The sequence below is a fragment of the Dermacentor variabilis genome, chromosome 3 (genome assembly GCF_050947875.1).
Source record: "Dermacentor variabilis isolate Ectoservices chromosome 3, ASM5094787v1, whole genome shotgun sequence".
Classification (NCBI taxonomy): Eukaryota; Metazoa; Arthropoda; class Arachnida; order Ixodida; family Ixodidae; genus Dermacentor; species Dermacentor variabilis.
In genome coordinates, this window is record NC_134570.1 from 185,383,036 (window position 1) to 185,527,214 (window position 144,179).

Genomic DNA, 144,179 nt, shown 5'->3' on the forward strand with positions numbered 1-144,179 from the left:
GCGTGGGTATATGATTTTAGGTGTGCTTTTAAAGTCATAAGATCGCGGTTCTCGCACTCAGAGCGCCATAATTTATTTTAATCCAGCTTTGCATAGCTTTGATGTCCGTGGCTGCGCAGGTATATAAATAGGAAGTGTCTGTTCTGAAATAAAGCAGCTGTGAGTACAGCGAGTGTTGTGTATGCTTCTGCGTCGCCCGTTTGTCCTGGTCCGTCAGCAGCTTCACCCACACGGTGTGATGAACAGACAGCAACTCGCCAAATTTTCCACTGTGCATGTTCTTTTACTGTTTTCTTTGTTGTAGCGTAATGAGCCACAGCAGCACTGACATTTTCGTTATTAGCTGCTTTTTCTTTTCCCACTTAATATGGTGTCCTCAGCTGTTTATAGAGCACGACATTAAATACGAACGTTTGACGCAACAATAAAGTATCACAGCAGAGATTGTGGGATTCAATTTTTCCGACAAAACTCAGGCGTCGTAGTGGAATCGACCACCTGTAAAGTATTTAATTATAGACAATAGATTTAAGGCATAGTTAGAATAGAATAGAACAGAATAACTTTATTTCCACCTACTTGATGGAGGAGACTGCAAGTAAAATCTGCTCCAGTTACTGAGATATATCGGGCAGCACCAGAGTTCATGCACCGATTTGGAATTTGGAACTGAAGAGGCGCCCAAACGTTGTGCTAGAATACTAGAAATGCTGTGCCTTCTCAATTTACTTGAAAAACATCCCTAAACATATGACAAAATGCATTGTAGCTTCAGTTATTCTAGTTGTGGGAATTTATTTACTGGCTGTTCGGAAAGATTATAGATCTATCACAAATCTATGATTCCGCAAGATTTCAGTGCATATTCTTTTTAATTTGTGAGACACAATAGTGCATACTCACAAAGGACTTCGTGTGCTTACTGGTTCGTAAAAAATGTCGTCGGTCAATTGTGGAAGAGAACATATTAGTGAAAGCAGCCGGTAAACAGCCAAAATGTTCTCAAGGAAACCAAGCCGCGAATTTGTAGCAAAGCATTCCGCTTATCATCCTTCGTTCACAGCCGACTCACCCAACTGATAATGTGGTTGGGGCGTTGCTCTGACCACTGAAGAAACCCGGAAAGCAAAAAAAAGAAGAAAGCACCGGAAAAGCACCACTTCAAGATCGCGCCCCTGGTCTAAAATTTGCAGCGCCACGATTAGAAAGCACACCGCTCGTCTGCTTCTAGTGATGCGGTAGATTTCACCCACAATTTTACACCAAGTAGTTCGTTAACATGCTTTACGGGAAAACATAATAACTTCAGCCTAAGGTTAGTAGCACATGCTATACGGTTTCGACAGCCGGCAGTGGTGTCTCTGTTGAATGAGACTATTTGCACATCAAGCGGCGTGACTAAAGTCATAGTTCAAACTGTGCCAATGCTCTCGTACGTTGCGGGAGTTTCATTGACCTGTCAGGCGCAACGTCGCTGTGCTTGCGGCTCCGGACTCATTCGTTAGTGCGAGGAAACCACCGAATGTTTGTTCTTCGGGCCCGCGATGTTTTCCCTAAGGCCACGGCCACGTACCGAGGCGTAATGCCACGCGGCCCTCCGATTAGGTCTTGGGGCGTGACGTAGGGAAGAAGCGCTGACTGGGGATTGTGGCCAGGCGCGCGGCGAGTCGAGCAGAGGAAAGGACGGGCCGCATAGGCCGCAGCCACATTTTCACTAGGTAGAAGTGCAAAACAAAATAGAAAGAGAGAGAGAGAGAGACAAGAAGAAGCTCGCGTATTTATCTTTAGGTGCGCGCAGGAAGCCTCAGGCGGTGAAAATTAATATGAAGTCCTTTATTGCGCCATCTGTAATGAACTGTTGCGCAATATCGCGGGCCAATAAAGATCTACAATTTCATAATAGGTTCTATGTAAGTGCAACTTTTGCGTACACTGCTTAGGTTACCCAGGCCTCGTTACGCCAATTTTCCGGCTAAGCATGCGAAGGGGTAATGGTGAGCACGAGTGCCCACGAATACTCTAAGCTTCTGAAGTTGTTAACGGGCTCTCATCCTCATAAATGACATTAACCGCAAACAATCATACTTGCTTGAACACGCTGCAGGACATTCAAAGATGCAGCAATAGCAAGCAAGCTTGCAGTAGCACACAAATTTATAATACTGCTGTAACTCCGTTGCCTCATGTAATAGACGTAAGAAGCCGGGGTGGTTATCTTTATAGCACCGCAGTGCTACTGAGAGCAATTCGATATGTTCTTTCGACGTGCTTAGAAGCAGCTCAGATGCTTCTGATTTCCTGGACCAATTGAGCTACCGCGGTGCTGTTTCCCCATCCACTTTCTTGGGTATTTATTTTTTGTTACTACAACTAACCTGGGGAGTGTTAGCAAGCGCCACCACTCAGTAACCTCGGCAGCGGATGTGGAACATCCATTCTGCCGCAGGCATCACGAGTACGTGATCTTTGTGGGTGAAGGCAACCGGTCAATAAACCCACAAATGCTACCTGTAGACATCATTGTTGGGGGATTCGAGCTCACTTGGTTAGAGCATCGCACGCGTGATGCGAAGACGCGGGATCGTTCCCCATCTGCGGCAAGTTGCTTTTTCATCCACTTTCATTGCCATTAATTGATCATTCGTTCAATTCAATTATAAAGTAGATGTAATTTTTCCTAGATTGTACTTGGCATCTTCCTTTGTTGGCTTCTCATGATCCTAATTCTGTAAATTATTTTGACGCTAGTTTCCATGAGTTAACCCTTTATAGCACTGCAGTTGGGACACCTTTCAGCAAGAAATACAGTTTGCGTATCAGCCGAGTGGTATATATCTAAAAACCAACTTTTCAGACGTCAAGCTCCCTTTGTTTTCCTGAACGCAAGTGCTGCGAAAGAGCACATGTATGTCACCTAATCCTCGATAACTTCAGACACTCCCATGCCATCCTTAAGAAGTCGTCAGCCTTGTTAACTTTCGTGTGCCTCTTTGTTTATCGCGCTTTTCGCGTGCGGCGTGTCGCAGGATTCGGCTCACGAAGGCTGAACATGGCCCTGCCGAATAGTACGGGTCTGCGTCTTAAGAGCATGCCTCAATATTTCAAGATGGCCTACGGGGGTTTCGTAATGCAGGCACATGCCCTCTTACCTGCATGTCTGTGCCTGCCTACGTATGTTCCTGAAATATTCAGCTCGCTTCAACGATTACGCGTGCTTTCTATGTGGTGTTTTCACGTTCACTGTTCCTTACACATAAGCCGTGTACCGTCCCCGCGCCCGCATGCGCATGTGTGGTGAGCTATTGCGGCATATTTTCGCCAATTTGTCTGGTCTGTTCGTCTTTCGCGCACAGCGGGCAGGGGCAAGCTTATTTTAATCTTTATGGCATTTGCACAATACGCATATTTGTATGTCTTTACTGTTTCCCTGTTATTCTGTCTGTCTTGTGATTTGCGTGCTTCTTTGCGCTGCTGCCACTGAAGACGCCACAATTATGCCGCAAGCACACATCGAGAGTACCATCATAAGTTTGCCAATAGAGAGGGTGTACGCAATAACAAATCCTAATTGAAACTAGGCCTTCTGCAGACGCGAGTTGCACGACACTTTCTTTATGAAGAAAATACTTTGTTACTCGAGCTTGACGCATTAGAAAAATTGACATTCAGCGCCCTGACTAGTCTGCGTACTTTATCTCCTGCACCTCGACTCGCACGCAGGAAGGGCGCCTAGGTGAACCGGCGGCTGGCGCACGTGCCGACTCTGGCTCCACTGGACGCGGCTTCCTGCGGCTGTCCGTGTGCACCCGCAGCCTGCTCCTCGTGGGTGCCACCGCCTCGCTACTCGGCACGCTAATTACCGTGGCCACCTGGAACCTCTTGCAAGGACAGGCCGAACTGGACGTCGCGTACAACATCTCGAGCCTGCTGCGGCTGCTGGCGCCTTCTGCCAGTGGCGCTGAAAATGGCAACTTCGTCCATCGCAATGCGTCATGGCTTGCAGCAACGAACAGCAGCGTTGCGGATCATTTCACTACGGCAAACGCTGTGGCGCCCGTTGAAGACAACTTGGCGCCCCTCTTTTAAAACTCACTGCGTTGCTTGTGACCTCTTTGTTCCGGAAATCTTTATTTGTTTTGAACCTGACGAAACGCATACGTTCGATTCGTATCGCATAATTTAGTTGCAGCAATAAAGAATGTAGCAGCATAGAAGCGTTGCCATTCATTGCCCCTACTCTAATTAGTTTGGGAAGGCGGCAATTTAGCAAGGCTGCTCCAGCGGTGGAGTCAACTTAGTAGTGGACTTCACCGCAGCCACCACTTTGCTATGCTTCCATTCTTTTGTTCCTGCTATGCCGCGCCTCTACCAAAACTTTTATGTGCTTTAGACAGCTCAAACAGGGTTTTAATAATTTAGCTAGAAACTTAGCGCTAAGATCATGGAGAGCCAAAAATCTGTTTCGTTTTCCTTCTTTTTTTCATCACTTCCCTTTTCGTCACCTTCGATGCGATTTGTCAATATTTAAAAGGCGATCCGCTCCAGCATGTGTACATGTAGTAAATCAATGAAGAGGGCTAGTTGGTGGATGTTTATGATGATATTGCGCTTAGTGTTACACTGACGATTTTAAGCGAAGGACAGGACGTGGACGTAATTAGCGCAACTTATAAGTACGTTGCGCTAAGTACGTCCACGTCCTGTCCTTCGCTTAAGATTGTCAGTGTAACACTAAGCGCGATATCATCATGAATGCGTACATGTGTTCACGATGGCGTCATGGAAGCTTCTAAAACGCGACCGAGTTCGCGTCATGTGCACGTGCGGCAATATCCTAACAAAAGTTTTGAAACAGTATCAGGCACACAACTTGTGCATGTGTTGCTGCTGCCTTGTGTTTGCGCCTTCCTTTAATCAGTGCTTCGTTTCTAGGTGACATCATTGCAAGCGCGGTACAATCTCTCCGCACCTGCCTTTCCTGCTCTAGTCGTCTACTCACCTCTGTCATAGATCTCATTACGCTCTCCGTCTATAGATGGAGAGAGACCAACTTTATAAAGTGGATCAAATAGCTGAAGGAAGACATCACATAAAAATAATGAAAATATCTGTCCTTTCTGCCCCATTTAGGGCACGATGACATTTTTCAGGCACGTCATTTTTGCAGCAAAAGTTTTTCTCGAAGTCATACTATGTTAAAAACATTTTATAATAATGATTTTATCTACAGCACGTGCTTTACAATACGTAAATGTACATAAAAGAGATTTAGGCGTATTTTTCCTATGTGCACAAAAAGAAAATTTATCGCTTGATTGCTATTATTTCAATCTGTGAGTCTTCACCGTGATGCCATTTGTCTGGACCTAGAAACGTGTTTTATGCGATTAAGCAGAAGCTGTGGAACGTTTTCTTTATAGTTGCGGCAATTGTTGCTTAAAGGAAAGAGTAATGCTCTATTAGGTAGCATGCAAGAAAGAATAACTGCCATAAATATTCCTAAGAATTCTTGGTAAATTACTACCTTCTGATTTCATTGCTTGCAGCAGACGAGTGATAAGAGAGATGTTAGAGAGCTCTTCCCCAGGCTTCTATCAGCTGCTATTCGGCGACTGTGGTCGCCGAATAGCAGCTGATAGAAGCCTGGGGAAGAGCTCAGAAAAACGTTATCTTGATAAAAAACATATAGGTAAGAATTAATGATAACGTACATGTATTTCCACATAAAAGAAATTTGTTGTGCAAGAAAGTCCCAATGCTCCACAGTAGAACGGGTCCTTTGCGTTTGTACTGGGTAATATTATACGCATACGCTTGTTAAATTTCGCCTGATCATATATGGTACAATACATCACCTTCCTTGAGCTTCGATTTTACTCGCAAATACTACCGATTCTTTTCATCTCGATAGGCGAAAACGAGTATTCCCGAGTATAAACGAAAGTAGACCGCTGGAAACGCAACACCTGCCTGCGACATGGCGCACCTGTATTCGCTAGCCATATCCACTTCCTGGTGTACACACACGTGAGCTGTTGGAGTATGCTCAGAATCCGCATACCCTGTACTGAGTCAACCGTCAGAGTACGAAGAGGATGGCAAGCAGAAAACTAGTCGTCGCCGCGGTTGTTGCCAGCTTCCTGAGATCTGCCCTTTTACAGCATGTCGATACCGATGGCCTTCTTCCTGTGCCATTATTGGGCGAGAGGTTCGGCTGGTACCAGGACACCGCAAAGGTGAGATCATTGTAATCTGAAGCTATAGTAATGAAGGCTTCGATGCGTGCAATTGGGAATTCGAACCAGCAGACACAGAGCATAGAGCCAGGTGAAATTGCTAGTTGCGTCTCTTTTATACAAGCTACTACTGATGTGGCAATAAAAAAAATATACAGATACCACGCACTGTGGGAATCGATGTAATCGAAGCTTTCCGTGCTGGATGCTCTGACTGACCATAATTAGCGGTGGTCTTTACGGCTAAAGCTTAATGTATTCAACGTTTAGGCTCACACGAGAGTGGTGAGTTGATGTTAAACGTTACCTCGTGTGCACCACTGCTGCTTGTCTGCGTAGTACACAGAACTCACAAAGAGAGCTGTTTGCTTGAGGCGTTGTTGTGGGCCATATTTTATAACCTCTGAGAGGGTTGAGCGTTGTCATTGCCTCATGTGGAACATCACATAGTGGCAGAAGTATTAAACTTGAATTGGAGTTTCGGGTTGTACGTGTCAAAACCACACTCGGATTATGAGGCACGCCGTAGTGGGGGACTCCGGATTAATTTTGACATCCGTGATGTTCTTTAACGTGTCCCAAAACTAAGTGCACGTGCGTTTTCTGTTTCGTCGACGTCGAAATGCGGCTGCCGCGATTGGGATCAAATCCACGACCTCCAGCAATGCCATAGCCCTAAAGCTAATGCGGCGGGCCTAGAAGTGTTGATTTGACTGTCCAACACTTCCGTAGTTTCACCTGGACCCTGCGGTACGCTTTAATTAACGCGGCTCTGCTTCTGCACGCGCTGCGTAAGTTGCGCATGTTGCATATTTGCATGGCGTTTATCTTTTAGAAATAGCAGCAACGTACTGTACCCTACGTTGAACTTAAGCCTGTCCTGTTTCCCTGCAATCCCTTCGTATAGTTGTGGCGTTTCCTTGCCTTCTCACGTCACCTCCCCCACTTTATTGTACGGGAACTGCCTCTTCCACTTCCTCTCTTTCTTCTCCTCTTTTTCTCTCTACAGTTCTATCTGCGTCCCCTCTGTCCTCACACGTTAGTAGAAAGCGAAGCGCTGTACTTTCTGTAATGCTTCTGAGGGGGGTCACGGATAATTACAGCTGTCAAGCGGCGAATTAGGCGACGGCCAGGTAGCTCTAGAGGGCATTGTGCACATTCAACGCGGTGGGGTGAAAACAAGTTTCTCCTGTCACCTTTCCTCTCTCACTCGCGCCGGTCATCTCTATACACAATCTGAGCGACCCTGCTCCGTGTGACGCCATGTGCGCGACAGCAGCAGCCACAGCAGCCCACAGCGGTAGTGGGAAAGTCGAAGGAAGATGCAAAGAAAGCTTCGCTCTAAAATGCACGAAATGCTCAACATCGCCATGAGTATCGCTGGCTAATAGTCCCAGGGCTTGATCATGAATGCATACGTAAATACTCCAGAATCTCCACGTGGGAAGGGCCGGCACCGTACCGCAATTATTAGTGGCACGCACGCGTATTCGGGAGACGGTGCGCTCGGCTTCAGCCAGCGGTAAGTCGTTTTTTCTTCCACTTTTTCCCCCTTTAGGTTATTATTGTAATACTAGAATAAAATAATAAATTTCTTCTAATCGTTGCATGGCTTCATATGATTGTCGCTAACAAAAGCCATGTCCCTTAGTTTCCCTTTTCGTTCAACAAATGCGTTAATGTCGATCTCGGCTGCAGGGTCGACATAGCTACGTGTCTGCAGGCACTCTTAGTCATTCAGCAAAAGGGAATAGCCGTCGAGAATGGCCAGGGTTAACAAAAGAAAAGAATGATGGCCTTATGGAAGATGGAAAAGTGATGGTGTATTATAATATTTTTTTCTTGGATCAAAGCAAATGAGTAACAGAGCAAGTCACCGGACATACGAAGTAAACGGACGAAGCGTTCGTTTTTAAGTCCAGCATCTTACGATTTCACGTATTGTTCTCATGCAATACGTTGCACCGGCCAAATTTCACACTTTATTTTGCTTACGTAGCCTCTAGTCCCTTCTTGCCTTAAATTTCGAGCAAGTGGCAACCACACGCCATAGATTTAAATAAGAGTTCTCAGCATGTGAGCGCCATATGAGCTGTCTTGCCAGAAACGAATTTAAAAGGTCAGACACCCTATGGCTCAACAACTATATTAAACGCGGCTGCCCGAATTTACTTTAGACTAACACGTAGGGTACTGCATGTCTGGTCAAGAATGGGGCTGAAGAAGAAGTACACTGCAGTATAAAGGTTATAGACACGGCTAAGGTGCCTCAAATATGCTGGCCAACGTTTTGATAGGAAGACCTATCTTCGTCAATGGCGGCCTCGTCAGACTCGGCCGGTTAGTTCTAACGAGTTAGTAGAGCGACTTACGTGCGGTCGCTGTCGGTGGCGGCTGGCTGTAAAGGAAGAGACTGTGAAGAAAATGATCTCTATTGCTTGACGTCTATAAGTATGGTTTTATAAAATGAAATGAAATGGTTTCAAAGACGAGGGGGAAGAGTGGGAGAATGGGAAGACGAGGTGAAAGAAACAAGAGGACCAAGAGGAAAAAAACAAGAAAAGAAAAAGAAAAGCGTGGGAGGGTGTTGTGAGAGCTACAGCATAGAGAGCCTTTGGCGGCATGCTTTTTAGCTGTAGAAGAGCCGGTCAGCCAGTCAGTGAGCCAGTAACAAAAAAGACATGAATTGAAACGTCGTCATTCAGGCAATCGCGACGCGCTGCTACGACCCCTAATAACTAACGGGAAATGATGCTATTGAGATTTACGGGGTGGCCTCATTCTGGTCTGTCGAGGAAAGCCACGGCGCGTGTGCATGTGTAGTCTATCGCTTCGGAAAACTCAAATGTCTTTGACCTCATATTTGCTTGACATTGTTGACTCGTTGAGAAAAAGTCGCAGACTTGCCAGAAACTCGAACCATGGATTTCTACAACAAATTTATAGACAGTTGTGCGAAGCAGGGATATTAATTTTTATACGCTGCATCTCCTGGTACGTGCGCAGAACGAACAGGCAAACACGGTCACCAATTGTAGGTAGTTGCGCGGATCAAATTGACACGTGCGTCCCTGTATCTCGATGACAACTCTCTTGAATCTTTCTGCTGGCGCCATCTCGGGCGGGCATTTCTTTTTGCCTCGCTGGTTACTCTGGCAGCGCCACGGCAGACTCCTGGTGCATTCCAAGTTTTCCTCAGCACTCCCCCCTCCCCCCCTTTTCAGTGAGCACGAACGAAATGAAACGCAGGGCGGATAGAGAACGAGGCGATTTCGTGGCTTCGTCCGCCTGCCACTGCGTGTGTGGTAGCTCTGCGTCACATGAGGGAGTACCCTCTATATCGTTTTGTATTTCACTGGCGTGTTATGGGGCGCTTCTATGCGGGTTGCAGGCGAATCGGCGGATGTAGGTGCCGCGGACTAGTCGGTTTCCATGTTTGCCGGTTTTACTCGGTCCAATGATACCGCGCCACGGCGGCCGCGCACTACGATGTTAAGCGTCTTCCGACTATGGCGGAGAAGACTGAATGATTCATCGTGAGGTGCTTGCAGTGGTCATCGTAGTGCATCGTATCGCAGAGATACGTGAATGCGAGACTCAAGCTCGTTGCTCGCAGGTGTTCTCCTTTCTGTTGGTTTTTACGGAGGTGTACATCGGAGCTCCTTTATGATGTCACGTAGGCGCAATGGCTAGTCACCGGAAGCAATGTGGGTTCGTTGTGGGTCACACGCAAAGAATTAACTGATCACACGTAGCCTCATGCCGTAAACAAGTTCCGCAGCGCTGCAGCCAGTGTCTTCTTGAATGTCATGCGTATGCCCAAGAGCACGATGGCCGATGCTTGCACCCAAGAGTGGAGCTCACTTGCCATGAGTGCTGCTTTCAATTGCCGGTGAAATCACTCAAACATTCCATTGGTCACCGGGAGGTAGGCTGTAGTCTTGATGAGAGAAATACCGATGTACTTTGTCAGACTGGAGAATCATGCGGACTCAAGATTGTTTCATCTGTTCCTTGTGAATAAAGACGGCAGGAGCAAGCAGCATAGCCAGTGGCTAACGAAAGCATGGGCAAGAGTTTTAGCTGCGATATATGGAATCACAGCAGCCTCCACTCTCCGCGGGGAGCGGTCAACAAAAGTCAGCACGTATGTTTGGCCTTGGCAAACATACGATATATGCACGTGGATATAAAAGATATCCACGTGCATGTGGCCGAATCGAGCATCTGGCCCTGGAAATGTATCCAATTCGGTCACAGTGTGGCGCTGAACCTACAAGCGCTGGCATCCAAGGCACTCACGAGTCCACTGTCGGGCGTCGCAGTTGATGCCAGGTCATACAAAATGTGCCGTGAAAAGCTTTTGGATAGCCTGCATTCCTGGGTGTGAAAGCTCGTATAGCGATGCCAATACTTCACGACGGAGGTAAGCGGGCCATAATGGTCGAGGCTTACTGGTAGACGTAGACGTGTAGCAACAAACATCTCCTGTTCCTGGTAAAGGGAACCACTGCAGGTAGAGTGACGTCGATGCTCCCAGTAGGTGGCGCAATTCGTCATCTTCGTGCGGAGCAGCCGCCACTTCCTTTAGGTTAATTTCTGAGAGGCAGGTGACGGCGCTGACTGGGCGGTGCGACAGAGCATCGGTGACAGCGTTGCCGGCTCCCCTGATGTGGCAAAAGTCCGTGGTGAATAGCGATATGTACACTTGCCGAAGCTCAGGGGCAATGTGGGTGCCACCCTGAGAACTGTGGGATCATACAGCGTACCTGAGGGGCTTTTGGTCCATGATGACAAAGTATTCAGTCCCTTCGAAGTAGCGACGAAAGTGTCGTATTACAGCGTTACGACCAACAGTTCGCGCCTGAAAGTTCTGTAGCGCTTCTTGGTAGGTGTCAATTTCCGGGAAAAGAAAGCATTTGGTGACCAGTCATTTGCTCAGCTGCTGAAGAACGGCATCCACAGCTTCCATGGCGGGCTGCGGAACTCCAGGTCACGATAAGGCGAGGAGTGTGGCATTGGCACGGTGTCGTTTGATGGCCTGAAACACCGCTTGAGCGTTCTCGGTCCAGGGGAGCTTGCTAGTAGTACTTTCGTGTGTCGACTGCAGGAGGTAGAAAGGCTGTGCAATGGCCGCACACTGACGTACGAAACAGTGGTAGTAGTTCACGAAACTCAGGAACTCGCGGAGCTAACGTTTGGTGTCCGGTCGTCGGAACTTCTCGTCATTTATAACTTTGTCTGGATAGGTTGAATACCCAAGTTCGAGATAACATGGCCAAGAAAGATCAGCTTGTGTGCTCTAAACTCTGACTTGTGCGTCTTCACCAATATTCCATGCTCATCAAGGGGCTGAAATATGAATCGCGGATGCGCCTCATGCTCATTCGGTGAACTGCTTCCGATGAGTAGGTCGTTAAGGTGTGCGCAACAGAAGTCGAGGCCGAGCAAAACGCCGATGTTAAAGCGCTGGAACGTCTGCCCTGGAGTTTCTTAGACCGAACGCCATACTGACGAACTCGAACAGGCGGAAGGATATTGTTATCGCCGTCTTCAGGATGTCTTCTAGACCGACGACAATTTGATGGCAAGCTCGAACAAGGTCAATTTTTTAAAAAATTGTCGCTTCATGTAGGCGCGCTGTGACATCATGAATGCGAGATACGGGGTAATGGTCAGGCACGGCTACTCGGTTGAGGACTCGATATTCCCCGCAGGGCATCCAGTCTTCTCGTACATACTTCGGCACCAAGTGCAGTGGACACAGCCAAATACAAGCGGACAGGCAGATATTGGCGAGCTCACCCGCCGTGGTTGCTCAGTGGCTATGGTGTTGGGCTGCTGAGCACGAGGTCGTGGGATCGAATCCCGGCCACGGCGGCCGCATTTCGATGGGGGCGCAATGCAAAACACCCGTGTGCTTAGATTTAGGTGCACGGTAAAGAACCCCAGGTGGTCAAAATTTCCGGAGTCCTCCACTACGGCGTGCCTCATAATCAGAAAGTGGTTTTGGCACGTAAAACCCCAAATATTATTATATTGGCGAGCTCGAGCGTGTGGTTGAACTCCCGTCGTGCTACTCACGCCTTCTGGGGGAAAAGGCAGCGTGGGCGTGCGGTAACGATGTGGTCGCAGACCTTGTGTTTCATGACACCTTTGATCTGTGGCAGTCGCCTCAGCTCGGAGAACTCACGGAGGCTTGCGGTGAAGCGGGTAGGGCCCGGCGGATTTTTAGATGTCTTCTCGCGCGCTTCTGCTTGTTAGAGGGGATCCTGTAAACGCCGACGGCGTACTTCGACAAGGAGCCCGAAGTGGCGTAAAAGGTCCCCTGCCAGGATAGCACACTTCACGTCAGCCACGACAAACAAAAATGGTAGGCGACCCTAATCATTGACTCAGGCGTCTCGTAGTGGCACTATGTGATGTGTGGGGCGCGACATAGTGCGGTGATCGGGACGGTCAGGAGCAGACGACAAGGAGTGCGCGCGCCGAGGCGGATTCCATGCTGGAAGAAGGAAAACAACGACGCTGAAGAGCGTCCGGCACGAGAACGCGCGGCGCATGAAAAACAACAAAAATAAGAAAAGCAACAAATTGGAAAAGACCACGGGGCGTCAGGCAGCCAATCCGAGAATGCCTAATCGGCCAGAAAGAAGAAAAAGCATGGAGCGCTGGCAGAAGGGAGTACACGCAAGGAAACGCAGAGGAGACGCCGGGGAGACGCCAGGAGAGTCCCAGGAAGCGACGGCACGAGGAGGTCAACCACCGGAGCGGGCGTTGAAGACGGGCCGTCGGGTTCCGGACCCGAGCCACCAGGACTTCACCCAACCGGGGCCTCCTGCCAACCTGTTCCTGTGCGTCGCCCGTCTACCTGAGCGTGCCGCCAGCTCCTCAAGGCCGGTGAGCTGCGCCCGTGGGCACCACGAGAACAGTCGGGCTACGAGCCCGAGTTCTACGCCTGCTGCCCGGCCGGAACGCCGCCCCCGTCTGTCGTGCCACCTGCTGCCCGAGGCCGGCGTTCGAGCTTCTGTGCCCGTGGGCAGGACAAGAGCATTCAGGCTATGGGCCCGAGCTCTACACCCAGCTGCCCGGCCAAAACGCCGCCGCCGTCTGGTCATGCCACCAAGCCGCCTGGTTTACCTCTCCGAGCCAGAGCTGGCCAGCCCCGGTCGCCCGGTCAACCAACGTACACCACGACCTTTGGTGAGACCGGCGCAACTCCTTTCGTCAGCTTGTAGCCGCGTTGCCGCGTCGAGACTGTTGTGTGTCCCTACCGCCGTGGCAAGCCCGGACTCGCGCACTACTTAGCTCCGCACTAGCCCCAAATATGTGTTTTGATGTGTATTTGAGTGTTTCTTTTATGTTTGCTATTTTCTTCTATTTAATTTTAAGCCTTCTTTAGCTCCATTAAACGTTTGTGCGTGTGTGTTCGAAACGAACAGCTTTGTCCTCAATTGGGTTCTCGGAGGCTCCGCCTAAGAGAACCATCAGAACCTCTTGAGTACACGAACCTTTGTCCCATATTAGGGTCATCACACACTAGCACATCGGCGTTGCGGTTCATTAGGTTAACTTTAAGCGAACGCAACGCACAAAGAGAACTCGGAGGCAACTGTTTTTCATTAATAAGCCGGTCAAACATCATGCTACCTTCTCTTGTGTGACATCATTAGTGACATCGTTACTACTGCTTTAGCTAAGGTGCTAGGCTGCTGAGCACCAGGTCGCGGGATCGAATCCCGGCTACGGGGGCCGCATTTCGATGAAGGCGAAATGCGAAAACACCCGTGTACTTAGATTTAGGTGCACGTTAAAGAACCACAGGTGGTCAAAATTTCTGCAGTCCTCCACTACGGCGTGCCACATAATCAGAAAATGGTTTTGGCACGGAAAACCCTCTAAGTTAATTTTAATTTTTACTACTGCTTTCTACTTCCGGGTTTCCAGGAATTTCTCCAAAGTCGTGCTCACGTGGTGTCTTTAAAGCCTACGATTGTGTCCTTTGGTGTGTCGCAATCAGTCATTTCTAATTATGTCTAACTCTAACCTTGTTTTCATCGGGTTGAATTCGACCTTGGTCTAGCCAGTGTACAAAGAACGTAAGGCGCTGGACATTAAACAAGCATTGGCTAGTTCAATGTCACACAAGCCTTGACAAGTAGCTGAAGCACAATTCTGAGTCTGTCATTGTGCTCATGCTCGTTCAAACCCCAGATAAGGATTTGATCCATGTGACGGAGAAACCTTGTGGATGCCTTGTAAAAGGAATGACATCTGTTTCTGGATTTGTTTAGGAGCAGACGCACGTCCCCACTGTAAGAAGTCGAACTATAAGCGCCCAAAAGGTTAGATTAACGTGGTGAGCTGTCTAGAATCCACACAAAGATAAATTTGTCAAACTGGAAAGTTAGCGTCCAGTTTTTAGACGATTTTGGCCCCATGATGAAGTCAGAGTAGGAATAGGATGCTGATTTCTCAGAACGTGGCGGTTCAGTATTGTAAAGTACACGCAGATTCTCACATCCCCGGAGGCTTTTCAACGGCTGCTATACGTGCACAGCGCTCAGTCGGCTCGCCAACAGGTGATATTGTTACGAGGATGTTGGGAGGATAAGACTGTATTTACAATGTATGTGCAAGCAGGCTCACTAGGTCTAAGAGGGTTGACTAGTAACAACACACAGCGGCCAGCGTCTCGCGATCTTCTTCATCTCTCTTTTTTAGCCTTCCGTAATAGAACCCTCGGGTGGTGAAGCGCGGTCTCGGCGCTTGGTAGGCGAGGAAGTGCGAGCGTAGTATGGCTTAAGCCGCGAAACGTGCACGACGTCAACATGCATCGTACTTGAGGATGGATGAAACTGCAACGGCACCATCTCGTAATTGACGTCGTTAACTTGTCGGAGGATTTCATAAGGCCCTGAGTAGCGACAGAGAAGCTTCTGGGAGTAGCCGACCCGACAGCATGGTGACCAAAGCAGTATGAAAGCACCTGGAGTGAACTGAACATTACACAAAATAAATTTCATTAACTAAAAAACTTAATGCCAGTTACTCCACTGTGCTGGAAACAATATGGACTACGTTTGCTTCGAGTAACGCAATTGCTCTTTTTTTAAAAACATGGTGCATTATAGTTGGGTCACTGTATAATTCACTCACTAACCGAAATGAGGCCAAGCCAGATGCACTCAAAGTTAGAATCAACAGCAGTCATGCGCAGCAGCGCCTATACTCGGACTCGCACTAAAACATAGAGAGAGAGGAGCGGCTGAAGTTTCTCCGGAAAGGCGAAGCAGTATTACTGATAACCAAGTATATGACAATTCCACGAAGGGAGATTACACCACCGCGAGGCAACAAATGCTTGGTGTTAAGAGAAGGCTCAGACTGTGAAACTGAACTGCCTCCTACCATGAAGTCTTGTCACCACGTCCGTGAACACTTCTTCGAGGTCACACTAAGTTCCTTCAAGTGGAACGCGTATATATATCTGGTTACGCCCACTGCAGGGCAAAGGCCTCTCCCGTACTTCTCCAACTACCCCTGTCATGTATTAATTGTGGCCATGTTGTCCCTGAAAACTTCCTAATCTTATCCGCCTACCTAACTTTCTGCCGCCCTCTGCTACGCTTCCCTTCCCTTGGAATCCATTCCGTACCTCTTAATGACCATCGGTTATCATCCCTCCTCATTACGTGTCCTGCCCATGCCCATTTCTTTTTCTCGACTTCAACTAAGATATCATTAACTCGTGTTTGTTCCCTAACTCAATCTGCTCTTTTCTTATCCCTTAACGTTACACCTATCATTCTTCTTTCCATTGCTCGTTGCGTCGTCCTCAATTTAAGTTGAACCCTTTTCGTAAGCCTCCAGGTTTCTGCCCCGTAGGTGAGTACAGGTAAGACGCAGCTGTTATAGATTTTTCTCTTGAGGGATAATGGCAACCTGCTGTTCATGATCTGAGAATCTCTGCCAAACGCACCCCAGCCCATTCTGATTCTTTTGATTATTTCAGTCTCATGATCTGGATCCGCCGTCACTATCTGGTCTAAGTAGATGTATTCCCTTACCACTTCCAGTGCCTCACTACCTATCGTAAATTGCTGTTCTCTTCCGAGACTGTTAAACATTGCTTTAGTTTTCTGCAGATTAATTTTTAGACCCACCCTTCAGCTTTGCCTCTCCAGGTCAGTGAGCATGCATTGCAGTTGGTCCCCTGAGTTACTAAGCAAGGCAATATCATCCGCGAATCGTAAATTACTAAGGTATTCTCCATTAGCTCTTATCCCCTATTCTTCCCAATCCAGGTCTCTGAATACCTCCTGTAAACACGCTGTGAATAGCATTAGAGAGATGGTATCTCCCTGCCTGACGCCTTTCTTTATTGGGATTCTGTTACTTTCTTTATTGAGGCCTACGGTGGCTGTGGAGCCGCTATAGATATCTTTCAGTATCTTTACATACGGCTCGTCTAACACCCTGATTCCGCAATGCCTCCATGATTGCTGAGGTTTCGACTGAATCAAACGCTTTCTCGTAATAAATGAAAGCTATATATAAAGGTTGGTTATATTCCGCACATTTTTCTATCACGTGATTGATAGTGTGAATATGGTCTATTGTTGAGTAGCCTTTACGGAATACTGCCTGGCTGCCTGGTTGATGGAAGTCTAAGGTGTTCCTGATTCTATTTGCAATTACCTTAGTAAATGCTTTGTAGGCAACGGACAGTAAGCTGATCGGTCTATAATTTTTCAAGTCTTTGGCGTCCCCTTTCTTATGGATTAGGATTATGTTAGCGTTTTTCCGGGATTCCGGTACGCTCGAAGTGATGAGGCATTGCGTATACAGGGTGACCAGTTTCTCTAGAACAATCTGTCCACCATCCTTCAACAAATCTGCTGTTACCTGATCCTCCCCAGCTGCCTTCCCCCTTTGCATAGGTCCCAAGGCTTTCTTCAATAATTCCGGCGTTACCTGTGCGATTTCGAATTTCTCAAGGCTATTCTCTCTTCCATTATCGTCGTCGGTGGCACTGGTACTGTACAAATCTCTATAGAACTCCTCAGCCACTTGAACTATCTCATCCATATTAGTAATGATATTGCCGGCTTGTCTCTTAACGCATACATCTGATTCTTGCCAATTCCTAGTTTCTTCTTCACTGCTTTTAGGCTTCCTCCGTTCTTGAGAGCATGTTCAATTCTATCCATACTATACTTCCTTATGTCAGCTATCTTACACTTGCTGATTAACTTCGGAAGTTGTGCCAGTTATATTTTAGCTGTAGGGTTAGAGGCTTTCATACATTGGCGTATCTTGATCAGATCTTTCGTCTCCTGCGATAGCTTACTGGTATCCTGTCTAAGGGAGTTACCACCGACTTCTATTGCACACTTCTTAATGATCCCCACAAGGTTGTCATTCATTGCTTCAACACTAAGGTCCTCTTCCTGAGTTAAAGCCGAATACCTGTTCTGTAGCTTGATCCGGAATTCCTTTATTTTCCCTCTTACCACTAACTCATTGATCGGCTTCTTATGTACCGGTTTCTTCTGTCCCCTCCTCAAGTCTAGGCTAATTCGAGTTCTTACCATCCTATGGTCACTGCCGCGCACCTTGCTGAACACGTCCACATCTTGTATGATGCCAGGGTTAGCGCAGTGTATGAAGTCTATTTCATTTCTAGTCTCGCCGTTCGGGCTCTTCCACGTCCACTTTCGGCTATCCCGCGTGCGAAAGAAGGTATTCATTATCCGCATATCATGCTGTTTTGCAAACTCTACTAATAACTCTCCCCAGCTATTCCTAGTGCCTATGCTATATTCCCCCCCTGCCTTGTCTCCAGCCTGCTTCTTCCCTATCTTGGCATTGAAGTCGCCCATAAGTATAGTGTATTTTGTTTTGACTTTACCCACCGCCGATTCCATATATATATATATATATATATATATATATATAACCCGCCGTGGTTGCTCAGTGGCTATGGTGTTGGGCTGCTGAGCACGAGGTCGCGGGATCGAATCCCGGCCACGGCGGCCGCATTTCGATGGGGGCGAAATGCGAAAACACCCGTGTGCTTAGATTTAGGTGCACGTTAAAGAACCCCAGGTGGTCAAAATTTCCGGAGTCCTCCACTACGGCGTGCCTCATAATCAGAAAGTGGTTTTGGCACGTAAAACCCCAAATATTATTATTATATATATATATATATATATATATATATATATATATATATATATATATATATATATATATGTATGTATATATACGTAAAGAAATTGAGTGGTGCTACAAGGTAAGAGAACAAGTATTTCATTTCAACAGTTTCGATCGGTGGACCGATCTTCATCAGGGTTTACAAAAAAAATGGCACTTCGGCCCTGGTAGTGAAGACACCAGGCCCGGTGCCCGGTCGTTCTCAGATACATCAACCCGAGAGGAACAGTTGTGACAGTGATTGATTTTGGCGCTTTGGCAGATTTACAGCTGCCTGTGGCAGCTATGCAGGGCAAGAGGAAGGCGGAATCACATGTATGTGGAGCAAGGAGGTCACTGAGGAAAAAAAGAAAACAGAAAGAAAGAAAAGGAAAGAAAAAGAAAAACGCGCGCAGGAGGAGGGAGACGTAAGTCGGAGAGTGAGGGGGGCGGGAAGTTGCGGCAGCTAGGTTCCCGTGCACCCGAGACAAGGGGGGAAAAACGGTCGCTCCGCAGCCCCAGTGCGTGTGCTGCCATTGTAGCGGGAGAGAGGGCAAGTTTAATCGGGTAACGGGGGGCACAATAAAGAAGGAGCCCAGAAGGAAGACAGAAGAGCGGCAACTTGTGGAAAGGTACACAGTGTCACAGTAAACATATACAAGGCAACTCTGTATTCCAGCTACGGTGCGAAAAAAATATATAGTTCCAAAAGGAATATATGCGTGGGATTCGCAAAGCAAGTGCGCCCTTGGGCTTAGATTTAGGGGGGCGAGTTAAATAGCCTCCTTGTGGTCCAGTTTTTGAATGTTTAACAGGCAACTGACATCAAGTCAGCTCGTGCGTATTTCAAGTAGGCGATAGGTCACTCAGAATGACCACTTCGGTGGCAGGGTCCAGAAAACTGAATTTATTGGTTTTCCGCTCGCCCCCTTGAGGCGCATGCGGAGGCATGAGCAAGCAGTTATTAGCCAGCATCTCAATTTTAGAGTACAGAACATGTATTCGCGTTTCCTATGCACTTTCACGGCATATCCCGGAGGCACGTCAGCCGCCCCGGACTCTCATTAATTCTTTTAGTGTACGTTCCTAATTTATGGATGAAAAAAAGATTCTCTCTGCTCGCGTGCACGGGTGTGTTGGAAACCAGATTGCAAGAGCACAACGCTCACGCGTTCAAAGGAGTGATCTGGTAGCCGAACGTGCCTGGAGAAGGGTAAATTCGGGAGACTTTTCACATGCGCGCGGTGATTGTTGAACCGCAGGCGGAAAGGGGTTTCTGTTTGTCCGATATATTCCTGCTTACACACCTCGCATCGAATTTTGTACATGACGTTACTGGAATCACAGTCAAGATTCTCATTAATTTTATATACGAAGGACGACTTCGATGCTTCAGGCGTGTCTGCTGTTGTCATGTGACGGCATACCTTGCAACGAGGTTTCTCACATGGTTGACAGCCCTTGGGCGTGTTTGACTTCTCTGTCCTCGCCCTGCCTAACAAATGCCTTAAATTTTTCTTTCTTCTATACACAACCCGAGGCGGCTGCTTGAAGATAGTAGCGAGTCGAATGCTCTGTTTCATGATATTGAAATGGCGGGTGAGAATGGCATTGACCCGCGGAGCACCGGTAGTGTATGTGAGGACCAAGTTCGGATCTGATTGTGTATTGGTATTGCTAACCCTTTCTCCCATTATATGTGCTCGATCTAAGCTGCGGGCGCGTTCAATGGCATCGTCTACTATTTTTGGTGGATATTTTTGGCGTATGAGAGCAGATTTCAGTTCCTCCGCGTGTCGCTCATATTGCGCAAATTCGGAACAGACTCTTCTGTATCAGTGGGCCTGGGAGTAGGGAATGCCTGCTTTGCAGTGATGGGGGTAGCTACTATAAAAATGCAGATATTGCTGACGGTCTGTCGGCTTTTTGTAAAGAGGACGTGGAAATGCGACCGCCACTCAGTGACAGAGTGACGTCGAGGAAGTGAATACTATCTTGGGAGAAGTTGTGCCTAAAGCAGATTGACGGGTGCAGAGAATTGAACTTGGAAATGAAGTCTAAGAGACTTTGTTCATTGTTGGCCCACACAAAGAAAATGTCATCCAGGAACCGCTTATAAAATATTGGTTTTACGACCGAGTTTGCGAGGAAGGGTATTTCTATAGATGTCATAAAGATATTTGCATAATTTGGCGCCATCTTCGTTCCCATGGCGGTTTCGCTGATTTGCAAATAATGCTTGTCCTCGAACTCAAACTGATTATATTTCAGTACTAGATTTAGAAGAGTCTCAACTGTATCTTTATCTAATTGTCTAGGTTGGCTGGAGCCCGCGTTAGCTGAAACTGCGGAAGCTATGCCCTCTGCGTGAGGTATGTTCGTGTACAAAGATGCGACATCCATAGTGACCAAGTAACCCCCGGCCGGTACCGTCAAGTTTGATACCTCCCAAAGGAAGTCATTCGTGTCTCTAATGTACGAGGGGAATGAAGATGGGATGTACTTAATGAGACAGTCAATAAAGCTGGATATTTTCTCAGTCACTGTTCCATTACTGGAAACGATAGGCCGACCGGGATTGTTTATTTTGTGAATTTTGGGTAGTAGGTAGAAACGGCCGCCTTCCTCTTGCCCTGCATAGCTGCCAAAGGCAGCTGTAAATCTGCCAAAGCGCCAAAATCCATCACTGTCACAACTGTTCCTCTCGGTTTGATGTATCTGAGAACGACCGGGCACCCGGTCTGGTGTCTTCAATACCAGGGCCGAACTGCCATCTTTTTTTTTTGTAAACCCTGATGAAACTCGGTCCACCGATCGAAACTGTTGAAATTAAATACTTGTTCTGTTTACCTTGTAGCATCACTCAAGTACTTTACGTTTGAAAGGTAGCCTGAAGAACCCCTGTTTGCCTACTATATATATATATATATATATATATATATATATATATATATATATATATATATATATATATATATATATATATATATATATGTATATATATATATATATATGCGGGGTTCGGAAAGCTGTTCGGGCCCCAGCGCCCATACCCGTGAAAATGTAAACTTCCCGCTATGCGCCAACTAGTTTGGGGACCGGATGCAACTTTGTTCACGGATGGCACTTCCTTGTGGAGCCCGGCTTGTTGATGATGAACGCTCTCGAGACTTTTGAAGAGCGAGGTCTCCGTCGAGTTGTAGCCTTGCGGATAGGTGCTTATCTTTTATTCTAACTACCAGGCGGTCGCGCACGAACTCTTCTCGTAGAGAGTCGTAGTCGCAATTCTTGGAAAGCGTGGGAAGCGAAGCTACGAAATCGTCGGCTGACTCACCGTCTTGTTGCACTCTTTTAAATCTGGCTCATTCAAAAGATTACGTTGCGTCACACGCCGGCGTTTTCTTGCTGTCGTCATCCTTCCCACTGTGGATGACGAGTAGTCGATGCCCGCTGGTAGCATTTGTTCATCCGAAACCATGTTGTAGCCGGGACGGAAGAGCGAGATGGCCAGACAATGAGTCACATAACTACACGTTTTATGGCCTCTCAGACATGTTTTATCTAAAGAAGAAGCACGCTCTGCCAGATCACCGACCCCGCACCGTCAAGGGGAACTATCCAGCTCCGTGTTCACCAGCAGACTGCATCTAGAAGGAAAACCTACAATATGATGACATGGTTAGGTTGCCTCTCTTTTGCCAGGTCATCCACGGCTTGAGGTTAAGATAATTAATTCTTTCTATGAGATCAACTGATGGTACACCTAAGCACATGTCCCCCAATTCAGCCATGTTTGCCACTTCTAATACTTTACGTGTCAATTTCATGGCATTCCTTGCTACTACGCAGCATTTCGAGTACTAGTGCTTGCACCCGCAGTTTCAGCACTGGAGGCTAAGATGGCCCGCATCGCGGTTTCGCACATTGTTGGCATGCTCGAGCAGCCAAGAATTCACACATCGTCCCGTCTGGCCAATGTAGATTTTACCTAAGGCTAAAGGCAGCACATAGACAACGTTAGTTTTGCAGTCAACAAAGCCCCTCTGTGCTCTATCTTGCAAACAGTTTTCTCAGCTTTTCAGTAGCTGGCTTTGCACACTATAAATGCATATTTGGGCACTTGAAACACGACCATAACGTTCGTTGTGTTCTCAATCTTAAGTCGATGCGATAAATCATGTATGTAATGAATCACTGCGTATTTTCTTTGTTTTTTTTTCACTGATTTTGTGCATTGCCGTCTTTGCGGTGAGGCGGCTACGTTTGCAAGTTTTAAGCAAACATTCAGCTACTCTTTGATCACCGACGGTGGGTACCCAGTATTTTTGAGGCGCTCAGATTGCTCGAGAAAACTGCTTTGGCACTTTTTTACCACAGAAGCATTACTGCACATTGACGATTCGTTTTTGACTAAGCATTTTGAGAAAGTTACCAGTTATCTCCAAAAATAGTCGTATAATATATTACAGACTTTCTCAGTGTGCGTCAAAGGCGTGCATTTTTGTTTACCACAACATGAGCCGATCTTCTACATTCAACAAATATTGAGGCTGATGATGAATTGAAATTTGTGAACCCGTTTTGTGTACCATTGCAAGCTTTTCTGGAGGTTCTGTCTTCCGAATTGCGAGTGACATTTTTGGACTGGAACGCTAACATTCTTCTTCAAGAAGAAAAAGAAACTCCCTTGGTTCATGAATAGCGCCCATTCAAGTGACTTGTACCTTGCCCGCGTCAACAAAAAGTTGAAATTAAACTTTTCAGTTTAATTGTCATAAAGTTGCGCCGGTACATTGATGACTATCATGTCTTCTTAGATAGAACCAGATTTTGTTACGATGTTTCTCAGCTACTTAACGTTTCGAAAAAGCGCCTTCATCCGCTTTTAAACACCCACGAAATGCCTGAAAATTAAAATCTCACATTCCTTGATATTCGAATGTGTGTTGCGATAGACCATGCAAGTGTCTTTTTATATCAGCCTGGGGCCAATAAGCTGTTGTTGTCATGTTTGTCTGGCCATTCCAAGTTCGTAAAGAGTGGTATTGAGAAACGATCTCTGTTTAACGCTCTTCTTTTTTCCTATATTCATACGTGTCAAAATAGTTTTGCCGCCCGAACTGAGCGCCTGAAAAATGCCGAGTACTCACAGTCAGTAATCACATCAGTAGCTGAAGATTTGCTAAAAACTTTCAAAGACGGCCGCGTGAGCGCACGGACTGTTGCGCCACAAATGGAGCAGGAAAAGAAAGAAAAATGCGCAGTGGTACCAAACATGCATTACGTCTCGCACGCGCTTACGAAGACTTGGAATACCGCCAACAATACCGCCGTGTTTTCAGTGTGAAAGAGACGATTAGTCCGTGCAAAGCCAGCTACCGAAAAGCTGAGAAAACCGGTTGCCAGATTAAGCAGAGAGGGGTTATTTTTTGATCGCCATACCAATGTCGTGCAGGCGCTGCGTTTAGCCTTTGGAATAAAGTACATCGGCCAGACGAGACGATGTGTGACTGACAGGTTGGGGGAGCGTGCCATAATATGCGAAACGGCGATGCGGTTCATATTAGCATGCACTGCAGAAACCACACCTGCAAACCCCAGCACCTGAAAGGTTACGTAGAATTAAGCTGTGTCACGAAATTAACACGAGAGAGAACAGAAGCGGATAACACCGCTAAATTGAGGGACGTGTTCGTAAGCGCCCCATTAGTTGAACTAACAAAAAAAAATATCTTACCGTCAAACGGATTGAAATCCGGGACAGTCGGTACGTAATTGAGGGAAAAAAAAACCAGCCACAAAGAACAAAAGACAAGATAGGTTCGCACTACGATGACTGGACTATCAGCTGAGCTTTATTAGAAAAGGCGTAGTCCCAGGAAGGCCAGCAGAGCATGCGCAACAGCCTCGCTAATCACAGAGCATGAAAATAGACGATATCGCATCTATCTTGACTGACCTAAAAATGCGAATTCGTTTTTCAAGTTAGCGCACCGAGGTTTTACTAATGCAATCGTCACCTAATAAATGCCGTGTCTAATAAAGCTCAGTTAATAGTCCAGTCAATGTGCTGTGCACCTCTCTTCTTGTCTTTTATCCTTTGTGACGGGTTTTTTCCTTCAACTTAACGTCAAGCTATGATCGACTCGGGGAAAAGGGCAACCTAACCATCTCATAAACTTGTAGGTTTACACTCACTGATAATCGTTTTGACATCAAAATATTACAAATGCGGTTGCGCAGGTTGTTACTAAAACACGATACATTTCAATGAGACGCGTATGAAAATAAATCTGCTGGAAGTTAGCGCCTCTCTTCATTCGTTTTTCACTCTGTCCTTGCCTTGTGTTGTGCGCTAGATGCAGCAATGGAACTCCAATAAGGCCAAACTTACGTTATTTCATGGTGTCATGCATGTAAAATCACACATGAAAACTTTTCACTTGTGACCGCTGAAACCCTTTGTCAAAACGCCGGAGTGGCAGTGAGGAAGTGTGGCAACAGCAGTGAGCGAATTAAATTTTGTGCTGCTTGTCACTTCAACGCGAAATGGCGAGAATACAGGGCACGCAAAGCTATCAGCACTCAGCGCACTCTGTCCCCATCGCAGACCATTTTCGACATAGGCCCTGCGCCCACGGCATACGCACCTTCCGCCGAAGTAGAACGCTCCCCTCCCTCCCCTCCCCCCGTTTCCCTTCGCACCACGGAAGACGGCGCGCTTCTTCCCCAGTGCGCAAGATTGAGCCGCCAGCGTCAGCTCACCTCCGCACGCTTTCACCCGCACCTACAGCATATGGCGCGCGGCGACGGAGCTATCGCCCTTGTAATCTAACCGGAACATCACAGCGACGTCGACAGCAATGAAAAGTACAAAAATGCGCCTGGAGTGCCCATAAAATTGCTACAGCAAAAAAAAAAAAGTATTCTTTAGGGGGAGCAGGTATCCACACACCAGCCGCGTTTCTGTAGCATCGCTTATTTACTTATCAACGCAAAGTGTCTCGAGCGGCCAGACACGTGGCAAGTTCGCGCGTATTCGCAGGAATGTTTGCTTTAGGAAAGGTACTTTAACCGACATGTATTGAGCAACAGAAAGCTGCATCGGCAGTTTCCCATGTTGCTTTTCCATTTCCCCATTGACACTTTTTTGAGAAGCCTAATAATTAATTAGGATGTTTATATGATTAGGCGGAATGCAAAACATATTCTGAGTATTACTAAGTGATGGAAAAAATCATTGCCATGGTGCAATCCAGCTACATCGCATTTGCACATTTTAAATCTTGGTGCAGTTAGCTTTGGCACCCTATGTGGAGAGACATATATATATAAAATCATATTTTCCCATAATAGTCATGAAGAAAACAGCAGCAGAACTGTGAATGACAAAACTAAGTTTTATTGGGCGAACCTGTGCCCACAACAGCAAACGACACTGAAACAACAAAGATAGCGGGGAACACAGTCGGCGATCGTGAAAAATCTGATCTGCTCGTTTTTAGGGCTGCCACCATTTGTTAATGGGGTCAAATGTCTGCAATCTTCAACAGCGTCTACTTGGAGCTCGAACAAGGTTGAGCATCGTGTTGGGTTTGCCAGGTAAGAGGCGCTGATGTAATAACAATAACAGATGTTTAATACGTAATTACGGGTGAGCACTGCTCTCCGAGACAAAAAAAAAGTACAGAAACGTTCGGCGTGCCTGCTCTTGCATACAGCGCAAAAGATGTGTCTCCACGTGGCGACTCGCTGGTTTTCTTGTATCATCTGCCATTCGGGTAACCTCATGCTCTATTCCCCCATGGCAAAGGGCCTTGTCAGGTCAGGTCGAGTGAGCCCACACAAAGGACTACGGAGAGAAACCGCTCCTTGGCGTAGTAGTGATGAGCGTATGTAACGTCGCGTCAGTCCACGCAGATGAACAGGGATATAAAGCACACTATGACGTAGAGGTGGGGAACGTAGGAGAGAGGAGAGTAGGATTCGCACGGGTGCATAACCCCCGTCGCAAACATCCGACAGACAAGTATTTTAATGCTCACAAGCATGACGATTAGGCTCGTCGTGTTTCAGCGCGTTTGGCGTACGCTTCATTCATTGCCGCGCAACGTCAACCGTAACAGACTGCCCTGCCGCTGATGCAGATACCGATGGGCAGTGGGCGACATCCGCTGGCCTGAGGGATGTCGCGGGTTGGTGCTTGTAGTCTTAGTCGGTTGCCACACCGCTCTCTGGAGCACGAAGTACTGTGGGCGTTTTACCACGTCGCTCAGCGTCACGGTCCGGGTCTTAGTGGCCTCAGAAATCTCTTTACCAGTTTCCAGTTCAGAGCACGCTTCTGCAGAACTACACCGAGACTCAGCCGCTCAGTCAGCAAGCGTGAGACAACTTTTTGCTGAGCTTTTGCTGAACTTTTCTCTCTGAAATGTTTCAGTTTTACAGAACATACAGCAGAACTAAATACAAACATCGATTTGTTATGCGCTTCACAAGACATGACTCAACGCAACTTCACAAACCAAAATAGGGCCCTTCCAATCCCTACGTAATGAAGAACGAACAAAAATGCTAAATTTGGGAAATGTCTGAGGCTTATTCTAGAGCCAGGGGCTTCGACTCAAACCATCGGCATTGCCATTGACAGTGCGCGTTTTAAAGAGTGTCTCAAAAATATTTCTGCAAAGCGGGACTTCCACGCAGGAGATGGCCATGTTTCGAAGACTTTGCCTGCAACCACTTAAGAGGACAATGATCCTTTTCAACGGAGAACATCTAGCGCGCAAGATAGCAAGAGAATTTTTCACCACCCCCTACTAGACACGCGCACACTTTCTCAGGAGCGTTGTACGGTGTTCTTGATTAGTGAGTTTTCGACTTGCGTAAATATCGGTTGTTCCTCCTCGTTCTCTGCTTTTAGCATAGCACGACGCCCATGACTCACTCGTTCGCATAGCATTGAACTACAATGCCCATCTTGTAGTTCGGCGATCTTAGCATGGGCTGACCCGTCAGCGCGTTCTTCATGGCACTGAAAGAGGATTGCTTCTTTTCGGCCGAGAGGACCCTCAGTGGCCCAGTTTTACGAAGAGCATCAACATGAGCTAGTTCAGAATAACCAGGTGTGTACCGCTGATAGCACCTGAAGATCTCGTAAAAAAGATCAGACATCCGTATTTGTGCAAGGCTGCGGAAAATCTGTTACTGCAGCCACCTTTAGCTAAGAAAGCTGGCGGCAGCCCTGTACAATTACATGACCGAGATAGATGACATCTTCTAACCAAGGCAAGGCGAACTATTTTCGTCGCAACACATTGTCAGCAAGGCTTGGGAAAAATTACTGTGCTATTTCCAAACCGAAGTTTTGGATCTTAGGGCGGAACGTTCGCAACGGAGATATGAAGGCGGGATATTTACTAGCCTGCTCTGTCAGAAGAACCTACCAGAAGCCTCAAACTAGCTACAGGGTAGAATTATTCAGCCGCTACTAACTTTCTCGGTGCCCTCTTCGATGCTTGGTTTAGGATAAGTCTAACCTTTGGTGCTTGCGTTAAGCCTGCGGTAATCTACGTAAGGACGCAGATCCTTGCCCGGCACCTTAGCTAAGATCAAAGGTGAGGTGTAGTCGCTGACGCAATGCTCGATCGCAACTGGAGTCAACATATTTTTTTCAGCACTGCATCCAGAACCTCACGTGGACACTCGATATCCCTTTAAACGTAAAGGCTCCGAAAAAAGTTAGCTCGAGGAAGGGTGTAAGAACCATTTTCCTCCTTGGATTATCTACTAATTAGTCACGAAACTATTGCAGGATTTCCTGAAACTCCGTCATGTGCTCATGCTCCCGCTGGGCTTTAGAGACTAGTTCCATAATTAGTTGATCCCTAATCACTCCATTACTGACTGACGTGAGCCCTGGAAGCTCTACCGGAATCTGTTGGGGAACGTTTACCATCATGCAAACTTCTTCCCGTTCCCTTTAAGGTTTGAACAGGTCACACTGAAAAGTCTCGTGTCTTCCGCTTTCTAGGCAAGCTAATAACGTTGTTCATGTCAGACAGTTTCTGAACGTCGTTTTCTGGAACGAAGAGCATCCCACTGCACATCGAGCTTGTTTTTCTGCAGCGGTCGCAGAATCATTACCTTAGTGCCGACTTCAAATCAACGGGTCCTGGCTGTCCTGTCGTAATACATCTTGGACCTATGCTGTGCTTCAGACATGACATCTTCTGACAACTTCTTCGCCTTCCTTATGCGCTCTGGTAGTTTAAGTTCGTATTCTACGACAACTGGGTCTTTCCCGCGCCCTTCCTTTGATTCGCGCAGCGTACGCAGCGGCGATCTCAGCTAGTGGTTGTATACAAGCTCTGCTAGAAAAGGACCGGCTGCTTTATGCGGCGCAGTCCTCAACGGGAACACGGTAGCAGGCAAGCACATCTCTCGGTCTGTCGTCCTTTCGAAGCATTAGACCCTTAACGCGCCCTTCATATAAAGTGTAGCTTCTCTATGGAGTTTTACGGCGGATGGTACTCTGAGCTTTGAATAAATCTTAGCCCAGATCCTTCTAAAAACCCCATCGTTAGGTCACTAGTAAAGACGGTGCCTTAGGCAGACTGTACGGGAAAACTAACATGCGGGAATAGCGAGAGGAACGCATTAACTATTTGAACCGAACTAAGTTGTTTAAGTGGGAACGCTTCTGGGAATTCAGTGGCGGGCCAAATCGCCGTCAGGATATGGAGGTATCTCGAGGCCTTTACTAGAAGTGGGCGTACTGTGTCGATTACGAGCCGGCGAAAAGGTGCAGTGATGATCGTCACTAGCTTCCTCGGCGCGCTTGCCTCTTCGCCCAAATTCGCCGCGCGCTCACATGGGTCGCAAATTCTTACAAACTGCTCTTCGTCGCGAAAACAACGTTGCCAATAACACTGCTGTAATAGTCGATGCTTAGTTTTCTTGACAGGTGACCAACCAGAGAGATTCCATGCGGCAAGGGCAAAATATCCTGTCGATAAGCCTGACGCACCGCCTACTGGTCAAAGGTGACACCCCTGCGATCTACATACTTCGGGCACAGTAGGCCGCCTCTCAGAAAAATTCACGTTTTCCGTGCAACACCTTCATTTAGGTGGCTTCGGATGTTTCGCAGGCTATAGTCCTTGTTTTGCTCGTACTTCCAAGCTAAACTGACTATGTCTAACAGCCGCCGCAGGCCTTCCGACGTAGGTGCCACAAGCAAATTTGGCGACTGCTCTTCCAGTAACTCGGCTGCTGCCACTAGCGGGACCTGTGCCGGCGCGGTTCTAAGCTCCTGTGGTTCCGACGTGACGGTATTTTCGATCTCCGCTTTCAGTGGTTTTGAACAGCCGCCCACCTCAGTGAGTGCGGTTTCCGCGATTGCTTTTGCAGATAGCAAAAGCTTTCGATCTCGTTAGTGCTATCACGCTAACCTCCCCGAAAATTAACCCAAGGTTCACGGCCAGAATCTGGTCCGACCTACTTGAGAATAGGTGAAGGCACTGCGGAGGAAGCGGACTCTATACTGCATGTCCATCTCAAATGAGCCGAAAGGAAGATATGTTTTCGACCGGAAGACATGCACTGTGAACTTCTGCAGCTTGCTTAATCAAGGCGCATTACCCGTGCACCTCTCGGGTTCCACATAAGAGCAGTGAACCATGTCCATAGTGGCCGCGGGGTCACGCAGTACGGGACATGGTTTCCCGTTTATCTCAAGGTCGCGCGTATATGGTTTGAGCAGCCTCATGTTGTCGCCATCGCAATCGACCGATAAAAACATTACCTTTCCTTGTCACGTTGCGCAGCACTGTGCCCTGGCTCGTTACAGTAGTAGCGAAGAAAGAAGTTCCTTGCCTACAATTTCTTATGCTGCTCTGCGTTAAGTTCAGAGGCTCCTCCCCACCAGGAAATATTAACATATTTAAGGTACCTTCAATCATAGGCTCGTCCTTTCTTCTTTCGGGCACTACGTTCCGCCTGACCAACATGAAATTGGGATGGCCTTTTCGACCGCCGCTGCCATGGCAACCTCGTCATGTACCAAATTCCTCGGCTAGTTCTTCTTGTGCTCGTTCTTTCTTTGATTCATTGCATACACACAATACACAATATTGTTTAAGCCAGTAGCCTTGGTGGCTAGTTTGGCGTTCAGTAACAAAATAGACATAAAAATAACAGCGCACCTATCGTATGCGACAGCTTAAACACTCGTAATTAAAATATTTTTACTGGGAAAATATCGGATAAACAACAACAGGGGAGGCAAATAGAAAATGCCAGCATTGAAGCAAGTTTTCTTTTAAACATTGTACAAAGATTTGCCTAGTATTGACAATGTAAGGGAGTGCGTTCCATGTTATAGCATTGTTGTACTCCACGAGTGTCTGTCCATATACATTGTGACATGGTGGTAAGGTAATACGGTTCTTAGCAACTGCCCACGTGTTTCGTGCTGGAAAATTGTGATGGGTAGTGGATTAATAAATATATTATTGCGTTACCTCCCTGGTGAATTTTTATATTATACGCCTCACTGTACAGCAGAACACGAAGTAATTGAACTGAGGTTTACTTGGATCAGTAGGTTTAGAAAGGTAACTATTCCTAGCGCCCGTTTTTGAATACCCACGACAGGTTCTACATAGGTATTGTACGTACTGCCCCAAGACTCTAAACAATAATATAGGTGACTCTGTATAAATGCAAACTATCCGTAAAGCATGAGGGTCAGAACAATGACGGGCTTTTAACAGTACATGACAACCATACGCCAATTTGGACCATACCTTACCAATTTGATAATTCCAATGCATATCTGATTCAAACTAAACTCCTAGATACTTGTAGCGGCATGCTCTGTTCAACGGGCAATCATTAAAGAATATAGACAGGGAGTCCCCCACAATGCCTTTCCTTCCTTCTGGAATGGAAGACTACAATGTTGGTTTGGCGATGTTAAGTGTGCGCTGATTCTGTGTGAATGATTTCCTGACACGACCAAGTTATTGATTACTTTTGCCCTATAGTTTTTCGATAGTGTCCCCAACAAAAAACCAAAGCCGTATCATCTGCGAATAATAAAACTTCAGAGGACGTTAACAGCGACGCAAGATCTCTAACGTATAGGGAGTAGAAGACGGGCACAATGACTGAGCCTTGCGCAGTGCCCATCAAAACATTATGTGAGGGTGACAATAAGTTATAATTACAACATGATACTTCCGCGCCGAGAGATAACTATTCAGTAGATCCGATATTCTTCCCCTAAAACCATAAGTCTACAGTTTCTGCAATAATGTTATATGATTAACCTTATCAAATGCATTTTTTCAAGTCTAGAAATACAACGACAATCTTATTGTCATTTATTGCTGTATAATCAATTGTGTGTGCGCAAGAGCTGCACATGATGTGGATCTGTGAGGAAGAAACCCATGCTGATTAGGACAAACAATATTGTTTCCTAGAAATTCTTGCATGCGTGTACAAATTATTGTCTCATAGAAAGTATTAAATATTCTCAGAACAGTTATTGGTCTACACTTGCTGAGGGCACAAAGATCTCCTTCCATGTAAATCGGTGCTACCTTTGCTATCTTGAGGGCCACTCACTTCTAGGGAGTGTTCAAGCATATGCAGCAGATGGATACCTGGTATTGTCAAGACGTCAAAAACAGGACGCAGGACGACGACGCGAGGAACAAAACCAGTTCTGTATTCAGAGACTACAAGAGCTAACGCGCCAACTTTGTTTTCTTTACAGAAAAGGAGCGTGGTTGCTGGTCGTGTTCCTTAATTTAATTTGGTTCTGTTTCTTTCTTATCCTTTAGTCCTGACATTAGCATCTTTTCTTAGTAAGCATCGTCCACATGTTTTGTCGTCAAGACAACAGGACCGGGACACGCTTGCGGTGCGGTAAATTCACTCTAGGAGCTAGGAGTCGGATTCCTGATTAATAAGAATATAGCTGGTAACATAAAAGAATTCTATGGCACAAACGAGAGGGTGGCAGGTCTTGTTGTGAAACTTAATAAGAGGTACAAAATGAAGGTTGCACAGGTCTACGCCCCTACATCCAGTCATGATGACCAAGAAGTCGAAAGCTTCTATGAAGACGTGGAATCGGCGATGAGTAGAGTGAAAACAAAATACACTATACTGATATACTGGTGGACGACTTCAATGCCAAGGTAGGCAAGAAGCAGGCTGGAGACAAGGCAGTGGGGGAATAGGCACTCGGAATAGCAGGGGAGAGTTATTAGTAAAGTGTGCGGAAAGAATAATATGCGGATAATGAATACCTTCTGCTACAAGCGGGATAGCCGAAAGTGGACGTGGAGGAGCCCGAATGGCGAGACTAGAAATGAAATAGACTTCATACTCTGTGCTAACCCTGGCAGCATACAAGATGTGGACGTGCTCAGCAAGGTGCGCTGCAGTGACCATAGGATGGTAAGAACTAGAATTAGCCTTGACCTGAGGAGGGAACGGAAGAAACTGGTACATAAGAAGCCGATCAATGAGTTAGCGGTAAGAGGGAAAATAGAGGTATTCCGGATCAAGCTACAAAACAGGTATTCGGCTTTAACTCAGGAAGATCACCTTAGTATTGAAGCAATGAACGACAATCTTGTGGGCATCATTAAGGAGCGTGCAATAGAAGTCGGGGGTAACTCCGTTAGACAGGATACCAGTAAGGTATCGCAGGAGACGAAAGATCTGTTCAAGAAACGCCAATGTATGAGAGCCTCTAACCCTACAGCTAAAATAGAACTGGCAGAACTTTCGAAGTTAATCAACAAGCGTAAGACAGCTGACATAAGAAAGTATAATATGGATAGAATCGAACATGCTCTCAGGAACGGAGGAAGCCTAAAAGCAGTGAAGAAGAAACCAGGAATTGGCAAGAATCAAATGCATGCGTTAAGAGACAAAGCCGGCAATATCATTACTAATATGGATGAGATAGTTCAAGTGGCTGAGGAGTTCTATAGAGATTTATACAGTACCAGTGGCACCCGCGACCATATTGGAAGAGAGAATAGCCTAGAGGAATTCGAAACCCCACCGGTAACGCCGGAAGAAGTAAAGAAAGCCTTGGGAGCTTTGCAAAGGGGGAAGGCAGCTGGGGAGGATCAGGTAACAGCAGATTTGTTGAAGGATGGTGGGCTGATTGTTCTAGAGAAACTGGTCGGCCTGTATACGCAATGCCTCATGACCTCGAGCGTACCGGAATCTTAGAAGAACGCCAACTTAATCCTATTCCATAAGAAAGGGGACGCCAAAGACTTGAAAAATTATAGACCGATCAGCTTACTGTCAGTTGTCTACAAACTATTTACTAACTTAATCGCAAATAGAATCAGGAACACCTTAGACTTCTGTCAAGCAAAAGACCAGGGAGGATTCCGTAAGGGCTACTCAACAATAGACCTTATTCACGCTATCAATCAAGTGACAGAGAAATGTGCGGAATATAACCAGCCCTTATATATAGCTTTCATTTATTACGAGAAAGCATTGATTCTGTCGAAACCTCTGCAGTCATGGAGGTATTACGGAATCAGGGTGTAGACGAGCCGTATGTAAAAATACTGAAAGATATTTATAGCGGCTTCACAGCCACCGTAGTCCTCCATAAAGAAAGCAACAAAATCCTAATAAAGAAAGGCGTCAGGCAGGGAGATTTGATCTCTCCAATGCTATTCACAGCATGTTTACTGGAGGTATTCAGAGACCTCGATTGGGAAGAATTGGGGTAAAAGTTAATGGAGAAAACCTTAGTAACTTGCGATTCGCTGATGATATTGCCTTATTTGTAACTCAGGGAAGCAACTGCAATGCATGCTCACTGATGTGGAGAGGCGAAGCAGAAGACAGGGTCTAAAAATTAATCTCCAGAAAACTAAAGTAATTTTTAACAGTCTCGGAAGAGAACAGCAATTTACAATAGGTAGCGAGGCACTGGAAGTGGTAAGGAAATACATCTACTTAGGGCAGTTAGTGACGGCGGATCTGGATCTTGGGACGGAAATAATCAGAAGAATAAGAATGGGCTGGGGTTCGTTTGGCAGGCATTCTCAGATCATGAACAGCAGGTTGCCATTATCCCTCAAGAGAAAAGTGTACAATAGCTGTGTCTTACCTGTACTCACCTGCGGGGCAGAAACCTGAAGGCTTACGAAAAGGGCTCTACTTAAATTCAGGACGACGCAACGAGCTATGGAAAGAAGAATGATGGGTGTAACGTTAAGAGATAAGAAAAGAGCAGATTTAGTAAGGGAAGAAACGCCAGTTCATGACATCTTAGTTGAAATCAAGAAAAAGAAAAGGGGGGGGGGCTGGGCAGGACATGTAATGAGGAGGGAAGATAACCGATGGTCGTTAAGGGTTACGGACTGGATCCCAAGGGAAGGGAAGCGTAGCAGGGGGCGGCAGAAAGTTAGGTGGGCGGATGAGATTAAGAAGTTTGCAGGGACGGCATGGCCACAATTAGTACATGACCGGGGTTGTTGGAGAAGTATGGGAGAGGCCTATGCCCTGCAGTGGGCGTAACCAGGCTGATGATGATGATGATGATGATCATGAAATTTCATAACGACCCACACCACCGCAAGGCACTCTTTTTACGTGGTGGAATATTTCTCTTCCATACAAGAAAGCGTTCTGTTTGCATAAGCTGTTACTCGTTCAGCGCCGTCTTGCCACTGCTCCGAGTACTGCTTTTAAGCCGACATTGCTGGCGTGGTTATGAACCGCTGTCAGGGCGTTTTTGTCAATGTGTCCGAGGATTGCGGACTTTTGGAGGCGTTGCCGCAGCCCGTTGAACGCTTGTTGCTGCTCTTCCCCCCATTAGAATGCTACCTCTTCCCTGGTGAGGCGTGTCAACGGTGACGCAATTCGTGAAAAGTTCCGAATGAAGCGTCAGTAATAGGCGCAGAGACCTAAAAATCGTCTAACTGTCTTTTTGTCAGATGGCACTGGAACATTTGCAACGGCAGCTACTTTGTCGGGATCAGGCCGTACACCTTCATTGTTGACACATGACCGAGCAAGAGAAGCACTTCAGAGCCAAAATGACATTCTTCCCTCTTTAGCGCGAGACCGGCAGACCGAATGGCGTGAAAAGCCGCATGCTGACGCCTCAGGTGCTCGTCCAAAGCTGCGGAAAATGCAATAACATCGTCCACGTATACTAGACACGTTTGCCACTTGAGTCCTGAGAGTACTGTGTCCGTTCGCCGCTGAAATGTTGCCGGCGCGGAGCACAAACCGAAGTAGCTTAATCTCATTGAGGCCGTCAGCCGTCGCGAATGCAGTTTTTTCTCGGTCTATCTCGTCAACTTCAATTTGCCAGTTCCCGATACTTCAATCCTTCGACGAGAAATAACGGGCATGTCGTAGTCTATCGAGGGAATCGTGTATACGAGATAGCGGGTCAACGTCTTTCTTTGTGACCTGATTGAACTTGCGGTAATAAAGTCAGAAACGTAAGCTGCCATCCTTTTTTTTAATAACATCAATGGCGCCGCCCAATGACTCTTTGACGGCTGAATAACGTCATCTTCCCGCATTCTCGTGACCTGATTTTCTATGGCTTCGCGTTCCCGTGGGGACACCCGATACGGGTTCTGCGGTTTCGGCCTGGCTGCATCATCAGTGATAATTCGATGTTTGGTTAACGGCGTTTGACCAACCCTCGACATCAACGAGAAGCAGCCCTGATACTGACGTGCAAGCTCCCGGAAGCTTTGTTTCTGCGCAGGGAGTAAGCTTCGGCGAACATCGATGGGTAGATCTCGAGTCACAAGAGGCAGGCTGGTGGAACCCCCTCGCTCTAAAGTAACACAGTCAGTGACCTGAGAGAACTCTTCGACGTACGCGACTGTCATACCTCTTGGAAGATGCTGGCGCTCATGGCTCAAATTTGTTACGACAATTTCTGTGTGTCCACTGTGAATGCTGACGACGCCTCTTTCAATGAATATGCCATGGCTGAATAGCCGCGCCAAAATTGGTTCGGCGACAGCATCGGAGTTGCTCGGTATGTTGCATGTCACCGACAGAAAGGCGCATGGGCGCGGTGGGATAGTCACGTCATCGTCGGCGACGCGTAAAGGTCTACGTCATTGCCCTGTACAGAGTATTTATTTATTTATTTACTTACCCATTTATTTATTTACCGTACTTTTTTAGAGCGCAGCTCTTTGGCGTCCGTTCCTGGGTTTCGCGTCGTCGTCGGCGTTGTCGTCGGCCTCGTAACCAGCTCCGCCCCCCTTTCATCCCCCCAGCGCTAGCAGCGAACGACTGATACCGCTGGATGCCGCTGACGCCGCTAGAGAGTCAAGATAACGTGACTGCATAGAACACCGTCGCCGCCATGCAGAAAGAGGAGGAAAGGGTCCCCCCCCTCTGTTCTTGTGTGGCGGATAGGGTGCTCTTCAGTTGCCGACGCGCCGGTTATTTCACGTAGGCCCCGGCACGTCGACGAATACGTGACCACCTTCCCACGGCTAGACCTGGTTCTTAGCGCTGCGGAAGCGAGGGTACCATATTGTTTGTGTCGGCATCGGCGGCGTTGTCCCTGAAACCAACTCCGCAGCTGGGGTTGATTCACTATCGGCGTCAGCGGCATCAGTCAGTCGCTGCTATCTCTTCCCTCCTCCCTTTATCGTGTTGTCCGCTTGCTGCGCGCGCTTCTGCCCCCATCGTTTGCCGCTGGGTGTACACGCCGCCCCCCTCCCCCCTCTTCCTGCGAGTCTCCGGTTGTCAAAGCGCCGGCTCGAACTTAATTCCTTTCTTCACTCCTCCTCCAATGCAACCCCTGTGCGGTGGCAATCAGAGAGCCAGATCGGTGGCGGCGGATCTGTATATGTGCACCGCCCGAGCCGAAATTGCCGCTGCCGTTCGCCCTGTGCGGTGGCAATCAGAGAGCCAGATCGGTGGCGGCGGATCTGTATATGTGCACCGCCCGAGCCGAAATTGCCGCTGCCGTTCGCCACTGCGAAATTATCTGCCAGTTCTTTCTGAGCCATGAGCGAGACGACCGATGGAAGTCCTCCGTCTGCTGCTGCTGCTGCTGCTGCTGCTAAACGAGCTGCCAGAGCAGAGGCCCAGCGCCGTCGCCGTCAGAATCCAGAGGTGCGTGCCGCCGAAGCAGAAGCTCACCGTCGCCGCCGTCGAGATGATCCAGGAGTACGGGAAATATAAAAAAAAATTCTGTGATAGCGCATACATGTGTTGCTCGATTTCTTTGCCTCAATCTGAGCGCAGCAAATAAGCTGTTTCACCTTTTCGATAAATTTCGCATTAGGAAGTAACGTAATCGTCGGTAATTTTTTTATTGCGATAAAGACTTGCCGTTAAGGCTTAATTTACCGTACTTTCAGTCCCCGAAGGCGTTAACAGAAAGGAGTGGAGTCGAAAACAAAAGTAATGCAGTAAAAATACAAACAAAAATTATTGATAAAAAATATTAACAAAAGGCATTCTGAACAGCTAACTTGAATTTAGTAGAGTCGGTGATGAATGCGATTTATGCAGGAAGGCGATTGCAGTCCGTGCTTGTCCAGCACAATGTACGGCCAATGGCACCCCGGCTTTAAGGCTGTGGTCAGTGCGGGCCGAAATTTAAGACAGAGGTGCAAGAAGGGTTTCTTTTAAAATGGAGTTGAAATGGGAAACTTTGTGAAAGAAGGAGAGACGGGAACATATGCGGCGTGATGAAAGATCAGGTAGGTTCGTTTCATTGAAGAGATACTTGCATAGCGAGAATAATTAAATAAGACGAAGCGTGCACCGCGGTTTTGAATACTTTCTGGAGTAGAAACTATTGAAGACTGAGTCAGATCACAAATGACTGAAGCGTACTCCAATTTGGAGCGAACTAATGTTTTGTAAAGAGTTAGCGTCAGGGAAGAAGGGGCAGAGCTAAATTTACGGCGCAAGTAACCAAGCATGCGGTTAGCGTTATTAGGAACAGTGAATATGCGAGTGCCAAGGAAGGTTATTTGATGTACCAAGATACTTGGTAAGGCCAAGATACTTGTAAGAGGTAACTGACGTCACAGGTTCACCATTAATAAAGTACGTGTGCGTGACCGTCTTGCGAGATATACGTGTCGCCTTGCATTTATTTGAATTTAGTTGCATGCACCAATTAAAACACCACTCACATACGCGGTTAAGGTAGTCCTGCAGCTCTTGAGAATGGGAAGGATTAGTAATATTACGGTAAAGAAAACAGTCATCCGCGAAAAATTTTAGGAAACAAGAAAGAATGGAGTTTGGAAGTTCGTTAATATAGATTAGAAAGAGAAGTGGACCCAGGACTCAACCTTAGGGAACACCTGCTGGTACATAAGAAAACCGAGAATTACAGTTATTAGCGTTTACAAACTGCGTCCGGTTAGAAAGAAAGTTTCTTGCCACTCGAGTACTTTTATGTCCAAGTTAAGTTCAGTCGGCTTAACCAGAATTAAATCATGGGTCACAGAGTCAAAGGCTCTGGTAAAATCAGGAAATACGCAGTCAATGTCGGTACCTAGATTAGAAATTGCACAGAGATCGTTAGTAGATGATAAGAGCTTTGTTTCACAGAATAAGAACTTAGGGAAACCATGTTGACAGGGGTTGAAAAAGTAGTTTGAGTCTAACATTTCAGCCACATGTAAATATATTATATGCTCGAGAATTTTACATGAAATGCTTGTTAGTGAGATAGGCCTGAAATTGCAGGGTAAGTATGTGTTACCTGATTTGTGAACTGGAGTCATCTTTTCCACGCGCCAGTAGCATGGAGGAACAGACTGCTGTATTGACTGAGTGAAAATGTGCGGCAAAATAACAGCAGAAAATACATTAGTATACTTCAAAACGCTTTAATTCAGGCAGACTGGGCCGGCAGGGGAGGACGTTTTTTTATTGGTAGTTAGGCAGCTAACACCAACACAGTCAATAGAGATTGAATCCATGGGCGTAAAAACAGAATTGGTTACAAGCGGTAATCTAAAGCGGATACAACTGACATCGCGGTAATATGGGAAGAAAACACGTCAATAAATACATTCAAGCATTCTTCAGGAGCAACAGGTTCATCATTGGGGTTTGTTATTTGGAATATTTTGCTTGGAGTACCGTTAACTATGGTCCAGAATTTACCAGGATTAATTTACAAGATAGGCGGAAGTGTAACAGAATAAAAATACTGTTTCGCACCAGCGGCGGCTGCGTTGTAGTCACTTTCAGTGCGGTAGTAAGCGGACCAAGTAACGTCACTGCGTGAAGCTTTTGCGCGACGAAACAACCACTTTTTTTTTTGTTACGAAGTCGCTTCATAAAGGATTGAACCAAGGGGACCGTGGCTTGCAAGCGATGGTTCTTTGCGGTGCGAGACGTTCGACGAGTGACAACAATTTATTTTTGAAAATGCACCAGTTTTTTTCAATACAGCGCTGATCGCAATTAGCGATGTAAGCAGCTCCAAAATCTTCCATTTAAGCGGTAATGTAAGCCAGGTAGGCTTTGCTGCAATCACGGAAGAGCTTCGTAGTTTTCCTAACAGGAGCCCGTGTGTTGATATGAAAAGTGACCCATGTTCAACTGAATCTACAACTGAATCTGGGCCCATGGTACAACTGAATCTGGGCCATGTACAAGAGAATCTGGCCCCATGGTAAACGTGACTGACCTGTCCGTAATGTTTATAACGGCGCCGTATTGACGCAGAAAATCTATACACAAGATCAGGTCTTTGCAGCACTCCGGCAAAACCAGAAAAGTAGCAACGAAAGCCGACGCACCAATATTAATTCTAGCGGTAACTTGCCTGTGAGCGTCATCAAATGGCCTCCAACAGTTCTTATGTGGGGACCCGTGCATGAGTCTTGACTTTCTTAAGGCAATCGGCGAGTTTTTGGCTTATTATAGAGAAGTCCGCGCCAGTATCTACTAGCGCTGTCACTGGGTGTCCATCTATCTAAACGGTGAGGTCGACGCTAACAGCTTTGCAGTGGAGTCAGCGACGTCGGATCGTCTGGTTTTAATGATGCCGTTGGGGGTGTTCGAGCTTCTCAACGGGTGGTAACCTTCCCTACAAAGGTAGCTGCATTTAGTGTCCCCGACGAGGACTATGGGACCTGCCCCGGACAACATCGGCGTAACTGCGACGGTGCGGTGAATCGTTTGCTGCAGGTGACAGAGAGCGGGGTCGACGATACGATGGGGCAAATGCCTGTGCTCGCGTGGAGTGGATGCGCTAGTGTCGTGGCGTCGGTTGTCCCAACGAGCGCAAGGCAAGATGGTTGGAAAAGTCCGGTTTCCCGGGTCACGATACCGGCAAAACGGTAAATATGGCCAGCTTCCCCGCAATGCTCGGCAGACGGAGCGCCACAAGTCCGTCTTGAGAACAAGTGGTCGATTGATGGACGGCAATGCGACCAAGTAGGGGCAGTCGGCGTAGGGTAGTGAGACGGCTCTTCCACGGGCACATTAAGCTGCTGGGTCTGCGGCATGGGGTGCGGGTGTGTGAACGACTCGTTGTAAGGAAGAGGCAGGAACGACGAGCTGTGCGGCGCCGGGGTTGGATGACAGACTGCCGACGCGTAGTTTATAGACCACTGGTCTGGTAGCAATTCGTGCAAAGAAAACGCTTGGTTGATTTCCTACCGTACAACCTCTGTGACAGAAGCCACCACACCTTCTTGTAGAGTCACGACAAGGTTGCGAAGCTCCACTCGAGCGACCTCGCGGATGGACTCACGCCGGGAACACTCACTGCCCGCAGTCAGTGCAGAGGCGCTGATCGAGGCATTGCTCGGTGGATCGTACTGGCGTCACCGTTGTTGAAGTGCTCGTTCGATCATAGTACTGTCCTTGATGAACTACGCTACAGTTGGGGTTTTGTGGAGCATACACGCGAATAGTTGCTCCTTCACGCCTCACATCCATTCGCCTTGGCGACTCTCATATTTTTCTAGCCCCTCCTCGACGTCCTCAGAAATATCACCGTGGAAGGTCTTCGGAATCGGAGAGTGCTCAACAGTCACCTGTGAAGCGCCTGTCTTTGCCATTCCTTCAGACGGAGGACTGGTTGGCTGGGGGAGTGTCGAGGGAATTACCTCGGGGCTAAGACCTCGCTGTCGGCGACTGTAGCGGTGGACAGGAGTATCCACGGCCGGAACTGGTTGTGGATTCGGACTGGAAGTGCCGTTCCGCAGAGAAGTCCCAAGCATATGTCCCAAGCCCAGCACCTCCACCAGAGTCACGACGTGAAAAACTCAGGACGTGGGACCAGGATGCGAAAAACAAAAGTAGCTCTATATTCATAGACCACAAGAGCTAACGCGCCCACGTCTTCTTAAAAAAAAAGAGTGTGGTGACTGCTCGTGTCCCTCAATTCACTTTCTTCTGTTTCTTCCCTATCCTTTAGTCGTGACAATATATCTATAATAAAGTTCAATAATATGAAGGTAATTCTATCTAATCCCGCCGCCTTACTTACAAAAGAATTTTCACTACCGTTAAAATATCCATCAACTCTATATCAGGCATCGCAAAGCTATCACTAACACGTTTATTCGCATGGACGGTTCATAAGCGGGAGGAAACTGCGCTGCTAATGGTGGCCCTATGTTAAAGAAGTAGTCATTAAAAGCATATACCGTAGCTTAATCGACTAATTCGGACAATACAGACACATTTGAGCGATCATCGATTTCATCATTTACAATATTCCATATTTTTTGCGTGTGTCCGTCAGCCTACGGTACCATCGAGGAGCAATATAGTTTTTTTTTGTTTCCGTATAAGAGATACTAATTTATGCCTGAAGCATGTAAATTGGCTCGAGTAATAGGAATTAGGCCTGTGTTCCTTCCATTTGTGGTACCACATATCTTTTCCTTTCAACAGAAATAGAATTTCATCGGTCTTCCATGGACAGATGGGCTTACTGTAACTGTTACGCGTTATCGAGCTACTGCTAAGATCTATCAGGTTTCTAAAGGTTTCTTCAAATTTCAAGTATTCAATGTTAGCGTCACTGTCATGCGAGACGTCAAAATCAGTTCGTTCAAGGTTTTTGCTAATAAGCTTATGATCAACCATCGTACGCATATGTTCCAACAGCGACCTATGTCTGGATGGATAGGTTTGTATAAGAAAAGTAGGTAAATGATCAGCTATTTCATTAGTGTAAGTTATAGCACACATTCATGTATCTATATTAATTAGCGCACGATTTAATAAGCTGCTAGACGTGTCAGTAAGGTGAGTAAGTTATTTGATAAGATTGCAGCTCTGGCTACCATGCTAAGTTCTGGCTTATCTTGAACCCAGTACCTCACGTTCTCACGTAACTGGTTCTAAAATTTTTCAAGTGCAAAGCACTGAAAATCTTCATGGGATCGCCATAGGTTTTTTTTTTATCCTTGAGTCATTCCTCCAAGTTTTGTATAAGCTTATATGCAAACCATGTAGTGGAATAATTCCTAGCCTATTCCTTGCGCGAAACTCCCGCGGGAACGCTTCCCATCACAGCCTACACTTCCTCAGCAAAGTGTACATTACTGTATCATTATTCTCAACTTCCTCTCTGGTTAAACGAGCGATTATGTCAGTTGTCTCGCCTTGCAACATGTAGTGCGAGCAGATGCCGTGGCTAACATTCGTTGGAGGGCTCTTGCTTTTCCCGCGTCCGTTCGAAGGTCACCAGGAACAAAGCATCCCAGCTTATCCTTTCCCAGCTTAAAAAGCCGCATTAGCTCTCTGATCTTTAACGATACGCGCTCTCCTGCTGTGTTTCCTTCGCTTGTTTGCCCTGCTGCTCGAGCGCATTCCATTTCAAGCTAGAGTCGCTTCCAGTCCCTGTTCCTTTTCCTCACACTCTTCCTGCTCTTTACATTCCGGCTCTTCTGCTTAAAGTTTTGCAGTCTAGATCTCTCTAATGATCTCCATGTATTCCTTAAGCTCATCATTGTCAGCCTGTAGAGCAAGAATAGCGTCAACCAACCGTTGTTTCAGAGTGCGGAAATGAAATTCAGGTGCAACCCCCTCTCCAGCTGCGACAACTCCGGTTTACGCACAAACTTCAAATTCATGGCTGCTCATGGCTCTCTCCACTGTACACAACTATCTTGCCACACCTAAGTAGGTGAAAACAATATCTCGAATTACCCACTGTGTTCTGGCAGTGGGTAACCTGGCAAAACTGAGCAGAGAAACTCGCAGACTCACCACCTTGCCACTAGAGAATCCGGTGTAGACAATCGCAAACGCTGCATTCAGTTGCAACCCCTGGTTAAAGATATCAATGTATTACGTACTTCTGTACTCAAGGTTATCATACTGTATCCTTGTTTGTGGAACCTTAGTATAAATTTCCATTACCATTGCTTCCTTAAACCATTACCTTAAACTAATTTCATTTCAGAAACGCGCTTTGCGTGCTATTGAGGGGTTTCATGGCAGACCTTCAGATTTACCTACGTCACCGCTGTTTCAGAAACATGGCTTCCTTAAAGTAAAATAAGTATATAATTTCTATCTGCATAAGCACATCCACTGACATATTTTTTTCTTTTCTTGTCCAGATAATCCCAGCAGCCGATATGCTTTTCAGATGAAACGTAAGACTGGTCCAATCACACGAACCAATTACGCAAGCCAACACTAAGCTATCAAAGTCCCCCGGTAATAAATTAATTTCCCTTTGAGACTGAATATTACGTTTCACAAAATAGTCTTCAATCTACAATTAAAAATACCTCTTGGAACAAACGGAATCAGATATTTCTTTAGTCGACAGACTTTGTATTTATTTGTATTTATTTGGCTACCTTTCAAATGGTATTCTCTAACGCAGATGTTGGAAGCTTTTTGATATTGTTTGTGTGTTTTAGCACTGACATTCTTATGTTGGTAAAAATTATGTATGTTTATACCGCTCATACGATAAGTTGTGCATGCAATTTATTCTTTCTAGCACAAATTTCATGCATGTTAAGTTACTGCGTCATGCTATTACAACGCTTCAGAAATTTATTGTGAAAGTACTCGTGCACAATGCCAGCTGTTCTACAGGCCACCAGGACCTTTTCAGGCTCTTGCCTTCTGTTCTCGCGCCCTCTTTTCGTTGAAAAGAAATAAACTTTCGCTTTCACTTGGTAGACGAGGCTCGTCGATCGATGTCCCACTGCTGCTTACCAGGTGTTAACGGGACTGGGATTTGTGAACCTTTAAAAGCAACTGCTTCGAGCTCGAACCAGGTTGACCATCCCAGAGTGGTCGGCAGGTAATACGAGACATGTAAAAACAATAATATAAGTTTAATACACTATTATGGGTGAGCAGTGCGTTCCAAGAAAAAAAAACATGGAGAAAAGTACGGCCGGCGTGCTCATGCACGCAAGATCAGAGATGTGTCTCCACGTAGCGGATTGCTTCTTTTTTATACCTTCCACGATCCGGGCAAGCTCATTCTCTAGTCGTCCCTGGTAGAGGGCCTTGCGTAGAGGTAGTGAACGTAGGACAGAGGAGAGCAGGATTTGCAATGGTGCATATTTCCGTCGGACACACCCGAAGGGCAAGTCTTTTTATTTTAACCAGCGTCACGATTAGGCACGTGATGCCTCAGGCCTTTGGCATCCGTTGCATTCACTACCGCACAAAGTGAACCATAAGAGGGTCAAGCATCAGTCGTTCAATGTTTCAGTGTAACTTCTGAGGCGTTCGTGCATTCCAGAAGCTACAATATTTGTGAGCGCATTTAATAACATTATTCGCGGTTCTCCGGGAACACACACTCTGCAACGTGGTGAACGCGGTTTTCATCACGGATCCGGGTCCTCAAGGTGTTGCGACACAATGCCTACCGCATTTCCCTTCCATTTACTGCTGAATTGCAAAAGAACACATATCGCTGTACTCTATATTGCATGTTACAGCATTTCGGGCTTACACATTATACCATGTGTGCCAGATAACTTTAGCGAAGATGTTCAACGAAAAAGAAGACTTAGAAACGCAGTGAAATTATCGCTCAACTTGTCCCGTTCCCACATGACTTTGTTTTGCTCTAGATGGTCTCATGGTCTGAAATTGGTCAGTGTCAACTTGTTAGTCCAGCAACACACAGTACTGAATTAGAGGTCTATGTATAAGTCAGATTTTTATCTTCTGAATAATGCTTTCAGATCGCGCACATGCCTTCTTGTTAGCACGTTCGTACTAGAACGTACGCTCGTACGTTGCAGCACAATCGCGGGCGCTCGAATGTGATCGGAAATGTACGCAGGTGTTCGCTTCACGTCCGCAAACTGATTAGGTAACGCTCCTTCAGTATTGGATCGAGGAGCGCATTCTGTATATTTGAAATATTGAATATGCGTCAGGAGCCAACTGATAACTGCGCATCAATTATTTGACCCTAAAGAATGTTCAGTCAAAAAAATAGGATATTATATCTTAGGATAGAATAAGTTGCTTTCGATATTAACTGAGACAAAGTGCATGTGCTAGTAGGGACACCCATGACTGGACCGCATCGCCGACAGACCCAAAATTCAAAGCCTAAACACATTCCTATGAATTTCGTGTGTCAATGTATCCATGTTGTCCAGAGGCCAGTTTCAACATGGACACTATGTCGGAGCTCATATTCCACATGACCGTACGTATGAAAGCAATATTCTCACAAAATATCCTTCAGGTCTAAACATTAGAGATTGAATATATATGCCGCAAAGCACCTATCCTAATAATCCATTATAGTTCAGTACTTTCCAATGCAACGCGCATGCCCGCGCTGTCCCATCTTTTAAAAGTACTAAAAAAATTACCCATTGCTTTCCGCCAGGCAGCTCTTTTTATTCCTGATGATGCCAGGAAACCAAGAACCAAGACTCATGCCACCGTCCCTGAGGAATCTAATCGTCAGCGCACATAATGCTCTCGGCCATCTTGTGTGATATACGCGACAACTTAGGTGCTTGTTGTATAATGAAGGACAGTCTATTGTAACGGATGAAGTACACGGTTCGCCACATGCGTATAAGTTCGTATAGCTCAATCGCTTCAGAAATATGACTCTAAGCTTTCGCAAGTGCTTTATAGCTAGCCTGCTGCATCATTATTGTGCCGGATGTTTTTAACTCTACCAAATAAACTTTATAAACAATTATAAATCTTGGTGAAATCACTGTATAATTCTAGTGTCCAGATCAGCAACCTCTAGATACGGAGTAAGTGCAGCACTATTGTGCATAATTAACAAAGCTACGTTAATTAACTGTTGTCTAATTGAGCTTAGGCGACTAAAGCTAATGATTAGTTTGGAGCCAGTCCTCGAGATCATCTAGGCGAGCGAACAAATTTTTATTCAACGTGCTTCTGTTAGAGCTAGGCGAACAAATACCTTCCAATTAAACGCTTTCTGATAGCGTAATATGGCGCAGAAAAAGAACACCGGTACGGCCGATCTGATCTCACCTAGCTATTTGTGATATTGTCATCAATCGTATGACCCCTTGAGGATGTCCCTCGCGGCCAGTCGAGTTTCAGTTTTTATTCACTCTATTCATTCTGTGTCAAGTTTAAAGCACTTTTGTCAATGTAGCTGCCAACATGTGCCGCCTAAAGCAGGCCTGCACGACCCACTGATGGTGTAAATTTCGCGCTTCGCTGGTATTAAGACAGTACCCTGCCGCTTAAGGTAGGAAACCAACGAAGATGAGCAGCTAGGCCGCTCCTCACGGAGCCGTGTGCATCACGTGCATAGTGTGCATAGTGTCCATCACTATAGCACCATCACCATCGGGTGATGGTGCTATAGTGATGAAATCTGTGGCGGCGATCTTTGACGTCCCAGGAGCTTTATTTTTAATTTTTAGGCGCGAGTTTCGCTTTTCGAAAACTATATTGCTTTAAATGCAGTGTCATTCGTTCTTGCCTCGTGAATTTAAATATGGGCGTAAGTAAAACTATATTGTATTTGTGCCCGCAATTATGGGCAAGCAGGAAAATGCTCAGTCACACACACACACACACACACACACACACACACACACACACACACACACACACACACACACACACACACACACACACACACACACACACACACACACACACACTCACAGTATAGTCCACTGTTAAAGGGAACACACGAATGTCAATCCTCTGCGAATTTCTCCGTGGCCAATGTAGAATAACCCCTGTGTGCATAGAGATATGAACGCGCCCGCGCTACACACACGCAGCGGAACGTACGTGCGCAGGTATACGGAAATGCCTGCATTGAAAAACCGCACGTATGCTCGCATACTCATACACGCACTCGTGTGCACGAACATTCAAATACGGAGACACCAACGCTCGTGGACACGCCAATGCAAGTACACACGCACGCACGCTCACGAAAGGCACCCACATACACACTTTCTCTCTCCCTGCTTCCTCTCAAGAACTTGCACATGCAAACAGACCAAATCCATAAGGGTTCGAACGCCAGCTGTAATAAATTCTTTTGCGGTACAAATTTGGTGCTTCGTCAAGGCTGCCGTGAGGGTGCAAAACGATTTCCTCCTGTAGGGTGACTTCAACGCCTATCTGTGACGAAAACACTGCTTTAAAGCAACAGCAATATTCCTACTAAGTACCATACATGCATATGATAGAAGGGACTACCTTCTCGCCCCAGTGAGTTGAAAAATTTACAAGCCGAAGCCGTTGTCGGCTTATTCCGATAGCCGTTCAAGTTGCCGATGGCATCCACCGCCGGTGTCCGCGGCAGTTATCACCGGGAATGAGAAAGTACCCTGCTACTGCCGTGAATGAACCCGCGCCCGCAGCGTTGAAGTCAGCTCCCGTACTACTGAGCCACGCCAGCGTTTTCTTTTCTGTAGTGCAAGGAATTGTGAGTAGTGTCATTCGAAAGTTGCTACATTTCATTCGGACACACGCGAAAAACCAATGCGCACATGCTACGCAGTCCAATAAAAGCTCACAATTCGGGCAAACACAAGCGTCCAGAAGCCAAATCCATTCAGGAACAGAATCAAAGGTCGCAACCACACTAGGCACATAAGCAGCCTCTTTTCGAAAGACAGACCTTGTTGAGCGAAGTGGATCGGCATATCTGTCGATCATTTGGCTTCTCCATAATGAATAGAGTCCCAATAACATAAACAAACCATGCGGTGTGTTACTGGCTGTCTTTTAGAAAGGAAAAAATCGGATGACATAAGATGTGATAGGGAGGTCGCTTTTGATAGCTCTTTGTAAAATGCCTCCTCAATGAAATGCGTCACGACAAAGAATAAAGCAATGTTTTATTTTCTCGCGTTAATTTCAAAGTCTACAATTTGAATTTCAGGGTACACAAAATAATTTTTCATGGAGCCATGTTATAACTGGCAGGGTGGAAGTGTGCAGCTTAAAGAAAAATGTGTTCGCTGCTGGCGTAATACACATTCTACGGACCGGGCCAAGGACATCTTTACCAAGTAGAGAAAGTTACGGCTTTCGATACAAAGATTTAGGGTCAAAAATTATTTAGTGCCATATTTAGTGACGTTTGATGAATGCTAAACAAGTGTTCTTGAGTGATTCTCGATTTGAAAAATGGAATAGTGTTGACAAGTTCTCTTTTGAAGCTCCATAACGGTACTTCTTAAGTAAAGTTGGCCCTGAGCAAAAAAAAGAAAGGATGGTGTGTCGCAAGACGTGTTCGATACACTGCGAGAAGGAATGAATGATGAATGTTCTTAAGGTAAAATAATCGCATTTCCAATTGTTTCACAAACACACAAGAGAGAGGCCTGCCTTTTCATTTGAAAAAATAAGGTTGTTCCTTCTCATCCCTAACCACAATTAGACATTCTATGAAATGCCTGAACATAGCTACGACATCACTACAACACCTACAAACCTAAAGAGGCTGAGAAGCAAGAAAGATATTGCATGCCTTAGCACCTTTGGACGGATAAATGTTATCGTGGACGTTCCATGAGGTCCACTATACCTACGCCATCGAGAGGCGCATGATGATATCGCAGCAGACGAATTCCAATGAATCTTGGATTAGGCAGAGGAAGTTAGCGCCCACAAGCCTAGCCGAGAACTCCTGCTTTTATAAAAACTTTCATTAGCTCCTTCAGTTTTACATAATCGCAGGGCAGTGTTTTTGGCTCTCTAGTACTGGGCATATCGATGCAACAGAAGGCAACGTCATCCGCACAAGCTAGAACATTTGTTTCCTCATCTGCATACACATATCCTTTAATGCTTGAGTCCAAAAGCACGCCTAATCAAAGCTATTCAAAGTATATAGCGAAAATCAAACGTGCGAATGGAGAACCCTGACGGACGGATGGCTGTACCTGTGTTATATCTCAGGAGGTACGGTTCACAATTAACTTTGTTGTGAGAGGTTTATAACAAAGTGCTATGCCATAGTACAATACATCTTCTAACAGGAGTTGTCGCAGCTACCGGAACGAGAAGTGGCGCTCAACCTTAGCGAAACGTTTTGTCGACGTCAATGTAAAGAAGAAGTTCTAGATCCATACTACCCTTTGTGCACTCGATGACTGAAAGCGCGATATGAAAATTTGTCTATATATAGTGTCATCGAATTGCGCATGTTTGATGGGCATCTTCTAATTTAGCAATAACGGTGCGCAACCGCTTTGTAAGTGCTTTGACAAATATTTTGTAGTCAACGTTTCATAAAAATATCCGCCTTTATCCGTTTACTCTCTATGTTACTTTTTTGTGAGTGCCCTTTGGGATTAACGTTATGTGACCCGGACAAGAAGCTCACCATGTTCATAGGCTTCTTTGAAAAGCAGCTCAAGAAAACAAGACAGGAATTGCAGTATTTTTTTACGAAATTCAGCGCTAAGGTCATCATGGCCAGGTGTTTTGTATGTCTGCAGCATCTCGACAGCAAACTTTATTTCTTATCGAGCATTTGGTCATTCAATGCTCAATCAATCGTCTTCTTGTATGTGTACCATAAGGGAACAAGATTGATCAGGTTTTTTTGTCGTTACCATTCTGAGGCCTAACTTCAGTTCACAGAATGTTATAATTAGCCTAAAATAAGGTTATTATTTGTGACGTTTCTGAGTATATAGAACCACCCAACAATAATTGCTCAGAAGTCGCGTATTGCTTTTCATCACCGAGAGCCCTTGTGCGGGCTCCTCATCTGTGAAACTAGTGGTGCGTGAACAGATCGCTGTTCCTTTGCACACTTCCATCTGTTATTTGTATTTGTGCACCACGGCCTGGCGCTACCTGCTGGCAACACAGCAACAGCAGTGCTACCAGCTGGAGAAGCGGAGTTCCCCGCTCTCAGTTTCATTTCATTTCATTTATTGAAGCCTTAAAGGCCCGGAGGCATTACATAAGGCGGGGGCAAACAAAGTATCAGGTACTCTTCATCACGCTAAAGAGGGAAAAGAGGAAGAAAAGATAGACGAAGAATAGGAAAGGAAACAACGCTCAGGAGGAAACCGAGCAAGCAGTAGATCATCAAAATCACTGTAAAGAAACCATAATATACAACAAAATATATAGTACATAAATACTATTAAAAACATATTATGCGTGAGAACGAATCACTATCAATTAATTACTTAGAAGGGGTCAATAAGCGAATGCACAGGGAGTGCTCCATCTGGCGGCGCCGTCCGCAACCTACCGAAGGTAGGCAGCCGGGGAGTATTTCCTCCTCTGCCACCAGCACCGCCGAGAAACAGGAACTCAGGCGCGAACTCGCGCTCTTACGAGCTCAAGAAGAAAGACTAGCCAGCGAACTTAACTCGCTCAGAACTCAGTCCGCTACTCCACACTCCTCAGCTACGAGGAAGAACACATAATAGACAGGGAGATTCTTACTCCTATGGAGAGTCGCGTCGCGGCCCTGGAGACCCAGGTGACCGCGACTGAAACACAATGGGATGACTTCCCCAAAATTATCCACGACACCATCGCGCGTCAGATGGAGAGCACCGCACAGTTGACACAAGCAAAACCTCACATTATGCACAAATGAATGGAAGACAATCCGCGCATCCTTAGGTGCGTGGTGCCCATCAGAGACCTTAACGGCTCCTCAAAATTTAACAAAGTCATTCCCTTGGAGCCTGACTTTTTGGAAGACTCCTGCACGTCTACGCCGGGCACTAGCGGATTGGGAAGTCTTAAGAACGTAACCCCAACCTCCATCTCCGACCGTGTCCCCCAACCCTAAGTTGCGAGACCGAGAAACTCAGCTGCACACAAACACAGAGGAACCGCAGAGGTCTCAAGGACCGCAAGCAGCGGGCTCATCTCTTCCTCTACCTTAAATCCTTTGAGTTACTCGTCACTCTTCAGGAGCCCGGCGCTCGCATCAAACTCACAAAGTACTCTAGATTTCAACACAACTCGCCCACTTGTACACTTGTTCACAAGCAATATATAGCACAGGACGTCACACCCTCCACAACACCGCCTTTCCTATACACATGGTGTCGTGCTGCCCCACAAGGTGGCCTGACCCACCTGTACACAAGCTAAACATTAACTGCCCTCCCCCAAAGTTAAGAACGTTACCTTCAGCGAAATTTTCACACAAGTTGTGCAAGTGGCGGGAAGGGCTCCTGATCGTCCGCGACTTTCACGCCCCGTGCAGGCTTTGGTGGTACACCCGGAAGAACGCGCGCGGGGAAGCAGCTTGGGGAAATTCTTTCTACTCTTCGATTCACCCTCTACACTGACTTCGGCAACGCAGCACGTCTCGGCAATTCGATTCAACGAGACACATGCCCGGACCTCCGACTTACATGCAACATACACAATGCGAACTGGCTGACTACACAGGAAACTCTCCGTAGTGGCCACTTATAATCAGAAAAACCTAAGAAATGCGTTTCCTGCAATACCCACTAGCACAAGCTCATGTCCCCGACTGGATGACTTTCCACGCCTGTCTACCTATCCTATCGTAGACCACCTTCAGTCGGGATACAGCACTTGGTCCAAATCGCTCACGTCTACATTCAGAGAACACGAAAAGCCGATTCAGCTCACGTCAACACAAACGGGTGGGAACAACCACCTTCTCCATCTTTGGGCGGCTCACCTCAGCCTCACCAAACGATGGAAGAATCAGAAACATAACAGACGCCTAAAGAAGCGCATCCTCAATCTCACATAGCAGGCCGGCGAATATGGTGCGCGTTTAGGCGAAACTAACTAAGTGGACTGGTGAAACACGGCTGCGCACTAGATGTCGGGCCGCAACAAGGGGCGCCCATTTCGTGCTCTCATCGATCCAACACAAACAAGCACGGAAACCCAACACCACTTACTTAGGTCCATGCACAACTTTACAGGAACGACAACACAACTAGCGCACATGGTCAGGGACCGATACCTGTGCACCAACAAGGTCCCCCGGGCAGCCGCGTACTCATATGTAGGCAAAGAGAACACGAAGCTTGACACCCCGTTCCATCTACGATTTCCGGGTGGCCTTAAGTAAGATGAAAGCCTCCTCATTAAAATCCTCACCAACACTTTACTGTACACCGCTGTGATTAAGCATTTCAACCCATCCTTTGATGGAGCATGCCACTTCTGTGGGAGCTGACTGACATATTCCATCTAGTATGGGCGTGCCAACCAAACCCATCTATCCTTCCCAACCCAAACCCCACCAAACAGGACTGGGAGGCGGCCCTACTCAGCCGTAGATACCTCAAGACTCGGAAGGCGTTGGTTCAACGGACGTGGGTGATGTTACTTGCCATTGAGGCCCCGGAATAGGGTCTCCATCTGATATTGTGAGGGGAGGGGGCCACCAAATAGGGCACTAACCCAATCACATCTCTGCAACCATTAAATGGTGAATAAATTTTTTCACCACCACCACCACCGGACGCGTTGGCTGCGTCCGGTTACGTTGGCAGTGCCAGTGCATCCAAACATTCGTCTTACAATAGACGCTGTTGTTCTCGCCAACGTGAGGTAACGTGTTGCTCTCGCCAATGTGAGGTACGTGTGCGCGCTACAACGGCCTATATTTAGGCCTTAACAGGTGGGTCTGCGAGCCCTTTCAGGGGCGAATTCTCGCTGCCGCTTGCTGAACGCTGTCAGTTCATCGCGGAAACGCACAACGCGTGGTCGTCCCATCCGTTTTCCAAGACGAATCTGAATGGGAACGAAGCCGGCGCAGCGCACATGCAGCACGCGCGAAACCCTTTCCTGCCCTTTTCCTCGCTGGCGGAAGCGAAAGGGCTCTGATTAGTTGCGGAATCCTTGCTAATGACCCACGCTATGGCGCTGGCGCAGGTGTCAACACTCAACCCGTTCTTTCCTTCAGCTCCTCTGCTCTGGGAGCAACTGGGTTTTTCTGGGTGACCACGACAACGCCACTTCTGAATCAATGCGAGCTTCGCTTGATAAAAACTGTCGCTTCCTTTCGGGAAGCCTCTGAAAAGCAACGAATTCGTAATCGGTGGGGTTGTCTCGTCGCGACTAAACGCTCTTAGAATAAATCATTTACGGCCGACGCGTGTCTTTTCTTCATCAAGAACGCTGATAACGCCGGCGGAACACGCTTTGTGAAGAAGTTCAGTGCGCAGCAATTCTTTTATTTTTGTTGCGTTGCTGTCATCATTGCATCACCATGGGGTGTTCCAAGAGATTAAATTCAATATGCCTCATGGCGGCACGAATTCGAACTAGACCCTGATGTCCAGAAAAGCTACATATGATTTCTAGAAAAATGCCGTGCGCAAAAGCTAAGAGAACATTAGGTGTCATCGTTATGCATGCAAAAGGATGATCTATTTCGTAAACTTCTGCCTTTGATTTACATAGAATATTAGGATATGTGATGTGTGCTGTGAGTATACGCCTTAAAACTGAGCGACGGAACTATTGACTACGAACGAAGCAGAGGGCGTGCCGCCCTGGCCAGTCGCAGTTCTATCTACCTGAGAACATCCACGCCACTGCGCGGAACAAGATTATTTATGTTAAAGAGATTAGAGGTGGTGCGCAGGTACTAAAGAAATATATAATAGGACAAGCGTTTTATGCATGCAATTGCAACAATGAGTGCTTGGGAAATAAAAGAAGAGAAACAAAGAAGAGAAACAAAGAATGCAGCTCTGTCCCGTATAATTTCCGATAATACGTGTCTAATAATATACCTCTGTGTTTGAATTAAATATCCGATACCTAATAAAGTGATGCTATGCGCCTTGCTCTTTTCTCTTATTTCAGTGTTCCGTTCCTGTAGAAGACTGGTATGTGCTTTATAAGACAAGCGCTAACGCTGATTTCGGAGGATCAGACGCGCTATGCACGAGATACACAGTGCAGGAATTCCATCCGGGCGAACAAAAAGCTACCTTCAGAGTGAGCTCCCTACCAAATACCGAAAGGTAAGTCAACCACTAGTACCGGGTGCATTACTTGCCCATTCAGCTCATGCGATGTACTATGAGCGAGCGGTAGCGGCTGAAAGCTCGTGTTGAGGCTCTGGACTATCAAGGAGAGTACTGGCATTAAATTTCCTCATGAGTTCTAAAATCTACGAAGCCTGTATATGGTTCGTAAAGTCGAAGAAAGTTGCCTAAATTAAAAAAAAATGGCAGTGGCTTAGCTCGGCTATGCCAGGATATACGTAGCGAAAGCTAAGCCACAGCATGACTAGCCTTGTTTAACCTTGATTGCAAGTCCAGGTTAGCCTGGTTCTCTAGCTATGTTGTGGCGTTTAGCCACACGTTCGGTGCGCTTTTCGTCTGTTTCCTGGGCGATTCGTTTCCTCTTCATCTCGTTCCGATGTCTATTCAGGCCTCCTTCTGCTTATCAGAATTGTCGCCGTCTATACTGCCGCCTCAGCTGTTGTTGCGGCGCGCGCGAGCCCTCTTTTTCAATCCTACAACATGTTATAAGGCATGCGACGCAGCTAGCGAAGCGAGCGGAGGCGAGCGCAAGAACGAGGAAGGCGGTGTGACGTCATACCAAACGGAGCGGCGGAATACCTCTGGCTCGGGGCTACTAGTGGCGGATGCGCAGTAGTGACTATGAGGCGAGAGAGAGAGAGAGAGAGAAATATCCGCGGCGAGGCGCGCGTTGTGACGTCGTGTGTTTCCTCTGAGCACCGCCACGGCGAAATCGCAAGTTCGCGGCCATTAAAGCTCTCGCTTTAAAAAAATTCACCAATGTTTACGATACACCGCAATGCGAAATTTGACCGCAACTGTATACGTGTGTTTTCATTTCGCCATATATTGGCTCGCGCGGCTGTCTCGTGTAGCACGTTCAAAACCGAGCAATGTGTGGTGCGTCTCCCTCGCTAATCAGGACATCGCAAGCGGCAGCACGTGTGTGACGTGTTAGTGCGATTTGAAGCAGCCGCCGCAGACAGACCTCCGCCCATGAAGCGCTTTGTTTCAGAGACGAAGCTCGCAACTCTGGCTCTATATCGTAGCCAGCGTCTCCGCACAGGCCGTCTTGCGCTGCCCTGTGCTTTTGTTTACACACTTTAGTACCACCAACGACGAGCGCGGTCCTTGGCCGCGGGGAAGTTTTGCCACCCGTGTCACCGGCGACAAGACCAAAGGGAGCGTCACGTAAGGCCTTACTCGTAGCCACTCGCCATGGCCCATTAGAGGGCCAGCGATCCCCGTCACACACGCTAGTACCACAGAACATCTATTTAAACTTAGAAAATGGAAAGCGCACCTTCCGCAGTGCAATGTAAATAAGAGTATCGGTGGCGTTGTGAACTAAAGTATGCGACCGAAAGATGGCGCTGGCAAAATCAAAACTAATATCGTCATCGTCACGTAGTGAACAATATAGCCGCCGTGGTAGCGGCTGGCGGGGCTCGTTGCGCCTTTCGGTCGTTGGCTTTGGGCACTTTGTTACCGCTTTCGGGGTGGTATTTGTGTGTACGATACTCTAACCTGAGTACAGATATCAGTGTTATGTCACCACGTGACCGAGAGACCTCAATTAGGAAAAAAAACACACTTCAAACAAGTAAGCTTACATCGTTTGTTATAATGGTGAATGAAGCAGTACATGCCAAAATTTTCGTACAAATCATGTTGCGGTAATGCTGCCAGTCACTGAGTTTACAACACACGAAAACACAGATAGCTATCAGTTTAATGAAATTGAAAGCTGACATTGAGTTTTCTCATCGTGTTCGGCCAAAGTAGGGAGAACGAAGCTTCAGACAACGATATTTATGCTGGGCTACGCTCGTATTTGTATTGCATAAAGTGCTGCTTGACGTGTTTCATAGTATATTGTCTGCGTTGAACGATTTCACATACGATTAAAAAGAAACATTGAAAGTGCTCGGCAAAGATGTATTTTCCGCAATATAAGCTCGAGCTGCAATCTCCAATTGTTTTCATAACACATTGGTAAGAGGCCCGAAGTGTAGGAATGAAAAACACGTTATGCAAAAATTTTAGATCAGACATTGTCGGCTCTTGATATTTCTGCTGCACATTTATTGTTTAGATGCGGCAGGAAAGGCTTCGACTTGAGTGGAGTACTTGTAGGAAAGCGAGGACAGTTGGGGAGACTACAGTGCTTACAAGGACCTTTACAAATATTGTGTGAACAAACAACGACACTAAATAAACATATAAGACCAATTAATGCTGAGAGATTCTTGGAAAATGCAATTTACGGCTTTATCTTAAAAAAAAGTCTGAGTTTGTGCATTCGGACAAGTCAAAGAGGTTGCAAGGAGATGAACATTTCAATTTAATAACAGAGGTGAGCAAGGAAAGCCTAAGCCTGGAGCCCATGTTTAAGGAAGCAAACACATTTGTCAGGGCCTTCACGAAGATTGCCTGAATTTTAAGCAAAACCTATTCGAAGTAGATTTCAAAAACTTTTTGGGAACACACTGCTCAGGTTTGTCATCTGCCGTTTGAAGATAAAGAAAAATTGTTTTTAGTGGTTTGTCATGTTTGAGAAGGCGGAGTAGGCCACCGGCGTGCATTTGCCTTTTCTAGCTATCTCTTACGGTGCATGGCTAGCCTATTTATTGATTTCATGCAAAACGCACATGAGCCTCTTGTAGTTCACAAATGTAAAATAATGCACGTATCCAGATCTAATATTTATCCTAGCCCTTACCATCTCAACAACGTTCTGTTAGATTTCATTGTGTCATATAAATATCTGGGTGTACACATTAATCATTATCATCAGCCTATATAATGTCCAGTGCAGGACGAAAGGCTCTTCCTGCGATATCCAATTACGCCTGTCCTGCGCCAACTGACTCCAACTAGCGCCCACTAATTTCCTAAATTCATCACTGCACCTAGTCTCCTACCGTCATTGACTGCGTTTCCCTTCGCTTCCACCCATTCTGTAACCTTAACCTACACATTACTTGACCTGTCTGCCTTCTTATTTTTTCTCTTAATCTCAATGAGAATATCGTCTATACCCGTTTCCTCTCTGATCCAAATTGCTCTCTTTCTGTTGCTTCGGGTTATGCCTAGCATTCTTCGTTCCATCGCTCTTCGCGCGGTACTTGGTTGAAAGCTTCTTTGTCAATCTCCAAGTCTCTACCCCATATGTCAGCACCTGTGATATACACTGATTGTACACCTTTCTTTTCGATGATGATGGTAAGCTTGCAGTCAGGAGCTGACAGTGTCTGCCGTATGCGATCCAACCTAATTTTATTCTTCTATGAATTTCCTTCTTTTAATCAGGGTTCCCTGTGATAAGTTCGCCTAGGTACACGTACACCTTCACAGACTCAAGAGGCCGACGGGCGATCCTGAAGTCTTGTTCCCTTGCCCGGCTATTCTTCATTATCCTAGTCTTCTGCATAATAATCTTCGACCCCACTCTTACACTCTGTTTGTTAAGGTCCTCAATCATTTGTTGTAACTCGTCTGCAGTGTTGTTTAAAAGAACAATATCGGCAAACCGAAGGTTGCTGAGTTATTCGCCGTCGATCCTTACTCCTAAGCTTTCCCAGTTTAATACCTTGAACACTTCTTCCAAGCACGCGGTGTTTAACATTGGGGAGATTGTGTTTCCCTGTCTGACCCCTTTCTTTATAGGTATCTTCTACTTTTCTTGTGTAGAATTAAGGTAACTCTGAAATCTCTGTAGATATTTTCCCAGGTATTCACTTAAGTGGTCCGTACTCTTTGATTACGTAATGCCTCTATGACTGCTGGCATCTCTACTGAATCAAACGCCTTTTCGCAATCTATGAAGGCCATATAGAAAGGCTTGTACTTCGCGGATTTCTCGATTACTAGATTAACGACATGGGTGTGATTCATTGTAGAGTATCCCTTTCTGGTGTACACATTACAAACAACTTAAATTGGGCCAGTAATATAAAATACGTCATTAACAAACATAATCTGATGCTCGGGCACTTATGGCGCAACTTTTCCAAAACACCGGCTAATTCAAAGCTACAGCTTTAGACGGTTCTAATACGCTCGAAACTTAAATATGCATAAGCAATATGGCATCTTGGTAGTGTTAATCTTATTGCTTCACTCTACTCGTTTCATTCTTTGTCATTATAACCGTACCACGAGACCCTCAATGAAAACTAACTTACCAATTATACCACTAGCTAACCACCGCAACGTTGCCAGTATTTCGCTATTTCATAAAAGTTTGGATCACACCACACTTCACAACGACCCCATACTGCGACCTCAGTAGATTTCAAGCCGCATTGATCATCGGAGTAAGATAGGAAATTATGTTACACGAAGTGTGTGTTTCAATCTTTCATCCTCCGTACATCTCGGGAATGAAACCACCTTCCCTCAAATATGCTAGCCACCACGAATAGCAAATTTTATGCAAAACATTTGCTAACATTGTATACTCAGAAGAATCATTACGTTACAAGAACTCACTGCACTTGTATATGTGTTTCTTTTACTCTATTCCTTTGTAACCACTTCCCGTTATATTGGCATATGGCGCCGAGGGTACCTTAAATAAAACATAGAATAATAAACTGAAGAGTGACTGCCAGGGATTCAGTCAACATGAAGCAGAATTGCTTCAACATTGCAGCGAGTGTTTTGAAGGTTACAAAATAATTGGATTTCCATATAACAATTCAACGTTGTGAGGGAGCATGTGATAGGTGGTGGTAATTCCCGTCAAGTTGATTTACAAAGAGCAGATTGCATAATTTGCGAATTAGAGCATAAGAGCTTGCTAGGTTGTTTCTCTCCTGGCCGTCTGGCTATACTCACTTCAAAAGAAACAAGTTGCCATTCAACGTGTTACTTCACCGGTTGTCATAAACGTCCTTAAATGCGAGTAAGCTTGTATGTAAAATTTTATCATTGCCGCTCGGTAAGATACAGAACTGTAGACTTCTTCTTTCCTGAAGCTGAAACCCCTCTATCTGGTAAACTTGCAAACATATCATGGTGAGGCAGATAGTTCAAGAGGACCTGTTGTCATGCTGACTGTTGAGCGGCTTGGAGTGGGCAGATTGAAAACCAATAATCTTTGTTTTGTTCGTCTTCCTCAAAAGGGAAATGAAGAAATCATGACAAACATGCAAGCAAAACATGGTGAAACAAAAGTTATTCAAAGAAATCGACAAATCACATTTCTAGGTGATGTTTTCAGAAACGTACCTTCTAAGGATTCTGGCCCATTGGCGACACATTCACTGTTTGCTTGTACGTCCCGAGACAATTGAATCCAAAGGGGCAAACAAATATGAGCAGCATCTCGGAGGCTGTAGTATAAAGAAGAAAGACCCTCAATTGCGATCGCGGAAGTGTGGGTAAGTTTGTGATTCATGTCTGACAGAGTGCTCAAAACGCTCCATGACAGAAAAGCCCAGAAACACAGACGCACACAACACTGTTTCGAATGCGGATTTCTTTCAATGGAGTCCATGTATGAGCTGTGCTTAGTGAAGCCTCGATTCGGTAAAATTTTTTTGCCAGCTACCAGGTAATAAACACAGTAATATTGTAATGTACCAAATGCAATTATTCCAACTATCATCGGAAGTACATTTGTACTAATGTGGAGTGAATTGATCGCAGCGTATCAGTTAAGATGAGCCAGCCTAAACTCTTTATTATTTATGCTGCACTCCGTGTTGGGAATTTATCAGCGTGGCAAAATAGCAATAGCTTTGTTTGAATTCACTTTTAAGAGCAATAACCTTATAACTATTATTTTCCACTTTTGAGAAAATGACTACCGGAATCTCTTTTGTTCGCGTCGCACGCAAAGAAATTCAAAGTTGAAAATGTCACGCAATGCTTTTTACTCGCCGGTGCACATTCCGAGGCTACAAGGTTAATTCCTTCTCGTGGGTAGATCCAAACGGACTGTCCTCGGTTCCAGGGGCGAATTTTCACGCTAGCGAGCACGTTGTTTAAGAGCAACACGTCATTACACGGCCAGACGCAGCAGATCACTGACGGTGGAAGCCGGGCATTCAACCGGTATGGCGTGAAACGCCGAAGCTGATCAAATGCACCGTCTTTAACACGATCAATTGTTGCCGGCTGCCGAATGTTAGATGCATTAACTGATTGAGACATTATTGTTACCTAATTAAGACGAACCTGCGTGATGCTGCTCAAAGAAGACGACCACCCCGTTCACACACATTACCGCCGTACAATTTGAACCGACAAACGGCACGTACTGCAATCAATACCAGTGGGCTGCTGCATATGAGACTTCAGTGAGATGTCAAAACCTCTATTAATGTAATAAAACAAAGACTTTAATAACACATGTCCACTAAAACCCACTGTCTACTCATTTTGTAAAAAATCACATGTCAGCTATGTTTGTCGGTTAATATATGTATAATAATAGATGAAATATTTAGCCGCATTGGGTTCCCCTGGCAGAAAAAATACAAATTAATGTATGGGACCAAACTACAGTAGTTCCACTTGCGCGATTCATGCTGGAAGGCGCCGCGGTTGCTTTTTCGCCTACTGTGGCGATAACTGGAACTTGAAAGACTGCGGGGCCGGCTAGTCCCGCTAGTATCAGCAGCTGATGCCGCGGACGAGCGTAGCCCTCCCGACCTGAGGCACCCTGCCCCCCCCCCCGTACACAGAGATCGTACATGCGGCTGCGGTTGCCTAGGGCGCCGGATACTGCGCATGCGCAGGCCGGCTCCCCTCCGTTCCTCCTCATGATTCCACTGGACCCTCTTCCTGCGCTGTCGCCTTTCTTTCGTATTCCGATGCAAACTTTATTCGCTTTTGCAATTCGCGGCACTCTTTTGCTCGGTTACGCCGACGCTCGCCGGAGGAGCGGGCGCCGAAGAGCTGGCCTCTAAGAAGCATTGCCAATTTGACAGTTGTGCGATGCCAGTGCAGACCGTTCACAATGTCGAAAGTAATATTCTCACCGAAGTGCGGGTTGTGAAGTGCGTGCTGCGAAGTGTGCGTTCTGCCTTTGTGTAAGCCCTCCTACATGTGGTGATCCTCAAGATATTTTAGACTTACTGCAGTTGTTTAAAATTTAGCCTTCAGCACTTAACAATTACGGTTTAAAACTTATCATCTTGGAACACGCTAGAGACGCTAACTCTATATACTGTTTCGACAAGCGTTCAAAAACTAGAGCGGAGCTTTTGGTTCGCATACTATAACATCAAATGTCACAACAGAGCAAGAGTGAAGAGAAGAGCACCTATACCGGACAGACGTCCATTTACAAACATGCACAAGATAAAACAGGCTAACATATTCACGCATAACCCTTCTTAGTGCTATAGATAACGAAATTCCAAACATAGCCTTATATTGGAATGGTGTTTTGGCCGGCGAAATCGTGGCAACTGCCGCATCTCTGTTCTGTGCAGATTTGTACATGTTAAAGAAAAAAAATGAGCGATCAGATATGCAATTACCTTGTTCAGAATTGTAGTTGCTTAGAGTTACCAATTTCTGCCCCACAAAAGTGATTGAAGTAATGCACTAAAATGGTACTTGTTTGGGCTAGCTGGTTATGTGGGGACCCCTTTTGAACCCCTGTCTCCTGTTCACACGCGACTTGGGCTATTCTCCCGCGCGATCGCTGGGGACACGCAGTTCCAAGCCTTATTTTGGATAGCGTACATTCCCCGCGGCCGCTGGCACCGGCGCGACGCGGAGCCTGCTGCTTGCATGCGCGGCTCACGTTACGCCGTGCGCAGAGCGTAACAACAGTGCGTTAGGACCGGGTCCCTCTCGCCCTCTCGTCAGCTTCTCTCTCCTTCAGCATCGGAGGTGCGCGGGCACTTTCGCCCGGACAGATTGACTTTCGGTGCTCTTGGCTGTCAGATGTGCGGACCCTCTTGGTCCCGCACTCCTCTGAGCAAGGCGGCCCCCTTTTGTGTGGCGAACCTGCTCGGAAGAACTAGCGTGGCGGAGAAGACTTCCCGGGAGCTTTCAGCCGTAGTCTGCGACTGCCACCCCAGTGCCGTATTCCTGTACTGTACTCGCATTTTGTACATAGCAGGAAATAAAGCCCGATTTGTTGGTGCCACGGCTGGAGTCGTCTCTACGCCTTGCCAGTGAGTCAGCGAACCCGCCGCGGCGCCCCTTTGCATGCGCTGCAGAGTGGGGACGAGCTACGTGTCTCCTTAGACCTTAGCTAGCCGGGTCCTGGCAAGTTAGCCCGAATGCCCACAGTTACAATCATAATTCGTTGACCATATTCCACTAAAGTTATGGATTATTTTGATTTTCGTCCTTACTGCTATTGATATTGTACAAGTACAGCGATAGAACAAGCTGACCTGACACTTTCACTTCATCCTCCGCAGCCTTTCACACATTGTTTGCTTTCTCTAAAAATTACTCTTAAGTATTTTTCTCGGTCATTTTCCCTTGAGGTCACGGGAACAAATAGGTAGCCACTCTGCAAACTAACTCGATGAGCATTCTGGGGGTAGGGCGGGGTTGTAATTATCCAGCGCCATTCAAGAAAGATAGCTGTTACTCAATGGCGCGATTCTCGCGTTTTGGTAGTCTCTTGGCGTTTCTTTACAGCTGGGGCATTTAGAGCGTGCTCCAGATAGGGAGGGACAAAAGATAAAAATGATCCATAAGCAATTTACTGGCATCATCATCCGAAGATGACATTGCTGTCGAGCTTTATAAGGAAAGGAATTCAATACTGAGAGGTTGACTTTTTTCTGAACTTGCGAATTCGCAAGGGTGCAACCTGTCACGACAACGGGTGTTCTATTGTACCTTCTACGAAATCAAGTTCTCAAAGCTGCATCACCTGCTATAGCTTGTCTCATCAATCAACTGATTACATTTAATTGTTTACTGAAAAACATGTATGACAGTTAACGGTATAGAGTAAAAAAAATGTAATCGGTCAATTAAAAGCTCCAGCTAATGTACTTATAAAAAAAATTAAATCCCCCGCCCCCTTGTCTATTGCGGGTCTATCGCGGACGAATCACAAGTTATATTGTTACAGGAAACGCTATGTACAACTAAAATTTCCCTCTCGGGGTACCGCACGGTAGCATACAGGAAATACAAGGGCAGGGGTATCGCTACCCTAATCAGAAAGAACATCTCGTTCGTTGAGCACGAGGTCCGCGCGTACAAAGCGGGCCTCGAGGCCTAGGTAATAGAAATCGTAGCCAACAAAACAATCAATTCTAACGTTTTCATTCTCAACGTGTACAGTGCACCATCGGACAGGTAAAGAGACTTCAAAACATTACTAGGCACCACGTCTAAGGCGGCGATAAGCGCGCCTCTCGTTTTTGCGGGTGACTTTAATGCACCTAATACGGAATGCGGGTACGGTTACAAAAGTTCGAAAGGGATGAACTTGGCCTTCAACGCTGCAGAGCTCGGCTTAATACTCGTCACAAAGCCAAGGATCCCCACCAGATCCGGCAATTCGGTCAGTCGAGATGCGACTCCCGATCTCACCTTCCTCCGAGGTATCGAAGGCACGTGGGACAACCTGCAGGAGGGGCTAGGCAGTGACCATTACATACTGGAAATTCTGTTGCGTGTCAAACACAGACCACTCACGAAATATGAATAGGTAGACTCGGACCTTTTTCGAAAAATCAGAAATGAAACAGTTCCGCCAGACGAAACGCATGCAGACCTGCTAGAGAATCTGAACATGGCGGTTAAAGGAGCAACGAAAGAAATCATTACGGATCTTGAAGTTCCTAAAATGGACTCGAGACTTGCTCACCTTCTGGAGGCCAAACACGCCCCGTTCAGCCAGGTGGAAAACGCAAAAGCTTAATCGTAGACTCAGGTCGAAAATCGCGCTTCCTAACAAGGAGATTGAAACCTATTCGGCCCAGCTCGCCCGGCAGCAATGGGATGAGACGTGTACCGAAACGGATGGGCGCATGCGAAGAGGTAGCAAATGGAGGTTACTGAAAAGTCTCCTCAACGATAAACAGTCTAAGGACACCCTTAGCCTTGCAACAGATAGGCTCATTAAGAAGCAAACCACAATCGGTCTCACCGAAAAGGAATTAGCCAACAACTTAGCACGGACTTATCTTTCCCTCGCCAAAGACGCGGATCACCCTGTAGAGCGTCTGAACTACATGGGATTCTCCGCACCTGATCTAGAGGAACCTTTCAACGTGTCAGAGATCGGACACGTTGTTTTCAATCTAAATGGCAGGTCAGCCCCTAGACCTGATGGAATCACGAATAAACTCCTCAGGAACCTAGACGATAGTTCAATCGAGATAGTCACGGCCAAAATAAATGAGGTATGGAAAAGTGGACAGGTCCCGACAGACTGGCGTACCGCAAAAGTGGTACTCATACCCAAACCAGGAAAACCCCCCATATAAACAATCTGCGGCCTATTTCCCTTACAACATGAACCGTGAAGGTTGCGGAGCACGCGATACATAACAGGATCACTGAAAATATTGAAAACAAGGAGCTCTTTAGACACAACCTAATCGGCTTTAGACAGGCGTTGTCCACACAGGACGCTATGCTTTTGCTTAAGAAAGCAATCTTTGATAACCCTACTCGCGACGTGAGAGGGATCCACGCACTGGACCTGTCCAATGCTTTCGACAGGGTCGCGCATAAACACATCCTGACGGAGATTTTGTCTCTCAACTTGGGGCGGCGGTTTCATGATCACACCAGATCTTTTCTCGTGGATCGCAAGGCATACCTCCAACTAGGCATGGTCACGGGAGGAACCTACGAACTAGGCACCTGCGGCACCCCGCAGGGCTCGGTCATCTCCCCACTCTTATTTAATATATCCATGCACAAACTCTCCACTCGCCTCGCTGCAATCCCGAACGTAGGTCACGCCATTTATGCGGACGATATCACGATCTGGGCACCGGGCGGATCGCTAGCCATGCTCGAACACTCGTTACAAAGGGCGTTGGAGGTTAGCGAAGATTTTCATTCAAACACGGGCCTTGAACTCTTCCCCGCTAAATCAGAGCTAGTGTTATACCGCCAGTCCAGACAGGGGGTCAGAAATCTTGCGCCTCTGGAAACTCTGCCGATAGAAATTCGAGCTAAAAATGGGCATCCCATACCGAGGAAGGACTCGGTCAAAATTCTAGGTCTCCTCATTGATGCCAAGGGCTGTAACTCGACGGACCTCAACAGGCTCACTGGACAGGCTAATAATGTCCTAAGACTTGTAGCCCGCGTCTCAAATCGAAGAGGCGGTCCCAAAGAGGACAATTTGCTCAGATCTTTTCAGGCATTGTTTCTGAGTCATGCCATCTACATCGCGCCGTACCTTAATTAGGGTAAAGCGGAAAATGCCAAGCTGGACTCCCTAATCAGAACCGACCTCAAGCGCGTGCTCGGCCTTCCGCAGTCCACAAGCACTGAGAAGCTGCTGGAGCTAGGACTCCATAACACCATCGATGAGCTAGTAGAAGCTCACACAGCGGCTCAGATAATGAGACTTTCATCCATTAAGCCAGGGATTAAGATTTTAGAAGAAGCGGGAATCCAACCCAGACACGAACCAGTGACCAAAGTTAGTTTGACCCGGGAAACCAGAAGTCGCATCATGGTTGACCCCGTCCCGCGAAACATCCACCCAGTTCATAACAAAAGTAGAAGATTCGCGAGAGCCATGTCCATCCTTAAAAAGATCAAACAGCAGAAACTAGATGCCCTCTTTGTCGATGCTGCCAGATATGACAGTGGGGATAAGTTCGCTGTCTCGGTAGTAGACGCGGGGGGCAATCTGGTCAATGCAGCCTCTGTTTATACGAAGTTTGCTCATTTCGCGGAGGAAGCGGCGATCGCTCTGGCTTTTCACAGCTCAAAAGTTCCCGCTATCGTCTTCTCGGACTCGCGCACGGCGGTTAGGTCCGTCTCGTCCACTATCATACCCGAACAGGCGAACAGTGTTGTGAATAAAGCACTTCAATGGATTAGGGAGAGCAGCGAAGGAGGATACCAAATCTCGTGGTTCCCAGCCCATCTAGATAGCTCAATTAACCCGCTTGGATGTAATCCTAACGAACAGGCCCACCATAGAGCGCACGATTTCACGCACCGCGCTGTAGCGGGTAGCCAGGCTTGGAACGAGGTCAACATCCACAAAGATCCATTATGTACTTCCCACTAAATGTTTCCCATTATCGACTAGGCAGGAGGACATTTCCACCCCCTCACCCCAAATTGAAGAAACCTCAGGCTACCACACTCAGACTCCTGCAAACCCGTTCGTATCCCACTCCTCGATCCCTCAACAAGATAGATCCTGAACACTCACATTCGTGCCCCAAATGTGGTCATGACTCATGCTCTTTTGACCACATGCTCTGGCTGTGCCCAGCCCTTGACGCCTCTCGACCCATCACAAAAGAACAATGGCAGGAATCTCTCAAGAGCTGCAATCTCCACATTCAACTCCAGGCTGTCCAGAGGGCCCACGACATTGCGGCGGGACTTGATCTCCCGGTCCCATCGTGGGCGGAGCCACCGACTTGATCTTTGGGAGCCTTTGGTTCTGGCTCCCTATGATCTCAGTCCATCAGGACTCAAAGTTCATGTCATGTCATGTCATGTCCCCGCCCCCTTGGAAGGCTAACCGCATCGCATTCAGCAAGGACTTCCATTCAAAGTGTCAATGCGACATACATGTATCATTGTTATGACGTTGTTGAACATCAAACGCCGTGGCCTATCCTTGCAGTGACGAATGTTCTCGTATCGGAAAGCACATGCGCTTCTGTAGTGGGTAAGAGAGAAGTTGATGACACTGTTGCGGCACTTTTACGTCGTGCATCAAAAGGCTCCCGACGCTGTGCAGCTAGCTTTTAACGCGAGAGCATTAAGGGCCTCGGGTCAAAGGAAATTTGGCATCGGTACTGGCGCCGGCATCCAAGGCCGAGAAAATCATGCTGTACCATGCATCCACAACCACGCAAGCAATCCGCATCGCCCATGGGCGTTACTGAAATAATTGAATTTCCAAGAGTAAAATCTGTCAAAACATTTGTAAAGTACCACTGACACACCACCTACAGGCATGATAGCGTCGGATTGTTATTGAGTATATGAGTAAACATAATTCTGTACGCGGAAAGTCAAACACAGACCCCTCGTCCAGCTACCGTTCTGACGTTTGTCTATAGGAGCGGCACGCCCCGCTCAGTTGCTTACAACACCATAAAAAAGAACCAGAAAGCTCAATTTCGTGCATAGGCTTCACCACCGGCGTTTTGAGGAAAACATTAGGATTACATAAGATACAGTTTCCCGCAAGCGCGAGAAGCAGTCGGGCATATTTTAATGCTATTGCGTTCTACTCTTCACAATGAAGCTTAAGCGTCCATTGAAATTGTCTTTCCCTTTCTTGCGACATATGATGGCGCGTTTCTTGTGCGCTATCCTTACCAAGGAGTGCTTTATATGCCCCTCGGCCGTCTTATTCTGAAGTAGTCCACTTGCAATGGTAGTCGTCTCCTGAGAAGTCTTATTTAACTCCTGCTTTTCTTCCAGATTACATAGTTCGATGTCCTAATACTTTTGCTGGTACACCTTCGTGGTGTCCACATTCTCCTTCTCTGTGCCCTCGCACCTGTCTAACCGACGTACGTCGGTAAGACAGGCGCGATGGCCCAGAGAACGACGTATGTCTTGCTAAACATAGGCGCGACGTACGTCTTGGCTAAACATGTATGGCCTCTGCGGTTCCGGTAGGAACCGCTTATTGCACCGAGACTCTAGTGAAGCCTCGTTTACCACAGGCTCGCTGTTATTCAGTATAGGTCTCCCCAAGGGCTGCTCTTTCTCAGGCGTACTGCTATTGCAATTGGCACGCTGTCATAAGTCGCGGACTCAAATCTGCCGGCTTCCCCTTCGATGCATTACTCTGGCAGGTCACGTTCATTGACTGGTTACCGGTAACGGCCAGTGGCCCGGGATAGTAAGAGCATCCATTGACCTGAAGGGTTACTCGTGCGCTTCAACGTTCAGCGAACTTTCACTGAGGCTATTCTCGGTCTAGAGGCTAAGAATAATGAGCTAAGGGAATGCCTGGAAATCATTAGAGAGAGAGATCCTGCAATACGTATGGCCGAAGACTGCCAACAACGTGAAAATAAAGAACAGAACGTGAAAGAGGGGAACGTAATGAACAGAAACAGTGTAAGGAAAGGGAACACGCACTTGAACTAAAGCGACTCGAGTTAAAAATTGAACACCCTCGTGCAGCAGGACAGTGGCGCGAAACAAACAACACGGAAGAACGCGTACCGTTAAAGATGACAGAGCTAACGCGTCCCTTTTAGCTCGGAGAGGATATTGTTTTGTTCTTGCTTACCTTCGAGCGTACGTGCGCAAAGCAAGGGTTCTGCCACAAATCGTGGCCACAATGTCTGCTTACACTGTTACAGGATGAGGCAACAGATGTAATCGCTCGCTTAACCAGAGAGGAAGCTGAACGCTATGATAAGGTAAAGTCCAGTTTGCACAGGAAGTACAGGCTGTCAGCTGAAGCATTCCCGACGAAGTTCCGGAGAATGGAACAGGCTAGGAATGAGTCCAATACGGAGTTTACATGTAAGTTTATGTCATATGGAGGAATGGCTCAGGGAACAAAGATCCTATGGTGATCACGCGAAGGCTGTTCAGTGCATTCCACTTGAACAATTTTGTAACTGCTTACCAGACAACGTGAGGTACTGGGTTCAAAACAGGCAAGAACTTAGCATGGTACAAGAGCAGCTGAACTAGCCGAGGAATTTCGGACACGTCGGCCTCGCGAAGCCAGCCGTGGTCGTAAAGGCGATACCAATTTCAGTCTCGGCAGGCCGAAGCAAGGACCCGGAAAAGGAAAGGACGAGCTATTGACAGAGGCTACTTCCAAATGTAGTTGTTCCTCATCAGAAGGGACTCTTGAAGTTAACGCAGAGCAGCAAAAGAAATTGAAAGCGAGGGAACCCTTTCTCTGCTACAACTGTCTCATACTAGGGTACGTTGTTGCGCAATGTGTAGCGCAAAGGTAGCGTTTTTATCGGTCCATTGCAATGTCCAAAACCTGAAGCTACTCAAATCGCACATTGCTACACTTAGGTAAATGGGATACCATGTCGGATTCTACGTCACTCCGCAGCTACATGGATGTGGTTAACAGCTCTTATGTGGAAGCTGAAATTCTCACGCATGAATGCGCCTGGATTAAGCAGGCTGCAGAAGCTCACAGGGCATGTTCTCAGGTCGCAAAGGCGTCTACTAAAGGTCTTTTCGGCATACTTGACACGGAAGCGCCGTGTCGCCCACGCTTTCTGCTCAGTACCCTTACCTGTTCTTAAATAGTTCGGTTCAGATTTTGCGCAAGAAAGGTCTAGTGTTCGGGAAGACTAGCGTGATGGCGCTAACCAAATCGGAAGCTCATTATTTAGATGCAAAAGCAAAAGCGGAAATCACACTAACTGAGGTCGGTAACTGTTCGGAACCTCACGAAGCGGAGATTGAAAATGTCGCCGCGTTTGAACCGCCGGAGTTTGAATCATCGTAGGCAGCCGTGACAAAATAAGCTGTGAAGCCATGGCGAAACTGTCCTGCACCTCCTGCCTGCGACTCCTGGAATATTATAATTCATGGTGGATGTATATTTAGGTCCCAATGAAATGGAAGCCGGTGGAAATCGTGGCGATTCTCAAGCCCTTTAAGCAGCCAACAAGCTACGCGTCTTTCCGGCCCATCGCCCTACTAAGCTGTGTGGGCAAGCTTATGGAGCGGATGATCTACAAACGTATTACATGGTTCCTTGAAAGCCACAATAAGTTTCCCCAAGAAATGAACAGCTTCCGCCAAAGCAGGTCTGCTATTGATGATGTCGTCGCCCTCGCCTCTTTACTTGAAGAGGGTATTCGCGCTCGGCATATCGCGACGGGCCTTTTCCTTGACATCAGGGCAGCTTCTGACTGTTTTTACCACGTCATTCTCGCAGCTTTGGTTAGTCTTGGCCTCGGAGGAAAGGTATACAAGGGGATAGAAAGCTATTTAATAGAGCGAAAAATATTCATGGGTGCTCCGAACGGAGCTGCACAGTCTTACGCAGTGGAGAAGGGCGTACCTCAGGGTGCTGTGCTCAGCCTGCTCCTATTCAGTCTGAGCCTGATGCACATAACAGGAAACCTGCCGCGAGCAGTGAACATCACAATGTATGCCGATATTATCTCCATCTGGGGCGCATCAAATTCGCCTTATATACCCCAAGAACGACTTCTAAAAGTATTACTCAAGCTCTCCGTGCATTTGGCTCCCCGCGTCCTACACATCTCGCCAGAAAAAAACACAGCCATGACTATTACAATAATAAAATGACCAAGTGTGCGCCCCTATTCGGCGGGCGACCGATGCAGTATGTACGGTTTCAGCGATCCCTTGGAGTTGTAATGGACAAAAATCTGTCTTGGTCACCTCAGGTAAAAATACCTACGTGCGAGGATTGCTGCAGCATCGCAAGTTTTCAAAGTCATGGCGGGAACACGATGGGACTGCAACTGCCGCTCAGTGGTACTACTTGAGAAAGCCTATATTGAAGGCACACTGTGCTATTGCCTGCTGCTGCTTCAGAGATAATCACCAGCAAACAAGATTACTCTTCAAGACGCGCGGATTAACTGCCTACGGATTTGCCTTGGCTTCCCGAAGGGCTCTTTGGCCACGGTAACAGTAGCGGAAGCAGGATGTCTACCATTAGATGTCATCGCTTGCCAAGAAACAATGAGCACCCATCTTCGGCATGTGCTCTAAGGGAAGAATCGCTTCATGTACCACGTTCATGTAACCCACAGTAAGTCTGGCTATGGCCGAGCTGTGCAAATATTACACCTTTCTCCTATTATTCAGCCACAGAAATTACTGCCTCCGACTTTTTCTGCCTGGACACTTTCGCCTCTAGATATAAAGCGGTTTGAACCCGGTGTAAATGGGATAAAAATTCGTATGCCACAGGTCGCGCTGCTGCAGACCACTCTCCTCTACTTAGCAGAGAAATATACTGAGCACACCCAAATATTCACTGATGCTTCAACCACTCGGGAGACTTCTTCCTCTGGTCTTTATGTGCCCTCAACAAGACAAATGCTTTCTTATCGGCTGCAGTGGAGGACATCCTCAACGTCAGCAGAGCTTCACGGCATCAAAGAAGCTGTCCTATATATACTACACCGAGCGCCCGATCAATGGGCGATTTTCACTGACTCTAAATGACGACTACAAACATTGAGCAGCCTGTTGAAAAAAACTAATCACCAGCCTGTTTCTTTCGACATGGCGTAGTTACATCCCTTTGCCATTGGATCAGGTCACTGTATAAAATTTCAGTGGATACCCGCTCATTGTGGCATTCTGGCCGACTTAAAATCAGATGAAGCGGCACGCAAATGTCTTCAACACCAAAAATATAAGCGGATTTATGTCATTAGATCTGATGCTTCCCAACTAGCTAAAATATTTGCTTCTGAAGAAAAGAATCAGCTGTGGCGCTTGCCGACCCAACATTACCCTTTCCTTTACTCAATCGACCCAAATCTCAGGTCCAGACTCCCATCCAAGATTCCTCGCCATTTGGAAACTCTATATCTTTGTCTTCACCTGAAAACCGCCTATGGAAACGGCTTACGGTACCGCTTCGGTCAAGCGACAAGTCCACACTGCAACAACTGTGGCTGAATTGAAAACGTAGAGCATATCCTGTTTTAGTGTCAAACGTATGCCGACGAGCGTAGGTTCCATGAACATTGCATGCATTCGCTTACATAGAGACCTTTGCCATTTTACTGTGTCTTAGGCCCTTTAGCTTGTCTCACACAACAGAGGCGTGCGATGAACTTCTTATTCACATACTTAGAAAACATTGGTCAACTCAACAAACTTTATTTCTACTCTGTCACCTTCATGCACCTTTCAGCAGTGAATTCTGTCAACTCATTGTAGGACGGTGGAAACCGAAGCACTTCACTATAGCACGCCGCTGCCCATGAGTCAGAAACTCAATGCCCAATTTGTTTACGTACTCTTTTTTTTGTGCCTTCTTCCTTCTCTCTTTCTGTCCTCAATTCCCTTCCCGACGCAGAGTAGCATGTCAGCGATGTCTATACGCCGGCTAAAATATTTGCCTCTCATTAAAGTGTTCTCTCTCTCACTCGAGCGCGCGCTCGCAAGCTGAGGTCCCGGTAGTGGCGGCAACCTAGTTATTGGAAGAGCAGTCGCCAAATTCACCGTAAGCATGATGATAACGGTTCCCGAAAAGATTCCGGTAGGGCTTCTTAGGCTCCTGTTATTCAGAAACGGAAACGCTTAGGAACACTAATTAGGGAATTGGTCTCTAAAGCGTAGCTGGAGCCTAAGGGAAGCCGGAGCTGCAGGAAATCCTGCATGAATTTCAGGGCTGATTTGCAGATAGGCCAGGAAGGACATCGGGTCTTACACACGACATCAAGCTCACTTCTTCGTATTTGGCACGTTCAATTGCTTAAAGAATGCGACCGAACCAACGTGGGAATGTAGGTGCGGAGGTGAAAAAAAATATTAACCCTAGGTGTGATCGAGCGTTGCGAGAATGATGACACCCCGCCTTTCATCTTAGTTCAGCTGCCTGGCAAGGATCCGCGTCCGTGCGTATATTAGCGCAGGCTAAACGCGATTACTAAATATCAGATTTATCCTTTACGCAGCATCGAAGAGCGCATTGAGAAATTCGGTAGTGCCTGATTTATTTCTAAACTGGATGTAGTTCGAGGCTACTGGTAGCTTCCACTCACAAAGCGGGCTAGCAGATATGCCGCCTTCATACCTTCGTTAGGAACGTTCTGCCTTAAAGTACTAAGCTTTGGTTTCAGAAATGTACGGTACTGTTTTTCAAGCCGTGTGGACAAAGTGTTGCGAGGACATCTAGTGTTCTCCTTGCCTTACTTAGATTATGTCCCGATATATTCTGCATCGTGAGCTAAGCATATGCAAGATCTGAAGGCAGTGTCGGCACACTTGCGTGAAACAAGCTTAACCGTCAAGGCAAATAAATGCAAAATGACGCAAGCGAAAGTCATCTCTCTCAGTGACAGAACTGGACAGGACCGTCACCGTCCCTCCGACCTAAAGGTGGCTGTGATAACAGATTTCCCGCAGCCTCTCACAAATACCGATATCCGATATTAGTCGAGGGATCTTCGGGTACGATCAGCTGTACATTCATGGGTATTCTGAACTAGCTAGCGCTGTAACTTATGCTCTTCGAAAAACTGAGCCACAGAGGGTCCTCTTGGTCGGAAGAAGAATCCTTCTCTGCGTCTTACTATGCCAAAAGGGAGAGAGTGAGGAGGAACGCCCGTCTTTTATGCAAGTCGGAAGCTCACTAGTCGTGAACAGGCGTACAGCGCTACTGATAAAGATTGCACATGTCTCGTATGGGCTGTTCAAAAATTGTCTTTGCTATCTACCATGCTAGAAGTAAGTAATCTAAACGGATCATTGTCCTGTTAAATGGTTGCAGAGAACGTTTTCCAAAAGTGACCGCCTCCTTCCCTGGTGTCTCGCTTTGCAGAAATGTTCGTTTGAAATACGGTTTAAAAATGGTACTCTCATTGATATTGCCGGTGGCTTGAGTAAAGCCCCTAGTTTAAGAATGAGTCTGTAATGTTTCATTAAACTCGTGTTTTCCTTCCGGGCGGGGGATTGGAAGGGCCTTATTCTGGTTTGCGCAGTTGTGTTGAGTCATGTGTTGTGAAGCGTATTAGAAATGTATATGTGTATTTAGAGCTACTATAATACTCTGTAATACTCTAACTTTTGATTGGGAAATATGGCTTGCGGAGCTCAGCGAGAATTTGTCTCGCGCTTGCTGACTGAGCGGCTGAGTCTTGGTGTAGTTTTGCAGGCGTATGCTGTGAACCGGAAACTGCTGCAGATCCTTCTGAGGCACCTAGACTCGGCCAGGGACGTTGACCGATCTTGGAGAACACCCACAGTGTTTCGCGCTCAAGAGTGCGACAACCGAGAGGGTTGCAAGCACCGGCCGGCGTCATACCTCTTGCCAGCGAATGTCGTACCCTGCCCATCGGGATGTCCTTCGGCGGTGGGGCAGCCTGTTACGGTTCAGTTCGTGCGGCAACGAATGGGAGAAATCATAAACGCATGGGACACGGCGTGTCTAACCGTCACGCTAGTCAACAAGAACAGACTTGTCCATTGGGCGTGAGCGACAGTATTATGCGCGAAATGTGCAAATCCCACTCCGCTCTTTACGACGCTGAGCGTCAAGGGGTGGATGCGCTCCCGTGCCCCTACAAGTGGGTTGCCACAATGTGTCCTGCCGAGGCCTTCTACAAGGGGCAATAGAGAATAAGGTGCGCACTCCATGAATGTTTTTATATTTTTTTCCTTGAAGCAAACCGCTCGCGCGTAACGTTGTATTATTGTATTTGTTTTTTACGCCACCTAGCTTTCTCAGCTAAATTATATTAAAATAAATTATGGCGTTTTACTTGCCAAAACCACTTTCCGATTCTTAGGCACGCCGTAGTGGAGGACTCCGGAAATTTCGACCACCTGGGGTTCGTTAACGTGCACCTAAATCTAAGTACACGGGGGTTTTCACATTTCGCCTCCATCGAAATGTTGCCGCCGTGGCCGAGATTCGATCCCGCGACCTCGTGCTCAGCAGCCCAACACCATAACCACTGAGCAACCACGGCGGGTCTTTTTTTTCTGCTGAAAGCTTTCTGATGGTCAACCACCTGGTTCGACCTCCAAACAGACGCTGCTGAAGGATCACAAAACCAGGTTCCCTTAACACGTCCTTGCTCTCCGTTATCTATGGTTTTCAACATATTTGTACGTTATGTGTTGTCGTTTGTCCATCAAGAACGGCTTGTTCTTGATCCTCGCCACCACGGCGAAGGTCAGCGACAGCGCGCTACAAATTTCAGCCTTGCCATAAAACTCTACCAACATCTTCACCACAGCTCTCAACATATCATTTCCTAATCCATCCATTCTTCGCATTGTACCACTTTCCACTAAATGAACTACAGCGCGGCCTAAACCACAGTTGCGGCAGCACAGACGCGACCTCGTGCTCAGCAGCCCAACACTATAGCCACGAGCAACTACAACGGGTGTTTTTCTTTATGCTGAAAGCTCTCCGATGGTCAACCACCTGGTTCGACCTCCTAACAGACGCTGCTGAAAGATCACAAAACCAGGTTCCCTTAACGCGTCCTTGCTCTCCGTCATCCCTGGTTTCCAGCATATTTGTTCGTTATGCGTTATCGTTTGTCCATCAAGAACGGCTTGTTCGTGATCCTCGCCACCACGACGAATGTCAGCGACAGAACGCTACGAATTTCAGCCTTGCCTTGAATCTCTACCAACATCTTCACTAGAGCTCTCAACATTTCATTTTCCAATTCATCCATTCTTCGAATTGCATCACTTTCCACCAAATGAACTACGGCGCGGCCTAAACCACAGATGTGGCCTAAACGTTCATTTCATTCTCCGCGCTATCTCACTTGCTGAAGCCCCGGGAAACGGAACATTCACTATTGCACCTTGACCGACCTCGGGAAGATGAAGCCGGTTTAACTCAAGGGCGAGCATTAAAAAAAATTGGCAGTGGCTTAGCTCGCCTATGCCAGGATATACGTAGCGAAAGCTAAGGCATAGCATGGTTAGCCTTGGTTAATCTTGATTGCAAGTCCAGGTTAGTCTGGTTGTCTAGCTATGTTGCGGCGTTTAGCCAGTCGTTCGGTGCGCTGTTCGTCTGTTTTCTTGGCGATTCGTTTCCTCTTCATCTCGTTCCGATGTCGATTCCAGGCCTCCTCCTGCTTATCGGAATTATCGCCGTCCATACTGCCGTCTCAACTGTGGTTGCGGCACACGCGAGCTCTCCTTTTCAACCCTCCGACATGTTATCAGGCATGCGACGCAGCTGGCGAAGCAAGCGGAGGCGAGCGCACCGACGAGGAACGCAGTGGGACGTCATGCGCAGTAGTGACTAGGGAGCGAGAGAGAGAATATCCGCGGCGAGGCGCGCGTTGCGATGTAATGTGCCTACTCAGTGCAGCGCCACGGCTAAATTGCAACTTCGCGGTCAGTAAAAAAATTGACCGCCTTTCCACTACGGTGAAGAGGGGTCTAAGCGAACCTCGGGATCCGCAGCTCTTCGTTGCCGTAAGGCCTCGGCTCCACCCGATCTTACTCCGACGACAGCTGGTTGACGACAAGCCCTTTCTCGAGCGAGTTCCGGGCGGCGTTCATCAAGCACCCCCTGTTCTTGGGCCGAACACACGACTCGCGGCCGACTCATCGCAGCTTCGATAATGTTATGACGCGAGAAACGCTCGTTCCTCCGCGTTATCTAGACTCTCGACTCCTATTGGCGGAAAGAATGACAGAAGTACTGTGGCGCCATAGGATTATCCGTTCAACGGGTCTATTGCTTGTTAACGCGACAGCGTTAAGGAGCTCTTGTCGCAGAAAAGCCGGTGTCGTCGGCGTCGGTGTCGGCGTTGGCCGTGAGTGATAAATCCCAGCAGGCACTTCATGAATAAAAAACAACTTGCAAGATGGGCTGGGTGGGAATCGAACCAGGGTCTCCGGAGTGTGAGACGGAGACGTTACCACTGAGCCACGAGTTTTTTTTCTTTATTACCGACATACCAACAAGGCTACAAAACAAGACATTTTAACAGTACACAACGGTCACGACAAAATCTCTGCCATTGGTTGGCAGTCACAGGGCTAAAAACGCTTGAAATTCGCTAGCTCAGTCATCACACTGAGCCATGTTGGTTTTTCTTTTTGTAAATTATACATTTCCTTAATGTGGCAAATGCTTTCAATGAAGTATTCTCTAACAGGCCGGGCATTGACATCGGCATGTCCACTGAGCCACGAGTTCCATGCTTCAAAGCGGTACAAAAGCGCCTCTAGTGAACGCGGTGTTGCCTTAGAAACGAGCTGTTTCTAAGGCTCAGGCGTGCGTCGCTTGCTCAGGCGCACATTTCATTGTCGCGCCAAACGCTGCGTTGCTCGACGCTCACCGCGTCCGATGCGGGGCGCGTAGTCACTGCGCCGTAGCCCATTGTCTTACACCCCTTGGCGTGTCGACGGGAACGCTGTCGCGTTCCACTCTTGAAGGCGAAGCTTAAGCGTCCTCCAATTTTTTTCAGAGCAATTCGTACACGTGTGGAGCTGTGAGAGCGACTGATTTTTACAAAATTACATCGCCAGCGCAGACTAGTTTGTACAAACTTCACTAAAAAAATTACTTAGTCCGCCATGCCGCGTTTCTCACAAATTAAACTTAAAGCGCTTAATCTCGACAACTGGCTTACGCTAAATACCGCGTCTAGTTTGTTTCCGCTGTATGCATTTTTTTTCCTGTGATGCTCTTGTAGGCCTGTTGAAGATGTGTGTGGTTATTTTTTAAATGCTGATTTTTATTGCTAATATTATTATTGTTATATAAGGAAACATACAATCACACAAAGGAAACAGAGAGAGAGAGAGGAAGCTGACAGCCGCCATCAAGAAGGGCACAATGTCTGCCTACTCTTTCGGGAGAAAGGAATGAAAAGAGAAAACGAGTAGAAGATAAGTAACAAAGAATTAGGAAAGAAAAGCGGAAACAAACAAATGACGCAGACACAGACAAAAGATAAAAAGAACATGGAAAAATTGTCTGTAAATGGGAGGCCAAATCTGTTTTCTGCATGGAAGTTAACAAGGCTCTGTGGGTCTGGTCGCGTTGAGCAGCACGGCCTCTCGGAAAGAGGCAATCGTTAAGAGTGCTACAATTTAGTCCTGTCAGTCCATAGTGCTTAATTAGCAGTGTACGCAGTGTGACGAATGCGGGACACTCTAATATATATATATATATAATATAAGTGTCTGAGAGGAGCCACAGGAAACACGACGGACTGTCCATACGCCATTGACGATACCAGCATTCGCGCGCCAACAGAGAGCCAAGTCTTAATTTCAATAACAGTGTTCTAGCACTACGAGGCAAGCCACGACCACGAACACGGGAAAGGAACGAGCCGTTTGCAACACGGTGGTCTGGGTGCTGCTTTAGGAAGGAATCGTTGGTTTAACACGCGGTCGTTCCCGGATAGGCAGATATATCCATTAGATGCGCATAATATGGTACACCTTGGAGATTCGGTACGTCCATTAAATATCCAGATTTATGCAGAAAACGTTGCATGGATGTACTATGGATCATCGCAAATTCGTGCGGAGCATATACGTAGCACGTTGTAAGGACGTCAGCGCTGGATATATATAACATCTAATAGGCGTCGACAACACCCTATAGATGTATCCACAACATCCTATATACATTTACTACATCTAATGGATATCCACATTAACCGCGCTTACGTCCATAGGACATAGATTGTACTATTTTTGGCTGTTTCTTTTATTCGTCATGTGTGCATGCACTGGGCCTCTTCAATTTGTTGTCCCAGACTGCTGGAGACGCTGTTACAGCCAGTGAATATTGGCGTACGTAGCTTCTCGCACAGTCCTGGGCGGTTTGGGACAATAAATCAAAGTGTCACTATTTCTAAGCGAAGAGAAACTCATGTCCTCATCACGAGGTTTCCTATTGTGAAACCTCTTATTGGTATCAACCGTTTGACAAGTACTTAATGATGTACAGAATATTTACAGTGAAATACACTGGCAGACTGCACCTGTCTCATGAAAATAAAGTTAACACTAAAAATACAAGATAATGCCATCTCTTGGTTTCTGAAAGGCACCATTAGCACTTAACACACGAACCAATACAAAAATATCACTTTTGCATAACAGCTAAGCATGAACATAATAAAGCATAAATAAAATAAGACAGTAAAAGCAATGCTTGAAAAGGAACACATCTCTCATTAAAAAATGATTTCTTAGGTGAGCAGCAGCGCAGTATTAGCTGCATTCTCTCCAGTAAATTAACACACAGAGGACACCTTATGAGACCTAATTCTCATGAACGAAAACAAAAGCAGAATTCACATATGGAAACATCAAATCACTATTTGACTAGCCTTCTTAGACTAGCCTTGACTAGACTAGCCTAGCAGCAAAAGAAAAATGAAATAGAAACAACTTAGTGAACCATAAAGCAGAGCAACAGCTTAAGGCCTAAAACAATGATATATCCTATAGGAAAGATAGTCTGAAAACCATCAATATGTTAACACAATGCTAAATTATGTAAGAGAAGCTAGCAACCCCCTGCAGCAAAAGGGGGCCAAATTAGCTTCTTCATAAAGGAGGAACATTTGGAACACAGCTGCTGCATAAAAAAATCATTTTAACATACTGTTCTCTCTTACAAGTGAAGACTGTTATAACGAGGAAGCACCCTAATTTTTGCTTCATTTTCCTCGAATAAGTAAGCATGCTGTCGAAGTACAACCACATATGCTCTATGTAAGTAATGTTCGGTTTTATTCCGCTAGATGAAATTCTACAGCGCAATATGTTGCTCATTATCAGTTAAAATTGATTAATTTGTGTTTCTGTGTGCCAAAAATATCATAAAATTTCACAGTGGCAGCTGTCAGCTTGTTTATCCAACGAACCTATGGCTTTGCTTTGGCTTCTCTGAAGGCTAAGAAAACTCAGTGGGGACTGGTCTGCCACTGCAACGAGATAGTTGCTAGAAATGACGGAGGTTGGCGCAAAAGAATTAAGGAACGCCTCATTTTAAAGCGATAGCTGTACATGGCTCGTGCATTGCCGCGTTTTATCTACACATATCTGCGGAAAGGAAAAGCATGTTCTGAAATGCACATTTGTGTAGAACTAAGGCCTCGGCAATCTTTAACATCTTTAGAAAAACTCCGTGAGCGAGGATAGCCTTTATGACAGATTTCAGCAATGGGGCAATTATGTAAAGGACATACGTAATGGCGAGGATTTAAAGTACATTAACGTCACACTATTTATTGCTTCTTATGGACCTAAATATACTAACTCGTTTGCAAACGTCGAAACAGAAAAGAGCCTTTCGTTCTGGCTGTGCAATTTGGATCTTGTACCTGATTTATGAGACAATAGATAAATATTGACGTATTTGCTAAGTCCACCCTTCAAATTCTGTTGTCGTCTATGCAAATATTCCGTAATGTATTCACCTTGTTCTTTTGCACCGCAGAAAAATAGTCCGTCCTCTCCAGGCTTAGTCAGATTTTTTTCAATACCTACTAGTCAAAAAAGTTGCCTAAATATTTTTGTTCTTCGCTCTGCCATGGGCTGCTGAGCTTATTTCTCTATACCTTACAATTTTAAGAGACTCCCTGCACTTTATTGCAACGAAGAGGTTGTGTAATTACTTTTTCTGATGCAGTTTTCATTAACCATGGTTTCCTTTTTTTTTGCTTTTTCGGTAGTGTTTTAGAGTGTTGTCGAAAATGAATTGTGATAGACAGATATGAACACATAAAAATACAACCATAAGCCTATCTAGGATCCTCAATGCGGCAAGCAGTTAGCCTATGAACTCTGATCAATTATTCGGAGAAAGCCTTCAGGCTGAGTTCGTTATTATCCGTTGTGACAGTAACAAGACTGCCCTTATTCCTAGATTTCTGTGTTATGTTTGACGATCAAAATCACTGATATATGTGCTCACTACAGCTAACGAGAGACCTGAGCAACCACGTTTTGTGACAAAGAAAGGTCATTCAAAGTTGATGAGATATTTAAAATTATTTTAACCACATTTGTTGCGGCTAAAAAATTTTACTTCGGGGATTCTGTGCAATTTCCTTTCTTGCACAGAAGCACTTATTGGATGAATATTCAGATCGCCTGCTCGAACTAATTTGAAATTCGAAATTCATTAAGCTGTTCAACTGTATATTGAAATGCCTTTCATAATTCAAGATTTATGTCGACAATTACAAAACAAGATGTAAAGACCAAACCAAAAGCATTCACACTGGCAGCATCCGCAGCTGCAAAGCAAAATTCATAGTTGAAATGACAGTGCTACTCGAAACCCAGTTTCCAGCCTGTTAAACGATGAAATACCAGGGCCAGAATACACTGCCCAGTTGCTGATGCCACTGCCAAAAGTTCAGGGTGGCTATCCTCGCTTCTTTTGTTATGACACTTTGCTCCTAGGGACTGATTGCGGTAGACCAGTAATGCAAATAGTGATGTCAACATCCACGGCCAGCTCAGGAGATACCGATAGCCTCCACTCAGAAATTCAAATAGTGACTCGCAGATAACTTGTAGAAAGATGGAATACCAGGCGTTGAATGCCGTCCACAACTGCTTCAGCCGCTGCCACGTTGATGCTGACTATCAGTGTTATTGTGTTTTGCTGTTTATTTCTCAATCTTTCGTGCAGAACGGAAACAGTGATGTATTATTCACGACAAGGCGAGCAGTACCAAACAATTATGGAAACGTTCAATGGCCACGGTGAGTATGCTTTATAGCAGACAAGCGTCTGAAATGTATCTTTTAACGCTGCTACTTTGTCAGGGAAAGAAACTAGTTACTTTATTCAGGCGCCCATTTTAAACAACCAAACTTGCAAACAGCACCCTTGAAGATATTGTAAACACGGCCGATGGGTGTAAGCGCCCCATTGAACTAACATCTAGACACGCGTCGCCAGCTCGAGCCGAGCTCGGACGTCTACTATAGCGAACCGTTGACGATGGCACTGGAGCGGCTTCAAGCATTTTGCTTCCAGACACTACAGCCTGTCTTCATTTTGCTGGAAGAGGGACCACTACAACCACAATCCTGGCCTTGGTGACTGCCGTGGTCCGCCCTGCCCCGTTGTGTCAACTCGACGCACCCATCTTCTGCGGTACATAAGACCATGTTGTGGAATGCTAGCTCGTTACTGGTTGGGCATCTACAACCACTGGGGCGATATGAAAAATCTGAATTACGTATCGTTTTATTTGAGCGGTGTCGTCAGCGAATGGCACGGAAACCACGAAAGTTATCTCACGACGTGGGCCACCTTCAAAATTAACGTGACGGAAGTATTCGCGCGCCGCACCGTCCGCAAGTTTCGCGCCGAGCAGCATTTGCGTGGGCGTGCGAAACAGAGCAGGAAGACATTTAAGAGTTATATAGAAGTTGCTGTCGACCTCTGTAGCCACGTTGACGTCACAATGGCTGATGCCGAGAATATCTGGCATATCTTAAAAGTCATTGAAGACGACGCCTTCCAGATGCTGTAGGCGAGAAATCCGGCAACACCGTGTGAACTCATGAGATTCTGTCAATTAAAAGCTTCGATGAACTACGTGAACAACGTGTAGCCACGTACCTCCCAGTCTCCTCAACAGGCCACTTCAATGTCGAGCTGGGTTGTCGGTCCGGCTAACACTGCGCTTCTCCTACCGAACAAGGACTTCGTCCGTGAAGAGGTTGCGCCTCAGATTTCTCTGATATTGTTTACAAGCGGCCAATCGAGTTCTTGATTGGCGCCCGTTCTTCATTATGTCATCAAGGAGTAGGTAGACGACCTCGTTCCGCCTTGTATGAGCCTCCGACTGCTGTTCTCCATCTACGCCAATGCAGCTTCGGGGCTTATACTGCCGACCTAGCTACGGTCCACTTCGCCTGCCTTCGCGCACGCGCGCAACCCCTCCCGACCGGGCAGTGGTCCAGCAATATTGGCACATGAAAGACAACCGTCCGATTTCTATTTATAGTGGCTGCGCAGGACGCATGGAACGTCAATGTCGCCTAGCTACACCGAACTTCTACAATGTGCATCCAAATTGTTACGTAATAGGGAGGGTGAAAAAAGCAAAATTGTGAAGGAAGAGACTAGGGTGTTATTGGGCAAACTCGTGCCTTAAAACAGGCTATATTCAACGAACAACGATAGGGCGAACACAGTCGGCGATCGGCGAAAATCTCATCTGTCGGTCAAGCGCATCTGCTGTTATACATGGGTCATCGAAGTTTCCAGAGTAATCGCTGGTGCCCACGTGTCTTCCAGAATTATTGCATAATTCGCGTCGCGTATACAGTCACAATACACAAGCTTCGATGACAACAGACAACGCATAGAACCATCGATAACCTTCCATTAGGTTCCAATCATTCAGGCGCACCTTGCGCTGAGCGATAACTTTTGTTGGACTGCGAAACGCGGTCACCCGATGAAAGATAAACAAGTGCACGTGTCAATATGCGCCACGTTCCGAAAAACGTGGAAATTATTCGGACAGCTTTGAATCTCCTCTTGCCGCGATGGCCGCATTCTCGACTCGCCGTCCCCCTTCTGCTCGCCACCGCTCCATTTCCCTCATGCCCCATCGCCGGAGCCCACTGGGCCAGGAAAATTAAAATTCGCAGTTCAGGGGCCGTATAACGTAAAACCATTCCCATATGTTTTTATTACAATCACCTGACGTCAAATTTGCGTAACCGCGACGCAAGCATCGGACGGTCACTCGCTAGGTTAGTCTGAACAAACCAATCAAATGCTCCCTTCGTTCGTAGGAGGTCACTTTTGTTTGCTTGAAAATCGAATAACAATATCTGCATTGAGCTGCTTGTCTTATACCATGCCGAAGTGGAGAGGGATTCGATGGGGCCGAGCCACTCCACTGAATTGGCCTCGTGCTCCACCACTGGAAAAGCTGGCGCCACCGTCGGCGTGACGTGCTATTAGGGATCACGTGGACATAGCGGCCGCGTCGGCTGCTTCGGGAGCACCGAAGCGAGCTGAAAACAAGAGTTTAAATTCTCTCGTACGCTGTGGTCCTCATTTAGTGGCGAGATTTTGCCGTTTTGACTGTTTGCCGAAAACCGGCAAACAGTCATCGGCAAGAACTCGGGTATGCAGCAAGCACAGACGCGAGGAAGATTTCTCCTACGGCGCCGGGTCTGCGATGTTCGGAAAACGCGCACTGAGACGCTCGCCCGAGTGCGATGCCCGACTAATCTCATGACGGTTTCGTCTATGAACTTGTCGATGCTATAGATACTGGCAAATTCACTGGAATGGAAAGGGAGCGGTAAGACGCATATTAAGAAAAGGCGTGGCATATGGTCGTGTTTGTACGTGTGATGAATTAATGCACTGGATTACAAAAAAGAAGCAGTGGGAATCGCACGCTGAGAACACCGATAAACATACATTGCGACGCAACTCGAGAAATGATATTGAAACGTCCAAGAATTTAGAAGAAAAAAATATTGACTCGTCGCGACGGCACACCGCAGTCCCGGTATATAGACGTCGAAGTCTCTACAATGAAATTACTTTTAAACAGCTCTGATAGCGCCCACGCAACAATGGTTGCTTGTATGCTGTCAAATGCTCATATTCTTTTGCCTAAAGCTCATGGCACGGCGCGAAAACGCGCGTGCGGCGAGAGCGAAACTGCGTGGACAAGCATGCGGACGCGCAGTCGGTCGCTGCGAATCTGTGCAATCGCTGCATTGAGGCTTCATTCTATTAAGCTCCATTTAGTTATACAAACACGATAAGAACAGATTTCACATAGTTTACTCTCAGCGTTTACCTACCTATCACGCAGAATCCGGTTCGCGAGACTCCATCGCGGCGACCGCGCGCAGTGGCGTTCACTGTACGTATTCGGTAAAGAGATAGCGTCTGTAAACGATTCTGTGCTTTCACTTTGCCCAAGATTATTATTTAGACAGTAAAAGACTTGTCTCGTTTCGAAAGTACTTACAGAAATGTCCGGGAGAGCTCGCGCGTGGTGTTTTCAGTGAGCGCTGAAAGCAAAACCTATGAAGAGCGCGCCGCGTGATCCCTCATACTACGCCAGCGAGGCGCTTCCGATAGATGGCGACTCCGTAACTCCTCGCCGCCAATATCGATAACCGGATGAAAAGGGTGGTGCCGGCCTCTGCGATTGGTCCACTTTCTCTTCCTTAGCTTGCGGTGGCTCGTCGCCAATTGCGGCGGCATGCAACGGAAGCTTCAGAATGACGCTAAACCGGATCGTCAGCAAAGAATAGTTGGCAGAAGGAGGTTGTAGACGTGCCAAAAGTTCTCGAAAACGCTACAGGCCACGCAAAAGGTTTTAATACATGAAAATAAACTCATGCTCTCCGACAGGGGCGAGTAGCGAGTGCCGGAGCGATCGGCGGCAGCCATCTTTTATTTCTTTCGGACGGGGAGCCTCCGATTATTCAGAAGAAACTACAGTTTTTTTCGGTGTATTAAGGCATATTTAACGTCACTTTAACGCGATAAGTTTTTGCGCTTTCGTGACGTCGCATAAGAGGCAGGTGAAATGGGTGCAGCCCGAAAACTTTTGACCAGTAGCCTAGGGCTAATGGTAAAAAGGCGTCGAATCAGAAATAAATATTTTTGTTTTGTTCAGTCAAATTATACATAATCAGTGTGTACTGGTCATATCAGATGGGGAGCTATTGCGGTTTTCGTGACGTCGCGTGACAAACAGGTGAAGTGGGGGTGGTACAATAAAGTTTTTGACCAATCGCGGTGGGCTGATTGCAGAATAGAAAAGGTTGGAATAGTTTTTCGTTATAGCGCCCCAGGAGGCAAGAACTGCGGTCTCAGTGAAATTAATAATTAAGACCTCACAGTTCCCCGAAAAACATAATTGAAGTCGCAGTAAACGGAATATTGACGCTATCACTTGTTGACACTGGCGCAGCACTTTCAGCTATAGATGCCCGCATTTGCTAGAATTGGAAAAGTTTCGACACCACTTTGTGGAGTTTTCTTTCGGAGTGCCATTGTACAGTACGCCAAGCCATCCGGCGTCTGCACCGCTCGTATCGTCATCCAGGACTACTTGTGTGCCACCGAATTTACTGTGTTATCATCATGTTGCCACGATATCATATTAGGTTGGGACATTTTATTCACAAATCATGCGATCATCGACTGCGCCCGCACAGAAATCGAGCTGTTTGCATTTTCGACAGATATTATCAATGGCCACAAGGACGCCCATCTCCAAATAGACACCGTTATAGCTTCTTGCACTTCTGCTCTTCCATCCCTTCTGACGCAGAAGATGACAACACAGTACACTTCGGGTAGTCTGAACTCTTAGGTCGCCGCGCGTCACTACTACTGTCTATCACCGTCCCCTCGTTGAAAATTGGCACCCCTCGCATGTGCATGTCCAACCCATCGGCCGAACCAATTGCTTTAGGGCGCCGTGAAAGCCGTCGGAGCGCAGAGCCTTACCTTCAATCGATGGGGGACTCCGCTTGTTTTGGCGCTCTCGGGGCATCGTTTACTCAGTCACTCCCACCTTCTTTTAGACAATCTATTGCCTGTGACCTTACGATGATGCAGCGAGACGAATTTATTCTCTTCTCGTCCTCTCCTTTTACGTAATGTACGTAATCACCGACGCAAGCGTCGGTGATTTGAAGCGTTCTTTGAAAGGCCCAATAAAACGTGCTTCTTGTTTATAGGATGTCACATTCTTTTGCTTGCTAAGCGAATTGCATTGCTTACATTCAGCAGGCTTTCTCATCTAATTGGCTGAGAAGAGGTGAGGGGTACGGTCAAGTGGAGAGAGCTTCGATAGGACCGAGCCAGCAAAATGAATGCAGATGACCGGAGGAGAAGGGTGGTGCCGGCGTCTGCGATTGGTCTGCTTCCCGTAGCTCGCGGCGGCTGGTCCATAATCGTAGCGGAGTGCAACAAAAGGTTAACAATGCCGCTAAAACCGATCCTCAGCTTAGTAGAGATGGCAGAACAATCTTAAAAAAGCGGCGAAAGACCTTGCTAACGTTATATTGCCACCCAAATGTTTTATTACACGCATATATCCATGCTCTCCGGCAGCTCCGAGTATCTAGTGCCGCAGCGATCGGCTGGTAGATGTCTTGAATTCCTTTCGGAGTGGGGCAGTCTCGGGACCCTTATGAAAATGGTTATATACTTTATGTTTACTGCATGTTTTCCCCCAGTTCACATAAGGAAATGTCCTTTATGTTTCCTCCCTGTTGAAATTTAGCCACTGCTTTTATGTTTCCTTCATATGTGATCCCTTTATGTATCCTTTATGTTACCGTACTTTATGTTTCCTCCATGTTGAAATTTGGCAACTGCTTTTGTGTTTCCTTCATGTGTCCTCCCTTTATGCGTCCCTTATGGTACCGTACTTTGTTTCCTCCTTGTTGAAATTTGGCCACTGCTTTTGTGTTTCCTTCGTGTGTCCTCCCTTTATGTATCCCTTATGTTACCGTACTTTATGTTTCCTCCATGTTGAAATTTGGCAACTGCTTTTGTGTTTCCTTCATGTGTCCTCCCTTTATGCATCCCTTATGGTACCGTACTTTATGTTTCCTCCTAGTTGAAATTTGGCCACTGCTATTGTGTTTCCTTCGTGTGTCCTCCCTTTATGCATCCCTTATGGTACCGTACTTTATGTTTCCTCCTTGTTGAAATTTGGCCACTGCTTTTGTGTTTCCTTCGTGTGTCCTCCCTTTATGTATCCCTTATGTTACCGTACTTTATGTTTCCTCCATGTTGAAATTTGGCCACTGCTTTTGTGTTTCTTTCATGTGTCCTCCCTTTATGCATCCCTTATGGTACCGTACTTTATGTTTCCTCTTTGTTGAAATTTGGCCACTGCTTTTGTGTTTCCTTCATGTGTCCTACCTTTATGCATCCTTTATGTGGTCGCAGTGCTTAAATCCTGTATTTTACGTAGACATGCATAGATGGAGAGTTACGTGTACACATGTTATATTTATAAACTTTTCCTGAGCTAAAAATTTTCGCATTGGTTTTCATTGTAACGTTACTGCTCGCTACATGATGCATCATACGAATTGGCACTCTGCTATGGCATAGAAATTCATGCCAATTTGTTCTAAAATTACAAACTAATTAGACTTCATAGATTATTTCAGTATAACACTTGGAGCACCACTGTACGTTCCTCGCTGCAGTGCTGCTGTTGTTCTAGTTGTGTCTTTGCTACTAATATAAAATGTTATGTTTGATGGAAAGATCAGGTTGGATCAGTGCTTGCACTTTTAAAAGAAAGTTTTGACTATACTTTGCAAAGGTTTGTCTGAAACTACGAACAGTTTATTGGGCTATCTGGATGTTACTTCAATTTGCCACGTCTGCTCACAGCAGACCTCTGGAATGTGGTGCTTGGGTGAGAGCTCACAAGGCCCCTGAAAAACAAAAGAAAAGCCAATCTTTTTCACTTATTCAAAAATATTCATATAAGCAAGAACAGCTTGGCCTGTATGCACACAGCTAATGAACATGGAGAAGCCAAAAATAGCTCATAAAACATCAGGGCAACACAGCAGCTTTTAACTATTTGTTGTTTGAAACCGACTAAGCTGCCAGTCCACTCAGGTATTAAACTGCTCACAAATTCTTTTAAACATTATTCCAGCAGCTGCTAAGTAGTATATGAACTTTAGGAGTAGGCAACTGGCCAATAAATCTTTGTGTGCTACCTTTGTGTGCCTGCTTGTACAGATGTCTCGTAGTTATATCTCAAGTGTTTACACTGCTATATGGTAAAATTCAGGCGGGAATAAAAACAGCAGCAAACATCAGACTACCTGGGAAATTATCACCAAAACCTAAATATCTAGCAAATCAAACGAACAATCGATTATGAACGGTCTAAAACTTAGGCCGCGATTTTTTTGCGATCCCTTTTCCGATGCTACTCCTTTTCCTCATTGATCTGACCGACATTCCGATATCGTTATTAACTAGAACAGCCAGCCGAGGAAGGTCGGTTATAAGAGTGGCAAACATCGAGCGGAAAGCATCGCAAGAAAATCGCAGCCCTTATTAGGCAGTGCTACAAGCCACTGTCTTTAACAATCGCAGGAGCTGACATCCTGTTCTTCGGATGAAAATAATAATGAAAACGAGCGTCTGATTGACATGCCTCGATTAAAGAGAAATTTCGCTGTTGTATTGTCGGTCTATGTTTGCCCTACAATATAAAAGACATACGCGAGCGCGTCGAAGAACACAAACAATGCAGACAAGTTCACGCGCAGCTGGACTTCAAACTCCACACTATCAATAAAATAATCTTCACACAAGCTAATATCTGTTCAAGTGTCAAACATCGCAGTCGTGTGCCAACTCGCGATGCCCACGACACATCGACAGGCACTGCACATGTAACTTGCCGAAATGCGTATTCACTGAAGAATTTCTTATCGGGAAACTACCGGGGAAACAGTAGCTTTCAGCATTTACGTAAATGTTTGCCCATCCAGTATACACAATCAGCGGTGGTAGCACATCACTGCAGAAAGCAAGTTAGCGGTCAGAAATAATACATTTCACGGAAACTCCCATCGTGAAACGGTTTGCTAAATATGCACAGCAACATCGAGAACCTACGGTCCCAAAGTGCTCTGTTGTCAGTGCACAAAGCTTACTACATGAACCATAAGCTGCGAGAATGCGCGCAAGCGTCAGACTTGCTTACCTTCAACATGTGGTCAGCGAACGCTCCTTCGTCTCGCAGGCACCACGCGACGACGCTCTTTCGAGCGCGAACAATGTCGACTTGTCGATGAACACCAGCACACGAAAGCACAACTTTCAACAAATTCTTCCACGCAGCATAATTCGAAACCACAGTACAAGGTAATTCATGAGCGAACGCAGACAGGCGAGAACAAAGGCAGCTCGCACGGGTGCTGTAGTACACTGGCTTATCACAGGAAACATAAGGCGACTAACAGCGTTACACGAGTCCAGAAGTTTCCTGATGGTTAACGCACACGATACGCATCACATTTTTCTGATGCACTTCTAAAATACGATTTAATCACCGTCTAACTGCAACGAGCACTCTCACCGCTCACACCAACACAACGTGGCCCAGCTCAATATATCATCCAGTAATTTTACCGGGCATAAATGTCACACTGCGGCAGCGCCGCACTGCGGTTAACAAGTGAAGTTAGTCCCCGAGTGCTTCTAGGGCGTGCAGTTTGCAAAAGAACGGCCTTCGAGATTAAATTTTCTGAGTGAGGGCAAGTCGTAGCTGGACGGAAGGCTGCATGGTATTTAAACACAACTTATTGAGTTTAAAGTGCCCTGGTGTGCTGCCTTGTTTTTCAAGCATGTACAGAGATTTCAGACGAACTATGCACGAACTTTTGCCGGCGGACACGAGCCAGTCAGGTGCGCAACATGTGCAGCTCCGTTAGCGTGGGATGGCGAACCGTTTACGCGCAGCCGCGATAGCTGCGAGACCCACCGATCAGAAGTTCGGGATCACAACTTATATGCACGCTTCTTATGGCGCCCACTGGCATGTTTTTGGGAATGTGAGGTCTTATCTTGATTAGGTGGAACAATATTTCCTCGTGGCGTAAGGAATAAAGGCGACAAAACGTGGCGATGGCTTGCTTGCAGCGGCAGCTAGAGCTTCGGTCGAAGTGAAACAGCCGTACTGCTTGCGTGCTCGAGTAATCAAACAGATACCCCCATAGTCCGCACACAACTTTCATACTCAGCCAACTGAGAATTATAAATTATTCAGTTGTACGCCCAAGCCAGCATTTACGGGATCCGCGCTGATGTGCTATACCCCCGCTAATGTCAAAACACCAATGACACGTAGTTTTGGTAGCAGCGCGAAAGCGACACGGACAAAAGGAACAAACACGACGCTGCTTCTTCGCAGTGTTTCTTCCTTGTTTCCGCGTTGCTTTTACGTTGTTGCGGAAAGTACGATGAATCCTAACAAACTCGCCCACTTTGCTACCTTGCTACAGCAATCACTCGCAGTTTTGAAAAGAAAGGCACTTGTAGCATTGACCGCCGGTCCTGCTTTGGTGAGTGAGCGAATCTTTGTGTATCATTTGTGTGAGTAGTATAGAGAAAAGGTATCATAACAGGCCGAGGGCTGAAGAAAGAAATAGCGTAGAAAAAGCAACATGTCAAAAAGTGCTTAGAAGACCACGGTTTTGAAGGAGCAGTGTCTCCCAATTTTAAATTTTTTTTTGGTTTAGAGTATCAGAAACGTTACAGTTATTCAATTTCACTACATCATTTCGAACTAGGGGTTCTGAAAGTTACCGTGAGCTCCAGTTCAGCTTTGGAGGTGGCAGCGCTATTTTCAGCTGACGGCTGCAAATAAATCTTAACGAGCGTAATACAGAGACAATCGTAACGTACGTATTATATTTACTTGTAATGATGCTATCAGGAAACCAATATAACACCACGAAGAGCTACTTAAGTGGTAGGTTGTATATTCATATACGCTCCTAGCAAAGCGGAGGATTGGCCCCGGAGGCGTCCGCCTCTTTTTCGGGTCATGTAACGCAAGCCATCGAACACTGCGCTCGTGCCACCGCGTCTCCAGCCGCCGCGCAATCGTTATTTGTCGTGAGAGACAATTCGCTGCATGAGTCTTTGATGTACGTATGTACTGTTGATTGCGCGTGGCCGTCAATGCATCGGATGCGGCCAAGATAGATAGGGAAGGGAAGGCTGGCGCCCCCCCCCCCCCCATTCTCTTACTTGGTTACGCCAATAGTTAATACATCTTTCAGGTAGATAATCTATCTCTAGGATGTGTGAAAAGGTAATCACTGGGTGCACTATATGTTATCTGGATGTGCACTCGAGGGAGCACACAGCCGGGTAACATAGAGTGCACACACAGGTAACATCCTGTCGTAAACACAGAGTGAGTACACAGCCAGGTAACGTAGAGTGCATACACAGGTAACATCCAGCCGTAAACACAAAGGACACATCCTACAGGAAAGATAAAGTTCGTCTCCTAGAGTTCTAAGAAAGGATCAGTAAACATGCCGTAAACACAAAGTATGTTTCCTCAAGTTCACATAAAGGACAAGCAAACATAAAGGTTAGACAGGGCACAAGAAGGAAACATACAGGAAACATAAAGGTCATGACGATTTTCATAGAGGGATATGCAGAAAAGTTATCAGTTTTGGTCGGCATATTAATACGTCTTTAACGCATACACGTCACTTTGACGCGGAGAGTTCTCGTGGTTTCGTCAGGTTGCGTGACAGACAGGCAAAGTGGGCGCAGCCCGATAATGTTCCACCAATAGCAATTAGTCAAACGGCGCTTTTTGGCTACTGGCAAAAAAAGCGCCGAGCGAGAAATTATTACTTTTCTTTCGTTTCGTTAATTAATGCATATTCAAGTGTGCACAAATATCAGATGCGGGGTTTTCGCAGTTTCCGTGATGCCACGGGACAGACAAGCGCAGTGGGTTGCGGCTCGAAAATTTTTTGACCTACCATGGAGATCTGATTGCAGAATTGGATTAGAAAAGTTTGTAATAGCTTTTCCTTACAGCTTTGAAGTTTAAATACCCGCGCAAGGACAGCAGAGGCGACAGAACAAACCGCTGTTCTCTCTGCTGTCTTTGTGCTGGTATTCAAACTTCAAAGCATGCTTCACCAACAAGCCCAATCCTACACCTTTGTTAGTCACATTATAACGCCCCTGGATTACATCAATGTGTGTTAGACTGCGTAGAGCGATCAGAGCGCCCGCACGCTGAACATCAACCCCCAGTACCTTTTTTCTGAGTGTTCACTAGAATGTCATATATTTCATTTTCCAACAGGGATCCCCGTGACATTGACACAGACTGTTTGTTAGGCACTTCCTGTTGGCGGTAAGAAGCCGGGGCACAATTATGATGCTATTGGTGCCCGGCCTCAACGTGTGTCCTGCTGTTAGTGTACTTGACAATGAAGACACCCTGGTGTTCCTTATCTTCGCTTTGCGGCTCCGCACAAGTTCGAAGTCGCCATCGGAAGAGTCCTCACTACTAAGGGAGCAGGCATGGGTGTCTTCGCTGTCGCTTTGACGCCAGCGTCGCCGGAAGGAATCTGGGGTGGAACATTTCCATCAACACGGAGCAAGGAACGAAGAACAGCGAATACACTTGATTTGCACAAAAATAAAGCGTAGGTAGAAAGAATAGAACTTTGTCAAAAGACACTTCTTCCTCGTCCCGGCCTTAACATTTTACAGATGTGTAAAGGACTTGCGACCTAGCGCAGCAAAGACTGACCCACCAGTCATACATCATCGAGTTTAATGACGTTCATAGAAGTTATGAGGGGTGTAATTTCGTGTCCTGACATGTTTCATTTATCGTTTTCACCACCAGACCCGGCGGCGAAGCGAGACCACGTGCTCTTTTCGGACTGCAGAAACTGCAAACTTGTTGCTTCTATTTCAACTCAAAATAGTAAGTCATAGTTGCTGGTTGTGGTGCCTACGTCTTAAGCGTGAAATGTATGTACGAGATCTACGACCTCCTGTGTATAACTGATGATCAACCCGACCAGTTTATAAACGTAGAAGAGTATAGATCACGCATCTTTAGTGACTCTGATGTGCACTTCGCTGTAACAAGACCTGTTGCATACCATGCCTACGCACGTTAAATATATATATTAAAATTATATAAACAATGTTGGAACCTTCCTAATCGCAAGAAAGCACTCTGGATCGCATTTGATAAGGAATCTATGCAGCAAACCAACTCAGAGAGTGATATAATCATTGAAAACAAAAAAAAAGCAGAAACTTCATTGTAGTTCTTCAAGTATGTGTAAGCGCAACCCAAATTTCAGTTTGTCCGCCCGTACTATAAGCTTCCCATGCACATTTTATGGAGCCCTGCGAGTATTCTCTGTGATCATTTTTTTTCAGTTGTTCCTTATCGCTTATAGAGCTACCAACTACCTACATTTACATTTATAGAACGAGTAAATGTCTTTGGAAATTACGCATTTTCGTACAGATACAAGGTATTGTACTTTTCGTGTGACGGAGCTGGTTCAGTATTCAAATAATGCTTACGCATTAAAAAGACGCCAATACAGCGTGGTACGTGTCGCGTTTGTGATGTTTGTGGCCTTTACCTGCAGTAAGCTCCCAAGAATACCATGTCACATAAGGTATGCAAGTTAGCCTTACAACTGTGTAACAACTTGGGTAAGCATTGTGAAATTTTGCCGCTACAAAAAGAAAATTCACCGACGATACGATACTCCCTAATGAAAAATCTGAACGCAGCTGTATACGTGTTTTCATTTTGCGATCTGTCTCCTGGCGTGAACAATCTGTATCATGCGGCACGTTGCAAATGAAGAGAAGTGTGGTGCGACTGCCTCGCTAATCGGGAGATTGCGAGAGCAAGAGCGTGGGTGATGTCAGGATGCGATTCACGGCAGCCACTGCATACAATATATGCTCACGCAGCGCTTTCTTTCCACACAGATGGCGCGCGCTACTCTGGCGCAATAGAGTCACTGGAAAAATTTTCAGAGTACCGCATTCGTTTTCCCCGCGCCGCCGACGCGTTCATTGGCCCAACCGTACCATGTGACTTTGGGGTGCCATATACCTTCCAAGCGCCGGGTAGGCCGGCTGAGTTAGAGCGCAGGCAGCACAGGTTCCCTACGTTTGTTTGTGTTCCGACTGTCGCACTCGCGTTTGGCTGCACGGAAATCATGCCTGGCTGCCGCGCCTTCGGATGCAGCAAACACTCAGTCTGGAAAGACTTTTTTCTAGATTCCGACCAGGAAAAATGACCGAAAGCGTCGTTCTGCGTGGTTACACAGAATCGGCCGGGAGAACTTCAAGCCTACCAAAACAGCCGCGTGTGCGAGGTATAAGTACACCTTGCTTGTGCTTTTCGACACTGTTTTTGAAGATATTTAAGCGGAGTGCATGCGGTGTTAGCGATGCTACGAAAATAGGAGTTCATTGCAGGGATCGTTCGCGTCTTGCACGCTTGACACAGGTACACGTGTACGCGTTTGTTGCTCAACACACGTGGTTATTCCGTGCTCGTGGCACGCGACGGCACACTTGACGCGCGAGAATTCCGCGTCCTCACGTGCACCAGGTACTCGCATGATTTCTCCGCGCACGTGAGCGCGCTCTCCCCTCGATTCACTCGACTCCTATGGCACTTGTTTTTAGAAGATCGTGACAATCGCAGTCAATAAAAACATGGTCAATATGACGCCCAGCATGTACCTTTGGTTTCACTCTGTCACTATGCATATTACATAAACCGCTCTAAAATCACAAGAATTTTATACATCGCCTATGTAACTTTGAAAAAGAAGTGCTGCCTCACCAACGAGGGTTCCTGCTTTCTTTTTTACGCAGGCAGCAAATCTTGGCAGTCTAAGAAAACAGCCATAAATAAGTTGAGAAGAGTAGCCGCTCATGGGGGTGGGGGGAACGCACTAGACAGCCGGGTTCATAAATCGCAATGTACCAAACTCTCGCTCATTATCAGTGTACAGAAGTACATATACGTTGCTGTAATCACGCATTTGGCTCATATTGGCCTTCCACAAGATTTAGTGCGCAAAAAGGTCATCGAAGTTGGTTTTTACTCCTGATGTGCACAGATCGTCTTACGATATCACTGCCAAATACCGGTGCGCACACGGCAGTCGCAGTGTGTCGTGCGTATATGGCGGACGAAATCACCCGGCAGAATCGAGAACGCGCGGTATCCGTTGACAAACTATTTACTCTCTTTCACTTTATTACCCACAGTGCCTTAACAGGCATTAGAGTGGGGAAGGACGTAAACAAAAAAGATAAAGGAATACATACAGTTTCAGTCACACAAATAAAAAAATAACCACTAATCACAAGCAGTCACGAAATACACATGTCATTGGCACAAATTTAAACGCGGTTATGCTGACATAGAAAACTAAATTAAATGTATCCGATTTAGCTTGTGAAATTATACAATGAAGGTACGTGCCTGTGACACAGTCAGGTGTTAGTTTCGTCCTGCTTGGAAACATTCAATAGAAGCCGACGGCGGTCCACGATGTTCATGCCCAAAAGCACAAGCTTGCTCATTCCGGCTCGAAGTGAAGAAATGTTTCCTTCGTAGCTCGCTCCGCGGAAAGGGAAGAGAAAACGCGTGCATAAGCTCCCAATAGCAGCGCTAAGCTGCTGCCCACAGTCGTAGCACAGTTCGAGCATTAAACATGATCGACGTGCAAAACAAGCACCGGCTGCATTACTTCCCACAAAATAAAATTTTATTTTCGTTCTTAGCAACCATTATCTCCGGGAACAAAGTATTTGTACTTCAGTAAACGTTCAACCCGATGTGTCACCGAATATCAAGCTCTTCCAATACGGCGGTCTTCCCGCGACGCAGTCGGCTTGGAAGGTATATGGCAGTGGCCGCTCAGTGTTGCCAGTCAAATCGCGACCTTTGCAGTACTCTGAATGTTTTTCCAGTGACTCCATAGCGCAATCCCGTAGCCATCGTCGCCGCAAAGCCCCCTGTGCGCGGCATTATGCTTTTCTTCTCACGATTTGGCCATACCCTCCTCCTCCGGTTTCCTCCGCACTCCACCTTTGCTTCCACGTATAGCGGTGTCAGTTTTCTTGGTAGCGCGGTAGGACGTCTACGCTGACGCTCGCCGCAGGAATGAGCGCCTAGGATCTGTGCTCTAAAATACAACGTTGTTGTCGTATAGACAGCCATGAAGCAAATATTTCGTTTTTTGTCTTGTCTACATCGCCTTAGCGAGAGTATGTGTAAGGGCAGTTTACATAAACTATTGTGAATGAAAACTGATGGCGAAAACCCTCAGAAAACTTCATTCTTTCGGAGTGGGAAGGGTTACGTAAAATTATGCAGATCCCACGCATGATACTGCTGAACCCGAGGTAAGCGAATTTTCTGTGTCGTTTGCGTTCATTGACTTCATGTGGGGGTGCGGTTGGCGGCCTAGGACAGTCGCGATATGATGCTAAATGTTACCTTGTATGGACCAGTTCTGTTTTTTTTATGTTTTACACAGAAGACACAGCGAGACATGTTAGCTCTAGGTGTTGTTGTGCACCATTATCCGTATAGCCCGCGAGAAAGTACACCGTTTCCCCACACGGGCTCATCGCATCGTGGCTGAAGTGTCCATTCGCTCGACAGCCGCTTGTGTGTTGTCGTCATAATGGTGCGGATCATCACTGAGGCTTTGCGTCTACACATTCTGCTTCAGTTTTCCGCATGTAGAAACTTGCACGGTGTTTATATTTCAGAAATAGCGGAAATGTGCCGCATCTTTCTACGAACTAAAAATTTTGCAGTGTGTCCGCAATCTTGCTGTGTCTAGTAGCAGCATTTATTTTATTGAGGAGACCAGAAACGACGCATGCTTTCTGGAGCGCCTTTCCCTTCACACGCGATCATCTCATCTATGCAAGCTGCCACGAGTGAAGTATGGCTATTATTCCCCGGCTTCGTCCGGCCTTTCGCTTTATGCATTCTCTGTCTCCCCCTCCTACCGTAATATCTCCCATCTAGCCTGCTTCCCTTTTGCGGGCGCTGATGCGTAATTACAGCCGCGGCATTGTGTGGATGGCCAGGGAGTTCCAGAGAGCACTGCGACGACTAGAGAGCTCTAGCGGGCATCTTGGCGACGCCCATGAAGTTCCAGCTGAAGAGGGCTCAGAGGCGCCTTTCCTGCGTTCTGACAACATAGGTTATATGCGTTGTCAACCCTCCCCCCTCTCCCCCCCAGGACCCGACGTGCAAGACAGCGACAGCTAAGGTGCCTAAATGGTCTTTCCCTAGCCGCTGGTCCGTACAAGGTGGGGACCGTCGCTTCGTCTTCTACTACGTCCGCCATTATATATATATATCACTCCCAACGGAGCGCACTACCGGCGCGTGCGTTAGCATGAGTTTTTTTTCAATATAGACTGGTCATAATATGCATGTCAGTGCACACATACTGTTTTCAAGCTCAAGCTACAATAATACAGCTGTCGAACGCTTCTCCTGTCGCCGCAACTTCTCCTCAGTGGACTGCTCGGTGGCTGTACGGCCTGTCAGCCGCTCGGGATAGTTTTTGTCATTTTGCGCTTACGACCCATCTTACACGGTTTAAACCTGCTTTCCTTACCACCTATGGCACGTACCCTCGCAGCTCTGACAAATACTGATGGAGGCAGCGTCCAGGTTTCGGAGATCGCTCTTTTTTTTTCTCTTTAAACTGACGGTAGAGTGAGACTGAGTTCACATAAATTAACATTCAGTTTTTTTGCGCTCAACCATTCAACAAAAAAAGCTTACAGAAAGTAAAATAGAATGATAACCATGTGCTGCTCTCATAGACCTCCTACATTTTTGAACTTCGCTTATATATAAAAGCGCCCGCCTTAATCAGCAGTGAAGTATCACTGACACACTGTGCCTCATTCCTCATCAGCTCAAAGATCACAATGCTGCGTTTATATGGCACGCCCTGTTTTATCATAAATAAGGCCAATGTCTATAAACATAAAATAATACAATAAAACAATAAAATCTTCCGAAAGGAAAAAACTACCAGCGCACAAAGTAAGAAAACCAGAACAGTTTCTTTATGTCACTGGATGCACCTGGCACACGTTTTGGTTCCATGTTCGTTCATGCCGTTCATGTGTTCGTGTGTTTTTGAAGCCACAGCTTTGCATAACTCGAGATCAGCAGCTTCCCTGCAGACTTGATGTGCTCGTGCCAGGTCTTCACGCAAGGGCTCACCACGTTGCTCAAATACTAAGTCACAGCCTCACAGCCTTCAAAGCGGACCTCAAGGGAAGCAACCTCTTAGACCAGCTTATGACCCTGAAATGCTGTTCGCGCAATTTCAGCGTCAGCAAAACATTCTCACTTCCATATGCGAGGTTTCTACCTTCATGTCTGCATTCTTTAGAAGAGTCCGATGCGCGTGGTCACCGCCACATGAGCCTAATTGTACAGTGTTACGTTGTTCAAGTCCTGTAACAGCTGGCAGCATCCCTTTAAAAGAAAAGCACCAATGTAGAATAGTATGTTGGATTTCTTTCTTTCAAGTTATTCGATGAATCAAATTTCAGTGTCATCTATCACATCTGCCTGCATTTCTCCGCACTCTTGTTTACCTTTTGACAACATGTCGGCTAGGTCCCGCCTAACCTTGCGGATTCACTGAAGCTTTGCCTTGGATTTTGTCGGAAAGCGGCAAAGTTTCCAACCATTTCTTGGATTCTTCTTAGGCATGGGCACGCTGGAGCCGGTGATTTCACTGAAAGAGGAAGCGACCAAGCGGCCGCAGATTCGTAATGGTGGCAGCCGTGGGGAAAACTGGTCGAGGCGGCGAGTATCGCTTCAACGAATGTCCCCATCCTGTACGGAGTGGCGGTGACGGAGAGTCCATTCAGGCACCCTAGCGACAGCAGTAGCAGCAGTGGAAAAGTCAAAGGGACAGGCAAAGATAATTCGCTTTAACAATTGGCGCCTCATTAGCCTGTGCAAAAGCACCTCAACGCATGTAAATATTTCCCGTCGTCAAAGCGGAGTTCATGAAAGACACACAAATGCAGTATGAGGGCACGAACAACATCTCGGCTAAAGGTTTTAATTGGGATGTTTAGTCAAAGTAATAATTATATGATGCTTTAACTAAGGCGAAGAATTGCGCGTAACTAAGGAAACATCAAAGTGAATGGGGTAACCAAATGCTACAAGTGCACCAAAAATGTAGCTTAATGGCGACAATTTATTTCCTAGTCAGTTATTATCACTAGCTGGTATGTTACGCACGCAAAAACGAATTCTTTACCTCAGTAAAACCGGTTAGCCGGTTATTGGCTGGTTAGAATCCAGTAGCACTGCATCCATATGCAGAAACAAAGTAACGGTCCTTTGGTGTTTTTATATGTTAAAACGTAGGGAGGGACGAAGCGATCAGTCGAATTTTCAAATGCAAATCGAATACTGCACACTAACTATTAGTCTCCGAATAGGAACTGTCTATTTGTTTTTTAGTGTTTCAAGCTGGCCTAATATTTCTTAAACAACCGAATTTTAAAGCCTGTTTACATTTCTCCGTCTGCCAAACATAGCATCGCAATCAATCAGTAGTGATACAACGACAAAAGTTTTCGAAGCACGTCAGAAAGAAAATGAGCAGCGTCAGCGCTCTTTTCGGGTTGACGAGCCACCTTTCTCAGTTGAAGCTATTCAAGCACACTGACCGAACGCAGGTTGCTACGAAGCATTCTTCCCCATTTCCATCTCTTTCGAATTTCCGAGGGATTAGTTCAATAATCCTTAATTTCTTATAAATCCAGACACAGTAGCTTAGCCGGGCCTATGTCTGTAAACTGCTTTCTGGTTCCAGGTGTTATCTCCACCCCTCAATATAACCTAAAACCGTTAGCGCTATTGCTCGTATTTACCCCCATGCTTCAAAACATCCCTTTGTCCCACTCTAATTTATCGTTCATCCAACAACGTCCTTTACGTTAGCAAGCTAACGTCATCTTTCTTACGCCACATCATGCCCGCTCTACTCTGCTCCTACTCCCCCATTGAATGTTGCGGACTGAGAGCTACGCGTACATGAAAATGCTGCTCTGGAAAGCAGCTGCTGCCTTGACGAAGACAAGTCCGCCTGCCGAAACGTTGGCCTAAAGTAAGATTCCTTCTTCAACTACCAAACAAAAAAATGAACAGCCCATGCGTAAGGGGGTTTTTAGCCAATAGACATCTTTTATCAAAAAGTAACGAGCACAGCGAGCATGGCATTTATGCAGACGAGCTTTCATGCGCCGGCAAGCATGCGTGTAGTCTGGCCTTATAGTTTGATCTCGGTGCGAATTACCGTAAAACGCCAAAACAGTCACTCAGGTCTATTCGTGTGCTATGAGCTGCTCACGTGGATTTACGGCTGCGCAATATCGATGTACGACTGCATTTTAAAATGCCTGATACCACCATTAAAATTACGCGTAACAGTAGCATTTTCGACACTCATGAGGGTGTCACGAATCTGCAGGGGACTTACTGGTATCACCTAGATTTGATGTAATGCATTAAGAAGCAGAAATGGGTAGGCTTTATCAGAAACGTAGCCGAAGTAGGGTACGTGAAATGGATTCTGTGTGCGTCGGATGGTGTATGAGTGCTAGGATGCATTACTAGTCATACCTACATGAAAATGTTAAATTTATTCACGCATTTTAGGAAGCCTGCATACCAGTTTTACGTTACAGCTAGTGGGTGTCTAAGGCTGTGATTTTGCAATATTACTCACTTCCTATTTGTAGAGCGACTGCTTGTTTAGCAGAGGGTGTTTCGACACCCTCTAAGAAATGGCCGCCCACTGGTGCTGTCCGAGAGTGCCCTGCGTCGCCCGAGACTGTCGCACTCGCGGATAATTGGGGCCCTAGTGCTTGCACATAGCTTTTGCGCTCTCTATGGAGGTGAACACGTTCCACCGTGGTCGAAGGAGTCGAGCATTCTTTTGTCTTGTTGCACGCCTGTACGGCTCCTAGGAGAAACAAATGTATTTTTGTAGCCCTGACTTCGGACGAGCACAGCGTTGAGTTTGATTTATTACACCTTCTGCGAATGGAGTGACCGCTTTCAAATGCTACCACTCCCACTCGGATGGACAAACCTTTACGACCAAGCTATGCCTCTCAGAACGCTGAGAAAGCGGCTATATTTAGCTGCAACTGCGTCATACGTAGCGCGACCACAGCACTATCTGCGCACACAAAACCTGCACGGTCAAGTTATGTCAACTTTACACGACATAAAAGAATGGCGCGTGGGTATAGCGGTTGCATAGACGTTACATGAGGCTTTAGAAAGCAACGCTGTGTGACCGATATTAAAGATCTTTCACCTAGGAAAATTGATTGTTCGATGTGTGTGAAAGTATCTTGGTAAAGTTGTGGATTTTCTATAAGCAATAAAGCATACTCGACAGCACCGCCGAGGGACTCAAGCAGTTTGATTTATCTTGCATGATTTATCACAGTACAAATTCTGATATTATATATGCTACAGTGCTGAGTGACGACTAGCGGGAATACCAATTACGTCGGTTCCAGCGCAGAGGGCAGCTGAGCACTTCCAGCCAAACGCCCGTGCGAGGGAAGCAGTGACACTGATTGTTTGTTCTTTATCTTCCTTACCTCAGGAGCCATGCGGCCGCAGCGGCGCTTATGCTATCTGCTTCACTACAATAGTCCCACGAGAGTAGAGTGGCCATCCTGGTGACTCACGGTTACGACACGATGAAGGGATGATAGCAAGGTTTAAGCCGGTGACATGCAAGGTCTTCCGACGGCTTCATTGCATTGCAGAGTCCCAATGGCATCATGTTAAATTCATATAGCCCAACACGGGTGACCAGCACTGTCTTAAGACTATCGTATGCGGCAATGGGAACCTGCAAATAGCCAGATCGCAGGTCCAATAACGAGAAGTACTCAGCGCCTTGAAAACAGTCAAGTGCATCGTCAATTCAGAGTAAGAAGTAGACTTCTTTCCGTGTTACTTTGTTGAGACAGCGGTAATCGATACGATCTAATGAAATCATCGTTTTTGCGCACTCGCACAACGCGAGAAGACCACGGACTCTGGTATGGCTTAGCGATGGAACGCTCGAACATGTCATTTACTTATTGGTTGATTACAGAGCACTGCGCTGCTTAAACACGATTGGGGCGTTGTCTGGGGGGGAGTCTTCGACCCGATGTCGATGTGGTGGAAAACACTGTCTATACAACCCCAGGCTTGTTCCGCACAGTTGACAGAAGAGCGAAAAGTTGCTCGCGGTGCTCGAGGGAAAGATTGGCGTCAACGCACGAGTCAAAAACTTCAGGTAGCCAAACGAGAGCTTTTCGAAAATTGTGTTATGGCGTCAAGCGAATGACCAGAAGAGGAACCAGGCACGTCCAAACACCCACATATATCAATGGGTATGACGTAGCCGAGGAACTCTTCGCGAGGGAAAGTGAGCAACATAATTACTGTACCAGTAGCTACGTCAAGAATGGCAAATGGGAGTGGTCGAAGTTGGCAGTGAAGAAAAGCAGAAGAGGTCATCAACATTACTTGGGTGTCAAACGCAGATGTACAAATCAACGCTACTGCTGTTTAAAATCATGGCGGCCCATCAGTATCGATGGTGACGAAAATTTTTTAAGAGAGCGAAAGAGGCGTCCAGCAGAGTGTTGTTAAGGACAGAGAATAACTTCGCATAGGCGCAGTCAATGACGGCACGTTGGCACGATAGGAAGTCCCATCCCAGGGTGACATCATGGGAGCGGGAATGCAGTACGTGGAATTAAATTGTGTAAAGTGCGTCCTGAAAACGGGTCCTAGCGGTGAATGTGGCTGAATGTTTAATGGGCTCCGTGGTGGCAGTGTGAAGTACAAGGCCAGAGAATGATGCGGCGACTTTCCCAGTGTTACGGAAAATAGTGTCACATACGGCGGAAACCGCGGAGTGCGTGTCGACAAGTGCCAGTGCAGCAGCTCCTTTAACCTGTATTTCTATAACGTTTTGTGGCGATAGCGGAAGTCTTGGACATTTCCACAAGCGTGCAGCTCTTGCCTGCGGAGCTGCAGCAATTAATTTCCCTTGTTGGAAGGTGGGCGACGACGCATCGGCGATATCTAACAGTGACACGGTGATGCTTAGCCCCGGCTGCTGAATTTCTGACGACCGGTCGAGAAGTTCGGCGACGGTTTCGAATCAGCATCCTGGTGCGCTCGAGTCACTTGCAGTTCAGTGAAGACCAAACGCGGCAAGCAGCGGCGACAAAAGTGTGCCACATGTCCCACGAGACCGCAGGCGAAGCATATTAGCTGGTTGCCCCGCGTGTGCCAGAAATCTCGCGACCGGTACTACTGTGAGGCATTTGAGGCACAGGGAGTAGGACTAGACGCGATGTTATTGAGTAGGGCACTGTGGCGTCGAGTGGGGCATATGTGGCGCCGAATAGAGGAGCGTCGTCTGTGTAGGACGCGACATGACTTCCGCGTACGTAAGCGGTGCATTAATCAGTGGTTGCTGGTGGACTGGCGGAAGAGCCTCTGTAACGTGCTCGCGGATGGCCGGCGGCATGACCAAGGACAAAGATTCGACAGGTTCCTGTACGAGAGGGAGCAGCGAGAGCTGGCGACCCACTTCTTAATGCTTTCATTTGAAGGAGCAAAGGCCCGTCATCAGTCTGTCCGGGAGCAGTCGCCTAACTTCAAAGGGAGGCCACTGGAGTAACAGTTCGGCGCGTGAGCGCGCGTTCCCAGCGTAATTTGTCATAGCTTTGGCAGTAGGTTACTACGGCAGCAACAGTGGGAGAAATCTTAGCCAGGAGCATTTCAACAGCGTAATGTTTAATTCCACAGACAGACAGACAGACAGACAGACAGACAGACAGACAGACAGACAGACAGACAGACAGACAGACAGACAGACAGACAGACAGACAGACAGACAGACAGACAGACAGACAGACATGGTAGGGACATCGACGTCCCTACCAGCGGTACCACTGAAGACAGCTGGGTCTCGTTGACGAACGGCACCGCAGGTGACTGGTTCAGCTGATGAAGTCGGTCTCCCACCGGCGTCGTCCGGCGTGGTATTGAAGTTAGCGGCTGGAACAAAGCGGCTCCGGAGTTCCAGGTCGATTCGTTAGGGTACCCAGCACCTCCACCAAATGCAATGGGGTTTATAGACGGTTAGCGAGAACCCCAGTCACGTCACGCCTTGCGCAATGAGCAGCCGCGCAGTCCCAGTCAAGCGCAAGCACGAGGAAAACAGCTAGGCCAATCCCTTGGTCTTATCTTCCTCACTTGAGGAGCCATGCGGCCCCAGCGACGCTTGTGCTATCTTCTTCATTACATATAGAACAGGCGTTTATGTGGCCATTACTTAAGTAGAAATTTGTACCGTAGCAACATTCTAAAGCTTATCTCGAAATGTGTCGAAAGAAAAGTTCTCAGTGACGCCGTATGTCGAATCCATTTTGCTATCCTCCCTTCTCTAGCAGGCGTTTTCCCGGAAACGACATACGCGAGGAGCTTGAATCGCATGGATCGGTTATCTCGTGCATGGCCACAGGAATGCATTAAAACTTGTAGATAGATAATTTCGCCAACCTCTAAATGGAAAGTCGAATCTATGCACGTACTAGTTCTCACCCATTACACTGCGCGCACGCTCCTTATGTAAGTAACTTAAGCGCGCTACTCGCGCTACTACATTGAAATAGCTTGTTTAGAACAAGCAATCCACGAAGTCATTGCTTATTGGTGTCGCCATTTACTAACTATGGCACAGTTACGCAGGTGGTCCAGTCCTGCAATGATGACGTGGCAACATTAATCGAACCACATGACACATGTTTTGCTGCTGCTCCTTCTGAAGCAGCAGTTTTGATTAAATTGATAGCGGCATGAGCAGTAATGTGTGACTTCCTGGAAGTGGACTGTATACCAATTGACGACGTCTTTCTGCGGTGGCTGCCTTACCCGCGTCGCAGGCACGGAGTGCGTCCTGTACTCACCAGCAAGCGCCATGTCTAGACCCATACTGCACTGTCATTTCCTCTACGACCTTTTCTGCGGCACAGCCCGGAAGCTCCGCGTGTCTAACGACACGTGTCTGCGGGCGTCCTCTGGACATCGTGCTCCAAGTGCTGTCATCAATGCATTCATTCTCATTTTCGGGGCATATCTATCATTGATGTGCGTGCGGTGGTGCGGACAAGCAATGCGCTAAAATTAATTTTCATGCGTTCCCACAGTTTCCATGGGCTATATATGTTATATATGTATGTATGCTTGTATCTCTGTTTGCATCAAACCATTTTACAGCCTACGGTGGTCACTGGGTAGTCGTCGAATGGGTGGCGCAGCAGGCTCGTATGCTGATGTAACTTGTTTAGCTGAAACTATCACTTTTAAATAAGCACATCGCACGTAAGTATATCCGCGTAGCCTATAGCATAAATGTTTTATTACGACTGCATGCTTTCTTACGACCAGACACTTTATGTGTGTGTTGCGTCCGTGTAAAGAAATTGTCTACGCGCAATTAAACCATACATGTCTATAAATCAAAATGTTTACCCATTGGTTTCCTGTCCCTGACTTTTTCTGATGAAGAAATGTGGTACAGTGAAGATAACACACTATTTTCTTAAAGGAATAAAAATAAAAATCCAAGCATATTAATAAAGCACCACAATTGCATTCCTAAGGCACGATTGCTCTTGTATATCATCATTATTCGTGTTATTTTTGAGTGGATGGCTTTTTTTTGACCCTCTGTGAGCGGCCACCGGATCTGGTGCAAGGCACTCCCAACAATGAACTGGCGGATATGACGTCACATCTACCTTCAGCAGCAATGGGGCGAACAGACCGGCTGAGTGCTGTTTTGTTTTTCCCGCGCTGCTCCTTGAACAGTGCTCAGTGAGAGTGATAGCATGAGCAGAGATTATGACTCCGACTTCGATGAACGACAACACACAATAAAGGCATATGCGCACAATCCGTCCCCTTCATCTAGCGACGACGACCAACTGGGGCAGTCCCCCTCTGCGGTGCCGAGGGAGCCTGGACTGATGACGTGGTAAATGTTTACACTGCGCATTGCATGGACGAGCATAGACATTGAGAGATCCGAGTCATACTCGTAAATAAAAATTGGCCGTGGCTTAGCTCGGCTATGCCAGGACATACGTAGCGAAAGCTAATGCATAGCATGGCCAGCCTTGGTTAATCTTGATTGCAAGTCCAGGTGAGTCTGGTTGTTTAGCTATGTTGCGGCGTTTAGCCAGTCGTTTGGCGCGCTGTTCATTTGTTTCCTGGATGATTCGTTTCCTCTTCGCCTCGTTCCGATGTTGATTGCAGGCCTCCTCCTGCTTATTAGAATTGTCGCCGTCCATACTGCCGCCTCAAATGTGCTGGCGGCGCACGCAAGCTCTCCTTTTCAATCCTCCAACATATTATCAGGCATGCGACGCTGCTGGCAAAGCGAGCGGAGGCGAACGCAACAACGAGGAACACGATGTGACGAGGAACGCGGTGCGACGTCATGTGCCTCCTCGGAGCACAGCCAAGGCGAAATCGCAAGTTCGCGGCCAGTAAAGCATTCGCTTTAATATATAAATCCGGTTGCTGCGGCTCGGGTCACAAGCTTGCACCTATAATGAATGAGAAAGCGAGCCCTCCGTACAGAGTGGAGACAATCTTGGCGTCTACCACTGCGTTTGCCATGCGAATCTTGGATGCTGTAGTAGACGCCTTTGGCGGACGCCGCAGGGGCGCGTGTGTGTTTAAAGCGATCTGCGACATCGCCACAAAATCACAAACCTTTTTATGCCTTCTTTTTTCGAACGCGCCTCTGACGCCTTGTTGATTGCGCTTTCTCGAGAAAAGAAACGGCGCAGCGTCATCATTAAACCATCCATGTCTATAAATCAAAATCAAAGGCGCTGCCTTTTCAATGACACTATGAGGCTCCGTAGCAACGACCTGCTTGTCTCATAATCACTGTCCTCAAAGTGGTCGGGGCAAAGCAAGGTGAAGCTTGATGGCATTCACGGGCGCGATGGTTGGACTGCTCGAGTCCACATTCTACGCAGCTTCTCGTCTTTCGGAAAAGGGTGGCATGCCGAGTGTCACCAGACAATACTATTTCGGCACCTTTGCCCGCAGCAGACCCACGGCATTCTGCCTCATTGACACAGCTGCTCCTCACACCCCTAGGCTCCTACATCGATGCAGATGGTGGCGCAGCAACATGGCTTCGCAACATCACTCGTACCTGGCATCAGATATACTCCACCTAATCCGCCACACCACGTCCAAAAACTGAGGAAATGTGGAGCGAACAGTCCGGCGTCTCGTGACTTCGCTACTAATTTCACGTGCTGTATACGGCTATAACTTGTACAGTCTGACTCAAAAGCAACCACAAAAAAATGACAGTGGCTTAGCTCAGCTATGCCAGGATATACGTAGCGTAAAGGTACTGTGATACTTGGTTAACCTCTTGCCTTGCTTCCTAACCTTAGCTAATCTGGCTACGGCCCTGTTCACAAATGTGTGCAAACGCATTGTTCACAAAGTTCGAGAGAAAGAGTGTAGACGCAGTCGCACTTTCACCGAGTTTCATAGCATGTTCAGCGCACCGAAGAGTCTTGGAATCGTCTGTGACACTCTCTTGATCCTGCCGCTGTTCTTGCGAGGCCATAGGACGGCGTTGAGCTTCTTGGCGACGTCTTTTCGCTAGGTTTTCTTCGCGTTGCTCTGGTGTCTCGACAGCACAATTTGCCTTGGCACGCTCGTTCTTTCGAGGCTCGACGGCCAACTGCCAAGCGATATCCTCGGGGTCTGAAGAATTTAGGTTTTCCAGTCTTTACGTCGACTGGCAGCGGCTCGACTCTCCTTAACATTCATGATGAGGGCACTGGATCAACCGTCTCTCCCGCGCATTTATACTCACGATGGCCCTCCTCGCACATGCGCGTGCCGCGCGGCCCCGCAACCGTAAATGCAGCAGCGGGCGCACACGGCGCCGGCGCGTCTGCGGAGACTGTGACGTCACACCTCTGGAATGCGGCGGTGGCATCAAGGAGCGGCGCTGGCTGCGCCTCTCGTGACGTCACGCGGCTGTCGCGCATGCGTATTATGGCAGCCGCAGAAGCACGCGAAGCTCGGCTCCAATTCGCGCAGTGTAGCTTTACGCTACAAAACTCGAATCGCTCAACCACGATACCGTGAGGGTTGTCATCGGTCTGCTGCGTTTCACCACCCTTACACCAGCTCGCCCAAATGGCCCAGATGAATCCGATCGAGGAAATAGCCCAGGCTTCCAAGCGTTCACATCAGTTTCGACGAAGATCCACAATATCCGGCCGTAGTATCTTCTCGCTTCATCATCTGCTAGTCTGGTGAACGCCTCTGCCCTCTTACCCTGCTCCGTGGGATTGTCCCCTGACCGGGGACTTTTCATCGATTAATCAAAACGTTAATGCCGACCACGCAGACAGGCATATGTATAACGCAGGGCGGCATGAAGCAGAAGTTCGCGACGCTTTTCCCCATCACCACGCTGTCCTCACCGACGCCGACCTCAGTGACGAAGCTTCCGCCATAGCGCCCGCATCACCATGGCCTACTCCTGCTTGCGCCCTGACTGCAACGACCCATTAACGGCGATACTAGCTGTGATATCTCCTACATGTGACGCCATCCTTAAGGCTCCTTTTTCAGCCTTCACGCACCACATTGTATACACAGACTTGCAGGCCTCCATAAAGGCCTGTGCTGGACTACACTCGCGCAATGCTGCGTTTCCCTCGATACATCGCGCGATACAAATCGCCGATGAGGCTGGCCACACTGTACGCCTTCCATGGATACCAGGTCAAGCTGTCTCGATGGCAATCGAATGGCGGACTCTCTGGGAAGGAAACTATTTTCCTCTTCCTGAGTGATTCGGCCACAAGTGCCTGGCGGCTGATACCGCATCGACCCGGACACATTCCTGGCAAAGGCGAAGGCGGCTGGAAGGGCCGAGCTCTGGAACAGCCTCCCCGAAAATCCTACGCACCTGCCGGCGAAGTTTACCCGCGCTGAAGCCACGCGTCCGCGACGCATCGTCCCGGAGATGCAGTGATTCCAGCGCGCCGCGCCAGGATGCGCCTCCACACCAGGCAATCAGCCATTAGCCATTCATCTCCAGGGAACTGGAGAGGAACGGCAAAAACCTGCTGGATCAGCAACATATAGTCTGGGGCAGCTCGGCTCTTGCCGAGAACCGTAGAAGAGTGAGAGCGACCCTGACACCTACTCTGAGGCCTCAGGATTTGGCCGCCTGGCGCCTTCCCATTGGTTCGCGCGAAAGCCGCGCCCCATATTCCTGTCATTATTTAGATTTCTACAAGACTCACAAATGGTCCATAATATGACCATTGGTCCATAATAACTGACCTCCTACTTCAGTCCTCCCCCCTCCCTGATGGATGCACTTCCTGGGGAAGGAAGCTTTTTATCCTACCCTCTTTCTCTTTTAATCCCACCTCGCGCACCCTGCTGGCGCTGAGCCGTGCTCCCACGTGGGTTGCAGAAGATAGTGCTAGCTTTTCGTCCTTCCTTCTTCACAAGAACCACTCTTCTTATTTTTATGATTATTTTATTCAACGTTTTAACGACAACAAACCACAAAACCACGAGATGAAAGACGAGATTGTAGTACAGTTCACACGAGGAAGCGCTACGAATTGAACAGTCAAACAACAAAGAAAAAATTGGAGGACGCTTAAGCTTCGCTTGCAAGAGTGGAACGCGATTGCGTTCCCGTCGATCCGCCAAGGGGTGTAAGACAATGCGCTACGGCGCAGCGATCACTTACGAGGCGCCCCGCATCGGAATTTGCACCCACCAATTAAGCAGTGAGCGCCGAGCAACACAGCGTTCGGCGGGGCAACGAAACGTGCGCCTGAGCAAGCGGAACGAACCAAAAAACTCTGCGTCTCGGAGGGAGAAAGGATCTACGCCAGCCAAACGTCGTGATCGGCACGGACAACCGGGCCGCGACGCGCTATGAAGGCTGACGCGATCATGGGGCTGACGCCCCAAGGGGTCGTCCTCTATCTCGCTTGGGAGCACCACGCAGACGCATGACTCCTCGAAAGCAGCTCGGCACACACGGCAGTGGACGCTTTCCCACCAGACGCGCTACGGCACAGTGATCACGTCAGAGGCGTCCCGCATCGAACGCTGCACCTGGGAATCGCACTGTGAAAGGAAAGAGGAGCCGCGTCGCCTAAACACGAGAGTTCGAGTGACGAACGCTGGAAGTTGGAAGGGGAGAGAGCGAGAAAACCTATTAAACGCAAGAGTAGTGGAGCATCCTCGCACCGGTCCCCGCACGGCCCGAAGGGGAGAAGCAGGCGAGTGGCGCGCCACGTGTCGGGGCAGCGCCGCACACTGCGAGGAGAGGGTCTTCTGTGTTTGCCGCAAGATGGCTCTGCGTGTGCGGAAAGCGCAGAAGAAATGGAGCGGAAACGTACTTCGCTACTCGTGTAACGGCGACTTCTGTAAGTTACATGCTCATAAATACCGATATACACCGCAGTACTTTCTACTAAACGTTTCTAAGGCAACACCGCATTCGCTAGAGGCGCTTTTGTACCGCTTTGAAGCATCGAACTTGCGGCTGAGTAGTAGCGTTTCACATTCCGGAGACCCTGGTTCGATTGCCACCCAGCGCAACTTGGAAGTTGTTTTACTTTCTTAATTATGAAGTGCCTCTCGGGATTTATCGCTCATGGCCAACGCCGCCGACACCGGCTTTTCTGCGACACGAGCTCCGTAACGCTGTCGCGTTAAAACGCGTCGCAGCAAACGTCAAACTCGCCCTTTCGCGCGCTCAATGCTGGTGATCGTTCGCAATGAGCGGGATGCAGTGAGGCAGGTAATTGTGACGCAATATCCGGTTTTGTCGGAGCTTTTACAGGAGGCCGTTAAGTGCGGCGATTTAAGAAATATTAATAAAATATTACCTTTCGCTCATTTCTGCGCGGAAAGACTGTTGTTTTGGCCACTTTATGTGCGACAGCTATCATTAGAGCCAGAGATTGCGGTGAGAAATTTGTTATTCTCTATTCCTTTCAATCTTGTGTTGTGTACCCTAATGCTGCTTAGCTGCTCGTTTATTTGGGGTCACATTCCAATCCAAAAAGAAATATGCAGTGCATGCATTATAATACCAGATTTGCTTGCATTGTTTCTTGTCTAGTTCCGTAGATATCACAATACACGTCGCCAAGGGTTCATCCTGAATATCGATCTTTTTAGGTAGAGGGCCTGTTACCGCATCGCGGGAGAGTACGGATACGGATGCTCTGGTTATATCTTTTTTTTGCTATGTTTGAAAGGGGTGGGTGGGGGGCGAGGCTTCAAGGGGTCAACGCTCTTTTTACCAGGTCGTTTGACATTATTAAAGCTGAACGCTTCTGTAGCATTTCCACGGCACGCGGCCCGAACAGTTACGAGGCACACACCACTCGAACATAGAAGACATTTATTTAGGGGCGTGTGATAGCTTTCATCCCCTGAAGTGGGAAGGGAAGTGGGAGCGGAAAGAAGGAACGGAAGTATGCTGCGCATGCACAGAACTAGCATGACGAAGACAACACTGCCCTCCCCTCAAAAATGGAACCGTTGCACTGGCTTGCGCTGCCTCGTTGTCCGGCGCAGGACTTGCTGCGAAGCTTCGGCCGGATTCAAGGTAGTCGGGAGAGGAGGGGCACGAGGTCAAATGCTGTCATCCGCAATTTGGGCTGCATCTGGGGAATTAACTGGGGCGGCCGCTTCCAAGGAAGTGGTTGCATTGGTGGCCGTGCTGGGACCTGGCGTCTGGTTGGACCCTGGACCACGAGCAGTCGTATCCGGAAAACTTGGTGATGAATCCGAGCGGCGGCGCACCTGATCGACGTGGCGCTTGACAATGGCAGTGGGAGTCTACGGTTACCATTGGTGCTCCGGTCGCCGATTTGACACGACCAGGGATCCACTTCTCTTCCTGTCCGTAATTGCGGACGTACACGCTGCTGTCTGGCGGCAGTGTCCAGTCGTGGCTCCCCTCAGTTGGACCTGTAACAGTCACAGGGAAGCAGGTGTCTAGACGCGATCTTATTTCATACCCGAGGAGCATCTCTGAAGGCGATTTCCCAGTCTTCGGAGGTGTTCGTCTATAATTGAACAGTAGCCGTACCAATTTCTCGTCGAGATCGCCTCCCTTCATTTTCTTAATACCATCCTTTATCGTTCGCACCGCCCTTTCAGTAGCTCCGTTTGACTGTGGATGAAAAGGTGCCGTGCACAGATGCATGATGTTTTTTGCTGTAAATGTGGCAAATTCCTTACTCGTGAACTGTGTGCCGTTGTCTGATACTAATGTACATGGCACACCAAAACGGGCAAATGTGCTTCTCAGAGCCCTTATTGTGCTTTCCCCATTTGCATGCTTCATAGGAATCGCTTCGATCCATTTGGAGTGAGCGTCCTCTACAACTAGGACCATCTTCCCGGTTACGGGTCCTGCGAAGTCGATATGAATCCGAGACTACCGTTCTTCCGGCATCGGCCAGTTTAGGGGAGGTGCGGCCGGTGGCATAGGTAAATTTGCTATGCAATTTCCGCAGCTGGCCGCGCTCTATGCCGCAGTCAAGCCCTGGCCACCAAAATAGGGAGCGTGCCACGGCATTCCTAGCCGATGATCCTTGGTGGGATTCGTGAAGAAGTTGCAGGAAACGCTCTCTGGCGTCACTTGGTATGACGACGTGATTTCCCCAGTACACGAGGTCGTGGGCTAAGGGAAATTCTAGCCTACGCGCATAATAAGGTGCTAAATCGGGCTTTATGTTTGTCTTGCTTTTTGGCCAACCGCGTAACACGTAATCTTGAACCTTACCCAATGTCGAGTCGACGGCCGTTAGGTCCTTAGTTCATGTGTTGAGACCACACCTTCATCTAAGCTTTCGAGTGCGAGTACGTACTCCGGGGGCTCACCTTCACCTCCGTCTCCGGCGGGCTGCTGTGGTAGTGTGCTGAGGGCATTCGAGTTCAGTAGTTGTTTCCCAGGAACATACTGAAGCTTGTATTTGTAGCCGCCGAGGTACAGCGCCCAGCTTTGAATTCCCGCAGCCGCCATAGTCGGTGTCTGGCGGTCGGGTCTCAGCAGGCTGACGAGTGGTTGATGATCCGTAACCAACGTAAATTCACGACCTATAAGATAGTCCCGGAATTTCGTTACACCGAAAACCAAGGCCAACCCTTCGCGTTCTAACTGGGAGTAGTTCCGCTCTGCTTGGAAGAGCGGACGTTCGATGCGGGGGCTCCGTTGACAATCTTCGATTGCGGCAGATTACAATATTGGATCACCGTATATTTACCATCCACGGGGTCTCTTCAACGCCTGGCATCGCCTAGTACCACCAGTGAACCTGTGAGTGCCATATTCTCGGCGGTAAAGACAGTGTGGCTTCTCAGCACCACGAGAAGAGCACTAACCCTAACGGCCGAGTGGTTTGGGTGCATCACCGCAGCGGAGACGCAGGTGCGCCCGCGGATGCGCGGCATGGCGTTCCCGCAACGCTGGGTCTAACGACGTTCGCCGGTGAGTGCTCCCGCTTCACTCATGACTACAGCGACTACTATGAATTCCCTAAGAGGCTACGGCCCTATGGAGATGGACTTCAGTCATGTACCAACATCCCAGCAGCAGCTGATGCCCCCCGCAGGATCTCCCGAAGGAAGACAACAGCCATGGCTGGAACATATGGTCCCGGCGCAACAACGAAAGAGCGGCGCAAGCTAAATCGACCGCTCCCAAGCAAGAGCCGGAGCAGAAAGAACGCCGAGAGCCTCCCGCACCGAGACTTCCGCGTCTTCCGAGTTTAAAGAATTTTCCATACAAGGTCATCATCCGACCTAAAACCACGGTGGATCTGCAATCTGTGGCTCCACGCTCCTTCGATCTCGAATTAGGGATCCAAGCGGCCCTCGACACACCGCTACAAGAAAAGCCAACTCTGCGCGTTGTTAGCCAGCAGAACATTATAATGATATGTACTCACTGTGAGGAAGATGCGTTCCGCCTCGCCAAGCTTAATAGTCTGCACCTCGACGGCAAGAGTATAACAGTCACCGCCTACGTTGCCTTGCCAGAGGATGTTTGCAGGGGTGTAATACTTAATATCAAGCCTGAAGTGGGCGATGACTCTATCTTCCAAGACGTCTCCTCACCCAGCCATACAATCCTGGGAGCGCGCCGTCTGGGCAAGACTACGTCGGCAGTCATCGTCTTCGCCGGCCAGAAAGTTCCATTCACGGTCGACTACGGGTGGTCACAGCGCCGCTGCTACGTCTACCGGAAAACGAGGGCGGCTTGCATCAACTGTGGAATGCGAGGTCACCGAGCAGACGTCTGCCCGAAACCCAAGGGGGCTGCTTGCCAGAACTGTGAAATGCCGAGTCCAGATGAGACGCACGAGTGCGCACCCGTTTGCGCGCTGTGCAAGGGTCCGCACAAGACTTATTCAAGGGACTGCAAGGAGAAATTCCACAGACCGCTGAACGAGAACGCTAGTGCCACGTCATCAAACGCGGCATCAACAACGGAACTTGAAGAAGGTAGGAGCAGGCCGAGGCAGAAGAAGCAGCCTGAACAGCGATGGCGAGGGGCGTCGTCATAAGCCTCTCACTCTCGTTCCACCTCTCGCGGCCGTTCGAGCTCGAGACGCCGGGCAACCGGCTCCAACCAGAACGCCAGTCACGTGGAGGCGGGTAAAGAACAGCGGAAGGAGAACCTCACGAAGACGACCGGGGCGCTGAAGAAGACGTCCTCGAGTCAGCTCTCAGATTCGAAGGTGAGCTTTGCAGAGTGGCCTCCCCTCCCCTCGACCTCCCCGCAGAATAACACGCAGTTGGCAGTACTCAAGAAAGAGATAGAAAGTCTTAAAAAACAAGTCAGCGCTTTAACAATCCAAAACCAAGAGCTTAAGCGAGCCACTACTAATGCAATAACGCCGGTAACACAGCCTGCTCCTCAAAGCCAAACACAGCAGGTGCCTAGCTCCCAACCTGCCTTAGGCGAGGTCTACCAACAAATTATCCAAGAACTCCGATCCTTCAAGGAGGAGTTGACCCCATTCCAAATCCCTCAAAAGAGCAGTGGGAGGCTATTCTGCTCAGCGATGATCCTGACCGTCAGCACTGGCTGGTGGGGAGGGCGAGCGCAGCAGTATTAACCAGTGGGCTGCCGGAATAGGCGGCCCACCCACGAGTTCTACGAATATCCTGCAAAGAAAGATGTTTTCAATCAATCAATCAATCCGCTCTGCTTGGGTCAGTGTTCTTGAGCGAAAACCTATCGGTCTATTTACGTTGTTGATAGAGTGAAACAGAACTGCTCCGATACCCAGTGAAGACGCATCGCACTCCAGCTTGAATTCCTTTGCAGGGTCGAAATGTACAAGAATTGGCGCATTTTTCAGACTTTCTTTTGCTGCATCGAAGGCGGCCTTCTTGCGGTGCGTTGCATTGCCACCGTGCGTTCTTTTCCAATAGTTGATACAGCGGTGCCAGGTACGTTGACATGTTTGGCAAAAATTTCGCGTAGAAAGTCAACATTCCGATAAATGCCTGTAGTTTGGTCCCGTTCCGTGGATAAGGTGTGCGCATGATAGCTTCCACGTTGTTTTCTATTGGATGAAGGCCCTCGCCGTCAATGCGATGTCCGAGGTATATAACTGCCGGTTGTCGAAATTTACATTTGTCATGGCGTAACTTAACCCCATGATCCCGAAAACGCTCTAAGACGGCTTTCAGTCGCTCTCCATTATCGCCTTTCTTCTCGGATACGATTACATCCTCTAGATAGGCTTGAACTCCACGTTAGTCACTGATAATCGTGTCGATTTTTCTCTGGAAGATCGACGGTGCAGACAATATTCCGAACGGAAGCCGGTTATAGCAAAATAAGCCTTTGTGCGTATTGATTACGCAAAGTTTGCGTGCGGCTTCGTGTAGAGGCACCTGACTAAGCGTCGCGCAAGTCGAGGGTGCTGAAACATTCACGGCCACTTAAAGCTGCGAACATATCCTCGATTACAGAAATAGGATACTGTTCGATTGCGCAAACCGGGTTCAATGTAACTTTAAAATCGCCACAAATCCGCACCGAGCCATCTTTCTTTAACACCGGTACTATGGGCGTTGTCTAATCCGAATGGCTGACTGGCGATAAGATGCCAAGGGAAACGAGTCGGTCCATCTCCAAAGCTACCTTGTCGCGTAAAGCATAAGGAAGAGATCTCGCTTTACAAAACTTTGGAATTGCTCCATCTTTGAGGGGAGGCTTGCTGGAGGACCCTTCATTAGACCGAGTTCCGTGGTAAAGATGACCTGGTAGTCTGAAAATGGCCTTAACCTTGCAGGTGTCCATTTCGCTCGTTTCTGTGGCTCCGCAGGCCGGTGTCACATGTAGCACCGGTGCACCAGCATTGTCCAGCAGCGTCAGCAGGTCCCTTCCACAAACGCTTGGCCCTTCCCAGTCGAGCACTGTGAGTGGACAGCCCACGAGCACGTCTTTGAAGCCCACACGTAATGCCGGGTCGCCCAGCACCGGTAACCGTCCTGCCTAGCAAGACAACTTCACACGTGACGGCTACAGGGCAGGCCAATGGTTTCGATGCTTCATGTACAATTTCCGAGAAATGACATATACTGGCGACCCGGTGTCGACTTCCATGGCTACTTGAACGCCGCCCCATGTAAATGAGCGGCGGATCGGTGGCTCGATAAAATTTTTACGTTCCCAAACCAATTTCCAAAGGTGGACTTCGTCACTGCTCTCGTCCATTGGCGTTGTTTCCGTTATAGCCAGCGTACATAGCCAGTGTATCGCGCTGGTAGCTAACCTTCCACGGTTAGGGTGACTTTGACATTTCTTGGCAAGGTGTACCCGCCGCCCACAGCGATAGCAACGTGCATTTTCCTATCCGCAACTGACATCATCGTTTTTTGAGCTGCCGCACCTTCCGCATTCTAGATGTTTTTAGGCGTTTCTGTTTTCACCAAAGGGCGTTTTTGGTGCCGCCTGCAATTTCAATAATGCCTTCGGCTCGGATGACATTTGCATAGCATCATTCTCTGCAGTTTCAGCTGAAATTGCGAGCGCTTCAGGCTCCGCTAGCGTGAGGTCGGCCTTTGCCAGTAATTGCTTCTGTAGGGCCGTTCACCGCACACCGCATACAATACGATCCCTGAGCATCCGCTCCCGGGCGTTGCCAAAATTGCAGTTATCGGCTATGCGGTGTATTTCCACCAGAAACTGCGTGACCGATTCTCCTTCCATCTGGCAGCGGTTAAAAAACTTGAAACTTTCCGTTATTTCATGTCGCTTCGGATCATAGTACTCCTTTAGCACCTCGACAACTTGCTCAAAGCTCAACGCGTTTGGGGCTCGTGGTGCGACCTTGCCGCATAATACTTGCACGGTTTGCGTGCTCAATGCTGCGATGAGAAGTGCTCCCTTTTTGGCTGAATCGGTGATTCCGTTAGCTTCAAAGTAGGCATCTGCCTTAATGAGATACGGCTTCCACTTATCTGTATCTTCGTTGAATGCAGGGAGCATATGATGAGCCATGCTAGTCGTCGGCGAGGCTGCCTTCGCGGTTGCCGATTCCGGGTCTTCTTTCAACGATTGGGGCGTATCCTGGCTCGTGGCCACTGTAGCATTTCCACGGCACGCGGCCCGAATAGTTACGAGGCACAGACCGCTCGAACATAGAAGACATTTATTTAGGGGCGTGTGGTAGCTTTTATCCCCTGAAGTGGGAAGGGAAGTGGGAGCGGAAAGAAGGATCGGAAGTATACTGCGCATGCGCAGAACTAGCATGACGAAGACACAACAGCTTCATTTTAACAAATGGTGACGGTAAAGCTGCTTATTAGCAAAAGTACACAAATTAACCTTTTAGCAAGCATATTAAATCACATGTTAGAAGGAAGTTCGTCCTTCTTGGCTCATGTCGAGCGGATGTTGAGCAAAAAATTCTACAACGAAAGTTGAGACAGGCACGCACAGACAGGGCACGAACTAACGCTGTATGGAAGGCTAAAATGTCTGCCTCATTTTTTTAGATAAATTCAATACTACGTTTAAACACCGACGGCTTTCTATTACCACCTTTGAAAATTGCAAGAACATAACGGACAGCGTTTAGAGTTTTCATTATATCGCACAAATGATACTCTGTTTTTTCTATGCAGAACGAAGTAAAGCAAGCTCCTAATTTACAAGTCTTGATAGACCAAAATTCAGACGTTTTCAAGAAATAGTAAAATGTCATTTTGCTCTAGAAAAGGGCAGTTGACACGCAGCAGCCGTATATCTTAAATAACACAATTAAAATATAACCACTAAAAACAAGAAAATGTACATATGGCCATCATGTCTGCTACATTCGGTTACATACAACATTCAAAGAAACTACTTGGTCAACGGTGGCTGCCATGTTCACGAAATAATTTTAGAAAAGACTGGGACTACACAAATTCTACAGTTGCACCGTGTTATTTCGCACGTATCTACAATGCTACGGTGCGTAACTCTGAGCGCCAGCAGTACGATAGACAAAAACACAAGGATGTGTCTTGCGTTTGCCGCGACATCACGGGCGCCTCCCCGCTGTGGTCCCCGCGTTGAACACCGAAATCGCGCCTTCAAATTAGGGCCTAGAAGCTTCCACATCCACAAATATTAAGAGGAAGCTTTAGCTCGGGCCCAACTCCGACGCGGCCTATTCAAATACATGTAAAACGCAAAAACGTTTTTATGAGATAACCCCTGGACCGATTTTGATGAAATTTGTTGCATTTGAAAGAGAAAGTTAAATTCTAGTGACTGTTGGAAGCGGAATTTCGATTTATGGCTTAAATTTTCCTAAAACCATTTTCAAATATTTGACCGTTTGAAAAAAATAGAAGCACGAAGTTTACAAATTGATACCTATGCATCAAGAACTGATATCACGGTTCTGTAAACGGCAACCATTAGATCATTCAAAGCGGACAAATTCAATATGTCATTTTACATCTCACATGAATTTGTTACGTTGGTTACAACGGTTTTACAAAAGTTGTATTTCCCTATGATTAAATTTTTTATATTCATGTGTAACATATCAATTTTGTCCGCTATGGATGTACTTTTAGATGCAATTCACAGAATTGTATTATAATCTTTAGTGATTGAGTTACGGAGTTGTAAACTTGATAGTTTCGTTTTGAAAATGTTTGATTTTCGCCAATTTTTAATAAAAGATTGACGACCTAACTCAAAAATTCGAAAGCAACAGTCACTAGATTTTAAGTTTTTCTTTTAAATGCAACAAACCTCGTCAAATTTGGTGCAGTGGTTGCCGAGAAAAACGAATTCTCCTTTTACATGTATTTAGATAGGAGCACTCGAGCTAAAGCTTCCTCTTAAGGCTTTCTTAAAGCGATTACAACATTCCATAGGATCAGCGCAATTTGTTTTCCAGGATGACTGTCTTTAAGAGAGGAGCGGGGGCGAGGTCTGCAACAATGATTCGGAGGTGGGGAGGGGGGTGCGTTGGGATCATCCTGTAGGGTGCAGGGGTGGCGTTGTGTGTGGGGGGGATGTAAATTCCCGTAAGCCGCTTGTCGTGGTTAGAATAGGTCCAAACTTCAGGGATGGAACCACAGCGCCATCTATCTATCTATCTATCTATCTATCTATCTATCTATCTATCTATCTATCTATCTATCTATCTATCTATCTATCTATCTATCTATCTATCTATCTATCTATCTATCTATCTATCTAATACCAGCAGTGATTTTCTATTTTTCGCTTTTTTTGTTCTTTATTATTCTGCAGATACATGTCAATCGCTTATCACACCATTATGAGCCTGGATTTCACGCTTGGGCGTCCCATTAGCAAATGATTACTGAAAATTCAGCGTGTAACGAACAGGTAGCGGCGCATGGTGGTAATATCTGCGACCCTTTCCGATGTCTATGCAAAGCATGAAATAAAATAAAACGATATTATTGAGTTTTACGTGCCGAATCCACGATCTGATTATGAGGAACGTCGTAGTGGGGGACTCCACAAATTTGGACCACCTGGGGTTCTATAACGTGAACCTAGAACTAAGTATACGGGCGTTTTCCTGCTTAGCTCCCATCAAAACGCGGCCACCGTGGCCGCGATGTGGCCCCGCGACTAAAATAAGATATGGCTATTGAATTACAATGGCAGTTCGCGAGTGCTCGGCCGGATCACGATTGGAGGACGTCGTTTCTACTGAGATCGCGCTCGTCAAATCTGCGAAGGGAAAGTGAGCGCTCCCGCGGGGCCACTTAGTGCAGGGAAATCAAAGGGAGAGGGCGCTAGACTAGAGATGGATCGGGTAGGCTTCGTCACCATCACCCCCATCATCTGAACCATCCCGGCATTCCATGCGTTTGCTTTTCTTCCGTGTCGGAAGAATCGTCACTGGACTTGAGAACTTATAATGCCATAGTCGGAGCTGTCACTATCCAGGAGCACGAACAAAAACGCCCGGCATGACGTAGCGTCCGCGTTTCCCTGTCGTCCATAACTGCTCGCCACCATAAGCAGGCTACCTTCACAGGAAGCAGAGGCGGGTGAAGGAAATGCGTCACTCGAACTTAAGGTCTAGTCTGCCGATTTCGGCGGAGCAAATATTTTTGCTCCGCAGAGCGATCTGGTATCGGTGGCTGGTTCCGATTTGCCATTGGAACACACAACTAATGCTTTCATTCTGTCATTGGAATAGGATTGATCCATGCAGAGCAGAAAAAGTTGATCTGGATCTACCATTCGAATTCAACATAAGCTCTCATAGATAATCTCTAGTTCGCATAAGGCATGCATGTGACAACGGCTCGCGATAGCTGAAATATGTGAATGCGAGTATTCAAGAAACAGGCTGTCATGTCGAACATACCTTTTGTGTAAAGTAGGCAAGCTAAATACTGCCACACGTGCTTATTACCTTTATCGGTGACTGTCTTTGACCGGCTAACAAGTGTTCAGAGATATCTCTCCGACTTGCACGCGCCATTCTGTATCTGGGGTTTCTCGAATATTATCGCTGTTTGTATACGTTTTCTCTTGTTACCAAACCTTGTGTAATCTCATTATATGCACTACATTAATCCTGTAGCACTTTCTGTAACGCACGCGGGCATTAGTGATAACGCTGGTACTTTCGACAAGTCGTGTATAAAAGCCGACGTGCTTGACCAGCAGATCATCATTTCGTCGACCACCGACTTTCCTCGCCGCAATTGTTGCACTTGAGCGTTGCTTCGTTCGCTGGGTCCAAGTTCACCTTATAAAGTGGCAAATTCGTAACTCAAAGTTTTGATATTGCGTTATTCTTCATCGCCATTAACGTGGCAGTCGTACCCGATTGCATGACACGAGAGACAGCATACACTCATACATTGTTTTAATTTATTTCGCCCTCCCCCTTCACAACTATGTTCATTATAACAATTACAGTACATCATTCACGCGTTTTGCACGTCACGAACTAGCGCAATTTCTTGAGCGCCACGTTTAAAAAATGAAAAGGAAAAAATCTTTTTTCTTTGCAGCCCGTCATACTGCAACAGCTGTCTTTGCTTCGTGTAATATCGATCTGCAATTTAACCGGGGAAAAAACGCGCTAACACATATCTTTCGGCCAGTAGCATCAACGAACAAGCAACAAAAATCATAACGGTGCCGCTGCGAATTGCATTCAGTCGGCCGGTTCCTGCGGAATGTTGGGTTGTGGCGCGGCCGCAAAGTGGTGGCCTCTCCGCAACCCAATGGAACCGGTTTTAACCGTGTGAGGACGCTCGGCCAATAGCGGTGCTAGAATAGCTGGAGGAGACGCGTGGAAAACAGTGACGCAACTCTAGCTGCCTAAAGGGAGCTTATGCAGTAACTCTGATGGCGCCGATACATGTGCTCCACCCTTCGTCAAAAATTTTACCTGTAAGTTTTTTGGGTTTAGCTGATCTCTCTGTGGATGGGCCCGCAAGTACCAAGCTGCTCAAGCGACTTTTCTAGCACAGTTACTTAGTGTCATAGTGCTACTATGCGCACGTAGTCTGCGTAGTTTCTGAATCTTGAGCCAAAGGTAGTTGCGGCTGCAAACTTGGCCGGCGTTTACGACTGGACGACGTGCACTGCGACTTCTTCAATCGCGCCATTCCTAAAAATTAATCTTAAGGGAAGACGGAAGTTTTAAACCTTATTCGCATTATTCGTATCACAAAACGTTACATGGGCTGATTTCTCCTGGGAAAGCCAGGTGCATCGCAGTCTCGTCATGAATATGGTGAGAGACCACGCTCTCCGGTCAGACATGCAGTTTCATCGTTGGAGTTTAAAATGTCCAGAGAAACGTTATCAGCATGGGTCCTCTTTTTTCGCCGCGTAGCCTTGTGAACTGAGTTTGAAAATAATGCAATTATATAAAGCTGATGGTATTTAAGAATGTATCTCGCAGTTCCTGATGAATAAATGATGACACTGCGCTAGAGAAACTCAAGCTTATCTCCAAACGAAAGAAAAGTGATGTGTGGAACAGGTTCTGTCAGGTCGTCGAGGCCAGCGCCCATTAAAGTTCGGGATATCTGTAATGCAAAAGTTGCAAGGTCTTCTTTCACTATGACGCGAGGAAAAGAGGAACGTCGAATTTAAGTCGGCACAAATATAAACCGACGGCCGAATGCAGCAGTATCACATCTTTCTTTCCGGAAAAGAATCCAGCAGTTCTCGCCAGTGTCAACGAAACCATGACGACAGCTTGTGTGCGTTGGTGCGCAAAGGTGACGCCATACGACGTGATATCCGATGACGGCTTCTTGAAGCTTGCGGATCGTCTTGTTTTCCTTGGAACAAAATATGAAATAATATGTACCAAAAATATGCCTCCACGCGCGAAAACAGTACACCGAAAGGTAGCCGAAGTGGCGAGTTCCCTCCAAGAAACAATGAAGCCAGCCGTCAGAGCAGCAGTAGAGGAACGTCCCTGTTTTGTGACTGTTGACATGTGGACAGACGATTGAATAAAGTATCGTACATAACTGCCATAGGTCCCTACGTTGATGCAAGCCGGGAGTTACGTAGTGTAGTCATGTTCTTGGGCGAATTTCCAGCAGCAGAGAAAGACCGGAGAAAACATCAAGGGAGATTTGCTCCTGAAAAGCTCAAAGATCGGACTTTGTGTAAGCATCCTCAAAAACTTAGCATCTGTGAGCGTCAAATGGTGCAAATATAATCAGTGCGCTTCGTTCTTACAAAATAATTAACTGCAGCGCACACATGCTGAACACCTTTCTCCGGCATACATTTGACGAGGCGTACCTACGACCACCTTCAGAAAGTCAAGGCGGTTGTTACTTACATTAACCAATGTGGTCTCGCCAGTCGTTTGCCTAATGAGGTCTGTCAAGAAGTCAGCACAAGATGGAACTCTGAAGTGACAATGCTAAAGCACCTGTATGCACAATTCGATAAAATTTGAAGTCTTCTTGAAGAAAGGGCAAGCGGAGTCATGGAGAACCTAAGCAAGGTCTCCATGGAAGGCATCATTGACTTGCTGGAGCCGTTCGAAGACGCTACTGAATAGTTAGATCTGGGGCAAGCAGTCAACGTTGCATCTGGTCCTCTTGTACAACAAAAAGTTCAAAAAGAACCCCTCGCTGCTTCCCCTACAGACTTACCGACAGTTGTTGCTTTGAAGCGGAGAGTTACACGGTTTTTGCAAAAAAAAATTACAGCTTGACGAAGTACACAGTGCTGTCACGCTTCTCTGTCTACTATGTGCGTGCGATTGATGAAACAACGGTGCCCAGTGTATAAATGAGCCAGGGAGAAGGTGTTCAATATGCTCGCATCTTCTACGCCCGCTGAAAGCAAAGTATGTGCCTCCATAGAGGCAGAACAAACAAGATTGAGTTTGCAGGAGGAATTTCAAGAATGGCAAGAGGTTGCAGAGCCACAACAAAATGAAAACGTATTAGGCAGATATTTGCATTGTGAGGACGATGAAGAGATGGCAAATGTTCTTCAACAATGAACGATTGACAACAAAAATTTAGACTTGTAACAATGTTTTCATTGCAAGTCTAAATATACAGTTCTCTCGTCCCACGCTCCACTATTGAAATCTAGTTTCTCTATACTTCTAACCTTACGGAAAACCGCCTGCTTCTTGGCCAATCCCCCATAGTGGGTACGCGCCACTATCTGGGACACAAGATAAGACAAGTTCCCTAGTTTTCCTTGCCTTGCGAAAGGTATCTTTTGTATAGCATTTGGACGTTTTTCTTGTAGCGCAAGAAACACGGGGACGCAGGAGAGAAAACAGACACACACAGGCGCCAACTTCCAACAACAATTTTTATTCCCCGGACGGACGTCACTGTACACCCTCAAATTTTGTGGCTTTTAAGCACTTGTCTACTGACAAGCTAACAGAGCAAATGATAGTACAACTCACTTGCAGACTCGGCAAAAACAATAATGTTTAACGCATGTGCAGGAATTCCAACTCTTTTTTTTATAGTCACAACGACGACTGGCGAACACAAGCATTGTCAAACGCTTCAATAGGAGCACTTTCAATGATGAGAGAAGATAATTCGCATTTGCTTTTCCAGATAATAACTGTATCTTCGAATAGCGGAACGCATCCGCAAATATGCCAATGAATTGCGAGAAAGGCATCCAGGGAAAACTTCTTAACTTTATGGGAGTGCTCTCTAAGCCTATCATTTATGCATTTGGCGGTTTGTCCTATATAACTCTTTCCACGGGGCAATGGGATTCGGTAAATTACAGAGGTCCTACAGTGTACCAGCAGAACGCGTAAGTATAGAAAGAAACTTCATTGCAGCCGGCTACATTTTCAAAGAGCGGAGGAAATGCCTAAAAGCAAGTCGTTGGAAAATCTTTTGTTCCTGCCAAAAGACATGGAGTATTTTGCTAGCAGTGGAAATATGCCGCCCCGCGTTGCCTTGCCCGATTTCCTTTTATAGTAAGGAAAGAAAAAAAATTAACAGTTCCCTTAGAATATTGGAACGCTTTATTAACGTTGCCGCAGCTACATTTCCTAATAATCATTCATAAATCGAGGTGCGCGCTAGGTCATTGTGCCACTCACTTCTGGTTTTGTTTAGTTTCTTCATTCTTTATCCAAGTGACTTCAGTAATGTGTCGCAGGTCATCGCACAATTAGCGAGATGCCAAACCGAACCCGACATGACAATCGAATGGTAAAGGGAATTTCGGCAAGAACCAAACTGGAACCGATATTCCTGAATGTGCGTGAGCCATACAGAACCGAACTAAGCCAAAAGAAAAATATAGGGTTACCGTCTTGTCATGCAAAGGTTCAAACATATAGGGTGACACTGTCGCTAAATAGCCTCATCATTCTTCGATATAAATAATTCAGCATTTCAGTTCATCTCTGGCTGCGGCTACTAATGGTACCTCCGCGCGGGCCCGTCCTTGAAAGCCATCTGCAGTGGGCACTGAGTCTATGCGCGCCGAGCGCTCACGGCTTCGTTTGCGCTGCGTTTTCGACACCTAGTTCGCGCTGAAGCGAGCGGCTACACGAAGGTCAATTTGCTCGCTGCTGCCGCTGCTCTTTGTCACGCCAGCGCTTCGAGAGCGAGTGTTCACAGTTATCGAGTCAGATCTGTTCATGTTTCCTGTGCGAGCGTGACCGCATGCTTGTTAGTTTAGGTAATTAACGAATCGCAGTTACAAGTTCACGGGGCCGACAAAGTTACGTCCCTTAGTTTGTATATCTGTCTAATAAATTGACCTGTCAGTCGTTGATTCGCCTTTCTGGTGAAACTGCGTCAATTTATTCATTTATTTCATATTCAAGTGACTGAGCAACCTTCCCATTTCATACCTGCCGAAGACGAACATGCCAACTTCACGTTCACCATAACGTACGCCTCCCTAGCGTCACCACACAGTCATCACAGCGCCAGAAACCGTAGCAGGCACTGTATCTAGAGTTAGACTTCACGACGGTTCATGGTGTCACTTTTGCACCACTATTCCCTGTTTCTGTACTCTTCGCGTCTCTGCAGCCCATTGGACAAGACTTAGAATGGGGCTCTTGCATTGCCCAGGGGGCGCTGCGAAAATGGTGCTAAAAAGCGCCCTCTGTCCTGAACTGGGTAGTACCAAACTCAGTCGTCTGCTCTCGGAAAGCATGTTTACAATATGGACCCGGCACTTTCGGTTTTGTTGTACCACGGCTTGCAGCGAATATCGGCCGCCGACGATATTTTCGGGGGTGGTACGCTGCGTAAAGACAATAAATTATGCAATGCCAAATTCGCGTGCACGCCCTTCAAGAAGATAAGCGGCGAAGTTCTAGCGCGGTGTCAATCGCAAGTGAAGCGAGTCGCGTACGAAGTTGAGCTTCAGGTAAGGTTTGCACGCTGCCCGATTCAGGCGCACAAATGCGAGGAAATGCTTGCTATAAATTAATTCACAGCAGCAATAAGCAGACATCATGTGTACGGAGATGCTAGAGCACACGATCGTGCGCGCCGCGACGGCAGCGGTCTTTTGACATGCCGCGAAACGGCGGGCCTTCTGCAATCTTTGTTGACTGCATGCCGCTAGACACGTAGTTATGCCTGCACTGTAGTAGCGGCCATCTGTCCCTTTAGCAACTGATAAATACCTGATGCAATGCATATGAGCTCGCAGTAACGTGCGTGTGAATCGCGCTAGAGCGAGAGCTCGTGCGCTGCTCGCTTGATGTAGCTTTTAATGACAGCTCTCGAACACCGATGTGCTGCAACCAATCCTACCTTGCTGCGCTGCCTCAACGTGATGGCTTGAGGTCAAGGATGAGCACATTTAACTCTCGAACCTGTGCTGCTCGCAGTGAGGTAGTGAATTGTCACCGAATCAGCCCGACCATTTGTGCTCATTTGATACCTGGTCACTTCACCACTTCACACCTGTCAAATTGTTAATTGTCACTGTGGCCGGGTCTCGAATCGTGAATCACCAGCCATGCTTGCTGCTATGTCGGTCTCCCGTCGGGACTGTAGGTGCAAAATACCGAATTTTAGAACGCAGATAATCAAGCAATCTTCAAGACATGCGAAGCACTCAGCACAGTGCGAAGTTTCGCCTACCGAGCGCGCCTAACGCTCCGCTTCGTGAGGCCTTGAAGGAAAACGGTAGAATCTGATGTTGCGATTCAAGCCTACTTTTCCATGGCAGCCCACGACGCAGAAGTAACGACGGTGAGGCTTGTTTGAGGCTGGGTTTGGTCTCTCCGGATCGGCGTCGACGATTCCTTCTGCTTCCAGCATTACGTCTCACGTAGAGTCCGTTTTCGTTAAACTATAGGCAGCGGCGAGCTCGCAGCGTGGTCGGCGCAGTCTGTGAGAAGTGGCAAGCTATTTCGCACACCCAACAGGGCAGAAAAAAGCGCGAATCGACGCACAACTCGGTACATAAACGTGCTTCGCCACAGCCAGGGCTTAATACTACCCAAGCTGGCACTACCCAGATAATGTTTCGCGGGCAGCCACCAGGTGCCGCTACTATACCTCAAACTCCAGCGCAAGACGCCCATAGAGGAAGCCTAACAGGGTCTTGCTCCGCAGCACAAAGCATCGTGATCTTCAGGGGAAAAGTGACGCTTACTTCTGTAACCCGTGACGGAACGGGGCGAAGTATCGTCAGGGACGGAGGAGTAAAAGTGGAGAGGGGGGAAGAGACGAGCAGTGTAGGCTTTCACGCTTCTAATCAAGTTCAGGTGTAGCCAGGCCTTCGGTGTTCCCTCGCATCCACATCCGGTGCTCCCTACGGGGGCTGCGGCGCCGTGTGACGTGAGCAAGATCGACACAGAGTGCCGAATCTGGTTGGTTGAGTGGCCGTTTCTGCTCAATGCTCGCTTGACTTTTCGCTTCACTGGTTTCTTTACGAGCTGGTGGCGTGGACTACGGATCCTGTGCGTCGTTGATTCAGTGTTGATGCGGTGCGTGTTCCGCAAGTGTACAGAACTGCGCTGCGCACTCACGCTATCGCCAATTTATTATTGAGCTGTACACCTGTCGCTTCTGCGGAGCGACCGCATTTAATTCTATAGCTCCCCAGTGTCGAGCGCGCTCTTGGAGAAGGATGACGATGGTAGCCTGACCTGGAAGGGCGTGGCGACAGTGCGTTCCGAAAATTCCAACGCTAGTGAATGATATCTGCAAAGTCTAACGAGACGTAGAAAATTTTGTACAGTTAGAGTGTCAGCTTTCGCGGTTATTGCTTTGTATTTTTTTAAGCCCTACACCCATTTCCCTGGGCTGACAAAAGGGATGTAAAATTTCATCACCTTGCTGGACTCAGTGTAGATAGTACTTACATTGCCCTGAATACCGCACATATTGAAACCAAGCCGACAGTGTACGCGATCACTTATATTAGGAAACACAGCACTAAAGTTTATGCCTGCAAAGCCAACCATTGGAATCAATCTTCATTGAAATAAAGCGCAATAAAGCAACAAAAATGTCGTTCCAAATGAGCGTTACTATTGCGTGTCATCAATTTATATTTTATATAGCTATAAATGTCAGGCCGAGTTTACTCGCTCGAGTTCTGGCTTTGTACGTTGCCATATATATTTGAAGTACAACATTCAGATTAAGTTGCTGGTGATTGTGCACATGCATAGTGCCCTATTCTTTGGATATACAGGGTGTCCCAACTAAATTTAGGTAGAGTTTAAAGATAGGCCAATGCCACGTATCTGGACCCAACCTAGTTAATGTTGTTTGCCGGGGCTTGGTGATACTTTAATTAGTTTCCCCATTACGCCTAATTAGAAAATCTTTTTTATTTGTTTATTTAATATATCCTTACCGGCCCCGTATGAGGCATTGGGTGACGGGTCGTCACAGAAGCACCAAAAGAGCATATATATTGGGCAGATAACAAAACATACTGCACATACATTGTTATTAGACAGTAAAAAAATGTATACACATCTTATACGAACATTAAAGCATTGCACAAAAATAATAGAACCGGTAGTGCACATATTAGAGAAAAGAGAAACGATACAGTTCTCTTGATATCAATGTGAGAGAGTATACAACCACTCTAACGTCATAGAACAAAGAATACAAGAATAATGAGCTCGTAAACAACAGAACACATAACTGGAAAACAAAAGAAAATGGATCATGCATTTTATTGACGTAAGGCAGTGGAATATGAGCTGATGAGCTGGCGGAAGTTATTGCGATTTGTTTTGGAGACGATAAAATTGGGAAGAGCGTTCCACAACCGAACGGCATGAGGAAGCACCAACTACGTGATTGCACGGGTGTTCCCTTAGGTGCGCATGAAGCTGAGGTGGTTATGTGGTCTGCTGGATGCGAAAGGTGCGGCTTCAAGCCACAAAGAAGATTTCCTAGCCGCATGGACGTACTTGTGAAATAATATTAGCGGAAAATGACGTCGAGTACTTAGCGGCTGAAGTGAAATATCAAGTTTTAATTGCGAGATACTTGAATTGCAAGAGCGGCTACGTGAGATAAACCTAGCGGCCCTATTTTTAACTGATCTTAATAAGCTGATTAGGTTGTCATGATAAGGTGCCCAAATTAGAGAGGCAAATTCGAGCTGGGCCCAATAAACGTCTGATAAGCAAGCTTGCGGATGTTGGAGGGCGAATTACGTAGGTTCCAGCGTAAGTACCCCAGTAATTTTGAAGGATTAGCACATATTGTAGTTACGTGATGAGTTCAGGAAAGGCTTGGTGCGAAATTAATGCCTAATTATTTATATGAAGTAGCTGGAGAAATTGGCTTATTATTTACGTGATATTGGAAATTAGAGATTGAGTGTATATGAGTGAAGGACTTTACTTTCCATTTAGATGAGTTAAGAGTCATTAACCAAGTGTTACACCAATCCAAAATAAGCTGAATGTCGTTTTTAAGAATGTGGTAATCATCGTGGCTGGTTATAGGGCTGTAAGTAATGCAGTCGTCTGCGAACATTCGTACTCGGGATGCTTAGTTATTGGGAAGAACTTTAATGTATATTAAAAATAGTTGCTGCCCAAAACGCTACCGTGTGGCACGCCGGAAGTGACATAGGCAAGGGGCGAAGAAAGATTGTTAACGATTGTAAATTGTTGATGATTAGAAAGAAAGTTCCTCAGGCAAGTTAGTGCCAGTGAATCTAATCATAGTGCGTTTGTATTTGAAATGAGGCGGCAAAGGGCTATGCAATAAAACGCCTTGGGAAAGTCAAGGAACATGTTATGAATCTGTTCATTATGGTGCATGAACCCGCCGTGGTTGCTCAGTGGCTGTGGTGTTGGGCTGCTGAGCACGAGGTCGCGGGATCGAATCCCGGCCACGGCGGCCGCATTTCGATGGGGGCGAAATGCGAAAACACCCGTGTGCTTAGATTTAGGTGCACGTTAAAGAACCCCAGGTGGTCAAAATTTCCGGAGTCCTCCAGTACGGCGTGCCTCATAATCAGAAAGTGGTTTTGGCACGTAAAACCCCAAATATTATTATGGTGCATGTCTAAATATAGGTCAGTTGTGAACTGTAAAATCTGTCTAGCACGACAAACCCTTCCTGAACCCGCGCTGATTAGTGAAAAAAAAAAGTTGCTTTATTCGAGGTGGCTGTATATGTGAGAAGGAATTATATGCTCGAGCAATTTACAACAAATACATGTAAGTGAAATTGGCCGTTAGTTATCTGGTGAGTATCTGTCACCGTTTTTGAATACGTGAACTAGTTTCCCAGTGTTCCAGTGTGACGGGAGCGCTCCTGAAGTTAGTGACTGTCTGATGATGTGGCACAATATTTTGCTAGAAGTCATAACAGTGTTCTTTAGTATTTTGGAATTAATCTCATCAACGCCACAAGAATTAGATAACTTAAGGTTGTTTACAAGAGATACAATGTCATCGATAGGTATGTGGATGGGCGTCATGTGCTGATAGTCCAAATCGGGAACATCACGTAGGGCGGAATGATCTTGGGTACTAAATATAGATGACAAATACGTGTTGAAGCATGAGGGACACTCATTGTCAGGAAGGGGCGTGGTCGCTATCAAGTGAAGCAATGTGATTAGTGTCGCGTTTCGGAGAGATGTTGCTGTACAATTATCTCATACACACTTTTAATCTAATTATAATATTTCAGAACTAAGAAGTTTAAGTACTGGCCGGTATTTGCCGTGCACAGGAAGGCGACTCATACCGGCCAGTACTTAAACTTCAATTTATGCCACCCGGCTTGCCATAAGCAATCGGTTGTCTCATCTCTCGTGACGCGGGCCACACGCATCTGCTCAAGTGACCACAAAATGCAGAACGAACTAAAGAAAATTCGTCACGAATTATCCAGGAACGGGTACCCCAAGAAGTTTATTGACAAAATGGAAGCCCGGGTCCTCCTTCCAAAGCCGTCTCAAGGCAAGTCGTTCATGAAACGCGCTGGCGTCCCATATGTTCCTGGCGTCAGCGAAGCTCTTAGCCGCGTATTCTCAAGATACGATCTCAGAATAGCCCACATGTCATCCAACAAGCTGAGAAATCAGCTTGTTAACGTCAAGGATCGGCTTGAAAGCAAGAATTATCCCGGCGTCATATACAAGGTACCATGCGCAGACTGCAGCTGCAGCTACATCGGTGAAACCGGCAAATTCACGAGAAGATTAAAAGAGCACCAAAGGGACGTCTCCAACAAGAAAAAAGTATCGAACGCCCTTGCCGAACACGCCGATAATCGCAGTCACCGCATCGATAGGGAAAACGCTGCTATAATAGCTAAGGAAAAGAATTCGATGACGCGACTCTTGTTAGAATCTTTATTTATTCAAACTACTGACAACAGTGTCAACAGGACTGATGGAAATCTTCCTGCTAACTACACCCGTTCCCTACGTCACGTTTTGGCATAAAAACGATTTGCGGCTCTTGCCCGCTTTTAGTGTGATAAGGAACTCGTACGGGTCCCGAAACGTCTGTGTGTGTGCTTTCGCCTTGACTTGGTCAGTGGCCGTAATTTCTTCATCAGATGCACTAGTGCATCAGTTTAAGAGAATCTGATCGTACATAAAGAAAAATGCAATTTAGATAACTATTGGTGCTGCGCCTTTAGGTCTTTGCAGGAGCCACTCGTCTGTAGTACTACACTTATCCTGTTTTTGTCAGCACCGTGGTAGACTCGTAAAGAAGCGAGAGTATTGCGCAGAGCAGTTCTCAAGAGGTTATGAACCTCTCCCACATAATTCGGAAATGAACAGAAGCCTGCTTCTAAAAAAGTGTTCATGCTCTGCACTCTAATACTGAGAAGTCTTTTTCTAACATATTACGATAGAGGGACCTGGTTTCACGAATCTGTTGTAGTTTCACATTTCTCGCATGGTATTTGCACAGCACAATTGAGGCCCACAGGCATAAAATGGGACTATGTTCTGTTCAGTATGTGTGTTGGGCTTGTTTTACAGATTAACCGGCGGTGATGCGTCTCAGAGACAGGTGAGCATCGCGCTGTTGGTAATCTACCATGTAAAGGTGTAGCATCATGGCAGTGCTGAGTTGGTGTCATATGAAACCGTGCCAGTTACTTCCAGGTATACATGCTCTAAAGATCAATGAAGACTAACCCATTTTAATGAAGAGACAAACTGGATGTATGCATGCACCACAATGTTTCATGTCCTAGGGCCGACTCCTTGTCAAAGAAAATCGGCGTAGTGACTTCCTGCACCATTTATTGATCGTGGATCTCTCTTTGAGATGCAAGTGTTTGGAAATCTCGCTCAAATGGCGCATTGCCACATAGAGAAGGTACTCAGGTGTTCATTTATCAGGACCACATGCTTTACCTATTCAGCTGTCATCGTTGAAAACGGTTTCATAACGACAGAGTAACGTCACACAAATATTTTTCCTGGTGCCCTTATCGTGCCAACTTTATAAGTACTAGCTATTGCTATTTAAGCTAGCTATTTTTTCATTTATCATGCCTATAACTGCTTCTTTCGGTGTTTTTACCTATATTGCTTTTTCAGCACCTGGAAGTTCCCCTCGTCCTTGTTTTCTCATGCCTCCATTTTGTTTATGTAATTGAAATTGAAGCAAATGAACTGTTTCTTCAACTGAACAGTACTAAGGAAAGCATCATGTGGTAACCTGCAAGGCGGAGTTATATGAAGAGCAAAGTTAAAATTAGTCATGCCCGCACCATAAAAAACTGCCACAAAGGAAACTCATGCAAGTTCCTTGGAAAATCTTAACAAACTTACCACATGCTTCAGACAGCCTCTTTGATTCAGGTGAGTCTGGGATAACATGCAAAAATAGATTGTCACATCGCAACCTATCATTTAATTCATAAAGTCTTCATTCCAGAGAGCCATGTCATGCCACTGTATAAGGCTTGATAAAGGCTTCTATTATTGACTGGAACTCACTTGAACCACCTTCCTGCCACCATGGCTCTTACACCGGACTCTACGAAGTTAAAATCTGCTGTTTACAATGCCTTTTCTTGAACAGATTGCATATTTATCTTTTTCGCTCGTAGTCCTCTCGTTGATGCCATCTGGTCTTGAGAGTACTTGAAATATATAAGTTCGTTTCGTCCAATGATTTAGTTTTCTCTCCCAAATTTTCTAGCTTTTTTTAATGCCACCAATTTTTGCTTTGTTCTTTGACCAATGCGCTTTACGGCTATATCCGTCCTATTTCCATCCCTTCTCCTCCTACCCCACACTACTGACCGATATGCAACTGTCATGCATGCGATAGACAGTTAGTGCGGTCAGCAGGCTTCAACGAATCTCTCTCAATCTCCGCTTTCACAATTAAGTCTGCCTGACCCTTACCTTGCTGTGTAGAACGACAACATTTTTTTTTCAGGAAATGCGTAAGCACTTGCGTCTCTTGCAAAGGATGTCCAAGTTTATTTTCTCGTTCCTACAATAACACCGAGCATGCGCGTTTGGACTAGTTTCCACATTTCTAAACCATGCCGTTAGGAAGATAGGAAGACTAATAAAAAGTAGCTACACTTTCAGAAAGCATTTGTGGTTAAAGGAACATGCCAAGACCAATTATGGGTGGTCCCTTTTTTAAAGATGTAAGCAGCACTATGCACACACATCATAAGCGTGAAGGGGCCACGAGTGAACCATGATGCTTCAGTGGTTCTATGCCCAATGGCCTAATAGAAGGCAGGTCACGTGTGAACATTCTTTTTTGGAAATTTATTTTTTTAAGTGATAGAAAATATTGAAATATAGAAACTAGACTTCATCACAAACCGATGCAACTAGTGGCTGTGTTTTGCAGAGCACTAAAACATAAGAAAAATATTACATCAAAATGGGAACAATAAGGAAACATTGCCACCCACGTTCTACAAGGCAGAAGAGACTGACACTGGACTCAGTCATCCAAGTTAGGACCCAACTTGTGCATGGACTACATGCTCAGTACTGATGCCTTAACTTTAATTGGAACTGAAGCACGGCATCTACTACTCGGTTGTGTAATGAAAGACCACTTGATATTGCCATATGGTAAATATAACATGAAAATATCAACAAGGAGAGATTGACACCCACCATCTGCAATGCTCCGTTCTAAAATAGCCGCACGTCGACACCTCAAAAAACTCTAAAGCCAGCAATACGTACACCCACAATACGCCAAAGCACCATAAAATGCAGAAAATGATTCACATTCATCATATGTTTTATGGTGTCTACATAAATAATCATCATTATCTTCAGCCTGGTTACGCCCACTGCAGGGCAAAGGCCTCTCCCATACTTCTCCAACTGCCCCAGTCATGTAATAATTGTGGCCATGTTGTCCCTACAAACTTCTTAATTTATTCCTCCCACCTAACTTTCTGCCGCCGACTGCTACACTTCCCTTCCCTTGGAATTCAATCCGTAACCCTTAATGACCATCGGTTATCCTCCCTCCTCATTACATTTCCTGCCCATACCCCCATTTCTTTTTCTTGATTTCAACTAAGATCACATTAACTCGCGTTTCCCTCACCCAATCTGCTCTTTTCTTATCCCTTAACGTTACACCTATCATTCTTCTTTCCAAAGCTCGTTGCGTCATCCTCAATTTAAGTAGAACCCTTTTCGTAAGCCTCCAGCTTTCTGCCCCGTACGTGAGTACTGGTAAGACACAGCTGTTATACACTTTTCTCTTGAGAGATAATGGAAACCTGCTCTTCTTGATCTTAGAATGCCTGCCAAATGCACCCCAGCCCATTCTAATTCTTATGATTATTTCAGTCCCATGGTCCGGATACGCGGTCACTACTTGCCCTAAGTATATGTATTCCCTTAGAACTTCCAGTGCCTCTCTACCTATCGTAACCTGCTGTTCTCTTCCCGAGACTGTTAAACATTACTTTTGTTTTCTGCAGATTAATTTTTAGACCCACCCTTCTGCTTTGTATCTCCATATCAGTGAGCATGCATTGCAGTTGGCCCCCTTAGTTACTAAGCAACGCAATATCATCAGCGAATCGCAAGTTACTAAGGTATTCTCCATTAACTCTTATGCCCAATTTTTCCAATGCAGCTCTCTGAATACCTCCTGTAAATGCGCTGTGAATAGCATTGGAGAGATCGTATCTCAATGCCTGACGCCTTTCTTTATTAGGATTTTGTTGCTTTCTTTATGGAGGACTACGGTGGCTGTGGAGCCTTTAACTTTGAACTTGAACCTAACATGAACTTTATTGAACTGAAAAGAAATTTGGCAACTAAAGTAAATGAAGCGTGGACATATTACTATAAAGTCAAGCTCCCAGCATTCATTACAGAGGATCCTGCTAAATTTTGGGGATATCTGGGTCAAGGCAATGAAACGGTAAAAAAAATTCAACTGAATGGGAAATCCGAAACTGACGGCTCTATAATATCGCAGGCTTTTATTATTTCTTTTCGGAGCATTTTCTCTCCAAGTGCTTACGGACCCCAACCCGCTATGCTTGATGACATGCACATTCCTCTCGTCACAAGGGAAGGTGTGTTAATTATAATAAGGAAGTTGAGCACCAGAAAGGGTATAGGACTAGATCAAATCCCAAATACATTTTTACAGCGCCATTCTATGCAGATAAGTGATTTCTTGGCAAAGGTCTTTACCGCATCCTTGCGTAGTTGCGAACTTCCGGACGACTAGAAAATTGCACGGGTTATCCCCATCTTTAAAAAAGGAGATAGGTCAAAATGTCTAATTATAGGCCGATTTATTCAACTTCTGTTTGTTGCAAGTTACTAGAGCATATTGTGGCTCACAATATCCAGTGCTTTTTCGCAGATAATAACGTCTTATCTCCTTGTCAACATGGCTTTCGGAAGGGAATGGCCACGACGACACAAATGGTAACAACTATTCACGACTTTAAGACCTCGAGATCGTTCCGGGCAAATTGATATACTTATGTTGGATTTTTCTAAAGCATTTGATAAGGTTCCGTACTTTAAACTACTTCTAAAATTAAATAACCTAGGATTGCCACTATATCTTATCAAATGGGTTGAGGCATATTTCACTAATAAAAAGCAGTTTGTTGAAATCAAATCTAGTGTATCTAGGATGCTCAGCGTTACATCCGGTGTTCCCCAGAGGAGTGTTTTGGGGCCATTATTGTTTCTTATATATGTAAATGATTTAGTGCAATTAATCCCTGACTCCGTGTCTATTAAACTTCTTGCGAACTATTGTATTGTGTTTAAATAAATAACCGGCCATGAAGATCACAAGCTAATACAGCAAACTATCAGCCACATTGAATGCTGGTGCACAGAATGGGACATGGAACTAACCGTTAACAAAACAGCGTTATTAAATTTAGCGCGGAAAACGAATCCTAGCGTGTTCACTTATACTATCCATGGCTCTAACATTCAAGCAGTAACTCAATATCAGTATTTAGGGATTACTCTTTCTAGCGATATGACATGGGGGGCGCACATCTCTGCAATTTGCGCAACAGCTTTTCGGAAACTATGTTTTTGAAAACGAAAGCTTACAAAGCCAACAGTGAATGTTAACTTCAGGCATACAATGCCATTGTTAGACCCAAATTGGAGTATGCATCCGTTGTATGGGATCCCCACACAAAAAGATATGCACTGCTTAGAATGCCTGCAAAGGAAAGCAATCAGTTTATAATTAATAAATATAAAAGGCTGAATTCTCCAACTAAGCTCCTGGTTGTGCATAACATTCCCACACTACCTGCACGCAGAAAAATCAGTCGAGTAAAATTCATGCATAATATTTTGTCCGGAAAAATAAATATATCTGTACCCTCGCAGAGTGTGAAGTCTATTTCATTTCTAGTCTGGCCATTCAGGCTCCTCCAAGTCCACTTTCGGCTATCCCGTTTGCGAAAGGAGGTATTCATTCTCCGCATATTATTCTGCTCTGCAAACTCTACTAATAACTCGCCCCTGCTATTCCTAGAGCCTATGCCATATTCCCCCACTGACTTGTCGCCAGCCTGCTTCTTGTCTACCCTGCCATTGAAGTCGCCCATCAGTATAGTGTATTTTGTTTCGACTTCACTCATGGCCGATTCGACGTCTTCATAGAACCTTTCGACTTCCTGGTCATCATGACTGGATGTAGGGGCGTAGACCTGTACGATCTTGAATTTGTACCTGTTATTCGGTTTCACAACAAGACCTGCCACCCTCTCGTTAATGCTATAGAATTCCTGTATGTTACCAGCTATATTCTTATTAATCAGGAATGCGACTCCTAGTTCTCGTCTCTCTGCTAAACCCCGGTAGCACAGGACGTGCCCGCTTTTTAGCACTGTATATGCCTCTTTTGGCGTCCTAACTTCACTGAGCCCTATTAATCCGATTTGCTGCCCTCTAATTCCTCCAATAGCACTGATAGACTCGCCTCACTAGATAACGTTCTAGCGTTAAACGTTGCCAGGTTCAGATTCCCCTGGAAGCCTGTCCGGAACCGGGCATTCTTAGCACCCTCTGCTGCGTTGCAGGCCTTACCGCCGCCGTGGTAAGTTGCTTCGCAGCTGCTGGGGACTGAGGGCCGGGATTTGATTGTTGTGTTCATATAGGAGGTTGTGGCCAAGTACTGCACCAGGGTGGCCAATCCTACTCTGGTGAGGGAGCGCATTGCCGGGCTGAGGCCACACTCCAGGCCGGTTTATGCAATTTTATCAACACGTGGATTTTTTTTTTAATCCGGTGGAAAATTGCGCGGCACCGGGATTAGAACCATTGTCCTCTTGCACGCGAGGCGGATGTTGTACCTCTACGCCACCGCTGCTTGTACGCCCCGCAGCTTCTACATAACACCTATGGTCAAATGATTACGTTGGACAGAAAAGTATGTTGCTTTTCGACAAAAGTAAAGTAAAATACGCGTGAATAAATTATCAACCTCATTAGGCCCTTCTCTGTGCTACTGTAAAGCGCGCAAACCTTTCCGTAAGGAAATTGAAAAGAAAGGTTCTTCTGTGAATTACAATCACTGGCCAGAAAGCAGGGGGAACTACTGGGAAGAGATCAAAATTACATAAAGAAGTCCTGTGTAGTTGGTTCAACATAATTAACACAGTTGCGCAGAGCGACGAAAGGAGAGGACTTAAGTGAGGAAACAACACACGACACCTGAGCGTATTCTGTTTTATGGTGGCGCGTCTTCTGTGTGAATTCGTTGGCTGGCGTGGCTGTGCACATGGTCACTGCTGCCACTCACCCTATCGACGTCCTAGATGCCGATTTTGCAAAGACCGTCTCCGCCATGGGTAATCTAAGCAGCACTCCTCGTTACTTAACAGACTAGCCTGCCAAGTGAAGTTTGCAGAAACGCGAAGTAGAAATGCAAAGCACACGGTTTGTCGATGGTGATTATAATTTCCTCCTACTTCCTGAGGTTCATGGATAACATGCACGTTTGGCACACGTGAAGCATGAATCATTTTCAATAAATTGACGTTTTTGTAGCGCCAAAAATAGTCAGCATTATATGAAAACCACGGAAAAACACGCGGTTCGTAAGAAAATAATATTTCCGCCAGGCAGCGGGAAAAAATAAATAGATCTATTGGGAAAACCGGTAAATTGGCAACACTGCCGGCCGCAGATTCCACTGGTAAGGTGGCCTGGTCTACGCGCAATTTGAGGACGACCAATATACGTCCTGTATTCTTAGCAGAAATGGATGCATGGCTGCGAAGCGATACTGCCAACTTAGGATAAGTCCTTAGAAAATCTTAACATGAACTGCAACTCCACCAGCTTTAGTATCAATGCAGTAATGAATTCGTACTTGCCACATGGAAGGCGGCACACTTATCTTCGCTAGTGCACCAAGTTCACTAAGCGCAAGGCCTCAAAATAATTATTAAAACGTGAAAAAAATAAGTTCGCTCAGTCTTCTTTATTCTTGAGGCTTCACACTTATATATAAAAAATTCAAAAATATCAGCTCACTTTACCTCACATAGCTATTACTTAAGGCAATTATTTTCAATTGTTACTTTGTTTAGCGCAAAGCGACGGTCACGAGAAAGACGACCCAGACGAGGCGCTACTCTCAACTGACAGCATTTTATTGCGTCACTCCTTTATAGACAGCAGAATCTACAGGAACATGATGCTTACGTTTTGCATGAAGAATGAACATGTTCCTCAAGACGTGGTGAGTCTCTTCGGGAGCATCAAGCCTTCCGTGGCTCACGTTCTTCATTCTGAAATTTGGCGGCAGGTACACCTTTTGTGCCACTGGTTGCGGGTTGTCTGCTACTCGCGCGATGCTTCAATTGTGGTCGAGAGTAAGTTTCGTTTCTACAGACGTCTATCAACACAGACTACAGAATTCTGGTGGACACAGCTGTGGCTACTCCTCCGGTCCAGACTCCCGCACAGAAACGAAAAACACAACCTGTCACAACTAGATTTCAGGTACTCGGTGACGTCAGGCTTCCTGACGAAGTTGCTGCATTGTTAAAGAATGGGCCGAAGTTTAGCACGGAACCAAGAATTCCTGCACATGATCTACTGGCCTTGAACAGGCGAATCACAAGGAAGGCAGGACCAGAGTACCAGGAGCGGTGCCTCCTGGAAGGAGTGGATTGCCTTCGTAGGATCGTCACCAAGCACGCGCCACCTCCGACAGATGTGATCAAGAGAGCAGAATCTTTCTTTAGAGACAATGAACTTCGGTTGTGATTGAGTGACAAAGAGGGCGTTTTCGTGATAGCTCTGTCTACTGTCTTCAACAAAAACCAATTCAGGCTGTCGACAAGAACTTCACTCTGGCAAACGAGAACGCTCGGCAGGTAAAACGCAAACCAAGTTTTTTGGAAAACATAGGCCTCGCCAAGATTGTGAAAGATGTCAAACAATGTAAGGTGCTTCCTCTAGAGGTTTTTTTTACTGCAAAAACGTACAAACAGGATGTGTCTTTGCCTACAATAGCCGGTGCCGGTTTTGGTTAGCCGCTTTTTGAAACAAACAGTTCAAGCATTTAACTAGTGATGATCCTTATGGCATAAAGAATTCTTTCGATGTTGCTTCCTTTCTGGAAGACAACCCTTCAGTAGCCGATATTTCTTCTGTGGACGTCAAAGATCTTTATTAATCAACACCGCACGATGAGCTATTTTGTAGTGTAATGATATGCATCGAAAGAAATGGCAAGGTAGATTTTCGCAATGCAACCGCGTTGGTCATCGGAAAATTTCATGTCCCTCCTGGAATATTATCTTACTGCAAGTTTTATCTGGCTCGAATACAAGCTTTTTATTCAGAAAAATGGTGTGTATTGGTTCATGTGTGCCACCTGCTCTTTGTAATATTTTTTATCGTTTGCCGACCGCGTTCTTAAGAGTGCTTTAAACAATGACTCGGTTCAAATTTTTAGATATGTTGACGATTTTCTTGTGATAAAACAGACTAACAACGAATGCTCCATTACGGTAGCTGATATTTTAACTCTGTTCATTGACAATGCCAAATGTTTAACTTTCACGCATGAGCTATCGAGGAACGGTGAACTTCAGTTTTTAGATTTACAGCTATCCTTGCAAACAGGTCGCGCCTGTTGGATGTCCTCGCCACGTGCACATAAGAAATTTTTACCGTAAGTTTCTGCGAACTCCAAGATTATGAAACGGCATCATTACTTTGATGTATCTAGAATCTTCGTTAATGAACTCACGTCATGAAACTGTGAACCAGAGTTTCATACTACAGTTAAAATGCCGGCAGGCTGCGGGTTACCGAAGTGTGGTGGTGACGTCAGTCTTTGAGGTTTTGCGTCAGAAACTCAAAGGGAAGCGGCACAAAAGTAACTGTGTTACACAAAAGAAGAGGCCTGAAGTTGTGCCATATTGCCATAGTGTGGCTCACAATCTAAAGAATGTCGACACTAGATACGAAATTCCGGTAATGTTTTCTGCTCCTCAGAAGCTGTCAATGTTGTACAGCAGTACTTACAAAACAAGTAAATAAACAGATTGTGAAAAGAACCATGCGAAGTTGGTAGATTGCAGCGCCGGTGTGGTATATAAGCTTCCGTTGCCTTGTGGCAAAGTGTATGTAGGGCAGTCATGCCGCCGTGTTAACGAGTGCGTTAGAGAACATGAGCGATTCATACCAACAGGCACAGGTTCCCATTTGGCTCAACATTGTAAAATATGCAAGTACAAAGCCACGCTTCGTGATACTACTATTTAGAAAAAAATCCGTGAATACACCGCCAGAGAGTTATCGGAAGCTTTCTTCATACAGTCATTGGGATCAAAGTGCATTAGAGTGCCTTGTTTAACCTTGTACAGACCCGCCGTGGTTGCTCAGTAGCTATGGTATTGGGCAGCTGAGCACGAGGTCGTGGGATTGAATCCCGGCCACGGCGGTCGCATTTCGATGGGGGCGAAATAAGAAAACACCCATGTACTTATATATAGATTTAGGTGCACGTTAAAGAACCGTAGGCAGTCGAAATTTCCGGAGTCCTCCACTACGGCATGCCTCATAATCAGATAGTGATTTTGGCACGTAAAACCCCATAATTTAATTTTAACCTTGTACAGGGCTGAATATGTTCTTTTTTAATTCTGTTGCATAAGTGTGCTCTTGCGATCGGATATTGGTGGTTTCTCCACATGGTGCTCACTGCGCATGTTCCTCTATATTCTGCTGTCTATAAAGGAGTGACGCAATAAAATGATGTCAGTTGAGAGTAGCGCCTTGACGGGGGGGGAGGGGGGGGTCGTCTTTGTTGTGTCCGTTGTGTTGCGCCAAACAAATTGTAGATTCGCCCCAAATAGCCCGCCAGCGCATTGTGCTGAACTATCTTCCATTGTTATATCGGAAACCCCTAGGAAGAATAGGTTGTACCAATGAACAACGTACGAGAGCGAAAACCCAGGCTGGCAAATTGTTACCGTTATTTGTTGATTTTTTTGTTCGTCGATGCAAAGGACAATGGCAAAATTCAGCTTTTTTTCACGAACGCATGGCATGCTTTCTGCCAGCTAAATCGCAAGTTCTTATTTTTTTTTCGTACGCGCAAGCAAAAGAAACCACTTTCTCAGTGGGGTCAGCTTGTCAAATAATTTGCAATTACTCTTTCTTTTGGGGAGGGGTGTTCAGCAGCATCGCACCCATTTCTTTTTCGCAACACTAG

The 144,179-nt window shown here is 46.6% G+C and overlaps 1 long non-coding RNA gene across 1 annotated transcript; it reads left to right on the forward strand.

The window, feature by feature from the left end:
* The first annotated feature begins 13,398 nt into the window (after window positions 1–13,398).
* On the forward strand, window positions 13,399–82,442 carry LOC142574362 (uncharacterized). Its single transcript, XR_012826513.1, has 3 exons — window positions 13,399–13,439; window positions 54,735–54,895; window positions 82,368–82,442. It is a non-coding gene; the product is annotated as an uncharacterized LOC142574362 (long non-coding RNA).
* Window positions 82,443–144,179: the final 61,737 nt, after the last annotated feature.